Source organism: Dama dama, chromosome 10 (genome assembly GCF_033118175.1).
Source record: "Dama dama isolate Ldn47 chromosome 10, ASM3311817v1, whole genome shotgun sequence".
Lineage (NCBI taxonomy): Eukaryota > Metazoa > Chordata > Mammalia > Artiodactyla > Cervidae > Dama > Dama dama.
This window is the reverse complement of record NC_083690.1, coordinates 33818721-33958326: the sequence shown is the minus strand read 5'-3', so window position 1 is coordinate 33958326 and position 139606 is coordinate 33818721. Positions and strand designations below refer to the sequence as shown.

General features: G+C 52.6%; 4 protein-coding genes, 1 non-coding gene and 1 pseudogene across 6 annotated transcripts; 5 read left to right on the top strand and 1 right to left on the bottom strand.

The window, feature by feature from the left end:
• The first annotated feature begins 23835 nt into the window (after nt 1-23835).
• Nucleotides 23836-56506, top strand: ELN (elastin). Its single transcript, XM_061153414.1, has 36 exons — nt 23836-24001; nt 30108-30158; nt 31216-31245; nt 31717-31749; nt 35137-35172; nt 35884-35958; nt 36202-36264; nt 36347-36409; nt 37129-37176; nt 38143-38214; nt 38447-38476; nt 39017-39088; nt 39911-39952; nt 40357-40416; nt 40687-40737; nt 42163-42258; nt 42345-42401; nt 42938-43126; nt 44165-44218; nt 44772-44852; nt 45129-45170; nt 45597-45683; nt 46393-46449; nt 48051-48218; nt 48306-48365; nt 48905-49036; nt 49643-49681; nt 51110-51181; nt 51360-51413; nt 51686-51769; nt 52626-52664; nt 52879-52932; nt 53272-53316; nt 53669-53695; nt 54349-54399; nt 55484-56506. Exons 1-36 carry the CDS (start codon nt 23920-23922, stop codon nt 55525-55527), a joined length of 2340 nt encoding a protein of 779 aa, XP_061009397.1. The 5' UTR covers nt 23836-23919; the 3' UTR covers nt 55528-56506.
• On the top strand, nt 55610-56506 carry LOC133063712 (uncharacterized; annotated as a pseudogene).
• A 12903-nt stretch (nt 56507-69409) lies between these two features.
• On the top strand, nt 69410-94805 carry LIMK1 (LIM domain kinase 1). 2 transcript variants are annotated; one of them, XM_061153412.1, is made up of 16 exons: nt 69410-69499; nt 71204-71300; nt 78354-78492; nt 78865-78974; nt 80569-80775; nt 86447-86552; nt 86652-86818; nt 87873-88056; nt 88591-88677; nt 88978-89109; nt 89441-89500; nt 89834-89899; nt 90262-90418; nt 92952-93007; nt 93246-93403; nt 93512-94805. In XM_061153412.1, the coding sequence occupies exons 1-16, from the start codon at nt 69445-69447 to the stop codon at nt 93672-93674; spliced, it is 1944 nt and encodes a 647-aa protein (XP_061009395.1). In that variant the 5' UTR covers nt 69410-69444; the 3' UTR covers nt 93675-94805. The 2 variants fall into 2 exon arrangements, with proteins under 2 accessions (XP_061009395.1, XP_061009396.1); XM_061153413.1 differs by lacking the exons at nt 69410-69499; nt 71204-71300 and adding an exon at nt 74697-74861.
• An 18973-nt stretch (nt 94806-113778) lies between these two features.
• EIF4H (eukaryotic translation initiation factor 4H) lies at nt 113779-135698 on the top strand. The gene is made up of 6 exons (XM_061153411.1): nt 113779-113935; nt 126951-127138; nt 129237-129301; nt 129393-129489; nt 133557-133694; nt 133778-135698. The coding sequence occupies exons 1-6, from the start codon at nt 113877-113879 to the stop codon at nt 133915-133917; spliced, it is 687 nt and encodes a 228-aa protein (XP_061009394.1). The 5' UTR covers nt 113779-113876; the 3' UTR covers nt 133918-135698.
• LOC133063707 (large ribosomal subunit protein eL42-like) lies at nt 118775-119257 on the bottom strand. Its single transcript, XM_061153410.1, has one exon. It carries the CDS (start codon nt 119151-119153, stop codon nt 118833-118835), a length of 321 nt encoding a protein of 106 aa, XP_061009393.1. The 5' UTR covers nt 119154-119257; the 3' UTR covers nt 118775-118832.
• LOC133064079 (small nucleolar RNA SNORA32) lies at nt 128001-128123 on the top strand. The gene has a single exon (XR_009694558.1). It is a non-coding gene; the product is annotated as a small nucleolar RNA SNORA32 (small nucleolar RNA).
• Nucleotides 135699-139606: the final 3908 nt, after the last annotated feature.

Below are 139606 nucleotides of genomic sequence, written 5' to 3'. Positions count from 1 at the left end.
ATATGCTCCAACTGCTGAAGCCTGCATGTCCTAGAGTCCATGCTCCTCAATAAGAGAAGCCACTGCAATGAGAAGCCTGTGCACCACAACTAGAGACAGCCCATGCAGCAAAGAAGACCCAGGGCAGCCATAAACAAATAAAATTTGAAAAAAATATATTTCATTATTGTTTTAATTCCCTGGCCTTATAAAGGCTTCCCTGGTGGTTCAGCTGATAAAGAATCTGCCTGCAGTGTGGGAGACCTGGGTTCAATCTCTGGGTTGGGAAGATCCCCTGGAGAAAGCTACTCCCTCCAGCATTCTGGCCTGGAGAATTCCATGGACTATATAGTCCATGGGGTCATAAAAGTTGGACACGGCTGAGCAACTTTCACTTTCATTGTTTTAGTTAGCATTTCTCTGATTATAAGTGAGTTTGAGTCTCTTTTCCTATGTTCTTTATTTGGGTGTGTCTTCTCTGCAAATTGTCCGCTCATAGCCTTTAGCCCATTTTTCTACTGGGGCTGCTGTCTGTTTCTCCTTGCCCTGCAGGCATTCCATGTCTATTTCAGGTCACAGTTCCTTTTGCTTAAAAACCACGATATGTCAAAAAAAAAAAAAAGAAAAAAAAAAAAAAAAACCACGATATGTCATCATCCTCCCGTCTGTCATTTCCGGAACCCCTAGTTCCATATGGATATTTTTGAGGAGCTCGATTAACTTACTCTAAAATTGACACAGAAGACAGACCTGTGAATGGCCAGGTGACTTGGAAGTGCTGAGAGCACAGGGTTCACTTGCCCTGCCCAACGTGATCATAGAACAGAGCTGCTGGGAGAAAACCATTTGGTGTGGGTGCGGGAACAGAGAAGCGGGTGACAGCAGACACGCAAGCTCGGGGCAGTTTAACACACTCCAGGTCCATGGGGAAAGGGTGGAGGGCTTAATAGGGTTGAGGAGATGGGCTCACTTGACTGAGACAAATTACAACCTAATATCTAATATCTCATAAACAGGTAGCTCCAGATGAACTAAAGACAGAAATGTAAAAAGCAAGGTTCTGAATTTGCTAGAATCAACTGTTGGAGAATAGCTTTGTAACACAGGAGCGGGGAAGGGCTTCTTCAAACAAAACCCCCGAAGCACAGATCTGAAGGCAGAAACGGCGGGCCCCGTAGCCTTATCCAGGGGAAGTGGCATTTCCTCCCGGATGCCAGCCTGGACCCTGCCTACCTGGTGAGTCATGGGCGCTCTCGAGGCTGGCGGCCTGGCCCGCCCTTCCTGTCCGTCCCCAGGCGGGAGCAGCGTGCAATGCCCGGCTTATCTCGCCCCTGCCCAGGCCCTGCAGACATGAGGTCAGGGCCGGGGATGTGCTGGGGGGTGGGAGGGGGGGCAGGGGTCAGGGAGAGGTCAGCGGTCACTGGCAAAGCTGTCACTGCCCTTTCAAAGTGGGAGTGGAAGACAAAGCAGGCCTTGAGCGACCCCGCCAGCCCCTGGGGCTGGAGGCACAAGTGCAAGGCTCCTGTCTTCGGGGATGGCAGGGGTGAGGGGAACAGGGACATGTGTGTGGCAGCCTAGCCCTGGACCCAGTCTGGGATTCTCTCTGCACCAGCTCCTACCTCCCAGCATCCTCTCCAGTTTCTCCATCGCTTCTTTGTTACCGGCTCTTCCAGCCAGACTGAGAACAAGCCAAGAGTGTGTGTCCCTCCGTCTGGGCGCCTCCCTGGGGCCTATCCCGTATCTGTGGGTCACCCTTCGGGTCTCCCCGCACCGGCCCTGTCCCCAGGGCACTCCAAGTTCAGGGTGGGCTGAGTCCCTCTCAGAAGCAGGGTACGCGGACACCTGGGCGCCCGGGTCCAAGCCCGGCGTGTCTGTGACCCTGCGTGTGCAGTTCTGTCCTGCCGTCTGCCCCCTTGTCTTGCCCCTGAGTCTGAGCCGCCTGTGTTGACCTCTCTTCCCAGAAGGTCCCTGATGAGTGGCACAGGATGGTGTGCCCTCCACCTGCCTCTGGGCATTCTGGCCAGTGCTGGGCAGCAGTCTGCAAGCTGGGCAGTCAGTGAACCAGCAAATATTCATTCAGGGGTGTATAGGTCAGCCTCGAGGGGCTTACAGCCTGGTCTGCCAGCCTGCCGGGACCAGGAGGAGGATCTAGATGTAGTTGTCTGCTCTGGCCAGCACTGTTGTTTGTCTCTGCAGCTCAAAGACCACCCCCCAACCCCAAGGCCTTCCCCTTCTGGGGGAGGGGTGTCAGATCTGAGGGTCTTTGTTCCAGGTGAGTGGGGGAGGAGGGAACCTGGTCCTTACCTCCCTTCACCCACCTCCCTGCAGGGAACCCAACATGCAAGCGTTATTGAAGTTTTCTCGGATACACATAGCTAAATGATAATAGATAGACGTGTGTGCATGCTCCGTCTCTTCAGCCGTGTCCAACTCTTTGTGACCCCATGAACAGTAGCCGACCAGGCTCCTCTGCCCATGGGGATTCTCCAGGCAAGAATACTGGAGTGGGTTGCCATGCCCTCCTCCAGGGCGTCTTCCTGACCCAGGAATCAAACCTGTTTTTCCTACGTCACAGGCCGATTCCTTACCCCTTGAGCCACTTAGGAAGCCCAGACAGGCAGGTAGATAAATAAACAAACATTTGATTTGTATGTTCTTGCTTGGTCTCTAAGTTGTATCCAACTCTTTTGCGACCCCATGGACTGTAGTCCACCAGGATCTTCTGGAATTCTCTAGGCAAGAATACTGGAGTGGGTAGCCATCTCCTTCTCCAGGGGATCTTCCTGACCCAGAGATGGAACCCACATCTCCTGCATTGCAGGTGGACTCTACCGCTGAGCCAGCAGGGAAGCCCAGATTTGTATGTACACACACACATATGTACATACATATATATTCAAATACTGTGACTAATTTTTGAACTCTTTAATCACAGTATTATATTATTGGGTTGGCCAGAAAGTTCATTTGGGTTTTTCATACCATCTTATGGAAAAATCTGAATGAACTTTTTGGCCGACCCATTGTTCCTCTAGAAAAGCACAAAAATCATATGTGAACTCTCATCAAATCCAATGTGAATTTTCACAAAGTGAGCACGTTTGTGTTGACAGCACCCAAATCAATATAGAGACCTTTGCCAGGTCCCCCAAAAGCTGCCTTACATCCCCTTTCTGTCTTGATGACTGCTCCCTCCCACCCCAAGATGACCACTCTGCCGGCCTCTCTCACCATAGACAAATTTTGCCTGTTTCTGAACTGGATGTAACTGGAATCTTAGACTATGTCCTCTTTTACGTCTGAGGTTCAGCAAAGCTGTCGTGTGTAGCTGCCAGTGTCATGTTTACATGTTTATTTGATGCGGCCAATGGCCTGTGCCTGCCCTTCACCACCTGAGTTCTCAGGAGTCCACCCCTCGGATCTCTGAAGGTACCCCGAAACACTCTTGGGGCCCCTCCTGGGCCCTGCAGCCCCTTCCTGGGCACCAGTGGGTGGTGTTCTGCACATAGGATGTGACGCCCTGAAGGCCATCTGAAGATGCAAGTCTGGTCGTGTGGCCCCTCTGCTTTGAAACTGCCGTCGCTCCCACTCACCTCTATAAAAACCACGCCTGGAGGGATCCGGCCCCACTGGCCTCCCCGCCTTTTTCTTTCCACTCACCACTCTCAGGCACCCTACTCAAAGCCCAGCCTTCGATTTCTGGCTTGTGTGGTTTCTGAATTGCGGTTACCCTAATTGCAATGTCTCTGTCTCCCTTTAAACTAGCAAACATCTTCTTGTCTTTGAAGACTTGGCTGAAATGCGCCCTCCTCCAGGAAGCCTTCTCTGACTGCTAAGGCAGGGTCAGCGCCTCCTCTGGGCCCCCACAGCCTCCTGCTCCCCTCAAAGTACCCCCATTCCTCCATTTCAGTAGCATCAGTTCACATGACCTGGGTGCCTCTGGCTTGGGAAAGATGTCAAGGGGTCCTGGCCAGGGACCCCAAAGGAGAACCATCTCCACAGGGGTGAGCCAGTTTCTCCTCCAAGCTGGCTAGGCAGCAGAGAAGGCAGTGTGACCCTTTGGGTCAGAAGCTAGTCTTGGACAGCACCTCTGATCTGGGTCTCCTGTGACTCCTCCAGTTTCCCCCGACCAGGATCCCACAGCCCTCTAACAGGGCCCTCCATCTGCCCTGTTGCGGCCCAAAGGTAGCTGCTCATCCCCAGATCTGATCACGATGCTCCCTGTCTCAAACCCTCCATGGCTCCCCAGTGCCTTGGGCCCACATCATGGTGTGGTTCCTGTGGTCTGCTGACCTCCCCAGCCTCACATCTCAACACCCATGGCTCATCCCCAGCACTTTACTCCATCAGATAGACCATGGGTGGTTCCCCAAACTCTGCCCCCTGAGCCTTCGCCCACCACACTGCTCTGCCCAGAGCTCTCTTTCCATCCCCCAGCCTGGCCCCAGGTACTTTAGAAATGGGTCCTGTTCTTTCAGAGAGGACTGACTGCTCCGCCTTGTCCCCCGGCACCCCCTGTACCATCTGTCCTAGACCTTGAGATGCTGGGGGAGCTCCTCTGTGTTTGTCTATCGTCTTCTCTAGACTGTAGACGCTGCATGGTGCTACACCGTGCCTGGGGCCTGGCACGCAGTGAATGTTTGTCCAATGAAGGAGTGAATGCGCCCATTTCACAGACAAGGGACGTGAGGTCCAGAAGAGCAGTGACAGGGCCTCTGATCCTCTGTGAAGTGCAGACACAGGCCCTGGACTTTCTTAGAGGGTGTGAGCCAGTTTCTAGCCTGTAGGGTCTGCCCTCTCTCCACCCGACCCCGGATCATCCCCTGCAGGGAAGAGTAGGTTTGACCACCCCTCCAGGAGCCAGGAAAAGCAGGGTACCCTGGAGCAGTCTTTGGAGAACTTCGGGGTTGCTTCCTGAGAACCAAGTCACCAGGACATCTGTCCTGCAGAGCTGGGAGCTCCGGATAGGCCCTAGGCTCACCTCTGGACCCCCCTCTGCCTCCCCGGCTGGGTGGGACTCAGGGTGGGGCGAGCAGCAAGGGGAGGACGTGGCTGGAGATGGGAGGTGTTGGGGAGAGGCAGGCCTGATTTATGAGGCAAGCAGTGATGGGACCACTTGGCAAGGTGGGCACGCACGACAGACCCTTGGAGATAAGAGGCCAGAAGTATGTGAGCAATGTAAACAGCAGGGGGCAGACACCCCAGCTGCACCCCCGCCCCGTACCAGCCGGAGACACCGGGACTGGGGCAAGCCAAGGACAGAAGGTGTCAGGACCTTCCAGGACCAGACCCACCTTTCCCCACGAGCTGGCCTGAGCCTCTCCTTCTTCGTGAGGAATGGCCACCTCCACACATCGCTTCATCCTCTCAAAGCAAACCTACTCCTTTCTCCCATCCCTGCCCTCGCTCAAGTCCGTCTCTCCTCTTTCTGGCTCATCATAGCCCTTCTCAGCCTCAGCCTTGAGGCTTCCCTGGGGTCCAGTGGTTAAGAATCTGCCTGCCAATGCAGGGGGCATGGGTTCAATCTATGATCTGGGAAGATCCTACATGCCTCGGAGCAACCAAGCCCTTGCGCTACAGCTATGGAACTTGTGCGCTTAGAGCCCGTGCTCTGTAACAAGAGAAGCCACCGCCGGGAGAAGCCTGCACCCCACGACGGGGAAGTAGTCCCCTCTCACTGCGACTAAAGAAAGCCCGTGCAGCAACGAAAATCCAGCACAGCCAAGAATGAATAAGTAAATACAAATCTTTAAAAAAAAAAAAAGCACAACCTTCCTAAGTGTGCCTTACACTTCATACCACCTCAGGGGCCTTTGCACACATGATGCTTGATGCCTTGTCTCTAACCTCCTTCTCTGCACTGATCTGCTGGCAAACTCCTACTCAACCATCAAAACCCATCCCATAAGTCCCCTTCTTGAGAGTCATTCCTGCCTCCCTAAGGTAGGAGAGGGGTTGCCTTCAGCTCCTGCAACCTCCAACCCCATCACGATCCTCTTGGTCACAGTACTCAGCACTCTTGCCCACCTCTTTGTTTGATGGGCTCTCTAAGGCAGAGGCCTCATGCATGCTCTCTCTGGGTCCCTGACCTCCATCTTAGGCTAACAAGGACTCAGAATCTCCAAGTTCAAGACTAGAGGCTCCCTCCTTTTATAAAGAGGCCAGAAGGATCAGACCTCCAGCGTAATCCACCTCCTATACACACCCACACTCTCTCTGTCATTCCACGTAACCCAGTCCTGGGCCAGAGACCAAGAGTGTCCTGGCCATCACACTTTATCCCAATCACAGCGGTCATGGGAATGACAAGAACCCCTTAAAGAGGAGGAAACTGACGCTAGGGGTTGGGGGGCACATACTTATCCAAACCATACTGCAGCCCGCCCAGGCTGGTTGACTGAAATGGCTCTATATCCAGAGAACCCACTGCAGGTACCGGATAGAGGACAACCGGCGGTACCCGGGCAGGACACGCAGATGGGGAAAGTTCAGTGAGTGCAAGGGCAGAGGCTGTACCGGCTGCCTGCTCAGGACGGAGGACACTCGTGGGCAGGGTCATACCAGTTGTCCCCATGGGGGCAGGGAGATGACCAGCTGAGTGCCGGGGGCAGGACCCAGAACCGGGGAGTCGGCTCCGTGACAAGGCTGCTGTCCACCGGCTGCCTGCACGGACAGGATGGCAGCTGCCTGCCCATGGCGCCGCCACCTGGCACAGACTGTCCTTGGCTGTGGACACGGCCCAGGGACCCACGTCTGCAGACAGGACTGGGCGTCTCAGCAGAGCCCCGCTTCTGCAGACAGCCGAGACCCCTCCTCACAGCCCTCCCGCAGGAATGCGTGACTTGGGATGGAGACTGTGTCATCCAAGAAACATTCCGTGTTTTCCTTGGTGCATGCTCTGGGAACGTGGCAAGAGCGGCTATCCACACGGCTGGCCACATACTTGGGCGGCTGCCGGAAAGCTGGGCTGCCCGGGGCCAGCCGTGGTCTCCGTCCCAAGAGGACTGGCCCCCGGGAGGCCACCCCCCCCACCTCTCTGGAGAACAGGTGGGAATATCCCGGGGCTGGCATCTGGATCGGGAGGAGGAAGGGGAGTGCACTGGGAACGGAGGTCTCCCACCCAGGCCCAGGGCCCTGCTGGCCAAACACTGTCTTTGAGTCTGGGAGACAGACATGGAGGACAGTTCCCTTTCTGGCCACAACCACGTGACTTTGGGCAAGCCACACTATTCTCTGAGCCTCAGTCTTACCCTCCAGACAATGGGCTCCCCTCAAGGTCCTCTCAGCTCTGAGGGGTCTGAAGATAGAACCTGGGTCTTGGAATCTGAGCATCTCATGCCCAAAGGGCTCACTAGAACCACCCCGCCACACCCCGAGACATCAGGGACATGCCAGCCTTTGTGCCTGTGGACATCCTACCTGAAAAACAGCCCCTCTTCCTGCTTTGAGCACAGCGGCCAGCCTGCCATGGTGTCTTGTGGTTTCACACTGGCCCCTGCCCCTGGGCTGCGAGTGGCAAAGCAAAGTGGGAGCAGTGGGGTGTGCTGTCTGCCTTACTCCTCTCTCAAATGGGGAGCCCAGGCCCAGCCCTCAGGTGGCTCTGAAACATCTCTCAGCCTTTGCCTCCTTCGCCCCCTCCCTTCCCCCAGAACGGCCTCCCACCGAGGCAGCGGGTCTGGGTGTCCCTGGGCCCAGAGCCTGAGGTTGGCTGGCATGGAGCACCCCCCTGCCAGCCGGTCCTGAACCTGCCCACGATGGAGTCTGGGGCGGAGGGGTGCACCTGGGCGCCAGCCCCCAGCCGCGGGCCCGTCACTGACTTTCCTGGAATTAACAGCAGCACTGCAGCCCCTTCTGTTTTCAGTTGGACGTGGTGGACAGAGCTCAAGGATTTCCATGTTTCCTTAAACATTTCTGGGCTGGGGCCCGGGGCAGGGGCCGAAGACAAGAGACTTCAGGGAGGAGCGGTCGTCACCCCCTGCCCCCTCCTGGAAGGCCAGGTGGGCATGGGCACAGACCCCAGATGGGGGCCCAGGGCATCCAGACCTCAACCTTCAGCTGAGCAGCTTCTAGCCTGTGGCAGTGCTAGAGAGGAGTGTCTTCTGGGACCCAAAGAGGTTGAGGTGGGCTTCCCTATCTGAACTGAGCCTGTCCCTCCGTCTCTGGGCCTCTGGCTCTTGCGTGGGGTATATGTATATGTCCATGTGAGAGGTGTCAAGGCTATGCCCTGGGAAGCCCAACCCTCTCTGGTTGGCGTTTCAGCTTGGGGGATTTACCAAAGACGTTTCGGGGCCTAATGCACCAGCTTCACAGTTCAGGGCCTCCTTTGGGACCCCCTGGAACTGAGACCCAGGCCTGGGTCAGCCTTTGGATCCCTTGACCAGCCAGGCCTGGCTTCCCTGCCCGCCCCCTGCCCAGCTGGCATTTGCCTTGGCCTGCCTCTCACCAGCCTTGGGGAGGCCCAAGCGCCTGGACGTGGTCATATCCGGCCCAGCCGTCTAAACAGGCCTGAGGCCCCAGGGCCCGCCGGGCCCAAGGGGAGCCCAAAATAACATCTGAGTCAGCGTCCCTGCAGACACCCCCACCCGTCCGGGCCCACAAGGAGGGGCCTAGAGGCAGCCCAGACTGGGGACTGGGCCGGGGCAAGCGGCCACCTGCTCCAGTGGGGACCCAGCCAGTGACGGTCACAGCTCAGAGGACGGCAGGACCATCAGGGTCACGAGAGGGAGGCTGGGGATGGGCAGGAGCGGGCGCCCGGCCCTGCCACTCCCGTCTGAGAAGAGTCTGCAGGTGCGGGCAGCCCAGGGTGGTCGAGGTCCCAGGAGGAGGAGAAGTAGGGGGCTGGGGAAACAGAAGGGAGCTCTCAACCCCGCCTAGGGTCAGAGAAGACACCCAGAGGCCAGGAAGTCCTGAAGGATGGGTTGTGTCCGGACAGGACAGGAAGAAGGGACACACAGTAGTCAGGGCTGCAAGATGAACAGAAGCCCCAGGCACCTGGGGGCCCACCCCAGAGCAAGCGGGGTACCCCCACCCCTCAGGGAGCACATATGGGCAACCCAAGACAGCTCCTGCCCCGGGTCTGTAGCCAGAATCTGCCCCCAACCATGACCCAGCAGCCATAGCCGGGATCTCCATCGCATGCTGTCTCCCACCCGAGCACAGAAGTGGTCCCAGCAGAAGGAACCGTCTGCCCTGAGGCCCCCACCTCCTCCAACCCCTTCCTCCAAGCGGACCCCAACCCCAGGAGACTCAGAGGAGGGGAGATCCCAAGTCTGGGGCAGGGTCCAGCCTGGGGTCAGGGCTCAGCCGGGGCTGGAGGAGAGGGGCTCCAGGCTGTGAAGCCAGGTTGATAGAGGGGGCAAGAGGGACCGGAGTTAGGGGGTCCTGGCTCCTCTTTGAAGGTGGTTCCCGAGTACGCCGGCTCGGGGGGTGTTGTGTCCCCAAGAGGGTGGCAGCTCTGAGGTCGTCCTGCCCCTCCTCTCCAGGCCGGGGACAAGAGGCGGATACCTGAGTCCCTGCTGGCCCGCGGCTTAATCCCCCAGCTTTCCTGAGAACAGCTCTGCTGTTCTTGGCCAAGGGCCTCCGCTGAGCCTGGCACGGCCCCGGCTTGGCCCTCACCCGCGAGTGAGGGCTTGGCGGGGGCCCAGCCAGGGTGGTGGACATGATGAAAGTGGAGAACATGGGGCCCGGGCGGGAGGCAGGGGCCCAGCTGGGCTCCGATCGGCGGCTCTGCAGCGGACTTGGGGCTCACCTCCCAGGGCCCCTCTTGTCCAGCCAAGGCGGCAGTGGCCTTTTTCCCAGCTTACCTGGGATAGAAAACAGACAGACCCTGTTCCTTCAGGCCTCTGAAACCAATTAGGGCTTCCCCAGGGGGAAGGAACCAGAAGATTGAGAGCAAAGCCCTGATCTTTCCTCCCTCCATCCCCCCCTCCTGTAACAGGCCTTGATTGCATGTCTACCATGTTCCCAGTTCAGTGCCAAAGTCTGCGTAGGGGGCACAGTGATGAATGTTCTACAGAGCCCCGAGCGCCGGGCCACACCCTCCGCCCTGCTCCAGTTTCTCGGAACAGCTCTGAGCCAGGGATCTGAGCGGGGCTTTGGGGTGGGGAGGGGGGCCTCCAGTAACGGTTGCTGAACCCCACGCCCAATGTGTGTGCCATGTACTAATTGGTGTCTCACCCACCACCCTCTCTAAGAGACGGGGATGCTGAGGCTCGGGGAGGCTGACTCACCCAAGGTTGAGTCCCAAGTGGAACAGTGGGAGCTTGAACTTGAGATCTGTGAGCACAGACCCTCGTGGGGCAGAGAAGGTGTGTGTAAGCATGCGTCTGTCTATGGTCCCATGTGTGCCCCTCTGAGTGTGCACGTGTGTGTGTGCGTACCTGTCTACGTGTGTGTGCATCTGGGGAAGAGTGGAGAGCCCTGAGGCTGGCTCAGAGCAAGAAGGGTGTCCAGACCAGGGGGCAGGACCAGGGGAATTGTTGTCGGATGGTGCCCAGACAGTCCCCGAGAGTCATTCCAGAACCCCCGGGGTCCTCCTAGGCCATTTCGTTAGCGATTTTCACATCCTTTTGTTACAGGTCTTGTTTGTGGATGGGTTTCGTGAAAGTTATCTGGGGAGAAGCACTCCAATCATGGAACTTCAGGTACATGCCAAGTTCCATTTTTAAAAAACTGTACTATAATTTCACCCCGGGGACTAGGATGGAGGATGAAGGAGTGAGCGACGTCAGGCCGGCAGGATGGCAGATGAACGTCTTGTGAGACCCCCTGATTCATTGATTCTGTATGTTGAATATTGGCATCAAGGAAATCATGGAACGAGGGATATGCCAGCCTAGGGCTTATTTGTCATTGTATCCTCAATGCCCAGTTTTTATCATTCAGTCGTTAAGTCACATCCAGCTCTTTGTGACCCAACGGACTGCAGCACACCAGGCTTCCCTGTCCTTCACTATCTTCCAGAGTTTGCTCAAACTCATGTCCATTAAATCAGTGATGCCAAAAATATTATCAGGGCCTGAAATATTATATTTGTATTTGATTTAAATCGATATTTGGTGAGTGAATGAATACCCTTTTTGGCTGAATGGGTAACACCTGAGCTTCCAAACTATCTCTCTTTTAATGAAGAGCTGAGTGCCCTTGAATGAGTCATTGAAACTCTACTTTTGACTAATCCTAGTGAGAGTCTTAGACTGGATCAGAGGCATTAAAGACACAGCGTGCAGGGCACAGCGCCCATCTCTTGTTTCCAGACAGACGTTACCAAGCAACTGTGCAATTCTCACCTGCTGAAACTGGATATCCCAGAATCCTCTTTAACACTGTTTCAGGCAGCTGGTGCCAGTCAAATGCAGTTAGTGATGGAGCCTATTTGTCATCCTGGTCAGGACAAGCTCCTCTGGTCCATAAATCTATGAACAAATGGAGAGAAGCTACGGGGAAGGTCCAGGCTGTGGGGTGGGTTTAGGGAAGAGTAAGGAAGGATCAGTAAGGAGGCTCCACTCCTGCAGATTCCTTATCCCAGTCTGGGGACCCTCAGAGTTGTAGAAACTGATGAGCTTGTCCCACCCCAGGTAAGAATAGACACGCACATGGAGAGAGGATGAGGGACCCCACCTGCTGCCTGAATCCTGACAGAGGTTGGAGCCAACATTCAGTCTGAAAACCACAGGCAGCTCAGAGCTTTTATTAAATCCAGGGCCTGAGGGAAGGGCAGGGGCTAGTCAAAGAGGCGATACAGCCGGCAACACAGGAGGGAAGGACTTCTCCCAAAGGCTGGAGCCACCAAACTTGGAGAGGGGTTGGGTGGGCAGACTGAGGCCTGGCTCTGCTGAGATTTAAAATACTCTTGTATTGGGACTTCCCTGTGTGGCCCAATTGTTAGCATGCTCTGCTCCCAACGCAGGGGGCCCAGTTCGATTCCTGGTCGAGGAACTAGATCCCACATGCCACAGCTAGAGATCCCATGTGCCACAACTAAGATCCAGTGCAGCCAAATAAATAATTTTTTTTAATTAGTTCTGTGTCAAAGTAGATCTGAGACCTAAAAGTGAGAAGCAAAACTATAAAGCTTCTAAAAGAAAATGGGAGAATATCTTTAAGACTTTTGAGTAGGCAAAATTTTCTTAAATAGAACAGAAAAAGCACTAACCACTAAAGAAATGCTGATAACTGTGCCTTCTTTAAAATCAATGATTTCTGTTCATCAAAAGACAGAAAGGCAAGACAGGCAGGCTACAGAGTAGGAGATCTTTACAACACATACAATTAACCACAGAATTGTATCCGCATCTATAAAGGACTCTTACAAATCAATAGAAGAATATCAAACAACTCAATTTTCAAAAGTGAATAGAAGTCTTAAATAGGCACGTCACAGACACAGATATTTAAAGGCCCAAAGATCATATGATAAAGAGCTCACCATCATTACTCATCAGAAAGATGAAAGTTAAAACCATAACGAGATACCCCTGTATACACACAGAATGGCTAAAATTTAAACACTGACGATTCTAAATGTTGACAGGATGATGAATAACTGGAATTCTCCTAGACTGCTGATAAGAATGTAAAATGGTACTTCTTTAAAAAAAAACTGTCCAAAAAAAGAAAAAAAAACTGTCCAGAAATTCTTCAAATAATTAAACATATACTTACCATAGATCCCAGCAATTCCACTTCTAGCTCTATACACATGAGAAATGAGTACATATTTCTACCAAAGACAGGGATGTTCCCAGCAGCATTATTCACAATACCAAAAAAAAAAAATTGGGCCCAAAAGTACATTAAAATTACAATAGATAAATACACTGTGGTATATTTATCAGATGGAATATTACACAGCACTGAAAAAGAATGAGTTCTAGCTATATACAAAAGTATGGGTAAAGCTGATAGTCACAATATGAGCCAAAGAAACCAAATACAAAGAAGTATGCACTGTGGGATTTCATTCCTATGAGTTGGTATAAGCTTCCTGAGACTGCCATAACAAATTACCACATAGTTGGTATACAAACAAGAGGAATGTATCCTGTCACAATTCTGAAGGCTAGAAGTCCAGACTCAAAGTGTTGAAAGGGCCGTGCTCCTTCCAAAGGCTCTAAGGACGAACCCTTCCATGCCTCTTTCTAGTTTCTGATGGTTGACAGACATCCTTGGTGTTCCTTGGCTTGTAGGTGATTCATTCCAATCTCTGCCTCCATCTTCACATGGCCATCTTCTCCCTGTGTGTCTGCACCCCCACATCTTCCATGGCCTTTTAAATTTTTATTTATTTGGCTGCTCTGTATCTTAGCTAAGGCATCAGTTCAGTTCAGTCACTCAGTTGTGTCTGACTCTTTGAGACCCCATGAACTGCAGCATGCCAGGCTTCCCTGTCCATCACCAATTCCTGGAGCTTATTCAAACTCATGTCCATCAAGTCGGTGATGCTATCCAACCATCTTGACCCCTTCTCCTCCTGCCTTCAATCTTTCCCAGCATCAGGGTCTTTTCCAATCAGTCAGTTCTTCGCATCAGGTGGCTAAAGTATTGCAGTTTCAGCTTCAGCATCAGTCCTTCCGATGAATATTCAGGACTAATTTCCTTTAGTCTTGGTTGGATCTCCTTGCAATCCAAGGGACTCTCAGGAGTCTTCTCCAACATCACAGTTCAAAACCATCAGTTGTTCAGTGCTCAGCTTTCTTTATGGTCCAACTCTCACGTCCATACGTGACTACTGGAAAAACCATAGCTTTGACTAGATGGACCTTTGTCGGCAAAGTAATGTCTTTGCTTTTCAACATGCTGTGTAGGTTGGTCATAGCTTTTCTGTCAAGGAGAAAGCGTCTTTTAATTTCATGGCTGCATTCACCATCTGCAGTGATTTTGGATCCCAAGAAAATAAAGTCTCTCACTATTTCTATTGTTTCCCCATCTATTTGCCATGAAGTGATGGGACCGGATGCCATGATCTTCATTTTTTGAATGTTGAATTTTAAGTCAGCTTTATCACTCTCCTCTTTCACTTTCATTAAGAGGCTCCTCTTCACTTCCTGCCGTAAGGGTGGTGTCATCTGCATAGCTGAGGTTATTGATGTTTTTCCTGGCAATCTTCATTCTAGCTTTTGGTTTATCCAGCCCAGAATTTTGCCTGATGTACTCTACATTTAAGTTAAATAAGCAGGGTGACAATACACAGCCTTGATGTACTCCTTTCCCAAAACGGGATCTTTAATTGGGGCATGCAAACTCTTAGTTGTAGCATGTGGGATCCAGTTCCCTGATCAAGGATTGAACCCAGGCTCCCTGCACTGGGGGTCCTAGCCACTGGACGACCAGTGAAGTCCCCACAGGGCCTTCTTATGAAGACACCAGTCATTGGAGGTAGGACTCACCCTAATCCAATAGAACCTCATCTGAATTAGATTACATCTGCAAAGGCTCCAGTATCAAATAAGGCCACAGATGCCATCCATTAGGGCTTGGCCATATCTTTGGGGGACACAGGCCCACTGCGAAGTTCAAGAACAGGCAGAACTACTCTGTCATGAGAGATATCGGCCGAGTGGTTGTCTCCAGTGGGGACTGACACGGAAGTGCTCTGTATGTTGATGTGAAGGGTAGTGACATGGGCATGTAAGCATTTAAAAACCCTCAAGCAAAAAAATAACATAAACCAAAACCCCTCAAGCTACCCACCTACTCTCTGTGCACTTGACTGTATATGTGTTGTGTGAAAGTTGCTCAGTCGTGTTGGACTCTTTGCGACCCCATGGAATGTATAGTTCATGGAATTCTCCAGGTCAGAATACTGGAGTGGGTAGCCTTTCACTTCTCCAGTGGTTGGATCTTCCCAACCCAGGGATCGAACCCAGGTCTCCCGCATCGCAGGCAGATTCTTTACCAGCTCTCACTTTAAAATGCCCTTAAGGAGTTGAATTAACTGATCGCTGGTCTGGAGTTGATTAGGGCAGGTGAATGGTGGCCCTGAGGATAAGAGCTCCATAGAGGGGGTGGTTGAGGTGTGAACTCTGGATTGGCTGGTTTATATGTGAAAGTCCCTCTCCCAGGCAAGTTGTTTACTATCTATAGGAATTAGCTTGCCTGGGAAGGATGGCCCCTCCAGAGTCAGCAAGCTCCAAAGATGGCAAAGCATCAAAAATACTAGACAAAAAGACGTGATTGAGTCAGGAAAATAACACCAGCTCCTGACTCATTTGGAGATGAAATGGGTTACTGTCGTTGAAGCTCCCAGCATGGGGCCTGACAGATGAGGGGAGCACAGTACCAGCTGGATCCAAAAGCCACATCCCTCCTCTGAGAAGCCTTCCTGGGTTGACCCCACCTGACACTTCTTTGCTTGACAGGCCCCTGGTCCCCTTTAGCAGCATCAGATTTCTTTTTCCAAACCAGCGAACTCTACACACACATGGCTCTGGAGGGACTGGGCCGCTCACCAGTCTGGGCTGATGGAGGAAGAGTGGGCAGCTTAGTCGAACACTGCTGGGCAGGGAGCTCTCCTAGATTCTGCCAGTCTCCAGCCCTGCAAGACCTCAAAGCGCGTTCTGAAAAGAGTGGACGAGGACAGTCCTACAGCCGTCTGGATGGTTGGCCCATCTGGTAACACCACGCGACCGGGAAAGACCCCCTTGGAGAAGCCAGCTCAGGGGAGGGACCTTCTGTCCTCTAGGGAACATGTCGTGTCAGGAGGTCCATACACCTCCTGAAATCCACCCCTCAAACCCAAGCAAGAATCAGAACCAGAGGGACTGCTCTCAGGAAAGGGAGCAGGGAGCATGTTGAGGGTCAGGAAAGGGATCAGAGCATCAGGAGAGCCCTCGGGGGGGTCTTGGGGGTTTTGGGGCCAGGCGGCAGGTATAGCGGCCCTGAGAACAATGGTGACCCGAGCTTGGGGGCCAAGACCTCAGTTCTTAGCAGCTTGGCGGGAGCCCAACCTGTGGCCAGGCGAGGGCTATCAGGAAGGCGTGTAGGACTGGGGGGGTCTCCCTCCCCCCATCCCCCCATTCAGCTGTACACCTGGACGTCACTCAATCACATCACAGGTGCCTCTTCCCAACAGCTACCCCCCCCCCCCCGCCCCCGTGCAGAGCGTGAGATTCATTTGTAAACACTCATGGTTATGGTGTCTCTCGGACTTTCTGACTGTGAAACATGCAGGAAAAAAATTCATCTAGGCCTCCCAGGCAAACACATGAAAACTAGACAAAAGATTTAAGATACAGGGCTGGTTTGGTCACATGTATCTTGCATCCCTTCTCTCCTCTCCTTCTAAAATGCTGTTCCTGACCCACTAAATCAATTTTATACCCCATCAATGGGTCACAGCCTGCAATGTGAAAAGTGCTGGTAGAGTGTTAAAGGCTGACCAGGAAGGGCCAGCATCCTCCCAGGGTCAGTTACTGGTGGCCAGAAGCAGGGCGGGGACAGCTGGGATCTATGCTTTCGGAAGCTACCCCTCCCCCACAGGCAGGCAGGCAGGCAGCCCGTGGGTGGGCTGAAGGGGACAGGTCTCGGTCAGGGTTTTCAGCCTTCCTGCTTTTGCAGATGCCGCCCAGAGCACATCTCCCTTTGAGAGAAGGGACCAGGATGCCGCTCTGGCGTCATCTCCTCCAGGAAGTCTTCCTGATTGCCCCTCATTCCAGGATTGCTGGTGCTAGTGTTCTGTGGGTCCCCACTCCCAAGGCTCCATGCTCAGCCAAAGCAGGCAGCTCAGGAATGTGAAGGACAGAAAGAACTGACAGAGTAGATAACCCTGGCCCAGCAGGACCCCTGGCCCGAACTCGCCTGCCTCCCACCCTTCATCCTGGCAGCTGCCCTGCCCACCCCGTGGGACCCGCCTGGCGCCACAGGGATCAGACCAGCTAAGGGTTCCAGGCATGGGTGGAGGGGTCTGCTCAGGGCAGGGAGTGGCCCCAAACGTGGTGTAGAGATGGAGACTGGCAGGATCCAGGCGAAGAGAGCTCCCTGCCTGGCCGTGTTCGCGGGTCAGGCTCCTGGGCACCGCGGGCTGGTGGAGGCGAGGTGATAAGGGTGTGCAGGAGAGAGTACTGCTGAGAGCCGGGCAGAGGGAGCCCGGAGGAGGGCGGGGTGCACAGACTGCTCTGCCCACCTGAGCCCTGCGGGAACCCCTGAGGGCAGACAGCTCAGCCCCAGACCCTACTATGTGCCCCACCCAGGGAAGAGGAGGCCCTGTTCTCCAACTGCTGAGCATCAGCATCACTTGATCAGAGGACAGGGTGCCTGCGGGGGTGAAATACCGCAAAGGACTCAACTCCAGGCCACAGTGCCTTGGGTTGACCTTGAGTTGACCTTGGGCCAGGTGTGTGCCTTCTCAAGACTCAGTTTCCTCATCTGGGAAGCGGAGTCGTTTATTTGGTCATGAATACCTGTAAGTGTCAGTCCTGAATCCCTCCCCTCCAGCAGCTTAGCAGGCTGCTGGCCAACGTGGACTGAAGTCATCCTCGCTTTGAGTCAGAATCCCAGAGGGGCAGGAGCCCCAGAGGGAAGAGGTCCTTCTCGGGGACCGGGAGAGTCCCCTGTGACTCCCAGGAGGGGATTGCCTCATGAAGGCCTCCCCAGGCCCTGGCTCCCCAGCCTCAGCACAATGCGGGGTCCACAAAGGCACAGAGGCTCCCCCAAGGCGATCATTGAGCCAGAGCCCATTCTAGTCTCCTGGGCTTAGCGGAGACGCCTGGATTTGGGTTGGGGGTGGAGGGAGGAGGGAGAGAGGCCCAGTAACTGGGATGGAATTCGCTGCCCCCGCCCATGTGACAGGGGCTCAGAGTTAAAATTAAATAGATCTGCAGGAGATAGCAGTGCTTTCTGGCGGCCCAAGTTTGTAGACAGGGCTCCTAACCCCTGTGTTTATAAACTTGGTTAATAATATCTCCGATCGAAAACGGAGATGTGCTTTTGTAAACTGTCAAGTGTGAAAGGCGTGAGAGGCGTGTTCTGGACTCCTCTGTCCCAGGCCCCTGGGGAGGGGTGCTCAGAGCACCCAGCTCACGATGTTCCCCCCAGACGGCAGCAGACAGCCCTCGAGGCAAAGTGGGAACAGCACGGGGCAGAACAGCCCGTCCGGGACACCCACCCCCCGGCTCGCATGGGCCAAGGACCCAGACTGACAGATGACTCAGACACACAAACACCCGGGCCTGGGCAGAAATTGCTGGATTGGAGACGTGGGCCTCGGGAGCTGGGACACCCTGGGGCGGCATGTGGTGCTGGGGCCTGGGGCGGGGGGCGGTCCTCCTGGGCCTTCTCCTCACCAGCCTCAAACGTCTGCTTCAGTGGACCCTGTCCCGCTCTTGAGTATTTGCTGTGTGTGTGTGTGTCTGTGTGTTAGTCATTCGGTTGTGTCTGACTCTTTGTGACCCCATGGACTGTAGCCCGTCAGGCTCCTCTGTCCATGGAATTCTCCAGGCAAGAATATTGGAGTGGGTTGCCATTCCCTTCTGCAGGGGATGTTCCCAACCCAGGGATTGAACCCGGGTCTCCTGCATTGTAGGCAGAATCTTAAACGTTTGAACCACCAAGGACTAGACTCTTAAAGCCACAAGTTTTCCCTCTTAAGGGCTTGTGGAGACCCTGTCCCGTCTCCATAAAAAGAAACAAGTGTGTCTGAGGGTTAATTACTCTTGATGTCACCTTCATCAGGTATTATTACAAGGTGATCTGCCACAGCTCACACACTGATCAGCGTTAATCCCTGTCACAGGGACGACCACTGGCCCCTCTGCACGCCTAGGCTGCTCCCGGCACTCCAGCCTGACGGGGTGTAGAAATGCTAGCCCGCCTCCCAACTCCCAGACCCCACTCTGAGCACAGGCTATACCTCCCTTGGGTTCACCGGGTTTGAGTTGATCCCATGTGATGAACTGAGATTCCACAAGTGGCCCAGATCTGCAGCGTTCAGTCTTTTTTCAGCTTCAGATGCTTTACCCCCAGTGAAGTCCGCTGCGGGGGTCCCAGCCGCCTCTGGGGAGGCCAAGCTGCAGAAGGCCGCTCTCCTCTCCTGGCTGAAGTGCTGCCTGGTACCCCTCGGTAGGAGGCCACCCTCTCGGGCTCGGTCACCAACGCGATGGCCTCTGCCCTGTGCTGTGTGCGCCTCGGGCCTCCCACTGCAGGCCCCCGAGGGCTTCCCTCTTCCCTCTGTCTCTCCTCTTCGTGCCCTGTCCCACCGGTAACCTTTCAGTAGCAGGAACCACCCTCAGTGTTCCCTCCTTGCTGGTCCCATGTCAGGCTCATCCTCACCAGACCCAGACCCCTCGTGGTCTCGCCCTGGACCATATACCCTGCAGCCACTGGCCACAGGAGGCTGCTGAGCACTTGAAATGTGACTGACCCAAATCAAGGTGATAGTCAAAGTGTATCCTATACTCCAGCTTGAAGACTTAATACAAAAAAGAATGCAAAATATCTCATGAATAATTTTTGTATCCATTACTTGCTCCAAATACAATCTTTTAGGTATATTGGGTTTAAGTATAGCTTATGATGCAAATTAATTTTACTTGTGTTTTCCTTCATTTCATGTGGCTACTTGTTACTGTTCAGTTGCTAAGTCATGCCCAACTCTTTGCGACTCCATGGACTGCAGCATGCCAGGCCTCCCTGTCCTTCACCATCTTCCAGAGCTTGCTCAAACTCATGTCCATTGAGTCAGTGATGCCATCCAACCATCTAGCCCTCTATCGCTCCCTGCTCCTCCTGCCCTCAATATTTCCCAGCACCAGAATCTTTTTCAATGAGTCGGCTCTTCGCATCAGGTGGCCAAAGTATTGGAACTTCAGCTTCAGCATCAGTCCCTCCAATGAATATTCAGGGTTGATTTCCTTTAGGATGGACTGGTTTGATCTCCTTGCTTCCCAAGGAGAAGACGTCTGGTCCAGCACCACAGTTCAAAAGCATCAATTCTTCGACGCTCAACCTTCTTTATGGTCCAACTGTCACATTCATACATGACTACTGGAAAAACCATAGCTTTGACTACAAGGATCTTTGTCGGTAAAGTGATCTCTTGCTTTTTAATATGCTGTCTGGGTTTGTCATGGCTTTCTTTCCAAGGCTACTAGGAAATTTAAAATCAGAAGAGGGGAAAGCTCAAATCTTAATGTCATTGGTATCTGGGCCTCACAGGTGAGAAGGGATGGGCCAGGACCACGTGTGTACATCAGTCCTTCACTCTGCCTTCCTGCTGATTCTCTCTTAGAAGGTCTGCACTGGAACCCACACTACCCAACCAGCATGCAAGTCCTTTCCAAACCTCACTTAGGTTGAGAAATTCTTGTTCCCACTATTAGTGTAACCTGGCCCTTATTTCCCATGGGACCACCTAGGGGGACACTCACTCACACAGAGGTGTAAATGACTGACAACTGAGGCCCCCTCATTGGGAGGGAACCCCAGTAGGGGGTCCCAGGTCTGGGATGACACCAAGCTCTTCCCAGGCTAACTGGCAGCCCATGCTTACTCTCTCTGGTCCAAGGTCCCATGCAGATAGATAGCACATCCTGCACTCAATGGACAAAAGGACCACATGTAGATAAGGAAGAAAACAGAAACCACACCTCCCGGGTTTCTGGAGGTCTGTCCCTATCACCAGAACTCTGCCCCCATCTCCTGGAGTGCACATCTGCGTTTGTCATCTCATACTCTTCAACCATGAAGGAAGCAGAAATGAGTCCATCCTCACACTGCCTTCAGTGATGGCCAGGCCAGTGGAGGATAAGAATGAAGCACCAAGTTCAAGTCAGGAACCCTCAGAGAGCTTCTGGGGGCAGGGATGTTGAGACCAGCATACTCTGGCAGCCAGTGTCCAGCACCCAGCCCTCCAGGACGAGTCCAGGGGCTGGGGAGCTGCTCCATCAGCCAGAAGGGAGGAGAGAGGCTGAGCAGTGCAGCCAGGTCAGGGAAGGCCCTGAAGGGCGTGCTCAGAAATCTGGGCTTTATCTGAGAGGCTTTATCTGAGGGTTTCTGAGCACAGCCATGACAGAGCCAGATGGAGGCTGGGGCTCTGTCCTTCCTAAAGGTCTGGAGAGGCTGGTGGCCCATCAGTGACTCACCTGGATGCTCTGGACCAAGTGGGTGGGTAACACTTGTCGGTGGTAACAGTAAAGCCAAGCCCCTGAAACATTTGGTGCCCCAGGCAGTTTGACATTTTCTTTTTTTTTTTTTTTTACATTGCTTAATCTCTACAGCTATGCAGGCAGGTGGGCGGAGAGCAATTCAGGACTGTTGTGTTTCTTGAATGAATGAATGTCGGTCTATCACTGTAACCCCCAGTTCTTACATTATGCCTTGAATGCATTGGACTAAGTGGCACTGGATTATCAGTCTACCGGGTTTGATTCTTTGGAGGTGTACAGAAACCTTGTGGGATATGAGTTCATGGAGCTGCTGTGATGTAGGATGCTAAGGAGAAGGGGGGCACTCAGGGATGCAGGTGGGGGACAGGACACAGAGGAGAGGCTGGGCCCGGCAGCCTCAAGTCATACCCTGCAGGCGCCCCCACACCTCTCCTGGACCCCACCACCACCACCCCCGCAGCAAGCCCTCTCCCGCTGGCTCCAGCCTCCCTCCCAGTCCTGGAATTAATAAAGACTCTGAGCAGACTGCGGTTTGCGAGTCTGAAAGCCGGTTCCTGCCCACGTCACTGCCCTGAGAGGAGTGGGGCCCAGTTTCTCCCCAGCACCCTCGTCCGTCCCCCTCCCCGGGAGGGGGCAGGCACTCAGATCCCCTGGCCTCCCCTCCCTTCCCCCAGCAGGCACATCTCGGCCCCGAGCCTCAGCCCCTAACCCTGAGCATCTCCCACCCTCAACAACAAGGGCTGGCTTGGGCTCATCATCTCATCAGCACCCCCGCCATAGGACCCCCAAATAACATGCATAGGAAGTAAGAACTGTACACTTGCTCTGCACGCACTGCTTCTAGACAATTCTGCTAGCGTGCACGCCCACTGCCTTCCACACTGCTGGAGCAGCCACTGCCTGAGACCAGGGAGAGGAAGGGGATAGCCCAGGGACCCAGGGTGACCCAGCAGAGAGCCAAGTCTAACAGTTACAAGGAGTGGGGCTTGCAGAACTAATGTTAACAGCAGCAGCACTGGAACTAAGAGTGGGGGACAGAGCATTGCGGAACTGCAGACACGGTACAGAAACATATGACCTCATCTCACTCATCTTTGCAGAAACCTCCCAGGCAGGAATATTTATCACCATAAGACAGACGAGGAGCCCGAAGTCCTTTGAAGAGGTTACCCTGATAGAAAGTGCTCGAGCCAGAATTTTAGTCCTAGGTCCCACCAGGCCCAATGCCTGGCCTCTGGCCCCTGCAGTTACGGTCTCCCCCGCTGGCCTTGCTGACTGCCTCGGTGCTCCTGGCTGGAGAAGGGGTCCTTTAACTCCTGTCCTCGGCCTTGTGGCTGAGTTCTCCTCTAAGCCTCCATCTGGGTGTAGGGAAAAGCTCTGAGAACTCACAGCCTTGACTTTTCCCCATCGTAAGCTGTGATGAAATCAGGTACCAGTTCCCTCTCCTATCCTCTGGCCCCCAAATTTCTTCCCCACTTAGGTGGGGAGGCAGGACCCCCTCGTTTCCCATCCCATCTCACCCCCTCAATCCCCAGGGTCTCCATCCCGCAGTCAGGCGAGGACAACCCAAGTCCTTCTGGAAATGCTGGTCCCAGTTGTTTTAGCACAGGGCCTCCCCCTCCTGGCCACCAGAGGAACGTCAGTCCCAGGCATTCTCCTGGGGCCAGGAGAGACCTGGAAGTCTGAGGGCTACCAGACCTGGTGTGGGTTCTAGGGATGCTCAGCGTTGGGACAGGTGGGGGCCAAGTGGTAAAGGTGGGGGATGTTGGGCCACTTATCAGTCTGAGTGGGCTGCCCCACCCCCCTGGTTCTCTGCAGGGCACCTGGGGATCCAGCCTGACCTTGACCAGACATCGTGGCCTGCATAAATTGCAGGGGGCTATAGCTTCATCCATGACAGTCGGAGCCCCTGTGATATATCAGAGTCTCCAATGTGACCCCCTGATGCCCCAGGGTCTCAACCCCCAGGCCATTCTGCCCGCAGCCACCTGGCCTCCGCAGACCTGGATCCTAGACCAACCCATCACCCCCTCCCCAGCCTCAGGCAGGAGGCTGGGACCTTAACCCACAGAGAATGGAGCCCTGCAGGGCGTCAGGGTCCCCTTCCCTGCCCCCAGATGCCCCACGGGGGCAGCAGCAACTCGGTCTCACCTTCCCAGCCATTCTGCCCACAGCTCCTTGACCTCTCCAGACCCTGGCCTGGATGGACCCGGGACCCCAGGTCTGACCAACAGCCCCCTCCCCAGCTTTGGCCTGTCTCTGGCCAGGTCTGGGAGTGTTGAGGGAGTTTGGAGGGCCGGGGTGGGGGAGCAGAGACGCAGGACAGCTGGCCTCTGTCCCCACACTGGGCCCGGGGCCCAGCCGGAGGGGCGGGGGCCTGGCCACTCAGGCCTTGGCTGGGGCCGGATTTTTGGCTGGGCTGCAGGGCCCTCCCTCCCGCTTCCTCTCCCGAGGGCTGTCCTGGCAGAGGCCCCCCTCGCACTTTCTGGCGGGAACAGGGCCAGCAGCGAAAGAACAGCCGCAGAGGGAAAGCGGGAGAGAGATGGGGGGAAACTGTGTGTGTGTGTGTGTGCGCGTGTGTATGTGCGCGCGTGTGTTTTCAGGGAAAAAAAAAAAAAGAGCCCACAGTCCAGTCCAGTCAGACCCAGCCTGGGAGGCTTGCGAGCCGGCCTTTCGTAATTGCCCCCTCCCCGTGGCCCCCTCCCCGAGGCCTCCCCCTTCTCCCGCCCTCCCGCCCGCCCTCTCTCCCTCCCTCCTTCCCTCGCAGCCGACGAGGCAGCAATTACGCTTTGGGGATAAAACGAGGCGCAGAGAGCGGGCTGGGGCATTTCTCCCCGAGATGGCGGGTCTGACAGCTGCAGCTCGGCGGCCCGGAGTCCTCCTGCTCCTGCTGTGCGTCCTCCACCCCTCACAGCCCGGAGGTAGGCCTCACCCTGTTCCCCTGAAGGGCCCGCAGCCCTCGGGCCACCCGCTCAGGTGGCTGGACCGACCGACGAGAGTGCGCCCTGCACTCCCAGCACCCTCCATGGGGAGTCCCAGGCAGGAGCCCCTCGGCCACTGGATCCTCGGAACCGCCCCTCCTGGGAGCCAGCCGTGCGGAGCAGAAACCTGTCATATGTTCGCCCCGAGACTCAGAATGGTCCCAGACCAGCGCCGGCTTCTGCTGCCCCGACAGGGCGGATGAACCTTGCTCTGTCCTGGGGTGCTCTCCCAGGGTGGGGGTCCCGAGCACACTGGGGAAGGGCCAGCGAGGTGCGTCGGGTCTGTGAGCACCGGCGGTTTGCACACCTGTGGACCCAGTGGCTGTGCACACGTGCCCCGGGGACAGGGGACCTGGGCTGGAGGCCAGCTCTGCGGCAGTGAGCTCTCTGACCTCGGCAGGTTCCTCGTCCCCTGGGAAGTCGGGACCCGCTCCGGGTGATGTCAGGGTTAAGTTGATTACAGGGTTGCGGGTTGGAAAGCTGCCGCTGTGGTCTGTCCCTGGTGAGAAAGGCTGGGACTTCTGAGCGTGTGTGTAAGTGTGTGAATGTGCGTGTGTGCACGAGTGTGTTACATGCTCTTGCCCAGGCGTGCATGGTCTGTATGTGTCTAGTCGTGTCATCAGATAGAGGAGGAGGTCATCAGATAGAGGACGAGGGGATGAATGTTCACAGGTTTATCCCTGGACAGGTGTGTGTGTGTGTGTGTGTGTGTGTTGGAAGGAGGCATGTTATAGGATATATTCATAGGATATGTGTAAGTGCCTGTTAGCATGTGCAAAAGTCTGCCACCCAACAGGCGCGTACACAGAGGCGATCTGGTGTCCAGGTGTGTCACTGGGTGTGGTTTGTCTCTGAGTATGTGCGTGTGTGTGCGTGCGAGTGTGTGAGCTATGGAACACCAGCAAGGACAATGAAGCTGGGGAAGGTATCCGTCTCCTGGCAGAGGGAGAGCCCAGCGTGCTGGGGGCTTGCATGGACCTGGGGGCACTCCCGGGCCACCTGGCATATTCCCAGCCATGGGCCCGGAGGATGCCCCCTCAGGGCTGCCACACCTTGGGGGGACTCTGGGAATGGTCCCCCAGCATCCCCGAAGATGCTCCTGGCCGTGGGGAGAGAGAGGTGCAGGCAGCTCATGAACCTTTGGTGGGGTAGCCTGGGTGGGGTCTGGTTTCCAGGAGGGTCCTCTTTGCCATGAGAACCAGTGGGGGCCAGTGTCGGGATGGGGGGTGGGCTCCGGGTGGAGCAGGGCCAGGCCGGAGGGCAGAAGCAGGAGCTGGGCAGGGGCAGCAGCTGTTTCCGTGAGATTGGTCAGCGGGGCAGGACCGCTGGGAGCGGGGCTTCCTGCCCAGAGGTCAGCTCCCGAGTCTGGACAAAGCCGAGGGATGCTGGTGCAGCATCGGGGGGGCCCCATGGTGGGCAGAGAGACCATTCCAGGGGAGCAGCTGTCCCCGGGCCTGAGATGGCAGCTCGGGTCCCATCTGAACCTCCTCCCCGGAGTCTGGCCCCTGAACACCTTCCTTCCTAGAGACAGCTCCCCTCTAGAGCACGACATGTAGCTCCCGCAGGAACCCTGAGATTAGAGAATTTTTATCTACACTCCACAAACAGGGAGATTGAGGCTGAGACAGGCTAAGGCAGCACCAGGGGGTGAGTACCAGCCAGCTCATCCCTGGGCTAAAGGATGAGGAGGCGGGGGCCAGGTTCCAAGTGGCATTTGGGAAGGGGCAGGCCTGGGGCTGAGTACTCTGGGGTGGGCCTGCCCTAAGAAGAATGCACCCTCAATGACCGGGCTAAATGTTCCCTGGCCCTGTTCTTTTTTTGCAAACATAAATCTCAGCTCTGTCCCGGGTGGTAGAGTAGCCGGGTCCAAATAAGGGGTGTGTGAACTGATGAGGTCTTCTGAGGTTTGTGCCCAGAGCCTCCCAAAGGAGGGCCCCCCGCCTCCCACACACACATGCTCACACAAGCACGCACGCACTCACACCTGCCCGGCTATCCTGAGGGATGTCACCCTCATGGGTCCCCCAGTCCCAAAGAACCATGTTGCCAATGGAGACAAAAAAGGGACAACCCAGGAAGGCTCTGCGAAGGAAGGGTTGTCTGGACCCATTTAAGATGGGTCAAAAGTAGCTTTGAAGATCATTTGCCCCAGACTCCCTTGCCATTTAAAGAGAGAGAGAAATTAAATCAGTTATAATTGGGACCAGCTGCCCCAAATCCCCAGAAATTTTATCATTTTAGCTTTGGGTGGTTTTTCGGTTTTGTTTTTCTGATTTCGGAACTGAAGATGGTTTTGAAACCGGGATTTTTTCAGCCCTGGCTGCCTATTGGAATTACACAGGGAACTTGAAACCATTCTGACATGGGGTCTCACCACAAAATTCTGGCTTTACTCGGTCTGAGGAGGGACCCAGATGTGTAGGCCTTGTTAAAGCCGCCGCCCAGGTGACTCTGAGGGGCCTCCGGGGCCTCGGACCCCCAGTTTAGGGGTTGATGCTGCTCTCTGAGTCTGCTGGGGCTGAGGCAGGAAGGCAGGCGTGCCCGAGGGGAGGGAGGGGACAGACTCAGTCACTGGAGGGCGGATTGTTTTTGAAAAGCCCTTGGCAGCCTTTCTCCATGCAAACAACAAACAGCTTCGTGTGGTCTTATCTGCTCCCCAGGCCGGCCCCCATGGACTTGAAATTGGCAAAGTCCCCGGCCAAGGCCCGCTGGCCCTCTGCTTGCTCCCAAACAGCCGTCTCCCAGCTCTTTGAACCTGGAGCCCAGGGCCCAGGCAGAAGGCCCTGCGTGTAACTGGGGTCAGCTGTGGGTACCGGGCCAGGCACTCCATCTCTCTGGCTCATGGATGGTTTCCCTGGCTGTAAAGTGGGGAGAGACATCCTTGCCCAGCATACCTCCTAGGGCCGGTGGGTGGCTCCAGCAAAGTCACATTGCAAATAATGCATCAAGGAAGAGGGCTATGGGAATGTGAATTTTAAAAACCATATATTCTCTTATTGGGACTTTGCTAGTGTGAGCTAATATCAACCCTTATAATTCATACACATTTATAAGGTTTAATTTTTTCTCTTGCTACTCATGCAATGCTTTGTCTAATGGGGAGGCAGCCCATGTGTAAATAGAGGTGCAGTAATGGAGAAAGCTGACAAGACTGGGAGATGGGGTGGCGTAGAGGGAATCCAGGAAGGCTTCATGGCAGAGGTGACATTTGAGTTATATCTTAAAGAAAATTAAATGTTTGAGGGGCTTCTGTGGATGGGAGGTGAGACTCAGTCTTTGGGGCTCTGCGGGGCAGAACTGGAGAGAAAGAGGAACAGATTCTGTCTCAATAGGAGGGGGATCTCTCTGTCGGTAGAGCTGATAGCATCAGTAGGTGGTGATTTGCCTGTCACTGGAGGCGTGCAAGCAGAAACACAAGATGTTCGCAGAGAAATTTCAACCCAGGCCAAAAGACTGTTATGATCCCTGAGAGTCTAGGACCATGATTCTAAGATGCAAGAGACAAGTTCCACCCTGGGCTAGCCGGTGAAACAAGCCAAACCCACATAAAACAAGACAAGTACGCTCCAGGCCAACTGCTTTGGGCCAGCTGAGCAGCGGGAACCACAGGCTCAGAGACGGCAGGGGGGAGACGCTGAGCCCAGTCTTGGTGGAAGGGTAGGACTTGGAGAGAGGAAAGGGCATTCCTGGCAGCAGAAACAGCTCAGGCCAAGGAGGGGAGGTGGGAAGCAGGATGACCCTTTGCATGTGGGGCAGGAGAGGAGACTGCCGCTTTTCAAAGGCCTTTGATCACCACCGGTCTTATTCTGTCTCACGTCTCCTGCACTCAAAGAGGGGCCCGGCGGGGATCCTTTACGCCCACTAAGCCTTCTCCTTTCCTCAGTGCAAAACGGGGATCAAAACCTTTGGCTCCGCGGGCCGTCATGGTTCAGGCATGGAGTTTGGCAGACACTGCTGGGCTCTGAATCATGGAGGTGGAGAGTGGGGAGAAGAGAGAGCTGGGGAGAGGATGGGTAGGCCCTGGGCAGAGTGAAAGCAGAGGAGCTGGCCGATCCCGGTTCGGGCCTGGCCCGTGTGCTGGGGGGAGAACAGAACCCCAGGAGAGGAACTGGGGGTTCAGCCAGACCAACTTGAGGTGGGGAGACCCGTAAGCCGGTTGGGGATGGAAGAGGTCAGACCAGACCTCCAGGCTACCGTCTTGCCTCCCCTCCACCTAATTCATCCATCCTTTATTGAGCACCTACTGTCTACCTGGCCCCAGGCCATGTACTGTGAAGTAGAAACAAAGTGTCAGTCATCAATTAATTTATTTATTTTGGAGCAATTACCGGGCGCAGGCCCAGGGCAGGTCTCTGGAACTCTTTGACAACTCCACAGCAACCTGGCAAGGCAGAAGTTATTAGCCCCACATTGCTACAAAGGAAACTGAAGTTCAGAGAGGTTAAGTGACTTGCCGGAGGTCACACAGATGGTAAGAAGTTGGCACTGCCGGGATTAGAGACCAGATGGGTCTGTCCGGAGCCCTTTGCTTCCTCCGCCCACCACATTGTTCTTGCAGCACCCCACCACCCACTCTGGAGCCAGAGAGCGGAGGGGAGAGGCGAGAGGAGGGGGAGGGGAAGGGAGGGGAGGAGGGAGAGAGGCTGAGGCAGAGAAAGGCCTGGAGCTATGACAGGGAAAGGCACACGCGAGACAGTGCTCAGAGCTGGAAGCCCGAGCCAGAGAAGGCATCAAAGGACCATGTGTGCACTTGGCAGTCGATGACAGGGCCCGAGCGCCCATGCCCAGCAGGCCCAGCCTCCTGGGCCACCGCTCTGAGCCCCTCGAGGCTCTGAGCAGATTACTTAGACACTCCAGGCCTGGATTGCAGTGCTTGGGGTGGGTAGTGGGGGAGTGTGCGGGGGGTGGGCAGGAGGCGGCTCAGGGGCTCAGGCCCGGGGTGAAGGCGCGGGTGGCGCCGGGGCTGTGGCACAGGGGGACCATGACAGCTTGGCATCCTCCACCCTGCTGGGCCGTGGCTGAGGCTGCCCGGGCCCTGGGGCCAGCAGGCCCAGCTGTGCAGCCTGGCCACAGAGGCCAGATGTCTGCTGGGCACCTGGGGAGCTGCCTGACACGCTCCCCCAACCTGGGCCGTTCAGCCCTGTTCAGCGGGGCGGTGCTGGGGCTCAGGCTGGGGCACCCGCAAGCCGGCTTGTCAAGGGGCCATTCAGTGGTGCTGGAGTCAGGGGCCTGGTCTGCACCAGGATTGTCTGTTGCCATGACTACACACAGGCCGGGTCTGGGGCCCGGCCTCCCAGTGTTCCCCTGTGAGAGCTTCATGGATCCGTGGGGACTGAACTCGTGATCTGGGCTGGGCAGACGGCCCCTTTGGCCCAGCCAGTGAATTAGCTTTTCCTTAGGAAACTATTCACTTTGCTCATTCATGGTGTCCCCCTCTGGGCCCCGGCGCCTCCTTAGACAGCTCCGTGTCAGACAGCCAGAGCCCCACCCAAGCTCTGCTGCCCAGCGGCTAAGGACGCTGACCTCACGCTTTCCTATCAGTGTGGGAATGGCTGGGCCTTGGCTGGCAGTAGCCGCGTTTCCTTACTGCTTGCTGTCACAGCCCAGGCCTGCTCTCCCACGACGCTGGATCCTGCCCACACCGCTCAGGGCTGGAGAGACGTGGCTGCCCAGCCAAAGGTGCTCAGACCCAGTCCCTGGCCAGGCCCTCCCCAGGTAACATAGTGCGAGCTATTATGCTCAGAGGAGTGGCCTGGCTTTGAATCCAGGCTCCATCTATTTGCAGCTGTGTGACCCCCCAGCCTGTGTCTTAATGTCTCTGAGCCTGAATTCACATCTGTTAAACTGAAGTTAATAATCCTTGCCCTTCCACCCTCACTGGGCCATTTTGAGGAGCAGGAAAGAGAAAATGCTTTGGAAACATAATGTGCTTGGGCAACACTGGTTACTTGGTAGACACGGTATTATTGCCATCATCCCCATCTTTTATCATTAGCACGCTTTTATTCATTCTGGTTCATGGGGGACTCTGCCTCCTTCCTTCCAGGGGTCCCGGGAGCTGTTCCTGGTGGAGTTCCTGGAGGCGTCTTCTTCCCAGGTAATGTACATGAAATTTGCACGTGCCCAGGTAAGACAGATGATGATTAAATTTGCAAGAGACACACATTTGGACACTGCAGAAGGAAAAAATATTGGTACGCCAGCCGCAGAGGACTGATCAGTCACTCCTGTATTAAAAAGCAGTTTACATGATGCTGTTCAACAACTACTGAGCATAAATTTTCTAAAAGAGGAAACTCAGAGCTTGCAACTCCGTAGGAAAGTGGCCGCCTCACCAGTCCTCTGCTGTTTACAGTCTTCGAACCATTAACCCCACTCTTGGAAATCCATTCAAAGGAAATCATTGAAAAGAAGAGAAAAAAAAAAAAAGCCATCTGCCCCAAGTTTCATAGGAATGTTACTAGCAAAAATGCAAAACAAGAAACCCGCTTGACAGGAGGGTGTGATTAAGTAAACTAAGGTTATGCAACTACTAAAAAGTATGAATATGCTCTCTGACGGTCAAGTGATTTTCAAGTAAAAACAATATAAAAGCAAGAACTAGGTGCAGATGAAGATGAGCCCTGCCTCAAGAAGAAAAAAAAAAAAAAAGGGCAGAATGTTAGCTCATTGGCATGGCAGGGGGGTGGGGTGGTGGGGGGGAGGCAATCTCTTCCTTTAATTTTGAAAAATAGCATGATGTTTTAACGTAGATTGAAAAATCACAAGTAATATTTTCAATACTTAAAAAGTGTTTAAGGGACTTCCCTGCTGGTCCAGTGGTTAAGAAACCATGCTTTCACTACAGGGGGCATGGGTTCTAGGTCCAGGGGACTGAGACCCCTCACACCACACAGAATAAAGAATAAAAGGGTTTGAGCATTCAGAATTGATGTGGAAGTGAGAGAAGCCACCAGCACATTCCCAGGCACACACAGAGGCAGGAGACTTTTGCCAGATGAGACAGATGAGGAGACAGAGGCTCACAGAGCCCAAGGCTTGCCCAAGATCATGTGGCTAGGCAGTGATGGATTTGACCATGGGTCAGAGGATGGCTTCTTGGCAGGGACCTTGATGGTTTTCTCTCTCTCTCTCTCTCTATCCTGTCAACACAGGGGCTGGTCTCGGAGGCCTGGGAGGAGGAGGTGAGTTCAAACACCAAACTTGGCTCCTTGCTAATGGGGTCTGAGTCTCAGCCTAATCCACACACATCCTTAGACCTCAGACCTCAGAAAACCCAAGCATTAAGGAGTCCCTCATTTCCTAGACTGAGCATCTAGTGGGGAGAGGCTTTTCTAAAACCTAGATCCCATGGGCCCCCTAAGCCCTTGCCCCCAGCCTCTTTTCCCTGGGGGCCCCCTCCTTCTTTCATATTTCTTTTGATCCTTAGTAATATCCATGCAAATCCAGCTGAGTGGGAACCATCACCCCCTTCAGAGGCCTGATAAACAGTGCAAGAGAGGGAAACCCCAGGTCAGGACGGGAGCTGGGGCCCCCTCCCAGAAGCTCCTTGTACGCAGGGGAGGACCATTGCTGACCCCACAGTGCCCTGTGGGGATTGTGGTGAGACAGGTGGGCTGGGACTCCCCTTTAACGACCATCTCTTCCCTTCCTAGCACTGGGCCCTGCAGGCAAACCAGCCAAGCCAGGTAAGCCCTGCAGCCTCTGAGCACAGAGCCAGGGCCAGGGGGCAGGGGAGGGAAGGGGCCACAGAGCCGTGAACTGGGTCTGTGGATGGGAGGAGGGAGTGAGGTGGTGGACAGACCCTCCCCTCTAGTCAACACCTCCCAGGACCAGGCTGGGACTGAGCTCCAGGGCTTCCAGGGTCAGGAGGCTAGAGGCAGCTTACAGTCCTTCCTGAAGATGGGGTGTCTGGCACCAACTCTGCCCAGGCCTCTGTACCCCCCGAGAGTCCCCTCTGCACCAGATCCCAGAAAACAGCCCTGTTGCTGGGGTCAAAGGTCAGAATTGATGCTCCAGTGGCCACCAAGCCTGTGCATGTCACTCTGGGCTCAGACATAGATAATTGGACCCTGGCCTCTGCCTGAATGATCCCTGACCCCCAAATGAAGCCCTTTCTTACTCCAGGCCAAGATCTCGGCTATCCTTGACTCTGATGATCCATTCTGAGCCCTTATCCTGACCCTAGATCAAAGCCCTGCCCCTAAACCCAGGCTGTACCCTGACCCTAACCCCAGATGAGCTTCCTTCCCAGGCCCCTTTCAACTGTGCTCTGACCATGGAGTTTTCCAGTAAGATGTGGTTGGCTCTGTCTTGGCCCACAGGGCTCCAATCCACTGCTATGTCCACTAAGCTCCAGAGAATACACCCCCCAGGAAAGAGGGAGGGTGGGTTCCTCCGGGAAGTCCTGGTGGATAAGGAGCAGGTGGAGGAAGGGGTGTCTCCCTGTGGATTTATGATCTGATCCACATGAGATGTAGCCTTTCCCCCCCACTACCCGCCCCCCACAGCTCCGTGTCTCCTCGGGCTTTGAAGCCCGAGACTCCAGGACAGTTTGCATGTCCAACAGCTCTTACGAAATCCACCCCCCCAACAATGTTCGATGATTCAAGTGCAAATGAATCTACGAGACCCAGATTCCCCTTCCCTGCAAGCCCATCTGTGTTGTGAAACTCTAGGGCTGGGGCCAGGCAAGAGAGAGAGAGACACAGGAGGGCAGGAGGCCTGGGCAAGGGGTTTACTGGGGTCTGTAGGAGTCTGCAGGGCTGGGAGCCCTTTGGGGTTCATTGCTTATCCCACCAGAACCTGTTTCCTATCTTCTCAGAGGAGTGAGTGATCTTAAAAGGGTCTTTGATGGTGGAGAGAGAACAGAGGAAAGGCTAGATAAGCAAGGGTGTGGAATTAGGATCACACTTATCTGGGAAGACCCAGATGGAGACAGTCGTGACTGCAGAGCTAGAGGAGGGACTGGTTGATCCCGCTGGCAGCTGGGGACACACGGTAGGTTGTGATGAAACACCAGAGAGAAGGCTGAGAAAACCGCACACAGTTGCAGTTGGTAAAGTGAAGCTTTGAGTAATGAAAGGTTTAGCTTGACTTCCAAAAGGACTTCCAGCCTGGGGTAAAGATGTAGACTGAGAGGAAAGTCAGGACCTCGGCTGATGAAATGGGACTGGACTCCATGACCTCCCAGAGCTTATCTTTTAGTCTGAGGACTCTGGGCTCCAAAGGCCTGGACAGGGCCACAGTGCCCCCCACACAGGGCAGCTCCCCACATCCGGGCATGCCCAGGCAAGTGTCATGCCTGGGAACAACTAATCCCTTGGCGAGTAGAGGGTGGGTGGCCTGGCAGCTGCTCCTCATGGGCCTCGGTGGGCTGGCCCCTCCTGGGCTCTCAGTGGGGGACCAGGCAGCTGGAAGCCAGCACCACCCACACCCCCAGCACCGGCTGAAGGCCAGTCACCCACCCGAGAGCCCAGGAAGGAGCAGGGGGGGACATCCAGCGGTCACCCCAACAGGCTGCAGACCCGACATGCTCTCTGCTCACAGGCCCTGTGGTCCCAGGAAGGTTGGGGACATGCGGGCCCTTTCGTATGTGGGGAAACTGAGTCTTGGAAAGGGGAAGTGACTTGCTATTTCATGCAAGGAGTAGCGTGGGGCAGCAAGATTTAAATCCAGAGCTCAGTGACTCTAAAGAGAGATGGCTGGATAAGCCAAGCCTCTCGGGGCTCCCAACCTTGGGCATTCTCACCCCTCTCTCCTCCTCACCCCTCTCTCCTGCTTTCCAGGGGCTGTACTCCTGGGGGCATTTGGGCCAGAGGAGCCCACGGGAAGAAGGGCAGCAGGGTGGGACGCTGCTCAGGCTGCAGGGCGACCCTGGGGGGAGCACGGGAAGAGGGCAGATGGCTGCAGAGGGCCCCCTGCCCCCGCCCCACCCACCCAGCCTCTTCTCGCTTCCTGTCCGGTCCCCATCCTCTCCTCCCGGCCCTTCTGCGGTCAGGAAAGGCCAGAGGGTGTCTGCTGCCCTGCTGGACCTCAGGAAATAGGCCAGGCTGGAGAGAAACACCCCCGACAGAGCTGGGGCGAGGAAGGGCCGGCAGCACTGGGAAGTGAACCCAGGCACACCCCGGGCCCGGCCAGACCACACCACACCTGCCCGGAAGGGAGACGTGCTGGAGGCAGAGGCCCATCTCACAGAGGGCCTGGCTGGCTTTCAGACGGGCCAGCTCACATAAGTAGGAAGTGAGGCCAGGGGACCACACCCAGAGAAAGGCAGGTGGGCTCTCCCGGGCTCAGCTGTCCTGCTTGTTTGGGGTCAGTCCCCAGAGAGGCCGCCTCTGAGCTTTGGACCCTGGTGGCCAGGACGGGCGCTTGTGGGAGAGATTCTCACATAATTGGAAACAAAGCCGGCACGGTTGTGAACTCCAACCTGATTGCCCATCGGTCCTGGCCAAAGCCGTGGAATGTCTCCTGGAGGGAGAAAAGCAGAGATCGAGCCCAGATGTGGGAAGGAGAGAGCCAGAGGGACCCATTTGGCTTTTTATAAACATTTTAGCATCTGTCTGCAGGCAAGGAGGCTCCCAGACTGCAGGGCAGGCTAGATGGATGACAATAAAGGGCTCCAGATACAAAGGAGAGGGCGTGGGCTGAGCCAGGGGACTCCAGCAAGGAAGCCGAAGCAAGGCCTGGGGTGGGGCTAACGTGGGAGCAGGGCAGGGCCTGGCCTGGCCTTGCTGGCAGCTTCTGCTCAGCTCCAGCCCTGAGAGAAAGCCCTCCTGGGTCCCCCGTTAGTTGGCGGGACTTCCAAGGAAACTGAGGTTCTGGTTGGGAAGTTGGGATCAACACAGTGGCATCCACATGGCACAAAGCAGTTGGTTACTAAACAATGGTGACTATCTCACCAGGATTGGCCCGCAAGTACCGAAAGCTTGAGTCCAGCTTAGAGACCTGAGTGGCCACACAGAGATCCCAGCATCGCTGGGTTCCACGAGACCCAGGATGGGAACATCCTGGGCCCAGGAACAATGACCCACACCAGCCTCCCCTCACCTGGCTCTGTCTTCTTCTCCCTACAGGTGTCGGAGGGCTCGCCGGCGCTGGCCTTGGGGCAGGTTAGTGTCAACATCCAGGCAAGATGCCCCTCTGGGGGCCAGAGCCAAGCAGTCAGGGGTAGAAGGGTGCAGACCAGGCCTGTCCTGGACGCTGGTGTAGGGGGTCATGCTAAGACCACCTGCCCGGGGCCCAGGGAGTGACAACTGGGTCTTGGCACTATTATAATATAGGCATGAGGTGGCACTAGTGGTAAAGAACCCGCCTGCCAATGCAGGAGATGTAATGAGAGGCAGGTTCGATTCCTGGGTCGGGAAGATTCCCCTGGAGAAGGTCATGGCAACCCACTCCAGGATTCTTGCCTGGAGAACCCCGTGGACAGAAGAGCTACAGCGGGCTGCAGTCCATGGGGTCCCAAAGAGTCAGACATGACTGCAGCAATTTAGCAGGCAGCACGCAAAAAGAGCTAGAAGGAAGCAGCCCCACGAGCCCAAAGGAGTCACCCGACTCAGCGGGGCTTCAGGAAGGCTTCCTGGAGGAGGGAGGTATATAAGTCTGACCCCAAAAGATCTCTGTAGCTTGTCAGGCTGAGCGGAGCAGCCTGGGCCACACTGCATCTCTGACATTGAACCCGGTCCTGGGAGCAGCGGTCATGTCTTTGCGCGGAGCAGGAGAGCCTCGGATGTACCTCCTGGACGGGGCAGGCCGGGGCTGGGCTGGGGGCAGGACCTCACCCATCCTCCTCTCTGCAGGGCTTGGGGCTTTTCCCGCAGGTGCCTTCCCAGGGGCTCTGGTGCCCGGTGGCCCGGCTGGTGCTGCTGCCGCCTATAAAGCTGCTGCCAAGGCCGGTGAGTGTTACCCTTTGGAATGTGCCATAAGCCCTCTGGCCTTCGTGGGCTCTCCACCTTGCAAAGAACCTTTCCTGGGTTGGGGGGCAGGTGAATGGGATCCTCAGCTCCAGTCTACTGGGGGTGATGGGAGGCAACCAGCTACGTCCGAGTCTCAAAGCGAGGCAGAGGCAGGCCAGACCTCAGTCCAGGGTCCTCCTGCCTTTCGCGGCTCCTGGCGTGACCTCCCCTCCACCTCCGCAGGTGCTGCTGGTCTCGGCGGGGTCGGCGGCATCGGTGGTGTTGGCGGCTTAGGAGTGTCTACAGGTATGGAGGCGAGACCTGGGTGGCCCGGGGGGAAGTCGTGGGAGCAGGTGAGCCCCGTCTGATGTGGCCCCTTCCCCTCCAGGTGCGGTGGTGCCTCCGCTCGGAGCCGGAGTCGGGGCTGGAGTGAAGCCTGGGAAAGTGCCAGGTCAGTGTGGACGGAGTCCCTGGGGCTGGAGGGCAGAGGTCAGGGAGGGCAAGAGCCCCCAAGGCCCCCCGGGGCAGGAAGGGCAGGGCCTGGCTGCAGCGGGGCAGGCGTCAAGGGGCAGAGACAGGCCCAGAGCATGATGCCAGGTCCCAAACAGGGGCGAGGGACTCCAGCCGTCCTTCCAGGCCCTTCCTCCAGGACCTTGGAGCAGACCTGAGAGACAGGCTCTGTGGCAGGCATTCGGGTGACCGATGGGGACACTGAGGCGCAAAGCAGGGAGTCGGCATCAGGGCCCGCCCGGTCCCGGCAGGGCTGGGGTGAAGCCCCATCCGGTGCCCGTCCCTCCGCACCGAGCCCTCAAGGAAGTGACTTCAGGTTCAACCAAAGGCGGCCTGAGTCCGCACAGCGGGGAGGGAACATCTGGAAGCTGTTAGCCCCGAGGTGGGCTGGGCCGGCCATGTAAACAGGCTCCAGGAGACGGGACAAATCCACACACAGAGGGATTTGCAGATGACTTCCGGAACTCGTCGGGGGGGCCTGCAGCCACCACACACATGTCCCCGGCTCTTCCCCGGGGCGGGGGGTGAACCTGGGGGGCTAGCTCGGGAGCCCTGAGGCTGCCGCAGAGGGAAGGGCCAGGAGAGACTCCTGGAGGCAAGGCTGCTGCTCACGCGTTTGGAGGCCAGGCTGCTGCTCATGCGTTTTTCTTTCGGCCATAGGTGTGGGGCTCCCAGGTGTATACCCGGGCGGAGTGCTCCCAGGCGCAGGTGAGGGCAAAGAGGAAAAGGGGGACCCTAGAGCGAGGAGAGCAGCCCCTGGCAGCCTCCCGGGGGGCCCCCCACCTCCCCCAAACTGTGGCCACCGGAGTCCTGACGGCCACTGTCTCCCTAAGCATCAAAGCTCAGGCCACAGACCTAAGATAGCTCTGGTTGTCTTTCCCCTACGAAGATCAGCAAGCTCCCCCCAGTCCTCCCCAGAACCCCAAGCCGAGGCCCAGACCCAGACCATCATCACAGCCTGCGGTGGGTTGCTGGGGACAAACCAAGTCCCCAGGGTGGCCAGCTGTTTCCCAAACGCCATGAGTCACCAGGGGGGCCCGCCCAGCACATCCGCCCTGCAGGAGACCCTCGGAGTTGCCCTCTCAACCTCCTTTCGCCGCCAGGGCCTGGCCACCCCACCCAACATGTGACCTCCTGAATTCCCCCAAAACCCCAGGCTCGGGCTGGCTCAGAGAGATTAACTGGCAGAGGGTCCCCCCCACCCACACCCCCCAGCCCCTCCCTGCCATGGTGGCCCAGCCCCCTGGGGGTGGAGGGGAGAAAGGGGGGGTGGCAGCACTGAACGCTGGAGACCGCCTGGCCAGAGCAGATGACAGCTCTGTGTTTGGTCGTGAATCGCATCCAGCGAGAGCCCCCGAGGGCACAGGCCGCCCCGACCTACAGGCCTGCCTTCTTTGATGAGGCTGGGCAGGGTGACGGGAAATTAACTCCGGTTTCAGAGACAGGACAACAGAAGCGCGGGGCTAGGAAATAGGATTAAAACTTCTGACCTGGGGGCAGATGGGGCAGAGAAGTGACCACCAGAGGGGCCCTCCCCCACCCCGTGAGCCACGCCAGCAGCTGGCATCGAAGAAGGAGGCCAGCTGTGTCCCCGAGGGTGGGTGCAGTGCCGGGCTGGCCCTTCCAGGTTGGACCTTCCTGCCCTCACCGCCAGCCCCCTCTTTGCCCTCTCAGGAGCTCGGTTCCCAGGCATAGGGGTCCTCCCCGGGGTTCCCACTGGAGCAGGAGTCAAGCCCAAGGCCCCAGGTATGTGGGAGTGTCGGATCACCCTCAGTCCCCTCTGTCCTGGGTTGAGGGGGGTGGGGAACCTGGGCTCAGCTGGCCCAGATGGGCAGTGAGAAATGCCCGATGTGTTTGTGATGAGCTGGGAGGTCTGGGCAGAACTGGCCACGGCTTGGGCCAATACGCCCTTCACTGGTGCTGGGGTGCCTTGGGCCCGCGGTGGCCAAGCCACAGTGATGGTTCCTTGTCATTGCAGCTGGGGGCGGAGCTTTTGCTGGAATCCCAGGTAAGGCAAGGCTGGGTCCCTCCACGCGAGGGAGGGTGGGCAGGCCCACGGGGTGGTGAGCCAGGCAGGGACTCCTGCCCTGGGAGGAGCTGAGCACTCCCACTGCACCAGGCCTTGGACTGGCTTTGGCACAAAGTGGCGTCCGTCACAGGCCTGCTTCCCCTGCCCTAAGCCCCTGTCTGGCAGCCCAGAGGAGCCCAGAAAGCTAGAACCTGCTAGAACTAGAGCTAGAGCCTTCACGCTTCAACTAAAAAGCCTCCAAATGGCGAGAGGGCTGCGGTCTCCGAGTGTAGCCCGAGCCCCAGCAAGGGGAGCATCCTGCAGCTTCCTGGAGGAAGCGGCCCATCGCTGGGGATTGTTCAGCTGACTGATGACATAAGGAGGCGGGAAGGCCCTCTAGGCAGGACGCTTTCCGGATTCTGATGCCATGGGAGCTCATTCTAATCTGAGCAGAAAGTGAAAGGGGAGGCTAGAGGCTTCGCAGGGGCTGCTGGCCCACGTGGCTAGGGCCTTATTGTTTTGCTCTCCTTGTTCCCACAGGAGTTGGACCCTTCGGAGGGCAGCAGCCTGGAGTCCCGCTGGGATACCCCATCAAGGCACCCAAGCTGCCAGGTAAGGCAGGCAGAGGATTTGAGAGACACCACTCACACGGGGCCTCCCTGCTGGGAGGTCAGCTTGAGAGGGGACTTGTTTGCCCACCTGTATCTTGGGGTGGCTGGAGAGGGTAGTCAGGAAACCTGGGTAACTTTGCCCACTTCTGGTCACCAGCAAAAGAAAGCGGGGAGGAACTTCCCTGGTGGTCCAGTGGCTGAGACTCCACACTCCCAAACCAGGGTTCGAGCCCTGGCCAGGGAACTAGAGCCTGAACGCTGCAACTAAAAATCCCCCATGCCTCAACTGAGATGCTGCACAGCCAAATAAATAAAGAAATATTTTTTTAAAAAGAAAGAGGGGAGAGACCAACATCTTGCAGGTGCTGGCCTTCCATACACACACACGCACCCATGTGCACACACATACACACGCACAGAGACCCGTAGCCCCAGTGGGAAACCATGTGTGTTGATGGTAAGAAACACCATTCACTGGAAAGAAACCCCTGATGTCAACCCACCCCAGCTGTCAAGTTCACACGATGAGAAGCTATTTCCTGATGGGGAAGTGAGTAAGGAAGACCCTCAGACTTGGGGGCCATGGCAGGTAGAAGAATGGCCATCCCTTTGTGCCCTGGAGCGGGGCATCCCCTCCCCCGCCTCCTCCAAGGCCTTGGCTCTCCTGAGAGCCTCTGGAAGCATCTCAGGACCCTGATGGACGGAAGGAGGCCTCAGGCCTCAGTACCTGTGGGGACTAGGTCTGTCTGCCCAGGTAGTGGGGGCCCAGCGAGGCGTGGGGCTGCCCTGGGGCAGCCACTGAACCCACGCTCCGTCTCCTCAGGTGGCTATGGACTGCCCTACAGCACGGGGAAACTGCCCTATGGTAAGGCCCTCTTAGACTGGCGGGCTTCCGGCTCCTTCCAGCCACAGGATTCTGGCAAGGGAGCGATGGCCCCAGTCCAGGGCTAGGAGAACACCAACTGGGGGGTAGGGTGGGTGTGGAGTCTCAGAATGGGAGCCCCCTAAGGAGGGGGACATGGAACTGGGACAGCCTGGTTCTCAATCCTGGCCCTCACACTTATCCCCAGGCCTTGAGAAAACAGGTTTTCTTCTCGGAGCCTCAGTCTTTTCATCTGTAAAATGGGAATAACCATTCCACACATGTTTGCGTTTAACTCTGGCGGGGGGTGACAGGTGGAGGCTCTGGGTGGCCTTGTCCTTGAAGGGCAGGGGAGGGGCAGCCACCGTGAGATCGCACGGATGCCCACTGAGCCTCTCCTCTCGCAGGCTATGGGCCTGGCGGAGTGGCTGGTGCTGCGGGCAAGGCTGGGTATCCAACGGGGACAGGTAAGGAGAGCCTCACCCCTCCGCCAGCCAAATAACTCAGGCTCCAGAAAGCCAGCCAGCCCATCCAATATCCAGACCCTGGTCTGAGTTTAAAGAAGGACCCTGGTGGGGCAAGGCAGGAAGCTGGGGGCAGCTCTCCCAGCCTCTGCTTGCTATATGCCCCACATCCACACCCAGATATGAACCAGTTGATTTTCTTGGGCCTGGAAGAGATGGACTCCGGAGATGCCGGGGCACACTTTCCAGGCTCTCCCCTTCCTCTTCCCCCAGGGGTTGGCACACAGGCTGCAGCAGCAGCGGCTAAAGCAGCAGCGAAGCTTGGTAAGTACCCCTGGAGCCCCTGCCTGCTAGCTGCCAGCCCTCCAGCCTCACCATGCCTATTACCACTGAGAGCCTGCCTCACAGATAACTAACCAAGGTGGCCCCTCCTTGCCACACCCCCATTTATCCGACTGTTTCAGCACTACCCATTCTTCCCTCCCTCCGTCCATTCATTCTTCCTTCCACCTGTGCATCTGCTCCACCCTCCAGTTCTCCATCCCTCGATCCATCCACCCACCCCTCCACTCATCCATTCACTCATCCCTCCCTCCTTCTGTCCCTTCCTCCCTCCCTCCATCCATTCATCCACCCCTCCCTCTGCCCATCTATCTGCCCACTCATCTCTCCATCCATCTATCCACCCATCCCTCCATTCATCCATCCCTCCATCCCTCCCTCCTGTGTCCCTCCCTCCCTCCTTTTCAGAAACCAGGGACAGATAAGGGCTCTGCTGAAGAATGTCAGCACTGTCGTGGGACTCAGGAAGAGAGAGACATTGCTTCTACCTGGGGATAATCAGGAAGGGTTCTCAGAGAAAATGATATTTGATTCATAGCCTTAAAATATAGGTAGAGAGTTTGCCAGGTGGTTAAAATAGGAAGGAGTGGGTAGAGCAGAGGTTAGAATGATCATTTTAGGTAGTACATGTATGAGCATTTAAACAGTTTAATAGTTGAGTATCAATTTAATATGTACTATAAAAATTTAACTAGCTCCTCAAGCCCACGATCCCTTGGCTAGTCGATGTGGCATGGCCTTCTCTCTGCCTGTGCATGGGCCGACTGGGCCCCTGGCGATTCCCCAGTTCAGAGTTAGATCATGGGGGTGAAATCTTCACCTTCAGCCCCAGTCCCAAGGGAGCCCCTTCTTGCAGCCATGATGGGATGGAAGGATCCTGCCCACTAGCCTAACGGGGTGAGGATGTGGAGGGAAGTACTGAGTTGGAGGCCTGCCCCACAGAGGTCCTCCCTCCAGGCCCCCGAGGCTGGAGGGGATGGCTGGAATGTGGGAGCAAGAGAGAGGGACAGCGAGGGGCTGCGAGAGCCAGGCAGCCCGGCGCTTGGATTACAAACTTGGCCGCGTGTTCGGAACACAGAGAGAGGAAGTCTTGAACATTCTTGCAGGGGCCCCTCTGGCCTGGGGAGCGGCCGCTTGTGGTTTCTCAGTATGTGGCAGTGATTAGAATGGGATTTGTCTGAAAACATACGAGTCCCTTAATGAGAGTGTTGAAATGGACACTTTAGGGGTGAGTCAAGGAACAGTGGGGTGGGGGCCTCTTCCCAAGCAGGCCCAACCGGAGATGCCTGGGCCTCATTCCCAGAGGAGATTGCAGCGTTGAAAACACCAGCGTCCAATCGGCCTTCCTGCCCGGCTCCAGGAGGGGCCCCCTGGAAGCCACATCCTCACTGTCCCCACTCCAAACAGGTGCTGGAGGAGCCGGAGTTCTCCCTGGTGTTGGTGTTGGCGGTGCTGGCATTCCTGGTGCGCCTGGCGCAATTCCTGGCATCGGAGGCATCGCAGGTAGGGTCCATCCCAGACAGGTGGAGGGGCGTGTCCTTGAGAAGGTCACAGGAAAAGGGCCTCACCTTCTGCGGCTTTCTCTCCAGGGGTCGGGGCTCCAGATGCTGCTGCTGCCGCCGCCGCTGCTAAGGCAGCCAAATTCGGTGAGTGTCCCCGAAACGGGCAGTGCCAGGACTCCAGCCAGCCCCAGCCTCAGCATGCACCTTGGAAGGCTCCAGGCCTATAAGGCTGGATGGACTGTTCCCCGACAATCCCCCCAAGCATCATGGTCATGCCTCCTTGCCTCTGTCGGCAGGCTCTGTCCGCTGCTCTCCACTGATTGGCCCAGCGGTGTGGGCAGGGACCCTGCGAAGTATCTGGCTCCTCCCACTTTACCCCCTGGGCCACTCAACAGCTGCTGTGCCAACTGCCTGGGCCCAGTGGAGCATTCTGACTCTGCTTTAGACATAGAGCGTGCTCCTTCCAGCCACAGATCCAAACCCCTAGAGCTCTGTTGGGGTTCCCTCAGTTCCCTCCCCTTCTCTCGGGAGACGTGGATCCACACAGAGGCAATGCCCCCCCACCTAGCATCCTGCACACAGGACCCGCGGCTCCCAAAGCTCCCCAGAGTCATGCCCCCAAAGGCCCCCCTGAGGTTCCCACAGGGTCCAGGCCAGAACAGCAATCCTTTCATCCTCAGGTGCTGCTGGAGGCCTTGGCCCAGGAGTAATCGGTGTCCCAGGAGTTGGAGTACCTGGTGTTGGGGTCCCTGGTGTTGGGGTTCCAGGTGTTGGGGTCCCTGGTGTTGGGGTTCCAGGTGTGGTTCCAGGTGTTGGAGTCCCAGGTGTTGGAGTCCCTGGTGTTGGAGTCCCGGGTGTCGGAGTTCCAGGTATTGGGTGCTCAGGCATCACAGGTGGACCAGCTGAGCTTGGCTATGTGTGCGCATGTGTGTTTGTGTGTGCAAGAGAGAGGTGTTAGAAATTATTGCCAAGACTTTCTGATTCTCCTTAACACATCACCCTTCTATCCTCTTCTCTCCATACCCTTGGTCATCTTCTCTTTCTTGGGCTATAATTAACTACTGCCAGCCTCTTATCTTCTTCAATTTACCTTCTGGTTGTCAGTACGCTCCTGGGGGCAGGGACCAGGTCTTTCATCTCTGTGTTCCCAGCCCTTCACAGAATATGTGTTCAGTAAATGGTGGATAGATGGCTGGGTAGGTAGATGAATGGGTGGATGTCTAGAGAGAAGGATGGATCGATCGATGGATGGATGGATGGGCAAATGGGCAGCTGGGGAGGTAGGTGAACGGCCAGGTGGATGAGTATGCAAGTTGATGGATGAGAGAGTGAGTGATGGGTGGATTAGTGGACAGATACAAAGATGGGCGGTTACATGGATGGATAAATAAGATGGGTAAAAGGGTGGATGGCAAGATAAATGGGTAGATGAAAAGAGAGATGGATAGGCAGGTGGGGACAAAGTAAGTGGTTAGAATGATGGATGGATGGATGGATGGATAAGCACATGTGTGGATGAGCAGATGAATGGGTGGGTAGAAGGCAAATACAAAATGGATAGTTGGTTAGACATTTAGATGAAAGGACAGATAGGCAGGCGGGTGGATAAATGGATGGATAAATGCATGTGTGGGTGGCTGGAGAGATGAGTGGTTGAGTGGGTAGATTGAGATCGAAAGATAGACAAATGGACAGACATTCGGGAAGGTCAGCAGATGGATGAATGGGTGGCTGGATAGACAGATGGACAGATGGGTAAGTGGAGATATGAGTGGGTAAATGGATGGACAACCCTGTGTTGGCTCAATAGATAGAAGACAGACTGAAAGACAGAGGGATATATATACACATCCTGAGAGTCCACTCCATCCTCCCCTGAGTGTTTGTGTTTCTCTTGGTCTCTCCAGGGGCCGTGTCACCAGCCGCAGCTGCTAAAGCAGCGGCCAAAGCAGCCAAATTCGGTGAGTGCTGAGCGGATAGCTCCGCCCCGCCCCGTTCTGTCCTTTATTTGGACTCCAGGACCCTCATCTTCTACTCCCCATTGTACTTGCCCAGGGCCACACAGCAAGTCACTGGCAGAGCTGGGACTTGGACCTGTTGGGCCCCGGGACGATGTGTCCCCCAGGTGTCTCCCACCGTGAGGCCAAGGGACTCAGTAATAGTAGAGACCCAGTATGTCACTCCCAGTGGAGACAGTGTCCCTGACCTCCCTGCCCTGGCCAGGACCCTCTCAGAGGACAGCCCAGCCTGGCAGAGGATAAGACTGTGCGCAGTCTGCCCATCACCAACAAAGAGCCCCTTCCCCAACTGATCAGAGAAGAGAGGGGCTGGGCACACACTAGGGGGTGTCAGTAGGGAGGAAGTTGGTGGGGCTCAGGCATCTCATGGTTTCCTGCCCTTCATGGACCAGACCTGAGGGAAGGCTTGCATCCTTTCCCCCATCCAGCATTCCCCAGAGCCCGCCCCAGCCTCTCCCACTAGATCCTTTACCCCTTGATTCTCTTCCCTCTGCAGGAGCCAGAGGCGGAGTGGGAGTTGGAGGCATTCCCACGTTCGGGGCTGGCCCTGGGGGCTTTCCTGGCTACGGAGACGCAGGTATTCCGGGAGCTGGCCTTTCCCGTGAGCCTTAGCTCCATGAAGGCGGGTGGTGGGGGGTGGGGGGACACAGGGAAAGGGATGAAGGCTCGTCTTCTGTCGGTCATGGGAGGCTGGGGAGGGTAGACTGAGCTCTGGGAACTCAGGGAGGACCTGGGGGAGAGCGCAGGACGGGCCTCCCGTGCCCTTGGGGCAGGTGCACTATTAGCACAGCCCAGCTGAGACCCAGCAAGGTTTCTGAATCTCTTTCTTTCTCGATTCCTCGATTCCTCGTAGCAGCAGCTCAGGCAGCTGCAGCCGCCAAGGCAGCCAAGATCGGTAAGTGCCCCGGCCCCATGTCCCCTACCCCCTCCTCCTCCTCCCCTCCTCCCCCGACTCCTCCCTCCACAGGGATGGGAGGGCCAAGCCCTCCCCTCCTCCCCTCCACAGCCAGGCTCTCCTGTCAGGGGCCGAGGCTCAAAAATCAAAGCAACCTCACACTCTTGGCCTCTAGGGCTGGAAAGTCCTGGCGTTAAGGTCAGAAGCCCCTGGCCCCATTTTCCAAAGCCACAGTGAACATTTCTGCCCTTTTCAGTTGCCCACTATTGGGGTCATTGGTATCTGGCTCATTATCCCCCATCCCACACCAGTGAGTTAAAGATGCCCAGCCGATACCCAGCCATGATGTAACCCCCACCTCCACCCTTGGCTCCCCCAAGAAGGTGGTGCTTCAAGGGCAAAGCTGGATGCTCTTCATCCCCCCAGGTGCTGGGGCAGCAGGAGCCCTGGGAGGGCTGGTGCCAGGTGCCCCAGGAGCAATACCAGGCGTGCCAGGTGTTGGAGGGGTGCCAGGTGAGCTGTGTCCCAGCCCAGACATGGGTTTGGTTTATCTCATGGAAGGGGCCCTGGAGTTGATGTAGATCAAGGGTCCCATTTTACAGATGGCAAGACTGAGCCCAGAGAAAGGGATTTCCCATAGTTTGGAGGGAAGCATCCCCACAGGATTCCAGATCCCTGAGTGAACCCAGAAAGTCCCCTCCCTGCCCTCAGGGATGCTCAGGATGTCAGCCTGCAAGGCAGCAGAACTCTGCTTGGCTGGGGTTTGGGGAGACTTCATTCATCCCCCCACGGGGCCTTTCTGCTTTCTGATGGGGGGGGGGGGGGGGCCTGTGTCAGTCTTTGTTTACCCAGCCCTCTTTCTCCAAAGGGAGGAAATGAGATTAACTTACAATCCTCCTTTTGGTTTGTGTTTTCTTTTTCCCACCAGAAGATTTCTCTTCTGCATTTCTTCTTCTTTCTGGGCGGGGGCGGTGGGGGGGAATTCCCCTTTTGCATTTCTCCCCCAAGAAATGAGCCGTTTCCTCCAATAGCCTCAGAGTCAGAGCTGCTGCTCAGGGAGAGGACATGTCTAGAGCGGCTGGCGGGCCGTCACAGTGCGGGCCTGGGAGAGGGGCCAGTTCCCGAGATGCGGACTCTGCGAAGTCTTTCTACCATGGGGGATGGAAGAGAGAGGGGAGGGGTGCTGGGGACCGCTGCCGATCCTTAATCTTCGCCTTCCCAGGGGTCGGGACTCCAGCAGCTGCAGCCGCCAAAGCCGCCGCCAAAGCCGCCCAGTTTGGTAAGAGTTGTTGTTTCGTCCCTAAGTCGTGTCCAGCTCTTTGCGGACCCACGCCTGTGGCCCGCCAGGCTCCTCTGTCATGGGATTTTCCCAGGCAAGAATACTGGAGTGGGTTGCCATTTCCTTCTCCAGGGGACCTTCCCGAGTCAGGGATGGAACCTGCATCTCCTGCATTGGCAGATGGATTCTTTACTACTGAGCCACCTGGGAAGCCCCCTGCCGATTCTGCCTCCGAGCCTGATCCCAGAGCACTGCTCTCTCATATCTCTGCTCTGGAGTCTGACAGCACCCCCACTCCAAGCCGTCACATTCTGGGCCTGGGCCTTCCTCACAGGTCTTGGCCCATCCGAGCACTTTGAGGGATGGGGGTGAAGTTTCTGAGCAGGAAGGCAAAGAGAGAAGAGATGCCGGAGAGCCCTCCAGCACCCACCCCCACCCTTCCCAAAGCCCTTGCTGCCTTCCGGAACCATTTCTGGAACAAACGCTGGGCTCCTCTGAGCTCCCACCCACCCTGAGCGAGACGAGGTTCTCCATCTCCTGCTTCATCCGAAGGCCACCCTGGCAGCCCCAGGCTCCCACACCTTCCTGAATATGGCACAGCGAAAGAGTTCACTTTAGAGCCCAGCTGCTTGCCAGCTCCGGTGCTGGGGCAGGGACAGGGTTTTTTTTTCTTCCTGCCAGAGAAATCTTAACTTCAAGTCTGTTAAATCGCTGAGTCATGCCTGACTCTTTGTGACCCCATGGACTGTAGCCCACCAGGCTCCTCTGGCCATGGGATTTCCCAGGCAAGAATACTGGAGTGGATTGCCATTTCCTTCTCCAGGGCATCATCCCGACCCAGGGATCGAACCTACGTCTCCTACCTTGTGGCTTCTTTACCACTGAGCCACTAGTGATTCCTCAACTCAGACATGGCAACTCGTTTTTGTAAAACTACCATATGCTGAGGGCTTCCCCGGTGGCTCAGACAGTAAAGAATCTCACTGCAATGTGGGTTTCGTCTCTGGGTCAGGAATCTCCCTCCTGTTTTCTTGCCTGGGAAGTTCCCCAGACAGAGGAGCCTGGTGGGCTATACAGTCAATGGGGTCACAAAGAATCAGGCATAACTGAGCTACCAGTACTTTCACTTTCACCATATGCTGAGGTAATCCTTACATCAGCCTTATGAGAGTGGTTCTGTTGCACCCATTTTGCAGATGTGGAAACTGAGTCTCCAGGCGTTTAAGTAACTTGCCCACACTCACATAGCTAAATGGTGGCCGAGCTGAGCTTTGAAGCCAGGCCTGCCTGTCTTGCCTTTACTTGCCTTTACTATATGTTGTTAGTTGCTACATGAGTCTGCCTGTATCACCCTCAGAGTCTCAAAGGGGTCCCTGGAACTCCAAAAGTTGAGCTCCTGATCTTGCACAGACCTCTTATTAGGGATGAAGAAGCTGAGGCCCATCAAGAGAAAGTAACTTGCCCAAGGTCACCCAGCAAGTCTGTGCCCAGCTGGAACAAGGATCCGGGGTTCCTGACCCCCCAGCCAGCTGCTCTTTCCATCAGCTTCTGTCCTCCTCGGTCAGGACTTGGTTAAGGATTGGCTCTGCTCTCTTTCGCAGGATTAGCCCCTGGAGTCGGTGTGGCTCCCGGCGTCGTGGCTCCTGGCATCGGCGTCGCTCCCGGCGTCGCTCCCGGCGTCGTGGCTCCCGGCATCGGTGTCGCTCCCGGCGTCGTGGCTCCCGGCATCGGCGTGGCTCCCGGCATTGGCCTTGGCCCCGGTGTCATAGGTAAGCCGTGTGGATAAGCGGGCCTGAGTGAGGGTCCTCTGAATCCTCCGTGGGTGCCATCCTTAAACCTCATCCTCTCCCCCGCAGGAGCAGGGGCCCCAGCCGCTGCCAAGTCCGCTGCTAAGGCTGCCGCCAAAGCCCAGTTGCGTGAGTGTCCTCCTGCCTTCTCGGTCTGGTGTGACCCCAGCCTGAGCCAGGTCCCTGGACACACAACCTCTCAGACCCGCCCTACAGCCTCATGAGGCCCCCCAGGCGGCAGACATGGGCATCAGAAACAGATTTAGCATAAGGGAGACCCGCATTCGAGTCCTGGGCCCCACATTAGCCGAGTGATCTCTGAGTTTCCTGTCCTCTTGTGCGGGGCCGAGGGTACCCGCCAGGGAGGCTTGTTAGGAGAATCAAATTAAGTTCATCCAAGAGGGAGGGACGGGAGGTGAGGCTGAAAGGGGCAGTGATGCCCGGCACGCGCGGCCCCGGACGCCAGTCTGCGGAGGGGCTGGGCTTGGTGGTCAGTGTGAGCTTTAGGAAAACCTGGCGGCAGCGTAGAGGGCAGATGAAGGGGACCGAGGCCCCGCATGAGACTGGGCCCCTTCTCTTGGGGCCTGACTCAGCTTCCTGGGCAGGACACCCCCAAAAGGGCCTGTCTCCTGCCTGCCGCCATCACCCCACTCCCCCATCTCCCACAGGGGCTGCCGCCGGGCTTCCCGCTGGCGTTCCTGGCCTTGGAGTGGGTGTTGGAGTTCCTGGCCTTGGAGTGGGTGCTGGTGTTCCTGGCCTTGGAGTCGGGCTCGGAGTTCCTGGACTTGGGGCAGCGGCAGGTGAGGGGCCTTCTGGGGGCTGAAGAGCAATGCCCCCCGAGCCCCAAGGAGGCAGGGCGCTCTCCCCAGCCCGTCCTCCAGCACCCGTGCACCCAGGCGCGCGATAAATGCTCTGTTAGGTCCCCCTGAGCATTCCGAGACAACTGGGATAAGAGAAGGGGGGCAGGCCAGCTGAAAAGAAGCCCACCGCCCAAGGACGGAGGCTGGGGGTCCCTGGGGTCAGTGGAAGTGCTTGGGCCCCCTAGCTCCTCTTCAGCAGTGTGCAGGGGCAAGGGGGTCTCTGAGAGCTCTAGTTCTTCATCTCCTAGTTACGCCAGCCTCAGGCAGACCGTGCTGGGCCTTGAGGAGCCAGCAGAGGATAGGATGGAAAGAGGAGGCACAGTTCAGCCCTCAAGCAGCCCCAGACCAGACTGGTAGAGACACAGTTAGATACCGGAGCTCTGTCCCTGGCCTGGTGAGCGCCTAGTGCAGAGCCGCGGCTTCAGGGCTTTGAGAGAAACAAAGAAAGCTGAGGAAGTCAAGGAGGGCTCCCTGGAGGAAGCCGAACTCCCAAGCAGAGAGCTCAGCTACTGACCTCCCCCACTCTTCCTTTTCCGTTTTCCCCAGTACCTGGAACCCTGGCCGCAGCTAAAGCAGCCAAGTTCGGTAAGACCCCTCAACACACCACCCCCGGTGGTTGATCCCCTAGTTGCCCCACCATCCCTGATAGCACCTGGTCCCCCGACTCCTCTTCCCCTGGGCCAGGCCCCAGTGCCTGGGGCCTACAGCAAAGGGCTGGGATGGTCAGCATGGAAAAAGGCAGTTTCTAGGACACATTAATGACAGCTCCGCAGACTCCGGCACCCGCCCACTAAATGCCTAGCGTGCCTACAGCCCCAGGACAACCCCAACCACCCCTCCCATTTCCAGCCCCCCCCCCTTGGGGGGCAGTTCCACCTTGGTGAGGACCATGGTCCGAAGGCCCCTCAGGCCCTGACAGTTTCACGGAGCCCAAGGCCAGCGAGGGGCCAGGGCTGATGTCCCAGCAAAGCCAGGACTCCTCATCTGGGCCCCCGCCTTGCGGTCAGCAGGACTGTGCCCGCCACGAGGACGTGGCAGACCTGCCCACCCCCATCCCCCGACACTTGGCACCTAGGCAGCCCCAGCCTGGCCAGACCCATGCTGTCTGTGTCCCCCCGCATTCCGGCCTCCTAGGATCTGGGCCGGGGCCGCCGCCAGGGAACTGCCAACCAGGTCTGGCCGGTCCTCTTGGGACCAGTTTCCACCTTGGAAAGTGTTCCACCCACAGTGGGCCTGGTAACCCACAGGCCTCTCTCCTGTTCCTTGCTGGCGGCCCTGCTGGTCTGAGCTCGACAGCCACTGCCAGGGAAACCGAGCCGCTGAGGGCTCTGGCTCCAAAGTCATTTCCTGCCCTTGAAGCCTTGAGCACATTGCTTAGCCTCTGCTGTGCCTCAGTTTTCTCATCTGTGAAATGGGGCTAATGGTACCTACCTTTCTTGCTGCCTGGAATAATAAGCTGGCTAACAAGCATGAACCACTGACCATGAGTGTCCCCCTAAAGCTCAAGCTGTAATTCCTGGCAGCTCTGTACTGAACAGTGGTTCACACTCAGAGGACCTTCACAGAGAGTGTGTCCTCTCAGGCTTCAGACACCTGTAGGTGAACAGGGAAAGGATCGTCGCCCCCTTTAGGGTCAGAGAGGTGACAGCTATGATGAGCAGAGAAACCAGAATTCAAACCCAGGGCTGTCGGGGCCTGAGACTGGTCCTCCACCCTTGGCAGCTCATGGCCTCAGCCACCACTGGGAGCACCTGCAGGTCCCAGTGCCAGCCTGGGAGGAAGGGGAGGAGGTGGGCAGGTCGGGGATCGGGGGCGGGGGGTCTGCCCTTGTCCAGTGGGTCAGGGCAGAGCCAGGACTCGGACCCGTGTGTCTGGGAATGGACCTCTGTCCTCTGCTCCTTCCACTGGGTCACGTGGCCTTCGCCACCTGTCTACTTGCCTAGTGACCTTGGGGCAGGGAGGCCTCGTCCTTCAGAAAGGGGGAAGGACTGACTTTCCACCCTCTCTCCACAGCACCAGGAGGGGTCGGGGCCCTTGGAGGGATTGGAGATCTTGGTGGAGCCGGCATTCCAGGTGGTGTGGCAGGTGAGTTGAAACCCCATGAAGCCTTGAGCACATTGCTTAACCTCTGCTGTGCCTCAGTTTTCTCATCTGTGAAATGGGGCTGATGGTACCTACCTTAGTTGAAACCCCAGGATGGGCTGGGCATTGAGGGAGACTGACCCATGAAGACTCCCTCCCTGAGCTCCCTCTGTGTCCCCAGGACCTGCTGCTGCAGCTGCTGCCGCCAAAGCTGCCGCCAAAGCCGCCCAATTTGGTGAGCATGGGTGTGAGGTGGGGGCTGCCCTGGGACTTGGGGGTGTGTGTCTGACTACATGCCATGGAGCATATATTCCCTGGCCTGCTCCCCATTGCCTTTAGGGGCATTGTCTCCGGGGGGTCTAGCCCACCTCCTGGCCCCTGGCTGCCAGCCCTCCAAAGCCCTGGCAGCCCAGGCTCCACGTGGGGCCTCGGATGATAGCCCCACCCCTCCGCGGACAGAGCCAGCTGCTCTCACTTGCAGGGTCTAATACACAGCTCTCTCCACAGGCCTGGGGGGAGTCGGTGGGCTCGGAGTCGGAGGACTGGGAGTTGGTGGGCTTGGAGCTGTCCCAGGGGCTGTGGGCCTTGGAGGTAAGTGTGTTCTAGAATCAGTGAATGAATGGCGTGTGATGTGTGTGTGTGTTTGCACACACATGCACATATGAATGAGAGAGAGACTGACTTTCTTTCCCATCTGGCCACACCTTGTTCAAGCGTCCCTGCCCACACTTCATCAGCAACTCAAGATTATACTGAGCCCTACCCCTCTCTCTGGACTCCTGCAGCATTTGGAGGGGCCCCAATGGCTCAGCGGGTAAAGAGTCTGCCTACAATGCAGAAGACATGGGTTCGATCCCTGGGTCGAGAAGACCCCCTGGAGGAGGAAATGGCAACCCACTCCAGTATCCTTGCCCGGGAAATCCCACGGACAGCGGAGCCTGACGGGCTATAGCCTACGGGCTCGCAAAGAGTCAGACTGAGCGAGTGAGCACAGAGCAGGCTTAGTGAGGGCTGCTCCTTGCGGCCAGGTGTCCCAATCTCTCCCTCCCTCTCTCTCTCAACTCGCCCAACCACCTCCAGTGGAGGTTCATTAGGATAGTGATGGTTATGCCCACTTTCCAGAGAAGGAAAGCAAAGCCTGCAGGGAAATTCCTTGCCCAAAGTCTCTGCCATCATGGCGGACCTTGTGTCAACGTCTCTCTCTCGGGTCATCATTGTGTCTCTGACCCAGCCTGAAGTTTCTTACCCCGTGTGCTCCACAAGTCCGGCCACACCGTAGGAGCTTAATAAAGATTTCTGGAAAGATGGATGAATAAAGGAGGGGTGGAGGGATGGTGGAAGGATGAGTCAGTGGGCAGGTTGCAGATTGATGGCAGTGGTCAGGAGGAGGACACGACTCTGGGAGGGAGAAGATATTCCTAAGCCCTCCTGCTCCCCATCTTTCCAGGTGTGTCTCCAGCTGCAGCTGCTAAAGCAGCCAAATTTGGTGAGTTGCTCCCACTGCCCCCTGCCGAGCCTAGGCCTGCAAGCTGCTTATACCCCACCCCCACTGCCTTGTCCATGAACCAGCTCAGGCCTCAGTCCTGCTCACAATACCAGTGAAGGATCCTTCCTGGAAATCCCATCCCCAGACCCCGGAGAGGAAGCTCAGGGCCCCTTACATTGTGCCTCGTCCTGACCCCTACCTGCCCTCGTCTCAGGTGCCGCTGGCCTTGCTGGTGTCCTAGGAGCCGGCCGGCCATTCCCAGTTGGAGGTAGGGGCCGCCTCTGCTGTGAGATCCGCAGCTGAGCCTGGCTGGCTAGCAGTGGGAACACCGGGCCTGCATCAGCACAGGGACCCGAGAGAGAGGGTGGAGGGGACAGTCAGGGGAAGGCCTCAGGGCTGGGGGGACGCGTGGGCCTCCGACACCAGGCTGATGAGGCTTTGTTAAGAAAGCTGCTTTGCCAGTGGGGAAGGGGCAGTGGGAGGAGGTGATCTTAGGTGGAGAGGAGTAGGTGGCCAGGCAGAGGTGGGTTCCAGGGTCCCATCGCATCCCACCCCACCCCACCCCACGCCCCCACACCCCCACGCCAACCCCAAACCCCTCCTGCAGGAGTTGCAGCAAGGCCTGGCTTCGGACTGTCTCCTATTTTCCCAGGTACGGCCAGGCGCCCCAGCCCTGGGCCCCAGCCCTCCTCTTCCCCTGCCCAGAAGGGCTGAGCCAGGCTACAGAGTAGGGGGGGGTCCCACATCCTTAGATTGCACAGAGCTGGGCCTCCTCTTCTCTTCCTCCCATGCCACCTCAGGGAGCATCGGATTTTACAAAACATCACGTTCAGATGAGACAAGCTGAGGTTCAGAGAGCACCCAGGGTAACACAGTCACTGGCAGGGCCCCCGACGCCCCAGCCCAGACCTGGGCCCCTCTCAGACGAGGCCCACGCTGCCGGGGAGGGCTTGGTGGGCTCCCTAGAGGCGCACACCCTCACCACCCCTCTGCTTGCCTTGCAGGTGGAGCCGGGGGCCTGGGAGTTGGTGGTGAGTCTACCAATTTCACAAGTCGGGGCCCCATTTCAAGCAGGGGCCTGAGCTCCTTCGCAGTGTGTGGGGGGGTGGGGGGAGCAGGTCCATCCTATTGAGGGAATGGCTAGTGCAGCCACAGCCCTGGGCTGGCCTTCTGGTATGGGGCCTTGACGGAGCCCGCAGGAGAATCGCCGAAGCTGAAAAAGTCAGCCTTGGGGTGTGGGAACCCCAATTCCTAGAGCTCCCAGCCTGGCACTTGACTGGGCATCAGGAGTAAGACGGGGACCTGGGTCACCCAAGGTCTTAGGGTCTAACCAGAGAGGTTGACAAGGTCCCATAGAAGAGGAAAGATACTGTTGGGTAAGAACGGGGCCTATTCAAGCAGGTGGTCAAGGAGGCTGAGCCTGGAGTTCCTCAATGGTGGGGGGTGAGGCTGTCCCTGGGAAATGTGGCCTGGGGTCTGACTGTGGTGGGAGGGGCTGCCACAGAGCTGCTCAGACCCCCACATGCTGCAAGGAACAAGGCTGGACGGGAGGGTCAGGCTGGGGGCAGAGAGGCCTTCGGAACCTGCAGCTGCAGGGTTGGAGGCGCATGGGTGGGGCAGGGGGTGGTCTGGTCGAGGTGGGGAAGCCTGGCCACCTCCCCAACCCCTTGCCTTCCCTCCACAGGCAAACCTCCCAAGGCCTTCGGAGGGGCCCTGGGAGCCCTGGGATTCCAAGGTGAGTAGACTCTGCCCCTGGAAGAGGGCGGTGGGGGGTGGGGGGGGACAGCCTGGAGGAGGGGGCGGCATGTCAGACGAGGCCCGGCAGGGAGGCCAGGGGTGGGGGAGCTGGACCCCTTACCCACTGCCTCTGCTGTCTCCGAAACAGATCCTCAGAGCTGAGAGCGGGCCAGGGACCCTCCTGGCTCTCCCAGGCCAGGCTTGGCAAGCCCTCCCTGCCTGGTACCCACACCCGCACTCCTGCCAGGAGAAGCGGAGAGAAAGAAAAGGGAGGGGGAGGAGGAGGGGCTGGGAGGGACAGAGGAGAGAGAGGATGGAGGTGACACAGGAGCCCTGGTGTCAGGGAACTGGAGGGGTAGACCCCGCAGAGGTCCTGGAGCCACGCCCTTGCTCCAAGGGGCAGACGTGCGTCTGGCAGTGTCTGATCACCACCCTCAAGGCCTGTCCCAACGATGTGGGAAAGGGACTCAGAGAAGCCCCAGCTAGCTCCACCCTGGCAGCCGCTCAGGCTGTGGATTCCCTTCCACCCGCACCTGCTTCCCAACCGCCCAGACGAGGCAGCCCAGGGAGAGGCAGAGGCCAGAGCAGCCTGACCTCATTCAAGGCGCCCAGCTCTCAGTCGGGCACCGGCTGGTGCTTGTGGCCCGTGACCCTGCTCGCTTTCCCGAAAAACACCGTGGATGAGCTCGGCAGAGAGATGGCGTCTCTACCACTAGGCAGCTCGCTGCCACCAGGTGGCGGTAACGAGCCACACCGCGCTCCTGCAGGGGTAGGCGCTGGTCCAGGCCCCACTCACTCGACCCTGGGGGCTTGATGGTTTGAAACGAGGTTAACCAGTCAGATCCTCCCCAGGAGAGGACAGGAGCCCTGCTACCATCCACTTGCCCAGTGGGAGTTTGCCCAATGAAAGGGCGCGGAGTTTGGCCTGGGGTGGTGGCCGGGCTTCCCCCTGGCTTCCTGGAGCCTCTGTTTCCCATGCTGATGATGCGGATGTGAGAAGAGCTTGGGGCTGGGCAGAGTGGACAAGGGCTTGAGCCCAAGCGGCCAGGACTGACTGTGGGGTGTGCCTCCCCCGCACCCAGGTGGGGCCTGCCTGGGGAAAGCCTGCGGCCGGAAGAGAAAGTGAGCCCCCCGGGACCCCTGACTCACGACCTCATCAACGTTGGTGCTACTGCTTCGTGGAGAATGTAAACCCTCTGTGACCCCAACCCTCTTCCCCACGCCCCCCCCAAGCTCCCACCCCGGGTGGGAACGGGGCAGGCCGGGCGGCCTTGGACATCCACAGGGCAAGGAGGCAAGAGAGTGGTGGCCAAGCGGGCCCCGGGAGGCCCCCCTCCTTCAGAGGCACGGGCTGGGTGGGCTTGGCCCCCTGCCCGCACGCCCTTCCCACCCAGGAACTCCCCCTTCACATGCTCTCCATCTCTAGGGGGACTTGGTGCTACACGCTGGTGCTTTCACTCTTCCTGCGGGGAGGGAGGAGGGAAGGGCAGCCCCTTAGGGAACCCCCTCCCTGGGGCTCCTCTGAAGATGGTGCAGACACTTCCTGGGCAGTCTCGCCTCCCCCTGCCCACCAGGACCCACTTCTGGCTGCGGTCCAGTTGGTACCCAAGCATCGAAACCCTCACGCTGGATTGGGTCACGCCATCTCTTGGCCTCCTTGGCCCCCCTTTCCCCGACCCATTGCTGTTCCCCATGTCCGAAGACTCCCCCCCACCCTGTATTGGAAACAGCCCTCTTGCTCTTGTGGAATTCATCCGCCCGTCTGTCCATCCGTCCGTCCATCCTTGCCCTGGTTTGGCCGCCCGGCACCCCTAGCTGGCTGGGCGCCCCCATCATCGACTCGGTTAACCTGTCATGGCAGCCTGGGCCCAGCCTCCACCCCATCGCACACACCCCTATGAAGGGGCCCCGAGCCTCTGGGTGTGAGGAGCTGTACCAGCCGGGGCCACAGGAATCTCCCCCCCAACCTGGGTCTCCCCCCACGCAGTACTGTATCCCCGTCCCCTCCTCGAGCCACTGTACTTCAGAGCATTTCTCCCCTGCCCCGCCCATCTCTATGTGTCTCGCTGTGATAGATCAATAAATATTTTATTTTTTGTCCTGGACATTTGGGGATTATTTTTGATTGTTGATGTTCTCCTTTCCTTTCACTTGTGTGGTTTATGGAAAAAACAAACAAACAAACAAAAAACCTTTTTTTTTTTCTGATATGGGGAGCTATATCCTCATTAGAAAATTCACTTTAATCACTTTGGTATAACTCTGGATGAAACACACATTTAAAAAAAATAAGAGAATTAACTGCTTCAGAAAAGACTAATAAATGAAAACCTTTTAAAGGAAACTGTGTCTTGGCCTCCTTTGTAAGCTCTCATCTGCCTTCAGTTCTCGGTCCAGGTAGGGAATAGGGCCCGGCCTTGGGGAACCTTGGGTCTTCCCAGGTGGCGCTTGGTGGTAAAGAATCTACCTGCCAGTGCAGGAGATGCCAGAGACACACATTCGATCCCTGGGTGGGGAAGATCCCCTGGAGAAGGGAATGGCGACCCACTCCAGTATTCTTGCCTGGAGCATCCCAGGGACAGAGAAGCCGGGCGGGCTACAGACCATGGGGTCGCAAAGAGTCAGACACGACTGAGCGACTAACGCTTTCATTTTCACACTTTTACCAAAATCATCTGCCATTGACTTCTGGTGAAAGGATCCTTCTTCAAGTTCAGCCTGTCCTTTAAAAACAATAATCCCTTTTAGGGGAAGCAGGGCAGCCAGTCGGACACACTCATCCCTCCGAGGAGATGGGATCACCCAGACACACATTCCCCAGCCCTCACCCCTCAGGCCCAGGTCCTTGGCCTCTGGATGCTGCAGCTGCAACTGCAGCTGGATGGCCGGAGGAAACAAAAATGACCCTTCTGTCCAGACCAAACCTTGACCTCGGTGAACAGCCAAGAGAGAAGAAATGCTCCAACCGAAGAAAAACAGAAGCCTGTTTCCCTCTCCACATCCCCTCACTGTCACACCTGGCATAAGGCACCACAACATAACAGATGACACCCTGCTGGCTCAACAGGAGACTGAGTACCACCCTTGACTGCACCCGCTCCCCAGGGCCATCCCCCTCCCCTCGTGGACACCCATCCATCTAGTATGAGGATGCCCACCCCACCCCCCCACCCCCCACCCCCGTCCCGGAGCCCACCCCTCCCTTCTAGACCACTCTGGGTACCAGATTCCAAACTTCCCTCCCCACACCACCAAGTCCACTTCCAGGGCCCACGTGGCCTCGCATCCGTCCTCCCCGGAGAGAACCCCAGGGGCAGTGGGTACCCGGGGAAGCCACAAGGGCGGAGGGAGGAGCTGTGTCGGGAGTACGGGTGGGGTCTGCCCGTGTAGACGCTAGTATCCGCACATCTGAGCACAAGGGCCCTCCCGCTGCCAGGAGTCTGGCTGGAAAGACGCGGGGGTGGGGCGATGCTCAGGGACCCAGTCCTGGAGGACAGCAGAGACAGGAAGCAATTTACCAGGCCCAGAATAGCACGGAGAGTAGGGAGGGTCAGGCCTCTCAGGGAGGAAGAGCAGCCCTCTGAAGGCCCGCAGCGCCTGGCTGGAGCGGGCAGAGCCCCGGAAAAATGGAGGAGGGGTCAGAAGGGGGTAGGGGGTACATTCGCAGAGACCACAAGGAGCTGCAGTGACCGTCAGTGAGGAGGGACAACCTGCCCAAGAGCAGTGGCAAACGAGATCCATTCATCACTTATTTGTTCATCGAGAAGATCCCTTGCTCATTCTTCCACAAGCTCTCCAGACTCTGAAATTTGGCCGGCTCCAGCATTCAGCCCTGGGGCCCCCCTGCTTTGGTTTCTCATAATTTATGGCTTTAAATACCATATGTGCATTAGCAGTTCCCAAACTGATTCCTCCAGCACAGACCTCTCCCCTGAACTCTGGACTTGCACGTTCACAGCCAGTTCCTAACATCCCCACCTGAAAGTCTCATAACCTGAGTAGCATGGGTTCCCCCCTCCCACCCCCCACCATAACCTGCTCTCCCCTGCCCCTCCCCACCTTCCCCATCTCAGTTCCAGGGGTTCAGGCAGCAGCTTAGGAATCCTCCTCTCCTCCCATTTCACACACCAAATTCACCAGCAAACCCCGGGGCACCACCTTCAGAGGGTGACCCAACCACCCCTCCCAACCTCCAGGGTCCAGGTCCTTGTCCACAGTGACTCTTGCCTAGACGACTCACAAGGCTTCCAAACTGGGCTTCCCCATCCTGACCTGGCTCCTTTTCAGCCTTCTCTTCACGCAGCAGCCAAAACAATCCTTTTAAAACAGAAAGTCAGCTCAGGTCATGCATCTGCTCAAAATCCTGCAGTGGCTGCCGTCTGCCCAATCCAGAGCCCTGCCGTGGCCGAGGAGCCCCTTACCTGAATTGGACCAGCTGTTCTGATCGCGCGTCCTGCTACCTGGCCCCCTGCCGGCCACCCAGTTACCCTGCCCTGTCCCCACTCCTCGCGGGCAGTGGCCACCCCCTCTCCGGCCACCACCTCTGCTGTCTCCCCTGTCCCAGAACGTCCTTCCCTCCGCTATCAATGTGCTTGGCGTCCTCACCTCCTTCAGGTCTTGACTCAAATGTCACCTTCTCAGAAGGTGCTTCCCTGACCCTGTTTCTGAAATTGCAAACTCTAGGGAATTGCCTGGTGGTCCAGGGGCTGCCCTGGTAACTCAGCTGGTAAAAAATCTGCCTGCAGTGCGGGAAACCCCAGTTCAATTCCTGGGTCAGGAAGATCTGCTGGAGAAGGGATAGTATTCTTGGACTTCCCTGGTGACCCAGCTGGTAAAGAATCTGCCTGCAATGTGGGAGACCTGAGTTTGATCCCTGGGTTGGGAAGATCCCCTGGAGAAGGGAGTGGCTACCCACTCCAATATTCTGGCCTGGAGAATTCTATGGACTGTGCAGGCCATGGGGTTGCAAAGAGTCAGACACGACTGAGCGACTTTCACTTTCTTTTCCAGCGGTTAGGGCTTCCCAGGTGGCGCTAGTGGTAAAGAACCCACCTGCCAAAGCAGGAGACATGAGCCCTCAGGACTGAAGCAACCAAAGTGGTTAGGACTCCTGACTTTCACTGCTGAGGGCAAAGGTTCAGTCCCTGATTGGGGAACTGAGATTCCACAAACTGCACAAAATACATGTATTAGTTAATTAAATAAAATTGCAAACTATACCTTCCTCCAACACGAGCCCTGCCTTCTCTTTTCTCCAGGCACCCGTGACCAACGCCCACTGTCCTGCCACGGTGTAACACAGTACACTTTGCTGTTGTTGTTTAGTCATTATATCGTGTCCGACTCTTCGAGACCCCATGGACTGCAGCCCGCCAGGCTGCTCTGTCCATGGGATTTCTCAGGCAAGAATCCTGGAGTGGGTTGCCATTTCCTTCTGCAGGGGATCTTCCTGATCCAGGGATGGAATCCACGTCTCCTGCGTTGGCAGACCGATTCTTTACCACAGAGTCACCAGGGAAGCCCATTGTACACTTTGCTTCTTTGTTGCTTGTCTGACTATCCACACCAGAATGCAACTCCCTGAGGATAAACCTTGTTGTAAGGACAAAAGAGATTAAACTCCCTGCTTTCACTAGTTATACACGCTGGGCGAGAGACGGTGATTTAGTTGCTAAGTTATAGGTGACTCGAGACCCCCATGGACTGTAGCCTGCCAGGCTCCTCTGTTCATGGGATTCTCCAGGCAAGAATACTGTGCCAGGCTGATAATTGTCTCAAAGAGACCTGGGTCCTAATCCCTGAAACCTTGTAAATATCACTGTTAGTAGTGTATTCAGGCTGCCATAGCAAAGTGCCACAGGCTGCAAAAATTTATTTTCTCACAGTTCTGGAGGCTGGAAGTCCAAGATCAAGGTGTCCGCAGGGCCAGTTTCTCCTAAGGCCTCTCTCCTCGGCATGCAGGTGGCCACCTTTTACCTGGGTCCTTGCATGGTCTTCCCTTTGTGCATATATGTCGCCTAACCTCCTCTTCTTATAAGGACATCAGTCACAGTGGATTTGAGCCCATTCTGACGAACTATTTTTATTTTAATTCTTGTATTCTTTTCATTTTTTGTGTTTTTTTTTTTCAGTATTGATTTATTTGGCTGCACCGGGTCTTAGTTGCCGTGTGAGGGCTCTTAGTTGTGGCATGGGGGAATCTCAGTTCCCTGACCAGGAATCGAACCTGGGCCCCCTACATTGGGAGCGTGGAGTCTTAGCCACTGGGCCGCCAGGGAAGTCCCTGATGACCTCATTTTAAGCTAATCGCCTCTTTAAAGATTCTATCTCCAGACACAGTGACATTCTGAGATGCTGGGGGTTGGGACTTCGACATACGAATTTTAAGGGGACATGGATTTTAAGCCCGTGGCAGCTACCTCATATGAAAAAAGAACTTTTGTAGATGTAATTAAGAATCTTGAGATGAGGATATTATCTTGATGGGCCCTAAATGCCATCACAAGTATCCTTAAAAGAAGCTGGGAGACTTGTATGCCAACAAATTGAATAACCTCCAAGAAATGAATAAATTCCTAAAAACACACAATCTGCCAAGACTAAATGGTGAAAAAAATAGAAAATCTGAACAGACTAATGGCAAGAAAGAATGAATCAGTAATCAATCCTCCCAACAAAGAAAAGCCGGGACCAGATGGTTTCACTGGTGAATTCTACCAAATATTTAAAGAAGAATTTATACCAATTCTCCTGAAACTCTTCCAAAAGACTGAAGAGGAGAAACAGATCCAAGTTCATTCTAAGAGGCCAGCATTACCCTGATACCATTTCATTACTCTGAAAGTCAGACAAAGATACCACAAGAAGAGAAAACTACAGAGAAATGACATGAGCAAGGTGGCAGAATAGGAGGTCTTCAGCCCACATACCCTCACAGAAACAAGCCTGAAATTCACCCAGAACCTCAAAAGACCCCAAACAGTCAAAACAGTCTTGAACAAGAAGAATAAAGCTGGAAGCATCACTCTTCCTGACTTCAAAATATTACAAAGCTACAGTAATAGAGAGAAAGAGAGAGTCCAGTGGAACAGAACAGAGTCCAGAAATAAACCCATGCATTTATGATCGACTAATCAACAAGGGTACCAAAAACACACAACGGGGTAAGGATAGTCTCTTCAATAAATGGTGCTTGAAGAAACTGAATATCCAGATGAAGAAGAAGGAGGGTGAACCCCCATCTCACACCGTACACAAAAATCAACTCCAAATGGATTAAAGACAACTGTAAGGCCTGAAACTATAAAACATTAGAAGAAAATAAACATAGAGAAGAAAAACATATTAGAAGAAAACATAGAGGAAAAGCTTCCTGACACTGGTCTGGGCAACAATTTTTTTGGATAAGACTCCAGGAGCACAGATGACAAAAGCAAAAATGAACAAGTGGGATGGTATTAAACTAAAAAGCTTTCTCACAGAAGAGGAATCCATCAACAAAGTGAAGAGACCACCTACGAAATGGGAGAAAATATTTGTGGATCATACCTTTGATATAGGTGAATATCCAAAATGTATTTGAAACTTAAGCAACTCAAAAATCTTTTTTTAAAAACCCAATTTTTTTTAAATATGCAAATTAATTTAATTTTGTCTTAGTTGTTAGTTTTTCTTTTTCTTTTTTTTTAATTAGTTGGAGGCTAATTACTTCACAACATTTCAGTGGGTTTTGTCATACATTGGTATGAATCAGCCATAGATTTACACGTATTCCCCATCCCGATCCCCCCTCCCACCTCCCTCTCCACCCGATTCCTCTGGGTCTTCCCAGTGCACCAGGCCGGAGCACTTGTCTCGTGCATCCCACCTGGGCTGGTGACCTGTTTCACCATAGATAGTATACATGCTGTTCTTTTGAAATATCCCACCCTCACCTTCTCCCACAGAGTTCAAAAGTCTGTTCTGTATTTCTGTGTCTCTTTTTCTGTAAAAACCCAATTTTTTAAAAATAGGCAAAAAATCTGAGCAGACATTTCTCAGGAGAATGGATCTAAGTGACCATTCGGTAAATGAAAAGGTGCTCAGCATCACTAATCATCAGGTGATGCAAATACAAATCAAAACCACAATGAGATATCACCCCTTTCCTGTTAGAATGGTTTATTATCAAAAAACAAAAGATAACAAGCGTGGGAGAGGATGTGGAGAAAAGGGAACCCTTGTATACTGCTAGTGGGAATGTAAGTTGGGACAGCCGTAATGGAGAAAAATATGGAGGTTCCTCGAAAAAATTAAAAATAAGGATTTCACCGGTGGCGCAATGGATAAGAATCCACTAGTGGATCGAAGCCTAGTCTGGGAAGATTCCACATGCCTTGGAGCCCGTACTCTAAAGCCCACGATCCACAACTACTGAAGTCCGTGTGCTTAGAGCCTGTGCTCCCCAGCAAGAAAAGTCACTACTAAGAGAAGCCTGTGTGCCGCAATAAAGAATAGCCCCTCTTGGCCTCAACTAGAGAAAGCCCTGGCACGGCAACGAAGACTCATCGCAATCAAAAACAAATAAATACATAAATAAAAATAGAACTATCATATGACTCAGCAATTTCACTTACGTGTATATAAGCAAAGAAAATGAAATCACCGTCTTGAAGAGATGTTTGCCCTCCCATGTTTATAGCAGCAGTATCCACATCAGCCAAGATATGGAAACAACATTGTTGTTTCCAACAACGGATGAATAAAGAAAGAAAATGTGTTGTATATCTACTGTGGAGTATTATTCAGCCTTAAAAAGGAAGGAAACCCTAAAAATAAATAAAGGAAGGAAATCCTGTCATGTGCTACCACATGGAGGAACCTAGATGACACCTTGCTGCATGAAAAGCCCGTCACAAGGGAAATTCTGTACCATCCCACTTGGATGAAGCCTCTAAAGCAGTCAAATTCATGGGAAAAGAGTGTAGAATGGTGGTCACCAGGGGCTGGGGGAGAGGGGGAAAGAAGATGGACTGTTTAATGGGCTCAGAGCTTCAGATTTGCAAGATGGAAAAGTTTTGCACTCTGTGATGATCTATATGGGAAAATAGTCTTGAAAAATTTTTGGCTATATGTGCATATATCACTGATTCACTTTACCGTACATCTGAAACCAATACAGTATTGTAAATCAACTATATTCCAAATAAATAAAGAAATAAAGGCATTTTTTTTTTCAAGTTTTGGGGAATTCCCTGGTGGTCTGGTGGTTAGGACTCTATGTGTCCACTGCAGGAGGCACAGGTTCGAGCCCTGGTCAGGGATCTAGAATCTGGCAAAAGGCACAGCCCCCCAAAAAATGAAAATTAAAGTTTTGGAGATCTGTTTCACAACAGTGTGAATGTACGGAGTTTACCCTGGAACAACATCCATTTCAGCTGGGAGTGTCCATTTATATGCAGATTTTTTTCAATAAATATAGTACCTGTATTTTCATTTTACAGGTCTTTAATGAAGTGTAGGGGAAAGTTTGTGTTCGAGTAGAGATCGCAATTTGCAGAATCAAAAGAACAGGGAGTTGAGTCCTGATTCTTTCCAGTTTCGGCTTCCTGGCCTGGGTGAGTCATCATCTATCAACTCTTTTGGTTTTAAGGCAGAGATAGCAGCGTGCAGATTTTACGACTGTGTGTGTGTGTGTCTCTGAGGTCAGCGGGAGTGGGCGAGATGGGGTGTTGGTGGGCCTAACTCCCTGAATTGTTCAAGCATCAACTGTACTTAAACCTCTGAAATGTACACTTAAAAATGGTCAAGATGATTAATTTATACTATGTGTGCTTTTTTAAAACACAATTTTAAAAGGAAAAGAAGCCGGAAAGGGAAAGGAACAGATCCTCCTCTAGAGACGCCGGAAGGTATGCAGCCCTTGATACTGGCCAGTGCAACTGAGTTGGGACTTCTGGCCTCTGGCACCGTGAGCACATTAATTTGTGACAGCAGCCACAGGAAACGAACACAGGGAAAAAACGATTAATTCTAACATCAGGCGAATCAGTGCTTACGGGGATCAAAAGCCAGGGAAGGAGATGGAGAGTGAGGAAGAATGTTAAGTCAGTTGGGATGGTTGGGGACACCTGATCTCAGGTGAGAAGCCCTGTGATGACCCCTTGCCTGGGAAGTTACAAGAGCAGAGAGGTGCACTGTGGTTATTGGAAAAAGAGAAAAGGAGAGAAGAAACAGGAGCAAAGAAGTAACCAGGGACTAGGTCCCCTAATGGCTGCAGTAAGAGTTTTGGATTTGAAAGTAAGGAAATGTCACACTTTGACCCACATGTGCAGAGGCTCTGGAGCATCATGGGGGAATAACTCGGGGGCAGTTGTACTGTACACCCAGCTAGACCAGGGAGGAGGGGGGTTGGAGGGAGAAGCGGTAGAAGTTTGGATCTACAGGGAACCAGTAAAATCTGCCAATAGGATTTGCTGATGGATCAGGTGCAGGTAAGCGTTAGTGGTAAAGAACCCACCTACCAATGCAGGAGATGTAAGAGATGCAGGTTTCAATCCCTGGATGGGGAAGATCCCCTGGAGGAGGAAGTGGCAACCCGCTCCAGTATTCTTGCCTGGAAAATCCCATGGACAGAGTAGCCTGGTAGGCTACAGTCCATGGTGTTGCAAAGATCTGGACACGACTGACTACACACACACGGGCACAAGAAAAGGAATAGGGAGAGAGAAGTTGAGGATGACTTCGAATTTTGGCTGAGCCACTAAAGGACAGGGGTATCATTTACTGAGATGAGAAACACTGAGGGAGGAACAGATCTGGGCACCAATTAAGAGCTCTAATCTGGATGCATGAGGTTTGAGGTGCCCATTCATCATCCAAGAGATGCCACAAAGATATTTGGGTCTTTGTGTCCACAGTTCAAGGAGAGGGTAGGGGAGTCACCGAGCCATGTGTCTGGGTGACGTCACACAGAGTAGGCAAGGAAGGGGCAGGCTGCATCTGACAGCAGGGATCACGTGATGCCAGCTCTCTGTTCCTCCCTAGGCTAGGACAGCTCAGGCTCTGGCCCCTGTCCTGGGTCACAGTCTCGGGCTCATCTTGTCGGTGTTCCTATGGAGCCTTTTGGCACCAGCTTGTGTTCAGCCAGGCCACAATTTGGCAATTTGGACAAATCCTAATCATTGACCTGGAGTAAAAGTGAAAGTGTTACTTGTTCAGTTCAGTCGCTCAGTCGTGTCAGACTCTTTGCGACATCCCATGGACTGCAGCACACCAGGCCTCCCTGTCCATCACCATCTCCCAGAGCTTGCTCAAACTCATGTCTATTGAGTCCGTGATGCCATCCAACTATCTCATCCTCTGTCATCCCCTTCTCCTTCAATCTTTCCCAGGATCAGGGTTTTTCCTATGAGTCAGTTCTTCGCATCAGGTGGCCAAAGTACTTGAGCTTCAGCTTCACCATCAGTCCTTCCAATGAATATTCAGGGTTAGTCGCTCAGTTGTGTCTAACTGTTTGCAACCCCATGGACTGTAGCCCACCAGGCTCCTCTGTCCATGGGATCCCCCAGGCAAGAATACTGGAGTGGGTTGCCATTCCCTTCTCCAGGGGATTGTCCCCACTCAGGGATCGAACCCAGGTCTCCTGCATTGGCGGCAAATTCTTTACCGTCTGAGCCACCAGACCTGGAGTAAGTCTTTCCCAAAGGGCTTTGGACCCCTAATCCCAAAACTTGTATCACAAACACGATCAGTAAAATATTTCTGAGCAAACACTACATATATATTTGCCAGTTGGATGGCAAATGGGTACCTAAAACTTAACACCTCCAAGCTAGAGATCTTAATTTGCACCCAAATTAATATTTGGGGAATTCTGTGGCAGTCCAGGGAATTTAGGACTCAGCACTTTTGCTGCTGGGGGCCCAGGTTCAATCCTTGGTAGGGAAACTAAAAGCCCATAATCTGTGTGGTGCAGCAAAAAAAAAAAAAAATTAATATTTGTTCCCCAACACACACACAGACATATTCACTTACAAATTACATACCTTATTGATTGTATAAATTATTTTAAAAATTCTCATCACATAACAATGCAAAAACAGAATTTAAGAAGAATATTCTAGAGATGAAAGTGAAAAGTGGAAGTGTTAGTTACTTAGTCATGTCCAACTCTTTGTGACCCTATGGACTAGAGAAGCCACCCAGGCTCCTCTAGTCCATGGAATTCTCCAAGCAAGAATACTGGAGTGAGTAGCCATCCCCTTCTCCAGAGGAATCTTCCTGACCTGGGATTAATCTGGGTCTCCTGCATTGCAAGCAGATTCTTTACCACTTGAGCCAGCAGGGAAACCCCTGGTTCTAAAGATGAAGTGAACAATATGTGAATACTTTTATTTATTAAAAGTAAAAAATTGCTTTGTTGCTTTCCGTTAAAAACAGACTTAACTTGGATGAGCAATGTGACTGAATATGTCAGATCTGATGAGCTGGTACTTGGTTTCACGGAAAAATGCGGCTGCCAAGGAACTCCAACAAGAGAGGGAAATGTCAGCTCTGTCTTCTCGTTCACCTTACAGCATCAGCATCATTTCATTCTCTGCTTTCTTTTCCAGAATCTTACACAGCCACAAGTCTCTTCTGTAACTGTTGGTTGTGTTAAAAATGAGTGATTGTCTTCTAGCTAACTGGGCACAGGCCCATGGCCCCTCCACTTCTCCCTTGGTAGCCCCCTGCACAGGGGGCCTCTCCCAAGCCCCTTCACCCAGGAGTACTAACTGCCGCCACATTGAGGCTGTGCCTGTCTTCATGGATTTCCCTGAACTCTGCCCAGTCCACTGTCAAATCTCCTTTATTAAACTCCACAGTAATCCCTGCTGACTGCTCCCGTTTCCTGTATCAGCCTGGACCCTGCCTGAATCGTACCCTGAAGGAAACCAACAAACAAGCAAAGACATTGCTGTCCAGCCTCTGAGGACCTACACACCTCCTTAAGACACTTTACTATAAGTACTTTAGGGCCATCTGGCCAGCACAGAGTGAGGACAAGCATCAACCTTGCATGTTAAGAAAGGAGGGAGGAGGAAGAAAGGAGGAAGGAAGGGGGGCAGGGAAGGAACAAGGAAGGAAAGGAGAAAAAGAAAGAAAGAAAAAGGGAGGGCGGGAAGAGAGAAGGAAGAAAAATTATGCTTCGTTTCCTCCCCCAGGTAGTTGTTTTGCACCCAGAGGTGACTGCCCCTCACATAGGCCACTGGACAAAGCCCTGGCCAGAGAAAATCTATACACGCTTAATGGCTGGAGTTGGAGCGTGAACAGCTCTGCCCCTTGTTCACTGGATGAACTTGGGTATGTGGGTCAACCTCTCCCCATATAGGCTCCCAGGCAGTGGGATGAAGTGGGAGGGTGGGCCTCGGAGAGACAGCTGTAGGCAGGGTGCTCCACACTTCCAGGGCTAGAAGGAGCACCTGCGCTGTGAAAGTGAAAGTGTTAGTCTCTCTCAGGCCTGTCTGACTCCTGGCGACCCCATGGACTGTATGTAGCCCGCCAGGCTCCTCTGTCTGTGGAATTCTCCAGGCAAGAATACTGGAGTGGGGAGACAGTGCCTTCTCTAGGGGATCTTCCCGACTCAGGGATCAAACCTGGATCTCCCACAATGCAGGCAGATTCTCTACATCTGAGCCACCCGTGAAGCCGGTGCTTTGGGGACCACCCGATTCCTCCGGCCACTTCTCTCAAAACCTTCCGTTTAGCAGTACTTCCTCCTGAACCCTGGGCAGGGTGGCGCCAGCCCCAGGGCTCTAGCCCTGGGAGGAGCAAATCCCCGGGCTCAGGTGTCACCGTCTCCCCCCCGGGCCTGAAACTTTAGCAGCCTGCCGAGCTGGTGAGGGCCTCACCTCTCCTCCCCACCTAGCACGCCACCTGCCCCTGGTGGGGCCAGCCCTCACTGCAGGCCTCGGAGAGGGAAAGGACCTGGCCGAGGCCCCTCCCTCAGGCAACTACTATGGACCTCAGGGTCGGTGCGACGTCTCTTTCCGGTCGGGTCCGGTTCTCAGCCTCCAGTGAGCAGGCCTGGATGAGACAGGCTCTGCGCAAGGAAACCAAGGCTCCTAATGCGGGCTTCTGGTTTTTCCAGTAGTCATGTATGGATGTGAGAGCTGAACCATAAGGAAGGCTGAGCGCCGAAAAATTGATCCTTTTGAACTGTGGTGTTGGAGAAGACTCTTGAGAGTCTCTTGGACAGCAAGAAGATCAAACCAGTCAACCCTAAAGGAAATCAGTCCTGAACATTCATTGGAAAGACTGATGCTGAAGCTGAGACTACAATACTTGGCCACCTGATGCGAAGAGCCGACTCATTAGAAAAGACCCCGATGCTGGGAAAGACTGACGACAGGAGGAGAAGGGGACGACAGAGGACGAAATGGTTGGATGGCATCACCGACTCAACGGACAGGAGTTCGAGCAAGCTCCGGGAGATGGTGAAGGACAAGGCAAGTCTGGCTGAGCTGCAGTCCATGGGGTCGCAAAGAGTCGGACACGACTGAGCGACTGAGCAACTGCGGCTTCCACACCCTCTAGGTTGCCGCATCAGAGCACACATCCCACCTAAGCCGCAGTTTTCGGATTCCCTGTCTTTGCCTAGGGAGGCGGAAGAGTGTTGTCGCTCTGGGAAAGATGAATGAAAGGAGGAGCGGGGCGGGGCGGGGGCCGGGCGAGGAGGGGGCGTGGCCGCGGGCGGGGGCGTGGCCGCGCAGGGCCGTTCCGTCCCTCGCCTGCGCCCCGCCCCGCCCCCGTGCCGCAGCTCGCAGGCCCCGCCCCGGTCCGCCCCTCCGCTCAATCTCCAGGCCGCCGCGGCACTGAGCGGTTGCCGGAGCCGGTATCCGAGACGCGGCGGCGGCGGCGGCGGCGGCGGCGGCGGCGGTGCCGCGAGCCCAGAGCCCACCCCGGCCCGGCCCGCGCTCTCCGCCCCCGCCTCCCTGGCCGGCGGCGGCGGCTGCGGGCGAGCGCGCGGGGCCCGGGCCGCCCCCAGCCCCAGCCCCGCCGGGCCCCGCCCCCCGCCGAGTGCATGAGGTTGACGCTACTTTGTTGTACCTGGAGGGAAGAACGTATGGGAGAGGAAGGTGCGCGGGATGCGGGCCGCGGGGGCGCCGACCTGGGGGCCGGGCGGGCGGGGACGCTGCGCTGGGGGGGGGGCATACGGAGAGGCAGAGGGGCCGGGCGCGGGGAGGGGGCCGGGCCTGCCCGCCGCGGAGGCCGGGTCTGCCGCGAGGCCGCGCCCCTGTGTCCGGGATGAGCTCGTCCTTCAGAAGCCCGCAGGCCCCTCCCTGAAAAGCTCCCATCCCGTTTCCCCGTCTTCGGCCCCGGTGGGATGCTCCCCTCCAGCCCCGCTGGCGGAGGGCCCCCTCCTCCCTTTCATCCCCGCCTTCTTCCATTCTCCGACCGCCGACCACCCCGGAGGAAGCCCGGGCACAGCCCACCCAGCCCGGCCGCCATCCGCGCGTGCTGTGTCCATCCCGGGCTCGCCCTTGGCCGCCCCTTATCGCGTCTCTAACCGGCCCTCGGAAGAAAGAGTCGCTGAGAAAGCCTCATCCCTGCGTCCGAGTCGCAGCCCCATGTCTGGGCCGGCTCTCTGACCTTGAGCCAGGCGCTACCTTCTGGGCCTCAGTTTCCCTGTTTGTTCAGTTGGCCCCCGCATAGTTGGCATGCCTGGCGGTGGTGGTTGGGAGTCTAGGGGCAGGATGGGCAGAGCAGAGATATGAGTCCGCCGAAGCTTGTTTTGGGCAGCGGCCCCCACCCCCCTCCCTGCACCAAACCCAGCGCCTGCTGTCCTCTTGGCTGGGAGGATGATCAGTCTTTCTTCTGCCCTTTTCACCTACTGCGGCCCAAGGCTTGGGTTTGCAGGACAGTTATGGTATGAAGATCCCCATGATTCCCTCCCTAGCGTCTCTTTTCCTGGGTTTCCTCCTCTGAGCCATCTCATAGGCCCACCTGGTCCAACAAAGCTTCTACTCTGCCGGCTCCCCCAGCCCTGCCCTCCCCCCAGGTCCATGAAGGCCCACTTGGAGCCACCTTACGGTAGCTCCTAGGTCCTTGAGTCCTCTTGAAGGGGCAGGCTGTGGCCTTGGAGCCTGGTTGGTGGCCTTGCAAGCCTTATCTTCTCCAGGGCTCAGTCTCCCCATCTGTGCAATGGGAAGGGGCAAGCTTGGAGATCTTGCAGGGCCCACCCTGCTCTGAGGGTGCCAGGCCCCAAGGATGACTAAGCATGCCTAGTAGCCCAGCTTGAAGAGGTGCCAGGCCTCCCTGGGAGCAGGTATCTGGGAGCCCAGCCCTGAGGCCCTGGCACCTTGTGAGGCCAGGGCATAGCCAAGCCTTCCAGGGGTCTTTAATACAGGATGCACCAACTTAGCGCTGTCCAGTCCCTGCCCTTTGAAAGAGCTCCTCTTCCTGGGCAGGTGGGAGAGGAGAAGGGGCTGTGATGAGAGTGTCACCCACTGCCTTCCTTCTAAATCATGCTGCTTTCTTCCCATTTACACTGCCAGACCCTGAGCTGAGAATGCTCTTGCTGGGGGCGTGGACCTCTGCTACTCCCTCCTCAGTTTACAGAGAGAGAAACTGAGGCCCAGAGGGGCTTGGAGACCGAGCCATGGTCTCAGCAAGGCTCTCATTCTGCCTCCTTCTGCTCTGCATGGACACTGCTCAGCTTGGGCGCTGCATGTGTTCGGGGGGACTTGTGGAGGTGTACGTGGGGTCCAGCAGGGCAGGCTAGGCCTACAGCAAACGGCCCCTCCTGAGTATGGTTCCTAACGCCCTTTCCACCCCTGCAGGAAGCGAGTTGCCCGTGTGTGCGAGCTGCGGCCAGAGGATCTACGATGGCCAGTACCTCCAGGCCCTGAATGCTGACTGGCACGCAGACTGCTTCAGGTAGGGCTGGCTGGCGGGGCTGGGGTGCCCGAAAGAAGGCCTGCCAGAGGCAGGGGGCTCTCTCTCTGGTCCTGGGCCTCAGTTTTCCCATCTGTAAAATGAGGCATCTGGCTTAGAAGCTCCCTGGAGGCCTCTCGTTTTTGTCACTCTAGACCTCTGAAGAGAGAAAAGCAGAGATCTGCATTTATGCTGATAATCCCAAGGCCTGATGGCACCTTGGCAGGCGGGGGAGTGGAGGGTAGTCCACCCTTACCTTCTGGACGCTGGTGCTCCAGGGAGAAGAGGGAGACCAAGCAGGCCTTGGGAGGAGATGAGCCCCCTTCGGGGCCCCAGGCTGGTTGCAAAGATGCGTAACCAGTAAGACCCATCCCTTCCCTCCAGGACACCAACTCCCAAGTATAGCAGAGTAGGATCAGGGTTGTGGCCGTGCGCATGGGGACTCAGAGGTGGCCCAGTAGCCTAGTAGCACCATCCTGAGAAACAGAGCCAGTGGAGAGCCTTAGGGAGCTCTGTGGGGCCAGAGCTGGGGTCCAAAGGATGGGAGATTTCCCAGGTGGAAAAGTGTGGTAGGAAGCAATTCCAGACAGCCCAGCAGGTGCAGAGGGTAGAATGAATGGTGACAGGGCCTGGCCCAGTCAGTGGCCAGCAGAGTTCAGGCAAAAAAGCACCAAAAAGGAGGGGAGATAAAGTTGAGGAGGTCCAGCTGGGGTCAGGGCAACTACCACCACCTGAAAGAAGGAGTTAACTTTGGGCACTGGGAGCCTCCAACAAGGATTTTTTTTTTCCTGTTTTAAAAATAATTTCTAATATTTTCTACAATTTAGCAAGGGCCGGACACTGGTTTAAGGACTCTGTATAGTTGGATGTGTGTGGTCTCCATTAACTGGGACACAGAGTGGTTAATTCTCTTGACCAAAGACACACAGCCGCAGGAGTGAAATGAACATTGGCTGGGGAGCCCAGAGGAGAGATGGGTTCCTTGTCCTGGGGTTCCCAATCAGGTGTTCAGAAGGAGGCCTTCGAGGAGGAAGGGAGCTCTGAACAGGCAGAGAAAACCACATGCACAGAGACAGGGAGAGGGGACAGCGCCAGCAATTGAAGGACTGGGAACAGCTCATCTGGTTGGACAGAGTGAGTCGAGGGATGTGATGAGGAGGCAAAGTTAGGACTGATTTGTGAAGGGCCCTGAATGCCAAGATAAGGAGCTTCTGAAGGCAGTAGGGAGCCTTCAGAAGCAGAGAGTGTCAGGAAGCAGAGGAGGGTTGTGGGCGGAAGTGCTACTGAAAAGTGCCATTGCCATTCCAGTGGGCAGATGGTGGTCACATGACAGGGAAGGGACTGTCACAATGATTCACGGATCTGTGCTCATAGGACCCGACCTGGGACAGTGACTCAGAGCAGAGAGAGTTTCAGATCTGGAAGGGACAATATTTGGATTAGTCATATTAGCCACTATTCATCAGTGACTCCTGTGATGTCATCCTCAAGCCTTCACCATAAGTGTAGGCGGTACCATCATTTGCCCAATTTCCATGTTAGAAACAGAGGCTCGGAGAAATCAAGTAACTTGCTGAAAGCTGCAACAGCCGGAGCTGGGACTCGAACCTATATCTGTCTCACTCCAAGTCACTGCAGAGTTGAAGAAGTCAGGGACCATGGGGGAGGAGCTGGGGGCTGGTGAGTGGCCGGGGCACAATCTAAGCCATTTGGTTTTGTACCCCTGGGTGCAGAGACCAGTGGTCCGTTGGGTCTGGTGGAGCTGGGGGCCAAGTTGGTCATAAGCCATGCCCTGTCCTCGTTGAGTTGGAGATGCAGTAGGCTAACCAGAGTGGCCCTGCCCTGCCCAGAGCTGGCCGAGGTGATCTGAGACAAGTCCCAAGTGGAAAGATCAGAGAAATCAGCCCACTGAGGGCCGGCAGAGGGGATTGAGATGAGACTGCGAGAAATCAAGGGAAGAACTTTGGGGGTCCCTGTGTGTGGGGTGGGGAGGGAGTTAGAGCCTTGGGAGACATGGGGGAGGGGCAAGAGTGCGCCTGCAGAAGCCGTAGAAGGACAGAGTAGGGCCGGACGCATGGAGCCCAACTTGGGGGGTCCCTGCCCTGTTCACCAGCAGAGGAGGGGGGCCCCAGGTGGGGACAGTAGGGAGGGAGCACGTTGGGTTTGTCCCTGGTGCGGTGGGGCCACAGGGAAGGCTCCTGTGGGGAGGGGCCCACAGGCAATTAGAGTCGTGGCTTCCCCCCGGTTCCATGACTTCCACTGCATTTCAGGCCCCAGGCTGTGTGGTTCTCCCAACAGCCCCCAAGTCTGGTTAAGGCCACCAGTCCTCACGCCCATGACAGGAAAGCAGCTCATAAAGGAGGGACTGCTTGCTGGGCCCCCTGGAAGCGCCAGCCCCTGGGCTTCAAGGCCTCTCAGTGGGAGAGTTGCTGTGGGCCCACAGAATGCCTCTGGTGTTAGCACTGGGCGTCAGTGTCGCCGCAGGGCCCGCCCCTTTCTCTGTCCCACCCTCCTGGAAGGTCGGGGCCAGGCCCAGGGTGGTCCAGGCTTCCTTTGGCCCAGCTGCTACCTCCGGGAGGTCCCCTCTCAGAACATCGTGGCTCAGGAGCCCCGGGGCTGCTGTAACTCTGGTAACATCTCTCTGGAGGCTGGTGGGGCCCGGAGGGCGAGAGCTGAGTGTGCAGCTGGCACTGGGGGCTGGAGCCCGGGCTGGGATGCTCCCCTCTTCAGGGGACTTTCAGGGAAGCAGGATGGACTGTGCGTGGAAGTCAGCCTCTCTTCCCTTGGGGGCAGCACCAGAAGCAGCAGCTGCTCCCTGTCCCCAGAGCCTTTGTCAAAGCAGAGGCCGAGGGGGACTTCCCTGGCAGTCCAGTGGTTCAGATGCCACACTCCCAATGAGGGATTCTCAGGTGGAGCTAGTGGTAAAGAATCCGCTTGCCAAGGCAGGAGGTGGAAGAGACGGGTTCGATCCCTGATTCGGGAAGATCCCCCTGGAGGAGGAAATGGCAACCCACTCCAATATTCTTGCCTGAAAATTCCATGGACAGAGGAGCTGGTAGGCAACAGTCCATGGGGTCACAAAAAGTCAGACATGACTGAACACACACACACACACACACACACATTCCCAATGCAGAGGGTGAAGGTTCGATCCCTGGCCAGGGAACTAAGATTCCACATGCTGTGCAGCGAGGCCAAAAAAGAAAGAGGCTGAGGGGTGTGGAGGGTGCCTTTCTCAGATGTGTGGGGCTGAGGGCAGAGTGGCGGCCAGGCCTCCCCGTCTGCACCAGAGCCCAGGCAGTAGGGCCTTCAGCTGCTTCCTGTTCTGAGCTAAGACCAGGTCCGCTAGCACCCACACCGCACATCCTCCCCCCCTGCCTCGTGGCCACGCTCGCCCCTCCCTCGGCAGCCTCCAATCCTGAGTGCCTGGAGTGGGACAGGGAAGCAACTCTGTCGGCCCACCCCTGCGCTCCCCGCAGCCTCCGGGGGCCCCTGAGATAGGCAGCAACGAAGGATGCTGGCCTCCCCCCTGAGAAGACGGCGCTTCTTCCTCAGAAGGGCCAAGTAAGTGGAAATCCCCTCTCCTGCCTGACCTGTCCCAGGACTCAGGCAGGGCCTGCGGTGTGAGGGCTGGGGCCGGAGGCCGCGGTGGGACAGGCCCACCTGAGGCTGGGTTCTGGGGCAGGAGAAGTGAAACTCCTTGGTCACTGTTAGCTGCCTGTCGGGGGGGAAGCAGGCCGGGCTGCGGCCCCTGGCCCTTCTGGTACAGGCTGCCATCAGGCTGGTCCCCCAGCTGCTCTTGTGTACCCTTGGTATCCAGGAATATGATTCTGGGTAGAGGGCACCCCTAGGAGGGATTGCCCTTTCCTTGAGGGGATCACCCCTGTTTCCCAGCCTGGCCTGTTCAGCCCCCCCACCCCACCCCACCTGATCCCTTCTCTCCTACCCAAGGTTGGCTCTGCCTTCACCTGCTCTCGGGGAGGTACAGTATCCTGGGTATTCCTCTCTGGACACCCTTTGTAGGGACATGACCTGCCCCACCTGCCTCTGGCTCCTGCCCAGAGTGGGGTCTGAGGGATGAGGGGATGCCAAGGGTCAGGGGCTCCTGTGTGCCTGCCATCAGCAGAGGTCCACCGGGGCCCCAGGGAGCCAGCTGCCAAGCTGCTGTGTGACCCTGGGCTGGGTCCGCTCTCGGAGGTGGAGGCTCCCGGGAGCACTCCCGAGGATGCTGGGAGATGAGAACTGTTCCAGGCTGAGGGTGTCAGACAGGAAACCCTTGTGTTCCCCTCGGGGAGCAGCGTTTGTAGGTGCCTGGCCTGGGACCTCAGGGAGCCGGCAGGTTATGACAGCAGAGGCTGGTGGGATGCAGGCAGCGTGGGGGGGCATTGGAGCAGGCTGCGAGGAAGTGGTTATTGGGGAGCTCACTGCACTCTCAGCGCTTGAGTGCATCAACAGCCCCATCTTCCAGGGCTGCTGCAGCGTTGAGTGTGTGTGCGTGAGCGAAGGAGTTCGCCGGCCGGCCGAAGAGCCGTCTCTGCCTTGGAGGAAGGCGGCCGCGCCGCCCCGCCCACTGGGGCAGGGGAGGGGGGCTCCCTGCCGCCCCGGAGTCGGGGGAGACTCCCGCGGGCACACTCCTGTGACGGGGTGGAAGGGCGCAGTGACTCCCGGATCTGGGTGCCCGGCGGGCGCGCCCCGCCTCTGCGCGGAGCCCGCTCTCCGGCCGCGCGCCTCCCTTCCCGCGGGGTTAGAGCCCCCCGGGGACTGCGCTAGGGACCTGCCCCCCCCCCCCCCCGGGCGTCCTCCCGCCCCCTGGCTCGGTGCCTTCCTTGCCCGTCGCCCACCCGGCGGTAAGACGTCCACCCACCACCACAGGGGCCGCGAGTGTCGGGGCAGGAAGGGCCGCGGGGGCGCCCGATGACGTCATGGCTCTGGTCCAGCCGCTTCCGCTGCCGCGGCCGCCTCCCACATCCCAGCGCTGCCTCAGGGGCTCTCCCTGCTCACCCCCCACCAACGAGCTTTCAAAAGCTGGGCATTTTGTGCTCCTCTGCCACCGGCCCCCACCCAAAGCCCTGAGTTGTGGTCCCCAGTGCCTCCCCTCAGGCTCCCAGACAACAGGGAACCCGCTGGATCCTCTTAAAGGGACAGCGTCCCATCAGCACTCTGGTTGCTGTCCCCTCCCTCCTCCCCCCGCTTCTCCTGGCCAGTTGCCTAGTTCAGGAGCAGTCAAGGAGCACAGTCCATGAGCGCTGCCAGCCTGCAGGCTACAGTAGAGTGGAGGCCTCCCTGGCTGCCTGGGGCACAGGGCTCTCTGACCCAGCCCCAGTCTCCCCTGCCCTCCTGTCTCCTAGATTGATCCCCCACTGAGCCACGAGCTCTGAGCCTGGTCCTTCTACCCCTGTGTGACTTTGGCACATCATGCAGAGCACCCAGACAGCAGCACAGCTGGACAGATTCCCTAGCGGTTCTCTGCAGGGCATGTCCTCAGGCTCAGACATACCTGTGCACGCCAGGACCCCGGGTCAGGCTGGACAGAACCCAGCAGGGCTCATGCCCGGGGTGGAAGGGCTGTTGTCACTCAAGAGTCCATTCTTACATTTGCTCAGCCTGGCTTAGCTGGGTTGCTGGTCCCCACCCCACCAGGACCCTTGAGTGTAAAGAAGCCAGGTGAGTAGGTCTAGCTCCTTCCTGGCATGTGGAGTTGTGCCTAGGAGGAAACCTGTACATCATTTCTCCCCCTCTGCCCCTTCAGGGGCTCCAGCAGCCAGGCCTCCCTGCTCCCCACGCCAAACCCTGCTCCTGTGATCAGCAGCACCCATGGGGCTGGCTGGAAGCTAGGAAGCCAGGAGACTTCCCTGTCTTAGCTGACTGACTGGTCTACACTGAGCTCAACTCCTGCCTTGTATCTTAGTGCAACTGGGAGCTTCTCTGTGGGGCCTGCACTCCCCACCTGTATGACCTTGGGTGGAATAGACCCTCTCAAGTTCATCTGCCTCGACTCTAGAAATGGGGATAGCCATGCCTGCCTCATGGTGGCCTGTGAGGACCAAGTAAATGTAAGCAAGAAAATGGGAATGTGAGCCTGTCATACAGGGTGAAGGAAGTCAGAAAGAGAAAAAAAATATCGTCTGTCAACACATATCTATAGAATCTAGAAAAATGGTACTGATGAACCTATTTGCAGGGCAGGAATAGAGACACAGATGTGGAGAACAGACTTGTGGACACAGCAGGGGAAGGGGGGGGATGAAACAAAAGAATAGCTTTGACACGTATACACTAGGATGTGTAAAACAGATAGCTATCGGGAAGCTGCTGCCTAACACAGGGAGCTCAGCTGGATGCTCTGATGGGTGCGGGGTGGGATGGGGGGGCAGGAGGGAGGCTCCAGAAGGAGGGGATGTATGTATACTTACAGCTGATTCACATTGTACAGCAGAAACTAACAGAACATTGTACAACAACTATACTCCAATTAATTTTTTTTTAAATGGGAAGACACGAACACTTAATAGGTCTTCACAGCTCCAAAAAGGCACCTCCGTTTACATCAGCAGCCTCCCCATTGCTGGGAATGGGAGGAGAGAGAGGGAGAAGAAGGCTAGACTAGATGAGTGGGGCTCACAGTCTGTTCCAGTGCCCCCCGCAACCTGAGTCCTGGGCTCCCAGGTTCTTCCCTGGGCCTGAGAGTAAGTCTTCTGCCCACACTTGGCCCTCTTCCGTGCAGAAGGGATGGGGGCCTCAGATAAGGAGCACTTCTCACCCCAGGGCTTGCAGGTGGACCAGACACTCTGGGTGCAGAACTGCCATGGTGGGGGCACAGGGGTTGTGATTTGAGGGTGCACGCAGGACCAAGGCTTCTGGCCAAGGGACCATAGCGGAGGGAGTGGGGTGGTCACCAAATCCATCCCTGAGTCCACTCACCAAGCCCTGTGCCCCAGCGTAGGCTGCCTCCATCCAGAGGGCACACCTTTCTCTAACGCTGCCTGTGGACTGGCAGGGCCAAGGTGTTGGGGGAAAGGGCGGGCCCCTCTGAGTCCCAGCTCCCCTTCCACCCAGGTGTTGCGAATGCAGTGCCTCCCTTTCGCACCAGTACTACGAGAAGGATGGGCAGCTCTTCTGCAAGAAGGACTATTGGGCCCGCTATGGCGAGTCTTGCCACGGATGCTCAGAGCACATCACCAAGGGGCTGGTCATGGTAAGTGGCCCCCCCAACCTCACCTGGTGGGTGCGTGTGTGTGTTCACAGGTTACTCCCTGCCCCAGATCTCTCTCCCATCATCTCTCTTGTCCTTTTCACTGGTTCTCTGATTCCCCAGTGCCTCCTGAGTCTGTTTGTCTGTCTGTATCCCTCAGTCCCAATCTGTGGAGCCAGCTCTGCCCCCACATTGGTTTGGGTCTGCCCTTCTGAGAGGAGGCAAAGGGGAGAAGCTACAGGGGCTGAAGGAGCCGCTGAGCTGGGTCCACCATACCACACACACACACACACACACACACACACACACACACACACACACACACACACACACACACACACACACACACACACACACACACACTCTTCCTTCCAGGTGGCCGGGGAGCTGAAATACCACCCCGAATGCTTCATCTGCCTCACATGCGGAACCTTCATCGGTGATGGGGACACCTACACTCTGGTGGAGCACTCCAAGCTGTACTGGTGAGCGCCAGCCCCTCCCTGCTTCTGACGTGCCCCCAGGTCTCCCACGCCTGGGCCCTTCCCCTTTCTGTGCGGGGGCAGACACAGTGACAGTGCAGAAACCACCGGGAAGTAAGACACAGCAGTCAGACGGAGGAGGCCTGAGACGTCAGCTCTCTTCCCGACATCACTGCTGTGCAACTCTGGCACCAGCATGAGCACTCACCCTGTAAGCTCAGGACTCATCCCCAGCAAAACCGCCCAGACCCCAGATCCACGTGCAGGGGTCCCCAGGCCACTCGCACTGCTAACCAGCCGATTGCAGACTCAGGGATCCCCGCAGCCCCCTCAGATCTGATGCTTCACTCAGTGACTCACAGAGCTCAGAGAGCACCACAAGCACAGTTTTTACTAAAAGCTATACTGCAAAGCTACAGTCATCAAAACAGCATGGTACTGGCACAAAAATAGAAATATGGATCAACGGAACAGGATAAAAACCCAGAAATAAGCCTGTGCACCTGTGGTCAATTAATCTATGACAAAGGAGGCAAGACTGAAAAGCTGTGAATCAGGACCAGCCAGGTGGGGACACACAAAGGGCGAGGTCCGGGAGGTCTGGCATGCAGAGCTTCCGTGCATTCCACTCATAGAGTCAGGACGTGTGATCCGTCCTCCCCAGCATCACCAGAGTTTTTATTGGGGTTTCGTTATGCAGTGCAGTTGACTGAATCAATGGGCATGGGGTTGAACTTGGGCTCCTTGAGCTCAGACTGGACCAGAACGGCAGCTTCTCATCACGTGGTCAGTTTTTCTGGTGCCCAGCCTACCCCCATCCCCCCACCCCTGCCTGAGTTGGCTCATTAACATTAACTCAAAAAAAGACAAAAAATAAATAAAAATTTTGGTTCAATGCATGAGACAGGGTGCTCAGGGCTGGTGCACTGGGATGACCCTGAGGGATGGGATGGGGAGGGAGGTGGGAGGGAGGGTCAGGATGGGGAACACATGTACCATGGCTGATTCATGTGAATGTATGGCAAAAACCACCACAATATTGTAAAGTAATTAGCCTCCAATTAAATGAAAAAAATAAATAAAAATTTTGAAAAAGAAAGAAAAACAAACAGACAAAAGCAAACACAAAAGCATTAGCTCAAGTGTGGGTTGAGGGGCTCATGAAAAATGAAGACACACTCCTGTTGCAAGGATTTAGAACCTCTTTCCCAGGAACCAGGGACAAAGATCAGAGAAATCCTTTAGTGTGGCAGCAACTGATAAAGCTGGATTTGGGGGCAGCATGGCTTTTGAAGCTCCCAAATGGACTTTTAATGACTTCCTCCTGAATGGGATTTATCCCCAGGCCTCGTCCTGGCCAGCTAACAGTGTAGACAACCCAGAATGACTGAGCCCCGAAAAGGGACAGGGCCTGCCCACTTCCTGCTCCCAGCCCACCAAGCAGCCAAGACCCTCCTCCTCCCATGGGGAGTGGGAAGGGGAGGGTGGAAGGAGAAAAGAGCCCGGGACTGAGGGATCGTGGGGGGTGATGCTGGTGACTGCCCTGACGCACTTCTCTTCCCGCTCTTTGGGTCCCCACCGCCGGCGGCTCTTGCAGCGGACACTGCTACTACCAGACCGTGGTGACCCCTGTCATCGAGCAGATCCTGCCCGACTCCCCTGGCTCCCACCTGCCCCACACGGTCACCCTGGTCTCCATCCCAGCCTCAGCTCACGGCAAACGCGGCCTCTCGGTCTCCATCGACCCCCCTCACAGCCTGCCGGGCTGCAGCGCGGAGCACTCCCACACCGTCCGCGTCCAGGGGTGAGTGGCTGGCCTGCCAAGGCTGCAGCTGGTGTGGCTGTGGGCACGGATGCCTTAGGTGGGCAGGCCGACTCTGGGGTGGGGGTTGAGAGCGGGTAAGTGTGTGAGCCCAGATGGAGCCCAGCTCCAACAACCTGGTATACCAGATGTCTGATCCAATCATTCCTCCAAGAGAAAAAATCTGCAACAATTGCCAGATAAAATATTTAAAATGTTCTCTTGGCTTACTGCATGACCGAACAAGAAAGAGAAGTAACCAGGTCAGGAACAGGTGAAGGAGGGAGCCCGAGGGTGTCAGCAGAGCTCGGAAGGCAGCCATACCTTGAGGGCAAATGTAAATCGGGGGAATTAAGTTTCAGTTTTGAAGTCTTCTCTTGGCTGAGCCTCTCTCAAAGCCCAAGTGACTAGCTCTAGGAAAGTGAGTCTAATAGGAGAACACTTCTCCCTTCTCCATAAAGTTGGGACCCCCCACTCCCCGCCGCCAAAATGCTCTCAGCGTGAGGAAGAGCAAGAAATAAACCATGCCTTCCACCAGCGATTTCCAGCCCCCCTTCCCCAGAACTGGAAAATAAACAGATTTGAACCTGAACAGAAGGGGAGAGGGAATCTCCCCTGAGAATTCAAACACTTGGGTTTGCCAACCAAGTTGACAAGCCTGGGTGGTTCAGAAAGCCTCCAGGAGAAATTGTAAAAGCTTAAAGTACTTCTCCACTGAGAATGTCCCTAGGCCCTGACAGAAGCAAATGCAGGTGGAGCCCACCTCCAGGCTTCAGAGAATTTCCCTAAACGAGTGTCCCAAGGAATGGGAGCCATTCAGTCAAAAACCACAGAGCCAACAGCAGCAACAGGTGGCAGAAGCAGACCTACAGAAACTGCAGATAGCAAGATTATCAGAAACAATGTAAAGTAAGTACACTCCCTGTGTTTTCTTTTTCTATTTACTCCGTATGTTTTAATAAGTAAGAGATGCCTAGGAAAAGTGAGGAAAGAGCAAATGAATTTGGAAAAGAACCAAAATTCCAAAGAACCGTATTTCTAGAAGTGAAATACAGGTTTAGCAGTAGAGTCGGGTTTTAAACAGCTGAATTGAGAAGCAGAAACACAAGATGAAAGTAGAGAAAGAGAGGCTAAGATGTACTAAGAAAGTAGTGAGGCAAAGAAAGCAGAGAAAGAGAGGACAAAGTGAGCTGATCTAATTAGCCATCTAGAATCCCAGAAGAAGAGAGAATGGGAGAGAGGCAGTATTTAACAGCTGAGAACTTCCCAGAGGGGATAAAAGATGTCAATCCACAAACTCAAACCCAGTAAATCCCAAACAGAAAAATAAGAAATCTACCCATGGACCACCCCACCTAGTGAAACTACTACACAAAGGCAAAAAAAAAAAAAAATCTTAAAAGTAGCCATAGGGAAAAAACAAATTTCCTTCAAAAAAAGACCAGACTGTAGTCTGGTGGTGGAGACTCCAAGCTTCCATTGCAGGGGTCTCGGATTCGATCCCTGGTCAGGGAACTAGAAATCCTGCATGCCACAACTAAGACTTGGCGCAGCCAAATAATTTTTAAAAGGCAAAACAGAATTCTATACTTGATGAAAATGTCCTTCCAGAATGAAGGTAAGGGGCTTCCCTGGTGGCTGAGTGGTAAAGAATCTGCCTGCCCATGCAGGAGACACGGGTTCAATCCCTGATCTTATGTGGGAAGATCCCACATGCTGCGGAGCAACCAAGTCCATGCACCTTAACTATTGAGCCTGTGCTCTGGGAGCCACAACTAAGCCCAGGCGCCTGAAACCCGGGCTCCACGACGAGAAACCTGCGCACGGCAACATGTAGCCCCCACGCGCCTCAACTATAGAAAAGCCAGCACGGCAACGAAGACCTAGCATAGCTCCAAAAATAACAAACAGATAAATCAATTAAAAATTAAAACAAGGGATGAAGGTGAAATAAAGACATGTTAAAGCAGACAAAACAGCAGTTGATACCAGCAGATCATCCCTAAAGAAAACTCCAAAGGATGTGGAAAAGGTCTGAGATGCAAGAAGAAATGAAGGTTAAGGGGCCAAGCCAGGGGCTCATAGGCTGTGTGACACAGCCGCTCCCTTGCCCTCTCTGACCCTCGAAGTCTTTGTCTAAACCACGAGGGAGTCGGATACCTTGGAGCCTTCTAAGATTTCTCCTGGGCCTTCATGCACCCTTGAGAAATAGTTGTCTGAGTGTAGGACAGCTACCCCCTTGGAGTCAGTGAACAGTTCTCACACACCTGCTGGGTACCAGGCCAGTGCCTGGTGAAAAGTGAAGATGGTTGGGGTGGGAGGGGGAGGGAAGCAGGGGAGAGGAGGAGGCTGGACTTGATGCTGTGTTTTCCAGCCCCATCTGGAGCATCAGCCAAGCCAGCAGCTGCCTTCCGCACACAAGTGAGCAGACAGACTGGTGAGAGAGACAGGGAAACTCCCAGACCAGCTGGACCCTGACAGCCAGGCAGAATTTTAGGAACAGAGAGTCAATGACACCTCCTCCCTGCCTCCCTCCCTGGGCGAGCATTCTTTCCAGCCAACGTCTGCCTTCCCAGCAGTCTGCGAGGGGCCACACCCTTCTCAAAAGCAGCCCAGCTTGCCCAAAGGCTGCTGGCCAGATTGAACTGTTTGTTTGAAGAGTCTTAGCTGACCACTTTTTATTTTGTTTATGTGTATTTTGTTTATAGTAGCATTGAAAGGGAAGTTAAATTTATCTTTGCCCCAGCCTTCCCACTACTTGAGCAAGAGACTGAGGCGAAGGAGACAGAGAGTCAAAGGAATATATATATGCTTTCCTATTGGTTTTTTGGCCATGCCATGTGGCTTGCGCCTTCTGAGTTCCCCTATCAGGGACTGAACCCAGGCCCCCTGCAGTGGAAGCGCAGAGTCCTAACCACTGGACCATCAGGCAGTCCAGGAAATATATTTTTAAGGCCATGTCCTTGGAAGAAAAGTTATGACCAACCTAGACAGCATATTAAAAAACAGAGACATTACTTTGCCAACAAAGGTCTGTCTAGTCAAAGCTGTGGTTTTTCCAGTAGTCATGTATGGATGTGAGAGTTGGACTATAAAGAAAGCTGAGTGCCGAAGAATTATTGCTTTTGAACTGTGATGTTGGAGAAAACTCTTGAGAGTCCCTTGGACTGCAAGGAGATCCAACCAGTTCATCTTAAAGGAAATCAGTCCTGAGTATTCACTGGAAGGAATGATGCTAAAGCTGAAACTGCAATACTTTGGCCACCTGATGCAAAGAACTACTCATTTGAAAAGACCCTGATGCTGGGAAAGATTGAAGGCGGGAGGAGAAGGGGCCAGCAGAGGATGAGATGGTTGGATGGTATTACCTACTCAGTGGACATAAGTCTGAGTAAACTCCGGGAGTTGGTGATGGACAGGGAGGCCTGGCGTGCTGCAGTCCATGGGGTCGCAAAGAATCAGGCACAACTGAGCAACTGAACTGAACGGAACTGATCCACAAGAAGTCTCTGTGAAAATATAGTCACTGTCTTTAAATTATTTATCCTGAAAAACACCAAATTTATTGAAAAACTGCTGAAATAATAAGTGTATTGAATACCTGTACACCCTTTCAGGCTTTCCAGGTGGTGCTAGTGGTAAAGAACCCACCTGCCAATGCAGGAGACATAAGGAATATGGGTTCCATCACAGGGTCAGGAAGATCCCTGGGAGGAGAGCATGGCAACCCACTCCAGGATTCTTGCCTGGAGAGTCCCGTAGACAGAGAGGAGCCTGGGGGGCTAGAGTCCACGGGGTCGCGAAGAGTCAGACACAACTAAAGTGACTGAGCGCATGTACACCCTTTACCTAGGTTCATAATTTTTAACTTTTGTCACGTTTGAGCTATGTGTGTCTCTTCGTCCACGTATATCTAGGTGTGGGTGTATGAACATATATATATTTATTTGTATATGTTTATACACACATGTGCACATATTGCTATTATTTACTGAATCATTTGAGAGTAAGCTGTAGGCACCATTGACTCATCCTTTCCCCAAATACTTCAGACATTCTCCTAAAAATAAAAGCACTCTCTCTATGTAATTACCCACTGTATCCTATAGTGCAGCTATGACAGTTAGGAAATTGAACATTAATGTAATACTTTCATCCAGTATACAACCCCAAACTCGGGTTTTGCCAGTTGTTGCAATGCTGTCCTCAAGTCTCTTCAGTCTCTTTTAACCTGCGCCAGTTCCTCGGCTTTCCATTGTCCTTTATGCCCTTGACATCTGTGAAGAGTACAGGTCAGTCGTTTAGGAGGATGTCCCCCTCCGCCCCACTTGGGTTCCTCTTCCCTAGATTTAGGTCATGCATTTTGACCACGTACCTGATGGGCTCTCTTTCTCTGTGCATCTTAGCGGTAGACACAGGAGGTCAATAAAGTGCGCCCTTTACTGGGGATGTCAACTTCGATTATTTGGTTAAAGCGCAGTCTGCTGTCTCTGCTGTCAAGGATTTTTCCCCCTTTGCAGTGTAGCCAGTGAGTCCTCTGTGAGATTTGAGTCTGTAAATATCCTGTCCCCAACAACCTTTCACTAAATGGTTTTCGCCTTCACGATAAGTCTTCCCTATAGCTGTTACTACTGTGATAGCTACAAAATGATGACTTTTCTAGCTGTTCTTCCTGCTTCATTTGTTACCCAACTTCCCTATATAAGGAGGCGCTTCTCCCCCATGTGAGAATATACTCTCAATAATTGAAAAATTGCTAGGACTCTGTTTTTCTTAAAGCTCTGTCTCCTTTCTGTCCTGCCCACCACCACAACCGTATCCCCCTGCCCCAGCCCTTCCCCATCTGAAGGCAGAGACAAACATTCCTTGGAAAGCTTTAATGAGGGCAAAATGAAATCAGATCATTAACACTCAGGAGGAGTTAAAAGAAGCAAAGGAGTGTGTCAAGTTGGCCGTTCTGTGACTTAGCTCATGGCCAACTAATGGAGGCCACCAGCCCCACGTCCCCTGCAGCTGTGGTTCAGGGAAGGCTGCTCCCCGCTTCCTGCCCATCTCAGAGGAGTGGGAGCCTTAGTCCCATCTTGCAGGGCATGTTTGGGGGTCAGGCAGGAAGCCAGTGGGTCCAGACCCTGTTAGGCCTCTTGGCATTCCTCTGCCCCAAGCTTACCAGGCAGCTGGAAGGAGAGGCAGGGACAATGCTCTGTTGAACAGGAGCCCCCGAGCATCTCGTTGTTGCTGCTGTTGTTCAGTCGCTAAGTGTCCAACTTTTTTGCGACTTCAAGAACTGTAGCACACCAGGCTCCTCTGTCCTTGGGACTTTCCAGGCAGGAATAGTGGAGTGGGTTGCCATTTCCTTCTCTAGGGGGTCTTCCTGACTCAGGGATCAAACCTGCATCTCCTGCATTGGCAGGCGGGTTCTTTACCATCTGAGACACCAGGGAAGCCCGAGCATCTCATATAGCGGGGCAGATACCTCGGGGCATGGCACTTTCCTCTGGTTTCACACCCATGGCAGGCGTTGTAATTAACATAGAACTCTTCCCACCAAGCCAGACTTCCGTGTTCTGGACAACTGCCATCCACCAGTCACGCGAGATGGCGTGCTCTGCCCCCATACTCCTGACCTGATCCCCTTGGGGCAGGCAGGGGTCTGACCACAGCTCTGTGCCCACAGAGTGGACCCGGGCTGCATGAGCCCGGATGTGAAGAATTCCATCCATGTCGGGGACCGGATCCTGGAAATCAATGGCACGCCCATCCGGAACGTGCCTCTGGACGAGGTACGGGTCCCAGGTCTGGCAAACGGGGTTGCAGGTGGTGCCTTCGTGCCTGCTCCCCACCACCTGAGACTCACCTGTCCACATATCTGCTCTCCCCAGATTGATCTGCTGATCCAGGAAACCAGCCGCCTGCTCCAGCTGACTCTGGAGCATGACCCCCATGACACCCTGGGCCATGGGCCGGGGTCTGAGCCCAGCCCCCTGGGCTCCCCGGCTCACTCGCCCAGCGGGGAGGCGGGCAGCCCCGGCCGGCAGAAACCTGTGCTGTAAGTCAGCCCTGCCCCGTGATGCTCTGTATCTTGTCACTTTCACTGACGCTGGGCCTCAGTGGGCACGGGGGTGGGAGGGGGTGGCAGTCTCTGCCCTCCAGTTGCTCACAGTCTGATGGAGGAGTCAGCTCTACAAAAAAAATAAGAGCACGCCAGCGAGGGGTGCAGAGAGCTGGGAAGAAGAAGAATGAATGAGAAGGAGGAATGAATGAGAAGGAGGACATGGGGAAGCGGTGCCCCAGCTGGGGATGACAGGGCTCCCAGGGTGGACCAGAGCCCTGGCTTCAAGGAGCCGCTGGCCTGGCACTCAGACTGCTGTGGCATCCAGTGTGTGTTGAGAGGTGGGCTCCGAGGTGGCAGCTGGTGGCCAGGGTCTCACAGCACAGTGATGTGTCCCACAGAGACCACTCTGGTCCCCTTTGAGAGAAGGTGCCCAGGACCAGAGCCAGCCAGAGGGCTGTGATGTGGGCCAGGCTGGAAGGGCCAGGGCACCTCTTAAAAGGAGGTGAAGGGTGCAAAGAAGCAGCCCGGAGACAGCCTGGTCCTCATGCCACTCATTCTGGGGCCTGCTCAGGACTCCTGGTCAGGGGTACACCTGGGGTGACAGCCTTTACGCTAAGAAACAGTGACCTTGAAGGCCTGTTTCCTCCTCCCCCGCATCTGTCTGGAGCTCAGGTCACCCTGCAGGGCCACCTAGGGGCGTCCTGCACAGGTCATCTGCCTCTGCACCTCAGGGCCCAGGACTCAAATGCTGGGAGACAAAGCATCTGATCCAAGGTCGTCAGGCAGAGAAAGGCAAGGGCAAACATTCCTTCCTGAACAGGAAGTCCAAGCCAGACAGGGCACTGGATGCTGGCATCAGGGTAGGGCAGGGGTCTCATGATGGCCCCAGGAGAGCTGCCCGGTGCCAGCCTTCCTAACTGCACGGGTGATTTACATGGACTGGCATCAATGGGGTGTGGCAGGCTGGGGGAAGGGGCAGGGCCGAGGCCTGGCCTCCCCCAAGGGGCCCTCGGCCAGGGGCCCACCTGCCGCCGGTGTGTCCCCCCAGGAGGAGCTGCAGCATCGACAGGTCCCCGGGCGCCGGCTCGCTGGGCTCCCCGGCCTCCCAGCGCAAGGACCTGGGTCGTTCCGAGTCCCTCCGTGTGGTCTGCCGGCCGCACCGCATCTTCCGGCCTTCGGATCTCATCCACGGGGAGGTGTTGGGCAAGGGCTGCTTTGGCCAGGCCATCAAGGTGCGGGGCACGTCAGGGAGGGAGGGAGGGGACCATCTGGGAGTGACCTGCTGGCCCTCCACCCTCTTCCCACCAGTGTCCCCAGGAAGCCACACTGGAAGGGTGTCTAGCTTCCAGACTCCCTGGCCAGGGCTTGCCTTCCCCCGGGCCTTGTCGAGCTAGCTGGTGGAGGGGCCCTTCTGTATATAGGTAGACTGCGTGAAGGAGGTCGTGGGACAGTGGCTTCTCAGAGTCGGGATGGGAGGGCAGCCCAGACTGACCCTGAAGGCCCCCTTACTCAGGGCCCCCTTACTCAGCCTAATGTGGGCCACTCACCCCCTTCACACTCTGGCGACAAGCCCTCTCCTGCCTCTGATGTCATCTGCCTGTGACCAGCCTAGAAGGTTCAGGTTTATATAAAAGGCACCAGCCAGGTCGCCATGTCCACCAGCCAGGCCTCAGCCCCCAGCCCCATGCGTCCATCTGCCTGGGGAGGGGCGGGCCTCCTGCGGGGCAGCCTGGAGCAGAGCGCGTGCCCCGCGTGTCCCCACGCAGGTGACGCACCGAGAGACGGGCGAGGTGATGGTGATGAAGGAGCTGATCCGCTTCGACGAGGAGACCCAGCGGACGTTCCTCAAGGAGGTGGGTGAGGCGCCTGCCCCACCCTTGCCCATCGAGAGGGGGTCTGTGGCAAAGGGCTCTGGGAGGAAATGACACTCAAGCCCTCATCAAAAGAAGAGACTCTGCCAGGGGGGCGAGAGGGGCAGGGACATCCCTGGGGGTGGAGGCAGCCGGAGCAAAGGGCAGGGCAGCGGCCCAAGCGGCAGGAACCCCCGGGGTGAGGGGAGACTCCCCCACCTTCGGAACTGTCCATGGCGGCTTCTGGTGGGACAGCGGCGGGAGAAGATGGGGGCGCAGCCTGTTTGCACCCCCCCCCCCCAGGTTAAGGTCATGCGATGCCTGGAGCACCCGAATGTGCTCAAGTTCATCGGGGTGCTCTACAAGGACAAGAGGCTCAATTTCATCACCGAGTACATCAAGGGTGGCACGCTCCGGGGCATCATCAAGAGCATGGTGAGTGCCGGGCAGAACCACACCCTCCCCCCTCAACCCCACCACCTGCATCCCATCCCCGGACGGAGCCGGAGCGGCTCCTCCCTGGGCCCCAGTCTCCTAGGCTCTTCACTGGGGATCAGCCTCTGATCTCAAAGCTGCTTTGTCAGGAAATTGTTTGGAATTGTTCACCCACACCCCTTAGAGGGGACAGTTGTGGGTGTCATAGTGGGGGGTGGTCATCAGCCCCTGCAGGACACTCGCCCCCTCCTGTCTCTCCCACCCAGTGTCCCATCCCTGTGGCCCTGTTGGCTCATCCTGGACATTCTCCCCCCCTCACCCCCACCCCCAGGACAGCCAGTACCCCTGGAGTCAGAGGGTGAGCTTTGCCAAGGACATCGCTTCTGGGATGGTGAGTAGGCTCTGATTTTGGGGGTGGCATGGGGTGGGGGACTTCCCCGATGGTCCGGTAGTTAAGAATTCATGCTTCCACTGCAGGGGACATGGGTTTGATTCCTGGTCAGGGAACCAAGATCCCGCCTGCCTTGCTGTGCAGTTCCCCCCCCACCCTGACCCCTGCCAAAAAAGTTCTCTACCGTTCTCCTACGTTCCACAGGAAGCTTCAAGAGAGGACAGAGGGAATCCAGTGGGAGGGGGAAGATGGGAGCCTTGCGGGGGACAGTAAGGGCGGGGCTGGGGTCCCTCAGGGAGGCTGCCCCCGATATGCATGCCCCTCCACCCGCAGGCCTACCTCCACTCCATGAACATCATCCACCGGGACCTCAACTCCCACAACTGCCTGGTGCGCGAGGTGAGCAGCCAGGGCTGCAGGAGGGCCAGCGGGACCCCCACCCACCACACTCCTAGTGGGTGGGAGAGGGGTCTGCTGGGACGGTGACCATCGCAGGGAACAGGCCACACCAGGCTGCACCAGCGGCTGTGGGCCCGGAGGAGGGCCTGGATATGGGGGCTGGGGCGATCAGGGGAGGTTTGCTGCTGTTTAATGAAAGAGATTTGGGGATATACTTCAGTGGGAGGCAGTGGGAGCCGGCAGCCCGGGGTCTAAGGGGCAGTGATGGAAAGACCACAGGCTGCCCCCAGAAGGCAGAGGAGGGAGTGGGCAGGGGGTGGTGGGAGCGTGTCTCAGCACGGCCCTGCTTCCCCTCACCCCAGAACAAGAATGTGGTGGTGGCTGACTTTGGGCTGGCGCGGCTCATGGTGGATGAGAAGACTCAGCCCGAGGACCTGCGGAGCCTCAAGAAGCCAGACCGGAAAAAGCGGTACACGGTGGTGGGCAACCCCTACTGGATGGCGCCCGAGATGATCAACGGTGAGTCGGGGGCCCTGCCGGGCACATCCCCGGGGCCCCGCGGTCCCAGGTGGAGCTGCAGGAGGCAGAGGTCCCGGCCTCCTCCTCCTCCTCCTGGAGTCCTGTCATTAGTTGCCTTTTGCTGCTGCAACAGATTATCACAACTTGGCTTAAAAAACACAAATCATTCTAGGGACTTCCCGGGCCGTCCAGTGGTTAGGACTCCATGCTTCCAGTGCAGCGGGGCACAGGTTTGATCCCTGGTCAGGGAAGTATGACCCCACCGAAAGTGAAAAGTGAAAATGTTAGTCATTCAGTCATGTCTGACTCTTTGCCCAAGGACTGACTGTAGCCCACTGGCGTGAAATTCTCCTCTGTCCATGGAATTCTCCAGGCAAGAATACTGGAGTGGGTAGCCATTTCCTCCTCCAGGGATCTTCCCGACCCAGGGAGCGAACCCGCGTCTCCCACATCGTAGGCAGATTGTTTACCATCTGAACCACCAGGGAAGCCCTACATGCCCTGAGGTGCACCCAAAAAATTTAAAACCACACAGGCGAATTATCCTATAGTTCTGGAGGTCAGGAGTCCAGTATCAGGCTTGCTGAGCTAAAGTCCAGTGTCAGCAGGACTGTGTTCCTTCTCAAGGCTCGAGTGGGAAGGATCTGTTTCCTTCCCTTTTCCAGTTTCCAGAGGCGGCCTCACTCCTTGGCTCCTGGCCCCTCCTCCAGCAAGACCAGCAGTGCAGTCTCTACTTTCTGACACCCATGTCTGCCGTCACCTCTCCTACCCTGACCCTGGCCCTCCGCCCTCCCTCGTGAGGACCTTTGTGATCAGAGGGCTCAGCCAGCTAACCCGAGATCATCTCCCCATCGTGAGATCCTTAACTGAGCGACACCTGCGAAGTCCTGTAAAAGGCAGCACATTCAGGTCCGAGGGGCAGGCGGTCCCTGGACAGGATCTAGGGCCTCTCCAGGACCATTATTAGGCCTCCCACAGAACCCGCTTCTCCCCCTCCATTTCTTTTTTCAGGCCTGTCACACAGTGATCCCATGTGTGCCCGGACTGGGGGTGATAAAGTCCATCCACAGGCAAGGGACATGCAGACACAGGGTCAGGACAGGCAGATTCGGGGTCATCTTAACACCAACTCTGATCAGAGTTAACATAACCCACCCCCTAATAACGTAAGTGGTGAAGTGAAAGAAAGTGAAAAGTGTTAGCATCAGTTGCTCTGCCGTGCCCGAATCTTTGCGACCCCATGGACTGTAGCCCACCAGGCTCCTCTGTCTATGGAATTTCCCAGGAATACTGGAGTGGGTAGCCATTTCTTTCTCCAGGTTATCTTCCTGACCCAGGAATCGAACCCAGGTCTCCTGCACTGTGGGTGGATTCTTTACCGTCTGAGCCACCAGGGAAGCCCTTGTAAAGTGGGGTTAATAGTCCCTATCTTGAAGAAAAGAAAAAGAATAAATAAAGAAACAAAAAGAGTCCCTATCTTTAAGAAGTAGTATGAACATTAGGTAAGATTTGTAAACTAGTCAGGATTCATTGAGAGTGGTTATCCTGATTATCTTTAACATCCTCGGGGGGACGGTATTGTTCCCATTTCACAGCTAAGGCAGGCTGAGGCTGAGGGAGTCTGTATCAGTCCCCGAGGCTGCTGTGACCGATGAGCACAAACTGAGTGCTTACACCAGAAGTCTGAGATGCAGTAGAGCCTTGCTCCCTCCAGGGATCTCAAGGGAGAGTCCATTCCTTGTTCTGTCTAGGCTCTGACCCTGGCATTCCGGGCTTGTGGCCACATCGGCCCAGTCTCTGCCTCTGTTTCCACGTGGCTGCCTCCTCCTCTTCGGTCTCTCCTGTAAGGACAGTAAGGGTGGCATTTTGGGGCTTCCACGATGGCTCAGTGGTAAAGAATCTGCCTGCAATGCAAGAGATGCAAAAGACTTGGGTTCAGTCCCTGGGTCGGGCAGATCCCCTGGAGGAGGAAATGGCAACCCACTCCAGTATTCTTGCCTGGAGAATCCCATGGACAGAGGAGCCCAGAGGGCTGCCGTCCACAGGGTCACAAAAGTTGGACACAACTGAGTGAGTACACATGCAGGATGGCACTTAGAACCTGCCCAGATAATCTAGGGTGGTCTCATCTCAGGATCTTGAATTGTATCTTCAAATCAATTCTTTATCTTTCCAAAAACGGTAGCACGCACAGGCTCTGAAGGTCTGACACAGTTATCTCTCGGGGTCACCACAGGGTCCATGACATGCCCGGAGTCACAGAGTTGGTTAGTGACTGAGCTGGGCCTAGAACCCCTTGCCCAGGGCTTTCACCCTGACTCCCCCGCTACCAGCCACCACCACCGCCCCCCCAGCAAGCTGGCTCAGCTTGGGTGGGCCCAGGTAGGGTCAGAGCCCAGGGCCTGATCCCGCGGAGCTTGCTCGCATCTGCCTCCTGGTTAGCGCATCCCCCGGCGGGCGGTCCCCGGCCTGTCCCCCTCGCCGGCTGGCACCCCCAGCCTGGGCACCCGCTGACCATGGTCTCTCTATCCAGGCCGCAGCTACGACGAGAAGGTGGATGTGTTCTCATTCGGGATCGTCCTCTGCGAGGTAGGCCCAGGGGTGGGTGGCAGCCGGCTCCAGCCCCTGTCCCCACGCGCTCCAGAGCTGCAGGCTGGAAGCCTGCCGGCGCCCCAGGCCAGGGAGGCTGTGGGGACTGGCTGCCCACCACTGCCTGTATCCCCGTGGTCAGACGGGTGCCAGGCCTGGTGTGACCCACCCTCAAACCCGCCCGGGTGGCACCCAGCCCCAGGGCCCTGTGGGTAACTGCCAGGCCTCGTCTGGACAGATCATCGGGCGAGTGAATGCTGACCCGGACTACCTGCCGCGCACCATGGATTTTGGCCTCAACGTGCGAGGCTTCCTGGACCGCTACTGCCCCCCAAACTGCCCCCCGAGCTTCTTCCCCATTACTGTGCGCTGCTGTGACCTGGACCCTGAGAAGAGGTGAGCGGGATGAGGGGCTTAGGGCAGGGTGGGGGGGCGGATTCCCCCGCAGAGCCAGAACCCACCATGCCCCCACCTCCTGTCTCCCACCCCCACCCCCCTCCCCAGGCCCTCCTTCGTGAAGCTGGAGCAGTGGCTGGAGACCCTCCGCATGCACTTGGCCGGCCACCTGCCGCTGGGCGCACAGCTGGAGCAGCTGGACAGGGGCTTCTGGGAGACCTACCGGCGTGGCGAGAGCGGGCTGCCCGCCCACCCTGAGGTCCCTGACTGAGCCCAGCACCCCCCGGCTGCCCCTGTCCGCCTCCGGAGAATCTGCCCGGCACCGGATTCCTCTGCAGGAGGCGGCCCGGGTGTGGCGCCCTCACTGGGGCGGCGGGCACCCAGACCCTCCCCCACACCTTGCCCCGTCTCTGCCCCGGCCCCAGAGCTGGTCTGGCCGCACACACACCATCACCTCACCCTGCCTTACCTCTGTCTTGGTGGGGCCACCCCCTCCCGCCTCTGCTTGCATGAGCTGGAGGGCCCGTGTGAGCTGTGCCCCATCCCGCACCTGCCCCCCCAGCCTACCCCCATGCACACTCCGCTGTCTGCAGCTCCTCCGAAGCTGGGCTGGAGGACAGGCCGCCCCCTGGCCGTGACCCATCACATGTGTTCCCTGGAGCACAGGGAGTCTGGGGCCCGTCAACCCCCCAGGGGGTTGCCTCAGTAGCAGCAGGTATAGATAATTATCCAACCCCCAAAGGGAGAGAGGTCTGCTCCCATGGGGCGGAAGTCCCGGGGGCCAGACAGCAGCCCTGACTCGCTTTGGGTCTTTTCCTTTCTTTATTGAAGCCACTTTAGTGGGAAGCAGGTACCAGGCCTCAGGGTGAAGGGAGGGTCCCTGGAGAGGGAGGGGAGCCGTGGTCTGGGGGCCAGAGCTGCTGGGGGGCGCCGCAGAGGGGGGTTGGGCAGAGTCCCCCAGCCTCCCAGCCCCCTGAAGTTCATCTCAGCACCCCCTCCGGGCCTCTCCCCAGGCTCCTTGCCAGTGGCTGAAGCAGCCCCTGCCCCTCCCCACGCCCCTCTGTCCTCTGGGTTCTTTCTGTGTAATCTATTTTTTAAGAAGAGTTTGTATTATTTTTTCATAACGGCTGCAGCAGCAGCTGCCGGGGGCTTGGGGTTTTATTTTTTTTCGGCGGGCGGGGGTGGGGGGGCCATTTTGTCACTTTGCCTCAGTTGAGCATCTAGGAAGTATTAAAACTGTGAAGCCTTCTCAGTGCACTTTGAACCTGGAAAACAATCGAAAGCAGGCCCGTGGGACAATGACCCAGGGAGGTGACAAGAGTCACCTCCACCCAGGAGTGGGGACATCTAAGGGACAAAACCCAGACTCAGAAAATAAAATAAACTCCGTACTCCCCCCCCAGATCCCGCATTGTGACCTGTGTCTGGGGGCCCCAGAGAAACAGGAGGAGAAAGGGACCTTTTGATTTGGAAGCCTGGCCTAAGGAAGCCTGGTCTGGGAAGACAGGAATGGAGGTGTGGGTGGGGACAGATAAGAGGGCGGGGATGGAAGTGTTGGCCCAGCTTTTCCAAAGTTGAGTTTGAGGGTGGGGGGAGGAATAGGGGAAGAGCCAGGGGAGATTAGGGAATGGATTGCTCTTATTTCATGCTTGCTATTTGTTTTTTTCTAAAATGTAAAGGGTCCCATCAGGAAACCTGAAACGACCCTAGTTATTTCAAATGTAGGTCATTTAATCCAGGGAATCGTTTAATCCAGTGGAAGGACAAAAAGTGGATGCTGAGATAACCATTTGTGTTGACCTGTAGGAAGTAGCGGCCACCCCTTGGCTGGGGCACTTAAAGAAAGAAGTTAATTTAGTTATCTGGTGTCAAGGTTAACAATTCACCCCTTAAATTTGGTGGCTTGAAGTAACAGCGGTCACTCGTGGCTCAGAACTTCTCTGTTAAGAATTGGGACCAGCTTGGTGAGTGGTTTTGGCCTGGGGGTCTCTCCTGTGTCTGCAGATACTGCCCTGGGACTGCAGTGCTTTGAGGGCTTCACTGGGACCAGAGGGTCCATTTCCAAGGACCTCCTGTACGTGGCTCAGGCTCATGGCTGCAAACTGAGCTGGCTGTTGACTAGAAGCCTTGGTCCCTCTCAGAGGCCTCTCCACAGGGCCCCTTGAGTGTCCTCACAGCATCAAGGGCGTGAGCATCCCAAGAGAGCAAAGCAGAGGCTCCACCGCCTTTTAGGACCTAATCTCAGAAGTCACACAGGCTCGCTTCCACCATATTCCACCGGTCACACAGACCAACCCCAATCCAGCGTGTGAGCTGTCTACCCAAGGCCACAAATACAGCCCAGGAGAAATCACTGGAGTCATCTTGGAAGCTGGCTAGAGACGTGGACAACGGAGCCCCAGAACAGTGCTTAGATTTTTGATGTGTGTTGGGGGAAGCGTTGGCTTCCAGTTGGTGCTGGAACTTCTTACTGAGAAGATAGATGCGGGACTTCCCCAGTGGTTAAGAATCCACCTTCCAATGCAGGGGACACAGGTCCAATCCCTGATGAGTGTACTAAGGTTCTGCATGCTCTGGTGCAACTAAACTGTTGCCCACATGCTCTGGAGCCCACATGCCACAACTAAGACCGGATGCAGCCAAAAATAAAAAAGAAAGATGCAAAAATAGTGCTAGAGCTAAACATTGGCTCCTGGTGGACAAGGGCAGAAGAAAGCCCCTTCACCTGCTCCAAGCACCAGTCTCCCTCAGCTGGCCCCTGTGAGCAGGCCCACCTCAACAGGAAGCCAGTTGCAAGGAAATCTGGGAAATGTCATTTTCAGCAGTCCAGCAAGGGTATCCCAGAACAGGCCGTGGAGCGGGCTTGGGGCTGAGGCACCATAAGCAGCCAGCACAATCCATCCTTTTGGCTCCTCATCACACACACACCTTTCTACCATATTTTATTTCCATACAACTCGTAACAACTTAATGCCTCCACATAACAAGACGCAAATATCTTTTGTACACAGATGGGTCATTCTCTTTCTAATGCCAGAAATCAGAAACAGAAGAGGAAAATTATGCATGATTGTCATTCTAGAAATAGCTAAAAAGAATAATATACTATGACCAAGGAGGATTTACCCCAGGAATGTAATAGTGGTTCAGTATTTCAAATGTAAATCCGTGGAAAACCACAGCGAGATACCACTGTGCACCCACAGGATGGCCATAATTTTTAAAAAGAAAGGAAAAATATGTTGCTAAGAATGAATAAATTAGGAACTTCATTCTCTGCTAATGGGAATATAAAATGGTGCCACTGCTCTGCAGAACAGTTTGGCAATTCCTCAAAATGTTAAAACAGCGTTACGGGGCTTCCCTGGTGGTCCCGAGGTTAGAAATTGCCTGCTAATTCAGGGGACATAGGTTCAACCCCTGGTCCAGGAAGATCCCATATGCCAGGGGCAACTAAGCCTGTGTACCACAACTACTGAGCTGACACTCCCGGAGCCCACGAGTTACAACTATTGCCCCCGAGGGCTGCAGCTCCTGAAGCTGGCCTGCCGTAGAGCCTGTGCTCAGCAACAAGACAGGCCACCACAATGAGAAGGCCCCTCACCATCAGGGAAAGCAGCCCCTCCTCACCGCAACTAGAGAAAGCCCTGTGTGCAGGAACAAAGACCCAGAACGGCCAAAAATAATTTTTTTTTTAAATTTTTAAACAGTTATGACCCAGCAATTCCACTCTGAGGTTTACAAATGGAAGAAGTGGAAATGTACACATAAAAACTTGTACATGAAGGTGCATAGCAACATTATTTGTCATAGTCAAAAAGTGGGAACAACCAAATGTCCGTTGCCTGCTAATGGACAAACAAAAAGTAGTATATCCATACAATGGAATATTATTCAGCCATGAAAAGGAATGAAATAGTGATACATGCTACAACGGGGATGAACCCAGAAAACATTATGCTGAGAGAAAGAAGCCAAACATACAAGGTCACATGTTGATTCTGTGTACATGAAATGTCCAGAATAGGCAAATTCATATAGACAGAAAGTAGATTAGCTGTGGGGAGGGTGGACGGGGTATGTGTGTGTGTGTGTGTGTGTGTGTGTGTGTGTGTGTGTGCGTGCGTGCGTGCACTCAGTCATATCTGACTCTTTGCCACCCCGTGGACTGTAGCCCACCAGGCTCCTCTGTCCATGGAATTTTCCAGGCAAGAATACTGGAGAGGGTTGCTGTGCCCTCCTCCAGGGGATCTTCCCAACCCAGGGATTGAACCTGCATCCCTTACGTCTCCTGCGTTGGCAGGCGGGTTCCTCATTACTAGCACCTCCTGGGAACCCACTCCTACTGTGTTCCATATGCTGTTAAATCCACCCCTTGAGGGCTTGATCATGCTCTTTCAGTGACTACATTTTCAGTTTTTTAGAAACTTTATTTGGTTCTTTGTCAGATGGAGTGCTTGTTGTCTTAAAGTTTGGGTTTATTATTTTAAGTCTTTAAGAGTCTTCAGCATACTGAATTTTATGTTCTCTTTCATGCTACTGTTGTATATTCTCAGGATCTAGGGGCTATAATTGTTCTAATTGTAACTTCGATTCTCACATGTAAAAATTTAAGGGCTTTGATATTTCTTTAAAAAAAATTTTTTTTTTTTTTTGGCTGTGGTGGGTTTTCATTGCTGCACACAGGCTTTCCTTAGTTGTGGTGAGTGGGGGCTACCCTTGGTCATGATGCTCAGCTTCTCTTTGTGGTGGCTACTCTTGCTGTGAAGCCCGGGCTCTAGGTGCGTGGGCTCAGTAGTTGCAGCTCACAGGCTCTAGAGTTCTGGGTCAGTAGTTGTGGTGCACGGACTTAATTGCTCTGCAGCATCTGGGATCTTCCCAGACTAGGGGTCAAATCAATGTCCCTTGCATTGCAAGGCAGATTCTTAACCACTGCACCATGAGAGAAGCCCTCAACACTTCTTTTTTTTTCATTTATTTATTTTTTAATTGAAGGATAATTGCTTTACAGAATTTTGTTGTTTTCTGTCAAAACTCAACATGAATCAGCCATAGTATACATATATTTCTTATATGTATACGACATTTCTTAATAATAGGTACAATGGGTACAATAATGGGTACAATTTTCATTGTAGGTGAGTCCAACTGCCATGCTTAGCTCAAAACTTTATGTATACATAATGCATCCTAAATTAGTCTGTATTTTTTTTTTCTTGTAAATCTCACCTCCTGTCACAGCTGGTTACAGACCCTCGCTAACATCTAAGGGAAGACACATTATCAACTCATTGTCCGTCATGTGTGGTGTTTAGTCCCCTGTTTCCGGACTCCTGGGTTTTCTCTTTCTTCCCTGGGAGCTCAGCTATGCATCTAAAATAACTTTAATTTGATTAAACATTTCAGAGTTTTACTTTGTTGAGTTTTCTGGTTTTCCTAGATGCCAAATCAGAAGCACATGGGGAGGTTTCTCAGAACGTGTTTCCTAGTCCTTCTTCCCCTGCCAAAATTCTGACATTGCCTCCTAGAGAGTCTGCCAAAATCTGGGTGCATCTGGAGCCAGAAATGGGGTGACAGTGGGGGTTCTTCCTCTGTAACTTGAGAAGTGGCACTAGTGGTAAAGAACCCGCCTGCCGGTGCAGGAGACATAAGAGATGTGGGTTCGATCCCTGGGTCGAGAAGATCTCCTGGAGGAGGGCATGGCAACCCACTCCAGGATTCTTGCCTGGAAAATCCCATGGACAGAGGAGCCTGGTGGGCTACCGTCCTTAGAGTCGCAAAGAGTCGGACACGATTGAAGTGACTGAGCGTCCACGCACAATTTGGGAAACAACACAACTCACTTCCCCAGTGTTCTGATTCAGTTCCTGGTGTCTTAGACCTCTGTTCCTAATGCACCCACAGAAGATGCTGAGTAAATGTACAATGAATACGTGAATGCATGAAAGATGACTGGCTAACGCCTGTAGTCAGCATAATACCCACTGTGCAGGTCTGATATGTGATTAAACCAGAGAGTAACTGCTCAATAAAGATCATTTTCCCTTCCCCTAAAACAGGAAGGAGGAGCTTACCACCACCCCCACGGGCTTGGCAGGCCCAGGTCAGACTACCCTCGGGGTGGACAACCTGCATTCCAGCCTCTGTCCTGATCTCTGAGGACCTCGATTCGATGGAGGTCATGAGGGAAGTATGCAGGTTGGCCTGGATTCCATTCTGTGGATTTACGCCCACGTGTGCCTGATGAGTGGGCCAGTCAGCCTGGAGGACAGGCCCTAGGGGTGTCTCAGAGGTCTGCATCAGGCCCCACCTATTTGTCCGTTCTGGGTGTGACACAGAGTGGAGAAGGATTGGCAGGAGAAGAAGGAGACGACAGAGGATGAGATAGTCGGATGGCATCACTGATTCAATGGACACGAGTTTGAACAAGCTCCTGGAGATGGTGAAGGACCAGGAAGCCTGGTGTGCTGCACTCCATGGGGTTGCAAAGGGTCGGATATGACTTAGCGACTGAACAACAACAACAAAGGACACCTTAGGTGACCCTCAGGACCCTGTAGGGCCCCCTTTAGCCCCTTAAAGCCTCAGCCTTCCTTCTCCATCCCTTCCCCACTCATCCTGTCCTCAACCCTTTCCTGACTCTGCACAGAGAACTCCACCTGCACCAGGGCTGCCCACCCTAGGGCCTCCAACTCCTCTCTCCAGGTCCCCAGCTGGTTGCAGGAACACCCAAAGACTCCTCAAAGCCCAAGTGCCCAGACACAGACGTCCGTTTCCCCCAAGCATCCTGCCATCCTTCTGGGATGCCCAACTCCAAAGTGTCATCCTTACCCATCCAACCCACACAAACACCTGGGAGTCACCCTGGACTCCACCCTCCTCTTTCTGAAAGTCTCCAGGACAGAATCTACTTCTGGGCATCTCTGCAATCAGACCTCTGCCTCCCACCTTCCCTCTGCACCATCATCTGAGGTCAGCCACCAGCATGGCCCTCTGGGTCATCATACCTCCTAACTCACCTGCAACCTATAGTCTGTGGTGGGCCCCTGCTCAGGGCCTCAGACTCGCTTTGTCTGCCTCCAATGGTGGTTTGCTTTTTATTTTTTCTTAACTTTAAAAATATTTATCTGGCTGTGCCATGTCTTAGTTGTGGCATGTGAACCCTTTAGTCGCAGCACGCAGGATCTAGTTCCCTGACCAGGCATAGGATCTGGAACCTCCGCTTTGGGAGCTCGGAGTCTTAGCCATGGGACCACCAGGGAAGTCCCTGTTTTTGCTTTTAAATGAGCTAACACCATACACTAGATTTCACATACAAGGAAAGAACTCTGGCTGCTCTTGAGTAATTTATTGGGCCCACATGCATGTTCTTCCCTTGGAAGAACTATCAGGTATCCCCAAGTGGCAGCCATACCCTGATGTTCACAGACCCCCAAAGACAAGCCTTGTCCTTCAGGGCGCTTGAGGTTAAAGCTCTTCCCCTGTCCATCACCACCCTCTCTGCTCCCAATTACAGCCCAGAGTTGACCCGTTCGGCAGTTGGTTCAAGTCCCTGCAGAGGAAACCAGCCTCTTTAACCTGACATTTGAGGCCCTTCCCGACCCAGGCCACCCTCCAGCCTCACCTTCTTCCGTGGAGAAACACAGCTTGCTGGCCTCACAATTCCCAGACAGAATCTCCATAGAGTTGAGCTTTTTGTCTGCTTAGTTTACATAAGCTGACTGTACAGAACCACATAGACAAAAATGGGCACACGGAATATAAAACATAATTTCAACTGCCTTTTTTTTTTTTTTTGAGACATCATTATAGAGTTCTGCTTAAAATATTTTATCTATTTGGCTGCATCGGGTCTTAGTGGCAGCAAGGGAACTCATAATTTCACATGTGGGATCTAGTTTTCTGACCAGGGATCGAACCTGGGCCCCCTGCATTGGGAGCATTGGAATCTAAGCCACTGGACCACGATGGAAGTCCCCACGATGGGCTGTCTTTAAGGAAAGGTGTTTCTGCAAACTTTTCATTATGAGGAATTTCAAACATTAAGAAAACTTGAAATAATAAGTTAACGAGTCCCTTACGCCCACCACCTACATCCAGCAATTGTTAACATCTGCCAGTGTGTGTACAAGGTTAGTCGTTTGGTTGGTTTTGCTGAACTATTTGAAATCACTTTGCAAACATCATGACATTTCACTTCCTGAACATAGCAAATACTTGGGCAGGCAGACGCCTCCTAAAAATACATTATCTTCAAAACCACAAAACCATGATCAGACTCAAGAAAATTAGCAATGGGACTTCTCTGGTGGTCCACTGGCTAAGACTCTGCCCTCCCAAACGCAGGGGGCCCAGGTTCAATCCCTGGTCAGGGAATTAGATCCCTCATGTGGCAACTAAGACCCAGAACAGACAAATAAATATTTTTAAAAAGGAAAGAAAATGAACAATAATTTCCAGTATGACTACTATCTAGTCCAAAGCCAGTTTCCCCAGTTTTCTCAGCTAAGCATTTTATAGCTGAGTTGTTATTCTTTTGCTGGTCACATCAGCAGGACCCAGTCAAGGCTCAGGGCACCTTTGTCTGTCCTTCTCTTTCTTCCTGTGCCCCCACCAATCCTTTCATCCCTGGTATTTTTTTTTTTTTTTTTTTTGTCCCAGGCCAATCGTCTTGTACAAAGTTCCATCTTCTTCATCTGTCATTTTCCTTGAGGGTGCACTTACCTCATTCCTCCATCCCCTTTATTTTCTGTAAATGGGAAGACAAGTTAAATATAGAGACTTGACAGGGCTCAGGTGGTCGTTTTGACAGAAACATCTCATGGCTGGAGTTCCCTAGTGGGCCAGTGGTTAAGACTGTGCTTCCAATGCAAGGGGGCCTGGGTTCAATCCCTGGTCAGGGAACTAGATCCCACATGCTGCATCTAAGAGTTTACATTCTGCAACTAGAGATCCTTCATGATGCTGGGAAAGACTGAGGGCAGGAGGAGAAGGGGAGGACAGAGGATGCGATGGTTCGATGGCATCACCAACACAACGGACATGAGTCTGAGCAAACGCTGGGAGATAGTGAAGGACGGGAAGCCTGGCATGCTGCAGTCCATGGGATTGCAAAGAGTCAGTCATGACTTAATGACTAAAAAACAACAACAACTAGAAGTCCTGCGTGCCACAACAAGACCCAGCATAGTCAAGTAAATAAACAAATAAACTGAAAACTTAAAGAAAAGGGAAAAAAAACATCTCACGGGTGCTATGCTGCGCTCAGTCGGTTCAGTTGTGTCTGACACTCTGCAACCCCAGGGAGGGTAGCCCACCAGGCTCCTCTGTCCATGGGATTCTCCAGGCAAGAATACTGGAGTGGGTTGCCATGCCCTCCTCCAGGGGATCTTACTGACTCAGGGATCGAACCCACATCTCTTAAGGCTCTTGCATCTCAGGCAGATTCCTTACCGCTGAGCCACCAGGAAAGCCCCCATCTCATGGGTAGTGTGATGTAAATAGGGGAAAGGAGTTTGACTTACTCTCCATGTTTTGACTGATACCTGGAACTAACTGGTGGACATTACTGGGGGAAAGGAAGCTGTATGTGGAGACAGCTGCTGAATGTGGTGCGGGCTGCCTGGGGAGGTGGTGAGTTCGTCGTCACTGGGGGGGTATCCCAGAAAGTTTGTGGACCATCAAGTACACTGGTGAAGAGTCTCTTGCTTTGGTTAGAGCGCCACAGCCCCCTCTCGCCCACTGGATAATTTAAGGGGTGCTTTTGGTCGTCATGGTGATTGCAAATATTGTTGATGCACGGTGGACGCTGAGATCCTTGCAACTTGGAAGACAGTCCCATAAAAAGAGCCACGTAGCCAACAGGCTACTGAGAACTTCTGGGCAAGCGTTTCATTAGAAAAGGGGCTTTTGGACTCTTTTTAGCAACGAATTTATTTTCCAAACAATAGCTTCTTAGAACCAAGAGCACAGAATAGATTCACAGTGCTTACAGCTGGGGTCACGGCCACGGGGGCCCTTCTCCAGGCTCCTAAGGCACCAAAGCACACCTGTGAAAGCCACAGAGCTGGGGAACCTGAGACTCAGAAGCTTCTGAAATTCTCCATCACAGGAGTGGGGGGTTCATGCCAGGCCTCACTGCCACCATCGCTCACGCTGTGGGTACCTGCAGGCAGGTGCTGGTCCTCTCAGGCTCAGGTGAGGAGCAGGAAGCATGGTCCAGCCAGTGCCTGGCAGGGGCCCCATAATGTTTCTTAAAGGCCAATCTGAAACATTCATTTTCTCCAATAAGAAATACATTCACGTGGCAGAAGTTGAGGAGGCACACGCGATTATACTGTGGATTTCCAGCAGATAAGAGTTCCATGCTCTCCCCAGAAAACAACTTGTTTTTAACGGGCGTGTACTCTCTTTCTTTCCATCTCAGCCTTAGAGATCCCTGATTGCAGTAAATGGAAAGGTTTCTCATTTCTTTTTTGTAACTTCTTTTTTAAAGTGTAATATAATATACACATATAAGTGTGTGTGTGTATATATATATATGAAAAGCTCAATGAATTTTCACACACCCAATTGACCAGCATCCAGATGAAGTGGTAGGTTCTAGCCTCCCATTACCAGCGTGTGATACCCCAAAAGTAACTGCTCTCCTGACTTCTAACACTGGAGTTGAGTTTTGCCTATTTGTTGGATGTTTATTATATAAATAGATTCAGTATGTTCTTTTTTATGTCTGGTGGTTTTTTGTGTTTTTTTGGCTGCACCATGAGACATGTGGGATCTTAGTTCCCCCACCAGGGATGGAACCCCCGCCCCCTGCAGTGGACATGCCAAGTCTTAACCACTGGACCGCCAGAGGAGTCCCTGTGTCTGGCTTCTTTCATTCATCCACACTGTGTGTAGTTGGAGCTGATTCATTCTCACTTTGGTGAGCTACTCCGCTGAATGACATGACTACTTATTCATCTATTCTACCACTGATGGGCTTCCAGGTATCTTCCAAGGTTTTGTTACACCCATGTGTGTGTGTGTGCTCACAGTCCTGTCTGCTTCTTTGCAACCCCTTGGACTGTAGCCCATCAGGCTCCTCTGTCCATGGAATTCTCCAGATAAGAGTACTGGAATGGGTTGTCATTACCTCCTCCAGGGGTTCTTCCTGACCCAGGGATCGAACCTGTGTCTCTTGCATCTCCTGCATTGCAGGCGGATTCTTTACCACTAGCACCACCTGGGAAGCTCCTTGTTCTGCCTAATAGAGCGGTTTATGGATCAAGAACAAATCCTGCTCCCACGCTGGGGCCCTGGGGAAGCTGGTGGGTGCATTCCCCGGTTGCACTGTCTTTCATTCTTGTGGCAGGGGTCCATGAGTTTGAGCTTCGGTCCAGACCCCTCATTACAGCTGTATATTCCCTCTTACTAGCCCTGTCCTCGGGTAGCGGTGGCTTGTCCAAGCATCAAGCCCTTCCTTAGTTCTCAGACAGTCTACAGAAAATAAGATTATCCTGCTGTTTTCCAGGCAGCTGCTGTGAAATCCACATGGCCCTTGAAGAAGGGTGTTCACAGCCTTGAGGCACAGCAGTTGTCTCTGAGCTGTGCTACTAAGCAGAGTGCAAACCCTCAGTGGGACTCTTTGCGACCCCACGGACTGTAGCCCGCCAGGCTCCTCTGTCAACGGGGATTCTCCGGGCAAGAATACTGGAGTGTGTAGCCATGCCCTCCTCCAGGGGATCTTCCCAACCCAGGGACGAACCCAGGTCTCCCGCATTGCAGGCGAATTCTTTACTATCTGAGCCACCAGGGAAGCAGTTGTCTTTGGGAAGAGGAATTGGGTGGCCTGGAGCCCAGGGCGTGGGGGAAACAAACTTTTTACCTTACACCCCCTGGGTGGATTCTCAATCTTATGCTATAAAGCTTACTCTTAAAAACAAATGTTATCCATGTGTATATGTACACACGCCCGTGTATATATGTATTAGAATACGGAAGTGTGTTAGAATATTTGGGGAGTAGAGAAGTTGGGCTTTCTGGGGAGGTGACATTTGAGACTGGCTTTTTTTAAAAAACAAACTTTTTATTTTGTATTGGGGTATAACCGATTAACGATGTTGTGATAGCTTCAGGTGAACAATGAAGGGACTCAGCCACACATATACATGTATCTGTTCTCTCCCAAACTGCCCTCCCATCCCAGCTGCCACATAACATTGAATAGACTTCCCCGGACTGTACAGTAGGTTCTTGTTGGTTTCATGCTTAAGTGCGTGCTAAGTCGCTTCAGTCCTGTCCAACTCTTTGCAACCCCATGGACTATAGCCCACCTGGCTCCTCTTCCATGGGATCTCCAGGCAAGAATACTGGAGTGGGTTGCTATGCCCTCCTCCAGGGGATTTCCTGACCCAGGGAGCAAACCCATGCTTCTTATGTCTCCTGCACCGGCAGGTGGGTTCTTTACCACTAGTGCCACTTTAAACACAACAGTGTGTACAATGTTCATCCCACACTCCCTAACTGTCCCTTCCCCCATCCATTTCTCCCCCTGCCCACCCCTGCTGGCAACCATAAGTTCGTCATTATGGGCAAAGGCCTGCAGGCTTTGGAAAGTGGGACCAGTTTGGGGAACCCTGAGATGTATGAGGCTGTTATCGAAGCATCCTGGGGAGCTGGAGCCCCTGGAGGAAGAACTTTCCAGGGAGAGTCCGGGGTCAGGAAAGGGATGAAGACAGAATAGAGGAGTGGGGAGGGGAGAGAGAAGGAACGCTGAGGATTTAAAGGACAAAAGAGGTCACCCAGGCTCTTGACTATCACCTAAGTTGCCATGAAAGTGAAAGTCACTCAGTCATGTCCAACTCTTTGCAAGCCTATGGACTATACAGTCCATGGAATTCTCCAGGCCAGAATACTGGAGTGGGTAGCCTTTCCCTTTGTTAGGTAGTTAGAATAGGGAAAAGGAGTCCAAGATGGCAGTGGCTAAAAGACAAGGAAGGGAAAAGCCCGCGAAAATAGAACATAGAAATAGATCAGAGGAAGGTCAAAGGAAGGTCTCTCTCTCTCTCTCTCTCTCTCTCCACCCCCCTGCAAGATGGGGTGCTCTTCTCTTTGCATCTTTGGATCGACGTGCCCTCACACCTCGAAGATGGATTTTCCTGCTATCTTCTAAATAAAATAGAGCTGTAACACTGATTTCTCTAAGAGCTATAACATGGTCCATTCGAGACCTGAGAGCTATAACATGGTCTGTCCAAGACCTGAGAGCTGTGACCTGCCGAGGGGGCTTTAATGTCCGTCACTCCAAATCTTTGTGGTGACGAGACAAAGAACTGAGGAGCATACACTCTGCCTGACACCTTCTCCAGGGGAATCTTCCAACCCAGGGATTGAACCCAGGTCTCCCACGTTGCAGGTGGATTCTTTACCACCTTGAGAAGGTGTCCTGATCCTTCTAAACACTCCAAATAGACATAAATAGGTGGGGCCTAATACAGATAATACAGACCCCTGAGGCACCGCCCAGGGCCTGTCCTCCAGGCGGACTGGCCCATTTCATCAAGCACACGGGTCCAAATCCACAGGATGGAATCCAGGCCAGTCCAGGCCTGGTGCTTCCCAGGTGACCTTTATCAAGGTCCTCAGAGACCAGCATGGAGGCTAGAATGCGGGTTATCCATGCCCTGGGGTTAGTCTGACTTAAGATCCTCCTTCCTTTCAAAGGCTGCACTGTCCAGAATGGGAGCCACCAGCCACATGTGCTATTTAAACTTCAATGTTGTTTGGTTAAAATTAAACAGAATTTCAAAATGAGTTCCACAGTCCCATTAACTACCTTTCAAATGCTCAGTACCTCTTTAAGGTGGACAGAACAGAAATTATTTGAAATGCTCAGCTGAGGTCCCAGGAAAGAGAAATCCCAAATGCCAGAAACAAGAGGGGGCTGCCCTGCCCAACAAACAGAGGACAGCTTGCCCTACTTCTGGGGTGAGGATGGGGGGAACAGCAGGGGCTTGTGCTCAAGTGCATGTGGGGAAAAAAAAAAATAAAAGAAATCAAGTGCATGTGGGGATAGGAGACAGCCTTGGGAGCATGCCTAAGCTCAGGGCAGGTCCTGAGAGCTCTGTCTAAAGCTGGACCTTTAAAAAAGGGTGAACTTGAGAAAAAAATGCCCATCTAGGGGGCTTCCCCGGTGGCTCAGTGGTAAAGAAATCTGCCTGCCAATGCAGGAGACATGGGTTCGATCCCTGGTCTGGGAAGATCCCACATGCCACGCAACAGCTAAACTCATGCACCACAACTGCTAAGCCTGTGCTTCAGAGCCCATGCTCAGCAACAGAGAGAAGCCACCACCGTAAGAAGCCCACACACCACAACTAGCAGCCTTCTGCTCGCCAAAAATCTGAGAAAAAGCCCATGCAGCCACGAAGACCCAGCACACCCCCAAAATAAATAAATGAATAAAATTATTTTAACAAATGCTCACCTACAAGGAGGTGACAAGCAAGCTTGTCTGTTGCAGCCTGAGAATCAGAACTCCTCCCAACCCAGTGCTGCACTAACCAGACAGGAATGGTTCAGAAAACTCCCAACTCAAAACAAAGACGTAAGTACTGAACAAAGCCTGAGGATACTTCTGGGGGTAAAACGAAAAGGGGGGAAAAAGAGCTTGGAAGTTGTGTTCCCAAGATCCAGGCTGCAACAGATTCTATTGCAGGGAAAAAAAAAGAAGCAGCCACTCTAAGGATGAGCTCACAGTGAGAAATGTCAAAACCCCCAGGGACACGATTCACTGGGGTGGAAACTCAGAAGACACAACAAACAGAAGACCAGAGGCCCCAGGTCTCCAGAATACAGGACAACAATCTGAAAGAGAAGACAAAATAAGTCTGTTAAAGGTGATCACAGAGCGGCTGCCGGACTTCCCTGGAGGCCCAATGGTTAAGACTCTGCACCGCCACTGCCGGGGAGGGGGGCGTGGGTTTGATCCCAGGTCAGAGAACTAAGATCCCGAGTGCCAAAAAAGGGGGTAAAAAAAAAGAGTGGTTGCCTTTAGGGGTAAGGAGTGGACATGAGGGAGGCTTCTAGGGGTACTGGAATATTCTGTGTCCTGATCCAAGTGCCGGTTACCTGTTATTTGTTCAGTTTTTGAATATTTAGTGACATGCATACGTAGGATTTCTGTACTTTCTCAGATGTATAATTCGATGGCATCACTGACTCAATGGACATGAGTTTTAGCAAGCTAGGGGAGTTGGTGACAGACAGCGAAACCTGGCGTGCTGCAGTCCATGGGGTCGGAAAGAGTCGGACACGACCGAGTGACTGAACTGAACTGATGTTATAATTCAATACAATACTTTAACAAATGATTAAAGGAAAAATATTAGGAATTAGAAAGCTAAAGAATAAGACATTATCGGGGTGGAAACAGAGGCAGGGTGGTTTTGTTTTGTTTTGTTTGGCTGCACCTTGCGGCTTATGGGACCTTAGCTTCTCAACAAGGGATTGAACCCATGTCCTCAGCAGTGAAAGCGTGGAGTCCTAACCACTGGGCCAAGGAGACAGGTTTTAAGAAGAATCAAACAGAGCTTTTAAAGATAAAAATGCACTCAACGAAACAAAATCTTAAAAGGGAAATTAGTAACATAACAAGTTAAATGAATCTGAAATGAAGATGACTGACCTGGGAGACATATCTGACAAATAGATTGTGCTCAGCACACACAGGAAGGTAAAACAGTGGAAAACATGAAACAGACCTTAGGAGACAGAGAAGAAAGAATAACAAATTTGCACAAGTCTAAGAAGTTCTATAAGGAGAAACAAAAAATGGGGGAAAGACAATATACAAAGAGAATGATCACTAATTTTCCAGAATTGGCTAAAGAGTCGATGTTAAAGATTCAAGCAGCAGAAACCCTACTCTTGCTCAAAAGAGTAAGTCCACATTTATTTACTTCTTAGCCGCCTGTCCAGCATGTGGGTTTTAGTTCCCCGACCAGGATCCATCCTAGGCCCTGGCAGCCAAAGCGCCGAGTCTTAATCACTGGACCGGCAGCGAATTTCCAAAATTAAAATTTTTTTGTGCTTCAAACAGCACCATAAAGAAAGTGAAAAAAAGACCCATAAAACTATGAGATGGCTATAATCAAAAAGACAGAGTAAAAAAAAAAAGATAACAAACAAGTTCTAAGGAGGATGGGGAGACACTGGGACTCTTAAGTACTGCTGGTGGGAATGTGAAATGGTGCATTCACTTTGGAAAACAGTCCAAAGAAAGCTCCTCAAATCGTGAAACAGAGTTAACCACACCCATGAGAAGGGAAAACATGTTTCTACACAAAAACTTGTACACAAATGTTCATGCGACCTTCTTCATAATGGCCCGAAATGGAAAGAACCCAAATGTCCACCGGCTGATGAATGGATAAATAACACACAGCATGCCCACACAATGGAATTTTATTTCACAATAAAATTGAATGAAGTACTGCGCATGGATGTACGACAATGGTACAGCATGGATGAAGCTTGAAAGTACTATGCTGAATGAAAGAAGCCAGTCACAAAGGACCAGATTTGATTCCATTTAAATGGAATGTCCAGGGGAGGGAGGCTCAAGAGGGAGGTGATACATGGATAATTATGGCTGACTTGCCTTGTTGTATGGCAGAAACCAACACAAGGCTGTAAAGCAATTCTCCTCCAATTAAAAGACAAATTTAAAAAAAAACAGCAATAATAAGTGGAACTTCCAGAATGGACAAATATATAGACAGCAGATTAGCTGGTCTCTGACTCTGGGGTAAGATATGGGGAGTTAAGGCTAAGGAGAGCAGTGTTTCTTCTGGGGGTTGCAAACTTTCTGAAATTGATTGTGTTGATGGTTGCACAATTCTGTGATTGTACTACAAACCACCAAATCACACTGCTTAAGTGGGTGAACGGCAAGGTATATAAATGATATCTCAATAAAATTATTAAAAATAATACTAATAAATCAATGAATGGTGCCATTATTGAATTACAGGGTCTTTTTGTCTACAGAGCACCAGCAGTGGCTGAGGAAGCTCTCTACAAGGCTACCCCAGTGGAGGAAATGGGAGGATGAAGGGTCTTAGTCAAACTCCAAATATTTTCATCCATTACTCAGTTTTCATAGAAGCAACCAGTATTTATTGAACTTCCTCTGCGAGTCAGGCCCTGCTTTCAGGTGTTCTGCCAGCAAAACAAACTCCCCACCCTCAGGGAAGATGGACTTTAGATAAGAAAATGATAAACAGGTAAGAAGTCAGGTTTCTAGACAAGCTGGGAAAAAGAACTAGCAGGGCAGTAAAGAGATACTGGTATTGGGTTGGCCAGAAAGTTGGTTCAAGCTTTTCTGTACCATCTTACGGGAAAACCCAAATGAATGTTTTGGCCAAGCCAATATTTTGCATACAACAAGTTAGGAAGCCTCCTTTGAGCAGAGGCCTGAAGGAAGCAGTGGTGGGTGCTGTGTGGGTATCAGGGGGCAAGAAAAGCAAAGTCTTGAAGTGGGAAGGTGATCAGGGTTGTTAGAGGAACAAGAGAGAAAACAGGGTGGTTGGGTGGATGAGTAATGGGAAAGACAGGGAGGAGGGGTTGGGAGGGTGAGAAGACAGAAAGGCCTCTGGCTCCTTCCCAGGAAGATGGAAGGGTCCAGAGTACCCTGACTTAGGTTTTAGAAGAAACACTATGACTGCTTTGTGGAAAATGGACCAAAGGGCCAGAGTTGAAGCATCCTTCTTCTCCAAATAGTTCCACCTCTTATTCAACAGATTTGAGATCTTTCTGAACAGTTTTTTTGTTTCTTTGCTGCAAAGTCTGCACATTTTTAGTGCCACTAAGCTATGGTTTTGGTTAAAAAGAAAACATATTCAGTATTTTTTATTTTCATCATGTATAGATGGTGGCATCATTTTTTCTCATATTCAGATTCACTTGTTTGGAAAGTCTTTGACCTAAGAGTAACACTCAGGCTTGTAACAGAAGCTTGGCAGTAGCTCAATCCAGCCGCTTATTGAGATTCACATGGGTGGATCTGCATAGATTTATACAGTATCAATATGTCTTTTCACATCAATTGGCTCAGTCATTGATCTTAGTCTCAACATAAAAATGATTCACATTTGAGATTATTTTAGATAAGTTAACAGCATTTCACCAAGAAAACACCAAAGTTTCAGAACTTAAAAATAGCTGAATATTAAGACTATTGTTCTTTTACAGGCAAAGAATTGACAGATTAAAACCACTTCTGGAGATCACACAGCTAGTAGTTTAAATGGTGTGGCCAGGATTTAAACACAGGCAGTTTAAAATGCAACCCACAAGGGACTTCCCTGGTGGTCCAGGGGTTAAGATTCGAGCTTCCATTGCAGGCAGCACGGTTCAATCCCTGGTCGGGAAACTACGACCCTACACACACTGTGCAGCCAAAAAATAAATAAGTAAAATGCAACCCATTAACTTCACCGCTACACTACAGGCACTTCCCAGAAAGAGGCATCTGAATTGGGCCTGCTAGCAGGTTGCACCTCCCCACTCCCAGGATTAAAGGGAACTGGCAAAGGCTGGGATATCCATTCTGGGGAAGGAGTTAGGGAACAAATGAGGATCCCAGCTCATGAGGACAACCTCAGGAGAGGCTCGGCATCTTGTTTTACCACGGAGGCAGTCAGTGCATTTACGGAAATTCCTAGGGTTGGCCTCAATCCTCCGGATCCTGTGTTGGGTGGAAGCTGTGTGGCTGGAGATCAAGGGAGGGGAAATGGCCTAGAGACAGTAAGGTCTTGGAAGATAGTGAGGATCAGGAGTGTGGCTAATTAGGAGATTAGCAGTGGGTGTTGGCTAAGAAGACAAAGAGCGATTAAGCCTGGGGGGAGTGGGTGGCCCATGGATGGTCCTGGTGGTGGGAAAGCCCCAGCCATAGGCCTTCCTAGAAGTCCTCCCTCCTTTTACTTCATTCATGATGAATCACACCCTTCTCCCTCACACAGGGCCCTGTGGGAGATGACAACTCTTTCAACAAAGGCTCCTGGCCTTTAGAATCTCACCTTGAGGTGGTTGTGGGTATAAAAAACTTTTCATTTAATCTTTCCAATCTGAGGAGGTGGCTGGTAAGATACCACCTTAGGATAAAATGATGATAAAACTGAGACCTTAAAGAAGCTAAGTGACTTGCTTGAGATCACACAGCTAGTAAGAGGCAGAGCCCGGGTTACTTGAGTTAAAAACTGCTCTGTCAATGCTAGCACTGGGGAAAAGTAGCAGAAAATGCTTAAATATATCAATAACGGACATGGAAGTGTTAATTGCTCAGTCTTTTCTCCACTCTTTGGGACCCCTGGAGACTAGTCCGCCAGGTTCCTCTGTGCATGGAATTCTCCAGGCAAAAATACTGGCGTAGGCAGCCATTCCCTTCTCCAGGGGATCGTCCCAGTCCAGGGATCCAACCCGGGTCTCCTGCATTGCAGGCAAATTCTTTACCATCACTCGGAGCTATCACTGCAAAAACTCTATGAGGTTTTCAACTTTTCCTAGACACGGAAGGGTTTAAGAGCATCCGCTATTACCACAATCTCAATCACAAACCTGAGAAATTACCAGCATAATGAATTTCCATTGCCTCTCCATTCTGTGCTATTGCTAGAGGGAATTCACTCAGAATAGAATTCTTTTCCAAAAGCAAGATGCAACAACTCTCTGGTCCAAGGACAGCCTTCCCCAAGACTGATACCTAGGTGGCAACTAGAGTCTTGGCGGCAGGACTCAAAAGGTCATCCCCATTGCCTCGCACGCTCAGATTCTGACCCCAATCTCCACCTTCCAGGCCCTTTGCCCCTGTGCGTTCTCAACAGAATGCTCAGTTCGGGGGGGGGGGGGGGGGGGGCTCCATCCTGGGGGAGGCAGCCCTTACTTTGGTGTTAGCGAGCGACACCCTGGCCGGGTAGATGTCGGAGTGTGGCCAAGAGGAGGAGAGCTCTGGGGTCCCTGCCAGGTCTGGAGTTCGGAAAGCTTAGACCACAGAGGCCACCGCCGGCCCGGCGCAGATTCCAAGGAAAGCCCGGAGAGGAGCCCTCGCTGCGCGGCGCAGCAGCCACCAGAGAGGTTCGGGAGCTCAGGCCAGGCTCACGTCCACTGGCGGGGCGGGGCGGGGCGGGGCGGGAGGCGGCCGCGGGTGAAGCCCCTGTGCGGGAGGCTACCACACAATGGGCCGGAGCGCACTGCCGGGCGCGCAGCCAACGCGCCGCCGCACCACGTGGGCCGCAAAGCGCGCCGGGGCCACCAGAGGCCCGTCGGCCCAGGCCGGGCGCGGCGCGGCGTACGTGCGCGCACGCGCGCGTGCGTGCGTGCGATTTGCGATCAGGCGGCGCGGCGGACAGCCCCGGCGACGGGGCGGGGGGAGTTATATTGCGGGGTCCTTCCTCGCTCACCCTGGTTCCTCTCGGAGCGGAGACGGCAAATGGCGGACTTCGATACCTACGACGATCGGGCCTACAGCAGCTTCGGCGGCGGCAGGGGGTAAGGCGGGCGTGCGCGGGCCCCTGTCGGGCGCGGGAGGCGGACGGGAGTCGGAGGTGGCGGGGGGGAGGGGGGTGGCCCCTGGGCGGCGGCCTTCCCGCGCTCACACCAGGGGCGGCGAGCCGTAGGGGCCAGCCTGGGCCGGCGGAGGCCTCGTAGAGGCACCTAGAGGACCGGGGCCTGGAAATGGCGCGCTCGGGGAGAGTGCGGCGGCGGTTAGGCTCCCAGGGGCTTGCTCGCGGGACAGACTTCTTCTTGTGTCTCCGCCGCCGCCCGCGACGTGTCTTTCCTCTTACTCGGCCGCGGGGCAGGGCTGCCGCGGCGCTGAGGGCCCGGGACGACGGGCTCCCGCTTCCAGCCCCATCCCCCAGGACGGCAGGACCAGCGCGGGGCTCTGCTGCAGAGCGGGGGTGGGGGCCCACTGCCTGCCCGGCTCCAGCCCCGGTCCGGGCCGCGGCTTCCTGTTGTCAGCCCGCGCTGCAAGTGTGCTGGGCCCGTTTGGCCATGAGACCAGCGGGTTGGGTCGGGTCGGAAGGCCGAGAGAGAGGTGATTCCCTTCCGTTTTCGGGTGAGGCTGGGATTTGGCAGCTGGAGCCTAAGAAGACCAACCAAAACAAACACACACACCGTAGCGTTTTCCTTTTATCCTTCCTTAGATCAGAGTGACTTACTGACAAGTGCTACGTGCTTATTGGCAGATAAATGCTATGACCTGGAGAAGGAATCGCATTTAACTTCGTTCTGATTCTGGCCATACACAGACTCTATGTGCACCTTGTTTAAAAGAAAAATCCTTGTCTAGTGAATTAAAAGCTTCTGGTGTTCAATTGCACGGACCCGCTCTGCATTTTTTATTTTTTTTTTACACGAGTAACCTCATACAGAATTTAGAAGATAGGCTATGAACATCTTGCTATTTGTCAAGGGCACACTTTGCCTTTGTGTGATTTGCAGAAAGGATTACTTTTCCCAGGAAAACACCACAATAGTACCTACTGAGGTGTCCAGTCTCCTGAGCTTCAATCCCAAAAGTATCTTTGTTTGGTGAAGAATGACCTTTTAATAACCTCGGTTTGGGAATGGCTGAAATAAAAGCTTGTTTGGGTGCGTGAGTGCACCAAGTATCATTCATGACTGTAGAACATGGAAGTTGGGGGAGGTGGAGCCACCTGTTATTTCAAAGAATACTTTATTTGCTAATAAAAAAGAAATAGATGTTGGATTACATGTACAATTACTGCCTTTGGGGTAGGTTTCTAGACATCAAATTTGTAGTTAAGTCATCTTGAAATTTTAATAACCAGTTTTTTTTTTCTCCTAGTTTCAAAAAACATTTGGAAGTACCCGGGAAAACACTTAACCAGTAGTTCAGATTAAGACAGATCCAAGGAATTTTAGTTGGTTTGGGACTACAATGTTAGTTGTATTATAGAAAACCTGGGGTTGGTTTGTTTTGTTTTGTTTTTAGTTCTCGATTTTGACAAATTTACCAGATGTTCTGGTGACTTGAGGTGTTTGAGTTAGTCTTCCTGTGTGTATCAAGTTTTGACATTTGGACTGCCTTGAATAACAAGTTGATCAAAAGTAAAATTCTCATTTAAGATGCTATTTATCAGAATATCAGAAAAAAGACAGTGTTAGCCATTTGGCCAGATGCACTCCAAAAACTGATATGAGAGAGTAGTAGTTGGCACAATACATTTCTTAAGCTTTTTAACAAAAAGTCCTTTTGCTATTAAGCACCTTCTACAAATGACCTTGGAATTTTCTGCTTTGACTTCATCTAAATATAAAAGACATACAAAAAAAAAAAAAGACATACGAGATACTGCTTAGGTAGCTAAGAAGTAGTTTTAAAAAACCTGTTGGTGAATTTGTGTGTTCTCTTAGGCCGTGTCTGGAGTGGGTCCAGAAACTTCACAGAGGACCAGACGTGTAGTGGTGTGATCTGTGCCAAAACTTTGTTGTTCCAAATGGTTAATGTTAATTTCATCAGGTCGGAAGTTGTCAGTTATTGGGATCTTTGAAATTTAACAAAATGATAGGATCAGATGATCTTGAGTGATCGAGTTATGTTCACATCAGTAAGTTGTCTCAGGGCTTCTCAAGTGGCTTAGCGGTAAAGAATCCGCCTACCAATGCAGGAGCCACAGGTTCCATCCCTAGGTTCAGAAGATCCCCTGGTGAAGAAAACGGCAACCCACTCCAATATTCTTGCCTGGAAAATTCCATGGACAGAGGGAGACAGGCTCTGACATGGACAGCCTGACAGGCTACAGTCCTTGGGGTCGCAAAGAGTCAGATACGACTGAGCATGCATGCACAGTACACATCTTGGTGCTGTTTCTGTTGGGATACAGTGCTTAACCATTATAGATGATCACCACTGTGGAATGGTCCTGTGTTGTTTCATGCTTGTTTCTTTTTTTTTTTTTTTGGCTTCACCCTGTGTCACGTGGATCTTTGAGGTTTCTTTACCAGGCATCAAACCCATGCTCCCTGCGGTGGGAGCACAGTCTTAACCACCGGACTGCCTGGGAAGTCTGTGTTTGGCACTTTTGTAAAGCACCTTCTCTCTAGTCTGGGCTTCCCTGATAGCTCAGTTGGTAAAGAATTCGCTCAGAATGCAGGAGACCCTGGTTTGATTCCTTGGTTGGAGAGATGTGCTGGAGAAGAGATAGGCTACCCACTCCAGGATTTTGGGGCTTCCTTTAATGGCTCAGCTGGCAAAGAATCTGCCTGCAGTGTGGGAGACCTGGGTTTGATCCCTGGGTTGGGAAGATCCCCTGGAGAAGGAAAATGCTACCCACTCCAGTATTCTGGCCTAGAGAATTCCATGGACCGTATAGTCTGTGGAGTCACAAAGAGTTGGACACAACTGAGCTACTTTGACTCACTCACTTCTCTCTCATCTAAAACACCTTAGATAGGATGTCTTAACTCTATAATCAACTTGGGTCACAGGTAGAAGGGATGGCAGGTTTGTCAAAATCTAAAAACTTGGGTTTAATAATTATTATACATTCCCTGTAAGTTTATTTTGTAGTTGTGTGTAATAACCAGTACAGTTGTCAGGAAGCAATGTTGAACAACTATTTTATTTCCCCAGCCTCTAAAGGCATGTTCCCAGCAGCAGAGGGGAGAACCAGAGACTGCATTGTTGCTCAGAAATCGAGTCAAAACAAAATTCCAGATTATCAGTTGATGGTACCAGATCTTGAGTGTATTTTTGTTTTGCACTTTGCTAACTTATCTTTCTGAGATTCTGATTTTTCATTTGCCTTTGGCAATAAAGTGCCATTGACACTAATTTTACACTTCTAACTACAAAAGACCTTTTGAGTGCTGAACCTAAAAAGAGCATCGATCCTGAGAATTAGATTGGAACTTAAAATTAGCAAGAATTGATATTGCTGGAATGGTACCTGCTAAAAATGAATTAAACTACAAAGTTAAATATTCTTTATTAAGTTCCAGTGGGGGGAGGTTAGAATTCTGATCTTTGAGTCTTATAGGACTTAAGTTTGGTGTCTGTGTCTAAATGTCTAAGTTTATTTTAAGTCTCATAATGCAGAAGAAAGTGTATGAAAGCTAACTAGTTTCACTGACAACAGGATCTGTAAAGGTGTTGAAAGGCATACTGTAAAAACGTATCAAATGGCAAATTGTTTAGGTTTTTGTCATCTTTCTCTCCCCTCCTTAGTCTCCCAATGCTTGATTCCAAATCATTGTTCTCTTCAAATACTTGGTTTTACCAAGAGGTCTTTGAGATGTCAGAGATGTTCAGGCAGAAGCCATGGCACTAGAATGAGTCACACAAGAGCTTAAGTGTTCTCTCAGCTGTGTATTTAGCTGTGTGATCTAGACAAGTTCCTTAACCTCTCTAAGCCTCATTTTCCCCACATATAAGATAGAAACTCCTCTGTAGGGCTGTTGGAATATTGAGATGTTAAACTGCAGCACAATATTTGGAACATAAATGCTTGATAATCGGTAGCTGTTGACTTATAATTTTTTAATTCTTAAAATATTTCCTTTGGAGTTAGTAAGAATGGGAAAATTTCTATTGAGAGTTAGCTGGAGTGAGTTATTCCTGGGTATATTTCTAAAGCCAATTAAGGGAATGCTGTTTATTTTATAGGCATAAAACATTTATAATAAGCCTATATAATAAGTATCATAAATTAGTATCAAGTAATTTGTTCTCGTACATTATTGGTTTGTAACAGTTCATGCTTGGACTATTAAAATGCTTCTGAGATTTCTTAAAAAAAAAAATTCTTATGTACTTTTAAAATTTATATTTCTATTTGAAATCACCCTTAGTGTTCTAGAAAGACTTCACACAGAATCAAGACATCTTCCGAGAAACTTGGAACGTACAAAGCAGAATGTTTGGCTGAGGGAGGTGGGGCATGGGGGAGTCAGCCCTGGATCAGACCCAGCGTCCCCTGGTAACAGAAGAGTGTTGGGCAGGGGACCATGCCTGCCTCTTTGCCTTTCCATCATTGGTACAGGTGGTTAGATTTGCACACTCAGGGCACAAGTGACCAGCTGATTTTGATTGCACTTAATAGCTGTAATGTCTAAGTTGTGTTTGTGAATCATTGAACATCCTTGGATTTTTTTAAGTTTGCCAACCATATCATAGTTTTTTTTTTTAATGTTCTTGAAAGGACCCTCTGGATGTGTTCAAGTATACTGATAGTCTGTTGAAAACATGGCACCTCTGTTGACTCCAGCATAGGGTAGATGGAGCTGGTGATCCCCTTTGCTCCACACACTATTCTTTTTTTTTTTTTTTTTAGTAAGGATATCACTGTATTTATTCTCAGGAAATTTTTCTATAACTTCAACATTTTCCTCTCAAAACATAAGAACAAAAGAGTCCCAAATCTTAGAACTGGATCACTTGGCCCTTTCTCTTCTTATCTCCTCCGAGTTCAAAATGCTTGCACCTCTTAATGGCCAGCATCTTCTTGGATCTGCAGTTGGGTTCAACACATTCAAGTCTCAGCACGATCTTCTTGGTGGTTTTCGCCTTCTTCCGGAAAATTGGCTTGGTCTGCCCACCATAGCCACTCTGCTTCCGATCATAGCGCCTCTTTCCCTGGGCATACAGGGAATCTTTGCCCTTCTTATACTGGGTCACTTTGTGCGGCTGATGCTTTCCACACTTCTTACAGAAAGTCCTTCGGGTTTTAGGGACATTGACCATCTTTGCAGTAGAGGTGTCTTCGCGGTGCAAACGAGAGACGCGCCGTCCACGTTCCTGCCTCGCTCCGCTCGCGCCTCACAGGAAAAGCCACACTATTCTTATATAATTGAAATAATCAGAAGCATTTTTGGAAGGAGCCCCATAATTTTTTTTGGCCAAACCCCAGAGCCTGTGGCATTGTAGTTCCTGACCAGGAGTTGACCCTAGGCCCTCGGAAGTGAAGGCACAGAGTCATAACCAATGGACCACCAGGGAATTCCCTGGGACCTTTTTAATATCTAGCTTAGTAGAAGGCAGCTGGTTTCTCATAGCTGTTTCTGTATTCACTGTTAAGGTAGGTTGCTTGACATTCATGAAGAAAGTCCAGCCTTAAACAGATAACCAGTTGGAACCACGTGGGAGGATTGTTTTAATGGCCTTTTTGGATAGTTGTAGGTACTCTTAATTTTTAACTACCAAAACTTGCCAGGTGGTAATTTCCATAAAGGTTAATTGTAACAATAAACATCTCTTACGTCAAAATCCATATAGATTTGTCTTATATTTTGAGTGTATCTTTTACCTATGCATTTTTTTGGTAACGTGATATATTGGTCCTTTGGAAAATACCAGTTCACTGAGTTATGCAGAGCTTCCAAAAGTTGACATATTTCACTATACAGTAACAAAAATCATGTTCATTAATGTCACCATCAGTTTCATCAGAGAAATTTTAGGAATTGGGAGACTGTCAAGTGTATATTGATAGATACAGGTTTTCTAAAATTCTGGGTTTTGCTTGGAAGCCTGCATTTTGTCATTGGCAGCAAATAGTGCTGTTGGTTTCCTGAAAGGGACAAGACTCGCTTCATTTACATGAAAGTGTCCGCCTGACACCCAAGTCTGGACCACAGTTGGTTAGTTCTTTCAGGTAAAAGTGTTGTTCCATGAAATGAATAGCTGGTTCAGCTTGTAACTCACTCCCAGGAGTGCTTTTCCTCAAGCTAACCACATACTTCTGTAAGCAGCAGTGCTTCATTCCCATTTGGTAGCAGGATATTTTAAAAGTGGGTCAGTATTTAATAAAGTTAATCATTTTGACCACTTTATCAAAAAACATTCTTTGCTAAAGATGGCTTTTTATTTTTTGTCTGCACAACTCCCTTGTGGGATCTTAACTTAGTTCTCCTACCAGGGTTTGAACCCAGGCCCTTGGAAGTGAAAGCATGGAGTCCTAACCAACCATTGGACTGCCAGGGAATTCCTCCCTCCCTTCTCCCCCCCCCCCCCCCCCGCTATTTTTTAATTTAAATATTAAAAAAAAAACTTTTACAATACTGTGTTGGTTTCCGCCATACAACAGAGCAAATCAGTGTATTTACACACGCCCCTCCTCCCTCTCCCCTCCCCCATCCCCTTCCTCCGCCGTCACAGAGCCGGACGGGGCTCCCAGGCTACACGGCGACCTCTCACCAGCTCTGTCCTACGTGACAGTGTGTGTATGTTGATGCTTCTCCGTTCATCCCACACCCTCCCTTCTCTGTGTCTGTGTCCACAAGTTCCATTCTCTACATCCGAGTCTCTATTCCTTCCCTGCAAATAGGTTGTGGTACACACATACAGTGGAATAGTGTTCACCGGTTAAAAGAGAGCACATTTGAGTCAGTTCTAGTGAAGTGGATGAACCTGGAACCTGTTACACACAGTGAAGTCAGAAAGAGGAAAACAAATATAGTGTATTAATGCATATATATGGACTCTAGACAAACGGTATTTGATGAACTGATTTCTTTTTTTAAATACTGCAAGTGCATGAGTAATGATGCAGTTTGGTGCCCCTGTCTTGATTTACGTGATGGCCAATGGCAAGATCAGTGGAGGTCTCTGCACTCTGACTTAACAGGACTACTACAGCCGGTTAGCCCACAGAACTGAGTGGAAGAAAGGTTTGCCTCTGGGGAGACAGCCAGAACCAAATAAAGGATGCTTTAATGTTCTTTTAGAGGCCATCTGAAAATCTAAATGAGTACCCATCTTGGTGAAAGAGGTTACTTGCAATCCTGTAGTCGGCAGGCTTGTGGCTTCATTCCTTCTACCCTGATAAGTAGCAGATACTGTTGCAGTTTTGGAGATAAAGCAGTGAACAGAGTTCCTGCCTCAGAAGGTTGCATTGCTTTTTGTATCTTTCAGATGTGACTGAATTAGGAAGCTCCCATTCACAGCTGAGAGAGCTCCTAGATATAGGACTGGTTGAAGAACTCACCCCAGACCCCCACTGCCCCCCACACCACCCCCAGTGTTCAGAAACTTGGAGAGGCTTTCGTGCACATGCTGTAGTAATGACAGTTGTCAGGCTAAACGGGTTTCGTTTTGAGTGCTGACTGAAGGCCTTGGGAGATCCACACACCTGGAGGCTGATCTACTTGGGAGTGCAGTGTCTTCAGTCGGCCCGTGGGCTTGTTTTTTAAAACCTAAGCTAAAACTGAAATGTAATGTGACATCTTGAATGGGATCCTGGGACGTGAAAATGACAGACAGTAGGTGAAAGCTAAGAAAACCTGAATAAACTGAACTTTAGTTAGTAATGTATTGATGTTGGTTCAGTGATTATAACCAGTGTGTCTTACTAATGTAAGACCTTAATAGGTAAGGGGGCTGGCCAGAAATTAATGAAATAAGGGTCTGACTTTTGACAGCCTTACCTTTTTTGCTTAATGTCTCAAAAGGAAGTAAATTACACATTTTGACTTTTCTTTGCACGCTCAGAGGATTTTGTCTTTGTTGCTTCCTTGCATTTTATTCTCAGAAAGGCAGTCTTACTGGGATTTTATATAGGATCTAGGAAGAGTGCCTCATGCCACCGTGATATATGCTAGTAAGTGTTTGTGGGTGGCACGTGAAAGACCAAAGCTATTGCTCAGCCCTCCTGGGGCTAACTCAGTTATCACCTGGAAGTACTAGAGGCAGAGAGCGCCGGATGTTCCAGTCACCCAAGAGGTTACTGCGCCGGGCCATGGCACCTTGTTACTGGTCTTTAAAAAATGACAGCAGCAACACCTAAATTCTGTGTAGTTGCTTTTTGTTTGTGTTTGGCTGTGCTGGGTCTTCACTGCTGCTCCTAGACTTTCTCTCGTTGGGCGAGTGGGGGCTACTCTCCAGTTGCAGAGTCGTGAGCTTCTTATTGCAGTGGCTTCTTTGCGGAGCGTGGGCTCTGGGACACGTGGACTCGGGGGTTGTGGCACATGGGCTTAGTTGCTCCACGGCATATGGAATCTTCATGGACCAGGGATCGGACCCGTGTCCCCTGCGTTGATTGACACACAGATTCCTGTCCATGCCCCACCAGGGAAGTCCTGTATAGTTTCTGATTCAGTTAGAAGTCTTTGTACAATTCTTCCCCACAAATAACAGCATGTGTCCATTATTTATTATCTTACATACTTTGGGAGCAAATCTTGTGCTTAGTTTTATTTCATCCACTTATTGATTGTAATCCCTGTCCTAATACTCTCTTCTCTTCTTTTTTCTTAGTCACCCTTCCTCCAGTCTCCTCTCACTCCTGTTTATCTTCGCTTATTCACATTATCATGTTGAGTTCAGTGTTTTGTCTGCTGTCTGGAAAACAGAGTTCAAGTGCCTTTTGCTCCACCCCGCAGAGATGGTGCTCATTACTGCCTCCTGAATTTTCTGTCATCTTTTACTTGGGATGTGATTTCTTCTTTGTAGATACCTGGACCCCCTTAGCTGAATTATCAGCTCCTTGCGAGTAGGAACTGAGTCTTAGGTTTGTGCCCTTAATATGGTGCTCTGTATTTAATAGACATTCAGATACTTTGTTGACTTGACTTGAGTAAAGAAATGTGATCTGTCTGTAGGATTTTGGTCACACCTTGAGTTGAAAGTTGGCTTTCTGAAATGACTGAGGATGTACTTATTACTTTAAAACCTTCACACACATACACATTTTTATCCATAGGCTGTCCCTGTCATGCAGCAGGCATGAGTGGGCAAGGACCCTTGCTCCGTGGGGGCGGGTGACGGGGCCTGGGAGCGCAGCACAGACCCGCAGCTCTGTCTGGCTCTGAGTCGCAGCTTCGCCTGTCTGTTGCCTGTTTACAGCCACGGCTGCTAGTCAGCCTGCTTCTGCACGAGCAGCGTATCCTGCAGGGTGTTTAGTCTACCCACAACACTTCAGAATTGTTATTCAACTTTTATAAAGCAATCAGTCTTGTGAAGTATTTTTATGGTCAGTCTCAAGGTCCTCTATAACATAGAAATTTGAATATTTATAAAATAGCAGATGCAAAAACGGAGGTACAGAGGTGATTTGGAAGAGGTCCTTCACCACACTAAGGTGCCAGATGAGTCTTCTGTGTTTTAAGCTATTTTAGAAAGTGCTTTCGTGTAACACGGCTTATTTAAAATAATAGTCCCCTCTACACTTAAAGTGTCTCGTAAGAATTTTAGCTCAAAGGCTTTCTGACATTTGACTTTTTATTTGATTGGTTGATGACAGCGTGTATCGTTTTATTACTTGCCTGCGTTTGCTCTGGGCTTTGTCTCAAGTTGCTGGCACGCTGTAGGCTGGTGGAGTGAGTACGCTGACATCTGCCTGTGCGGCTCCAGCCCCATTGCGCCGTAGTGTCTTCACTGAACTACTCAGTGAGAAGCTGAGAACCACTCAAGGCCTGCAGAGCTGATGGCATCAGGTAGGCAGTATTTAGGACTGCCTCTGTGACTTCTTGAAAAAATCTAGTGTTAAACCACTGGCAGTTGTGTGAGGCTAGGGTGAAACGAGAGAATTCATGGGTCTGGGTTAGCTCTTTGCACAGCTCCTGCTCTTAAAGTCCTGCTTGCCTGAAGTGGGGCTCTTCAGTCTTCATCTTCCCAAAGCCAGAACTGGCTTCTGATCATCCTGCATTCTTGCCTAGCGCCCCCCAACTTCCTAGCATTCACCTGGACACCAGTCCTTATCAAGGCTCAAGTGGCTTTCTGCACTCAGTCAGAGGTCAGTTCAGCCTGTCTTTTCAGTCCTCTATCCCGCACCCCACAGAAGTTCTCACATGCCCTTTAAGCAAGCCTTTCTCACTCCTGTTTTCTTGGTTCATTAAATGTGCACCTGCCAAATTTACCATTCCTTCATCCTCACCTTCTCGTTGGCTTTTTTTTAAAAAGATCGTTTTAGCCCTTTGCCTTTTTTTATGTACCTATCTATGTATATATATACACAAGCATGTGTGTATGCATTTACAGTTATTTTTGTTTTATTTGTGCTACTCAGACATAAGCTACTTGAGGGCAAGGGGCTGTTTTCCACCAGGTATTATTTTAAGTGTTTTAAATTATAGTTGGTTCTCTGTTTTGACAGTTTTCCGAGTGTTTGTACCGTTTTTATACATTGAGTATCCAGTCCCAAGGAGTATCTTCCTGAAAATATTTTAGGTTTTATGGTTATTGGAATGCAAAATAAGCAACATTCACTTGTAAGTCTATTTTTCTCTTATCCTTAGGACAGAATGCAGGGTTTTCTATTAGGAGGTAGCAGTTCTGAGTTAATTCAACTTAAAAATACAGCCATCTAAGAATTATATTATAGCCTGGTTCTTCTGCTTTAAAAAAAAAAGTGTTGTCTTAAAGATATTATCAAACATTTGAGGTATCTGGAATTCATGTCAGGCAAGTTGAGGAATTTCTTTCATGATATTTCTAGCACTGTGTGAATTTTAAGAGTCAAGTTACTTTCCAAGACCTGGTATTAACAATATACCTTGCAGAAAGAAGGGAAGGTTGACTTTGGGCAGACCTTTGACTCATGTGAAGAGACTCATGTAAGTGTCTCTTAAAAGCAGCACCTCCCTCTTTTAAATTTTTTTTCCTCTAAACATTTTATTTTGAAATCTTTCAGGTCTCCAATAAAGTTGAAAGAACATGATACAGTGGACAGCAGTAGATTCACAAGTTTCACAATTGTTTTGTCTTTATATATTCATGCACACACACGTGACATTTGTGCCAAAACCCTTTGAAAATAAACGGCTGTCCTGACACTTCATTCTTAAGTAATTTGTCTTCCTGAGAACAGAGGCTAACTGTAGTACCAATTATCACTCCTAAGAGATTTAATGCTGACAATAATATTTATACACACCAGTTTCAAATTTCTCCATATGCTTTTTCTTTTACGGCTGTTTGTTCTAGGATCCAAAGATCACACGTAGCACTGGTTGTCATTTCATTAGTCTCCCTGCCTTAAAAAAGTCTTCCATAACTTTTATGCATTTGAAGAGTCTGCTCAAATAGAGGGCATGTCATTTAAATTTGTCCCATTACTGGAGATACTAAGTTCAGTTGCCTGTTCACGGTGGTAACTGAGCCTTGCCTGAATCAGTCACTGCTGTGTTGGTGTGGTTTTCTAATTACATGATTCTTCCTGCATTTTTTAGCTGACATCATTATTAATGTAAAGAAAAGCTCCCCACCCTTTCATTAATTTTAGTAGACCAGTGTAGGTTCAGAGCAAAATTGAGCATATCCCCCCTGCCCTCACAGGGGCACAGCGTCCCCCACTGTTAACATCTGCATCACAGTAGTACATTTGTTCTAGTCAGTGAGCCTGCGCGGACAATGTCATCACCCAGTATCCACAGTTTACATTAGGGTTCACTCCTGACATCGTGCATGCCGTTCTGTGGGTTTTGGCAAGTGTACGATGGCCCCATTTATTTTTAAATTACCTGTAAAACGTTGTAAGTCTCAGGTTGTAGATGGCCGTGATGGTGGTCATTGTTACTCTACACGTGTACACTGTGTCAAGCAGTGTATGCAGCACCATGTGTAATTTCTCAGTAACTCAGTGTCTTTTTTAGTATTAATACAGTTTTCCAAATAAAGCTTAGAGAAACTGAGTAACTCCTCCAGGTTCTATGGTGGGGTAAATATTGGTAGAGCTGGGATTTAAACCACTACCTCTGCACATTAGCAATGACATGATGGAGTCAGGGTCCTGCCACTTGTAAGCTCTGTGAAAGGGAAAGTCACTCAGTCATGTCCAACTCTTTGCGACCCCATAGACTGTAGCCTGCCAGGCTCACCTGTCCATGAGATTTTGCAGGCCAGAATACTAGAGTAGCGGTTCCCTTCTCCAGGGGATCTTCCCAACCCAGGGATCAAACCCAGGTCTCCTGCATTGCAGGCGGATTCTTCACTGACTGAGCCACCATGGACAAGTAAACATCTCTTGTCTCAGCTGAGGAAATGGCATTGAGGCTTAATTGAATTAGTCATATGCACATATATTTGAGGACCCAGTGAGGTAGTGCATAGTGGAGTGGAGAGTATGTATGTACATAGTACTTGCTGCACAAAAATCTCTATGAGGGCATATTATCCATCATCAGACAATAGCAAGAGACAGTTTTTTTGTGAATGAGTTAAACTTCAGCTTCAGGACAGTAAGTTGGACAGTTCATTTCTGTATGTGTAGTAGTATTGGGTGTGAGGGAGGGCATTGGCTTAGGTTCTGTTCTCTTATACTTACTTGGGGAATAGGAGAACCCCTTTTCTGTAAGAGGATGTTCTGTTTGGATTTGATTCTCTAGGGATATCTATGTTTACACATTCTGTATTTCTGGACATTTTTGTCATCCAAAAATAGGCATGTTTTCCATAATGAATTTTGGAATATTCTGTCGTTTCAGGATGATGTAGATGGGTTTATTTCACCAAGTTGGTGTGGCTGAGTGGGAGACATTTTCCTTGGCCCTCTGGGGCAAGAACGCACGGGCAGACTTGAATCCTGTCTTTTTTCCCCCCTTCTAGGTCCCGTGGCAGTGCTGGTGGCCATGGTTCCCGCAGCCAGAAGGAGCTGCCCACAGAGCCCCCCTACACAGCATATGTAGGTAATCTACCTTTTAATACAGTTCAGGGCGACATAGACGCTATCTTTAAGGATCTCAGCATAAGGAGTGTACGGCTAGTCAGAGACAAAGACACAGACAAATTTAAAGGTGAGTTAAGGGGGTTTTTACTGTTATTGTAAGGGGGAGAGGGTCTAACGCAGAGGGCTCTAGTTATGAAAGTGTTTGGAACATTTGCCTAGTCCAGGTAGTTGAAATAAATAGCCCTTTAACTCAGAGACCTTCAGTTCTACGTGGCAGGGAGGGGAGGTATATATAATCTAGTTTGTAGAAAATGTGGCATATGCCGAAGTAAATCTGGAGTGTGCCTAGCCTGTGTAGCAATTCTGTCTCTGCCAGAGGAGGAGTTCCCAGGAATGAAATGAACAAATAGAACTCAGGACTTTTCAGGTGTACATCACCTTGGCTGACTCATGCATTTGGGGGGTAGTTTTCCTGTGATCTAGTTTATTATGAAGTCCCAAAAGTAACCTAGTACTTGTCACTGTACATTTGTGACTTCAGCGCATGTGTTTGGGGACATGGTGGGGTCAAATTTCAGATAAAGTTAGTGTCTGTGGATCAGTCTCCTTAGGGCTCTTGAGCAGAGAAGGACTAAGAATGGGGAATCAAATGGTATTGGCGTCTAGCTGAGTGAAGGGAGGTGTGCCTGTGTTTAAGCGCATGATGCAGGGTACAAGGGCATGTGGTTTGCTTTATGGACCCAGAAGTGCATCCATGAGAGGCGCAGGGAGGCTGTGGGGGGTGGGGGCTGTGCAGGGAGCAGTGGCCCTGCTCGGCAGGGCGTGTCTGTATTTCTGTCATTTGGAAAGCTCTCGCCTAAGAGCCTAGACCCTTTTCATCATAAGTGATCAAATAGTGAAAAACAGTGTGTCTGTTAAGCTTGTAGAAGTAAGTCACGCTGCGAGGAAGCGTTAAGAATTCAAATTTAAGGTACAAATATGTGGGTAAGTTGTCATTACCAAGGCATTTAGAATGCAGTTTCTCATTTGCTGTGGACATGACCATAAAACATGATTCCCACTAGGTTTTCTTTCTGCGACTTTGTTAGCATTCAGCCTATTTGGGAACATTTTATCTGAGGGGAATGCAAATGTGGGGGTGAAGCCAGCCGCAGGGCCAAGCCAGTGGCAGCGGGTTTTAAGAGTTCGTCTCATGCAGGGGCATCTACGGCAGCTCTAGTGTGAGGCAAGTGTGAGCTCTAGAGTGACCAGGTGGCTGTTGCCTGTTTGAGTTTGGAAGTGGTTTTCTCAGTTCCTCTAAACATTGAATCCACTTGGGAAAGGCATGGATACGGAGGTGCGGTCCAAGCTGGGGACGGGGGACTCTCCAGCCATTCTTTGTGTAAGCAGATGGTGAACAGAAGTTAAGACCCAGGCTTTAGAGACGCTTGCCGTCCTCGTGGGGTTTGAGGGTGAATTGTAATCATGCGGGAGGGGAGGGGAGGGTGGTACTGCAGGTGCAGTGTGGGCATAGGGGGCAGTCAGGAGGGGTGGGTCTTAACCCAGACTTAACCTGGGGCAAGGAAAGGGCATGGACCAGGCTGGGGCAAGTAGAAGGAAAGGCTGATTCAGGGGTTTAAGTGGGGGGAGGGGGCGTGTGGTTTCCTCTGCCGGGAGTGTCCCGTTTACAGGCCTGTGTCAGAATCTAGCATCAAGGACCTAGACTAGCTGTCTTTAATTAATTAGCCTCCTGAAGAGGATACGCTTGTTGCTGAGGGTGTGTTTTTTAGCTTTGTAAAACAGATTTTATACCAACTACCTGAGCAGTAAGTAATAGGCACCTTCAGTGTAGTATTCCTCCGAAGTGTGTTTAGTATCCGGTTTGAAATCTGTGTCTTAAAGCCCCCGTTAGATGTATTCAAGTCATTCAGAAGTCAGAACTAACAGCTCTTCAATGATCCAAGCAAGGTTTTAATATTATGGTTAAAAGGTAAAGCTTTATAAAAGTAGCTGCTATTTCAACACCTATTTGGTTAGCATTTTCTGATAGAATATAATTAAGAAGAAGGACTTCCAGGCAAATTCTGTTTATTAGAAAGTAAAATATGCGCTTTCAAGTTCTGCACGTCTGTGGCCATCTAGGCAACAAAAGTGGTAGTTGTGATGTAGGGAAGCAGTACAGACAGGATCCCGCTGTACCTAACCTAGAATTCCTGGAGGAAGTCAGGGTTTGTTTTCTCTTCCAGGATTCTGCTATGTAGAATTTGATGAAGTGGATTCCCTTAAGGAAGCCTTGACATACGATGGTGCAGTAAGTATATCCCGGTTTTCTCTGTGGTGTTGGTCTGGACTTTTTTCTTGCCAGTACTTACTGTATTTTCCCCCGTCTTTCCCCTTGTTAGCTCTTGGGTGACCGGTCACTCCGCGTGGACATTGCAGAAGGCAGAAAGCAAGACAAAGGCGGCTTCGGGTTCAGGAAAGGCGGACCCGACGACAGAGGTGATTGGCTCTTCTCCAGCCGGGCGTAAAAGTCCTCTGTGCCCCTGGGTTCAAGTCTCTCAGGTCGTAGCAGACCACTTACCTCGTGGGTCTGACTCGGTGTTTGTGAGCTTCTGAAAACGTGTCAAACCTTAGAAAGAGTGCATGATGCTTCTGCAAGCCTGGATTTTTTTTCTTCTTCCTTTTGGCAGCAAAAACTGTTTTAAAATTTCATTGAGCTTCCCATCACATGAGTTGTATTGAATGATCAACTTCAACTTTACCTTTTTTGTGTATTTTCAGGAATGAGTGGCTCTTGAGAATCTCGTGGTGGGTGGGATTCCTGGTATCAGGAATTCCAGTATCAGCATTTAGAGTGTCACCCCTTACTCTTCTTGGTGACCTTGCTGCTTGCTATTGTATGGTTCCTGTGAGGGGCTGCTGCTTTAGGTCCTCTCACAGAAGAAGCTTTCCTGAAAGGCACCCAGGCATGAATTAAACTGTTAGAGCCTCAGTGTTTTGGAGTAGGACTTGAAAGCTGCTACGTCGAGGCCAGGTTGAACTGATCCACCTTGTTTTGTTACCATTTCTTCACCTGCTGCTCTTATACATGCCTGTATCTCACGCTGAGTCTTTCTGCTTGGTGTGGGGTCTAGTGTGTATGGCACGGAGAGTGGTGTTATTTCTAGAAGTAGTGTGGAGGTTCTAGAAGCTTACAGAAAGCCTCATACTGATGGTTCCTGGTGGCTGCCTCCTAGATAGTGAGAAGTAGTCCTATTGACCTCTTTGCTTCTTAAAGGTGGACATAGTCCACTTGATAATTGCTTTTCTTAACTCACCGAAGCAGACCTGTGGGTACCTCCTTGTGTCGATTCAAGAGATCAGTTTGCATGCCAGGCTTTGAAGAGTTGATGTCCTAAACATTTCTCATCTCTCTCTCTTTTTTTTAATGATGAAAGTAGTTAATATGTGGTCAAAATGTCCATTGTAACCATAAGGTAGAAGATGAAAAACAGGTCTGTTTTCTTTCCTATAAACTGGAGATTATCTCTGCACCAGCCACCTTGTAAGAGGAGATCATTAGTGCCTCCCCCAACCCTGTCATCCCCCCCAGAGCAAAACTCGGTAGAAGGGGATTGGTAAGTGTGGGAAGAATTGGTCTTGGGAGTCAAAATTTTCTTAAAGAATTTATTTCCAGTACTGCTTTAGCTAAACAGATGGCTACTTATCTCTCTTATAAGTAATAATTTAATTACCCCAAGTCCTATAGCCAATCAGAAATGAGCTTATTCATAAAAGTACAGTATAATCCAGTAAACCTGTAATTTTATGTATAAGCTAGTCTCTGATTGAAAAATGCAGCAAACGTCATCTCAGAGCCACCTCACGTGTAGTTAGTGACTCGGTGAGTGGTGGCCTCCCATCTGCCAGCTTTGCATTCCCTGGCACTGAAGAGGTGGCACAGTGAGCTCCCAGCTCTGGAGGTTACCAGAGGAACTGATACCTTGCTACTGCTCGCTGAGCTTGGGGTTTTGTAACTCTGAAGCAAGACGTATAGTGAATATAGCCAGAGACAGCACCTTACCCACCAGTGTAGACGATTCTGTATTTTGGTGACAGTCTAAACCCAGCAGTGCCCGTGTGGGAAAGTGCGTCCTGTGTAGGTTATCTGTATAGGTAGACCTCTTTTACTCTTTAAACTAATGATGTCTGTTTTTGACATATGCTCCTTGTTAAAAAGAAGAAAAAAATTCAAGCAATACAAAAAACGTGAAGAAGAAAGCAAATGAGGTCCCTGTCAACCAGAAATAGGCAATATGTTAAACTAAACTTTGTAAAGAAAACTCAGAAGTTTCTCATGGATACTGTGCCTCCTAGAAATCTGTCCTCAGACTTGATGAAAAGATGGTGGTTAATGTCAGACCATGCTTTTTATCTCCCATTGCTCATATCAGAAGAGGTTTTGAAACGAGGTTGTTCGCTGGGTTGTTTTCTTCCCCCTGCTGTACTTTGTCTCGTGATCCTGGTCAAAGTATTGATAGCAGTCGTGGTTATGTGCCTCGTCAGTATGGGTGTGAGCTGATTTATTTTATGCTAAACGCTGAAGTAAAAATTAATCTCATTAAAGGGGAATTTACTTTCATACTTAGTGAGGAAAGGTACACTTCACAGTTTAGTTTGGGGAAAATCTCAATTGTTTGAGTACTGATTAAGCTTGTTTAATGAATGGTGAATTCTCTGGTTGTTAAAAAAGATTTCGTAAAAGAACCTTACACTTGATTATATGCCCAAATGGGTTTTCCCGCAGAGCAGTGCTCCTGCCGGTCTAAGTCTTTTTACAGTTGTTTTCATTACTTGTATTGTTAAAAATGGAATTGTTCAAACAAGTAGTCTCTGAACTGAGTTTCAGATAGCTTGATCAACTTACAGATTCCTTGCTACCTTTAAAGACCAAAAAAATAAAAACCTTACCTACTATTCAAGGTAGTTGATTCTCCATCTTCACAATGTTGGGTTCTTGCAAACACCCAGTTAGCAGGTCCTGAGCCATTGTTCCCAGGGGAAATACTCGCCGTCGCGAGGCCCAGTCTTGTGAGCCTTTGGTCGTATTCTTGTCAACCAGTCGATACATCACCTTGTTTAATATATGTGTGTTTGGTTGGTTGACGGTGAGCTCACAGGCTCCAGTGCTGTAACTCCTGCCTGAGAAAGGTTTCTCTAACAACGCACACCCAGCCTTCTTGGTCTTCGGAGCACTAGACGGCACTGGGGTGCAGTGTTTAGGTGCCGTGTAAACAGCAGAGTCACTCGCAAAGAGCACAGAAGAGCAGAAAGCCCGGCATTAAACACGTTGTGAAAAGGGCACTCATTTGTGTGAGCAGTCAAGGCAGAGTGTGGTTGGCTTGTTGGTAATTCGATGGGGAATATATGTGTCAGGTGACAAGTCTTTCCTGCTCTGTGCATGTCAGAACAACAGCAGAAGGCCCCAAGTACTGATTTCAGGATTACAAATCAGTTTTAGTGAGTAGACAGATTTGCAAACATGAAATCTGTGAATTAGGGGGACTGACTAATGTATCAGAAGACTGTTTCTCAAGCTCAGGATCCTTCTTCAAGGATAAGTTCCTACAAAGCTTTGAGCAGTGACACCATCCTTGGAGTGAATAAAAGTAGTCACCTTCAGGAGCTTAAACAGAGGGGGCAGGCGCATTTGTTTAATTACCATCTTAAATTTTCATTGAAAGCTAAAGATTGTCCTGTTAAAAAATTATCTTAAAACAATTTGCCCCCCCCAATGACTTTACTACAAAACAAAGTAAGGCTTAATGTTCTTAAAAGTCCATTGAGAAAATGTTTCTCACACTGATGACAATTGCAGCTTACTCTAATTTTAAATAAGATGCAGTTTACTTGAGTTGGTAATTACTTTAGCGGATGCACGAAGGATTGAGGGGAAGCCCTTTGCAGCTGGAAGAGGTGTGGGTTGGGTGTGCCTTTCCTGCTCTCTGACTCCCTCTTTGGGAAGGGAGTGGGCCTGATGACAGCTTTGTTTACACACGGGTGCTTTACTTCTAGAATGGTCCACCTGAAGGGCAGCAGAAACTGGAAAAAGGGGAGTGGTCACCCAGAGGTGACTTCGTGTATTTATTTTGTCTTCACATCTAGCTTTGTGTGTGTGTGTGTGATTTTGCATTCTAAATTGTAACTTCTAAATTTCAGGTTTATCCTTTTTTTTTTTAACAACTATAGATTATAATCAAAAACAATAAAATGTGCTTTGAGGAGTTTTGTTTTAAGCCTTTTTTAGGATATAGTCTTACTGGCTTTTCCTGGAAACTTAAACAGCGTGTTTCATTTTTCTCTCCTAAGATTCTTTTTTTTTAATCTTCTAAGATTCAAAAAGTCTATTATTTGAAATTGCCCAGCAGATTCATGTTTGAACCTGTTTTGAGTGCACTTGATTTCGGAAGAATTTCTGATGCTGGACAAACTAAATTTAAAATGGAGCGCAAACAGTTCACGCAGCTGTATGACCAGCTTTGAGGCGGGAGTATAAAAAAGCCTTTGTGGTTCTCTTCCTTCCACAGGTTTCAGGGATGACTTCTTAGGAGGCCGGGGAGGGAGTCGCCCAGGTGACCGGCGAACAGGCCCCCCAATGGGAAGTCGTTTCAGAGATGGCCCTCCCCTTCGAGGGTCCAATATGGATTTCAGAGAGCCAACAGAAGGTATGAGGGTAAGGTGTAAATGGGCGGCAGGAGGGCGCCTTCTCACGACGCCTTTGTAAACCACGCTGCGCTTCCTTCCCCAGAGGAAAGAGCACAGAGACCACGGCTCCAGCTTAAACCTCGAACAGTCGCAACGCCCCTCAATCAAGTAGCCAACCCCAACTCTGCCATCTTCGGGGGAGCCAGGCCCAGAGAGGAAGTCGTTCACAAGGAGCAAGAATGAGCTTGCGGTGGGGAGGGAATGGGGTGTGGGGGGCGCGCGAGCGAGACCACAGCCTGGCTAGCCCCCCGGACCGGCAGTCCTGCAGTTACCATTCCTGCGCCTGGCCTTTGTCCTCCTTTCTTACAACGGAAACACAGAGCTTGTGAGTGCATGTCAGCCGTTAACAAGTGGTTTTTAGTACATTCTTGGCTTCGCTGCATCTCCCTGGTGCCTGTTCTGTGCTTTTTTCCTGCCACTCCTCCCCTTTTCCTTCTGTCCCTCTCCTTCTCGCCCCTCGTCTCCTTCCAGCACACGCGTTGCTCCAGAGGGACAGAGGCGGCCGCCGTGCGGGCGTCTCTGGGCTGAAGTGCTGCCTCATTTCTCTCCATTGCTTCCTCCTTTTACTTCCGCCACACCGGCCTTTTCCTTTGCGTTTTCTCAGTGCTTCTCTTCTGACCTGCATGTCGAGTTCTGTATTGCTGTGGCTTCCAAGGAAGAAAGCAAGTCCCACGTTGGATAGCCCCTTGTTTTTAGTCAGCTGTGATCAACAGACAGCGTTTGGGACACCTTGCTTTCAAAACAAGGATAAAGTATCTGTTGATCTCTGCAGATTCCTTCCTATAACTATTTATAGGTAGTCCTGAGTCCACTACCCGCTTCCCAGAGGGCTGTTCATGCAGAAGAGGCTCACATTTCAAACAGCAAAACCTGAGAGAAGGACGTGAACTGTCGGTGGGGAGTGCACGTAGGGAGATAGGCTGAGCGCCCTGCTGCACTCACGTGTTGTTATCACTCTGCCAGCACTGTGTCCACGCTGGTCTCCCTCAGGCACCAGCCGTGTTAGAGGCCCTCTGTGGCTGGATGCAGTGAACTGCTGTCTGGCTGCCTCTCCGCCGGGCACAGAGGTGCTTCGGGGACCGCAGGGGGTGGCGCCGTGCTGGGCTCGACTCTGTGGACGCGGCTTCTTCTCGGACCCCCAGTGTGTGTCCCGCCTCACCCCCTGCTTATCTGTCCCCCAGTGTTCAGTCACAGTGAGATCCTGTGCTTCCCACCGTCCCTTAATTTTGGAATGAAAATGGGCCTAGAATCTGGCACTTTACTCTCTCGCGTGGTGAATTGAGGATTTGACTATGCAGAGCCGTCAGGTAACAGGGAGGTGGCCCAAGGCCGCCCGGCCTCAGCTTCAGGACGTTCGTTCCCACATGGAGTGTTCAGTGCTCACCCTGGGCCGGGCAGCTAGGCAGGAGCTTCTGAGGTCAGACACCTATGTGTGAACACATTTTTCAGCACCCGAGTCCCAGTTCATTCCACCGGGAGCAGTTCGGGCTTGGCTAGAGCCCCGGAAGAGAGAGACCCTCACCAGCAAGACTGGAGGGCCGGGGCTGCCGGGCCTGGGCGGCGTGCTTAGGAAACCGCTCCTCGTTAGCTGCCACCCTCGGCTTCTCTCTGTCCCCAGGTCTCAGCAATTCACAGAACTCTGCCTCCTGTCCTTCCTTCCACCTGTCATCTTTGCTTCTGAGATAAGAACCATTTGTGTAACACCAATACTTACCTAAAGAAAGACATGCATTATGTGGTTGTAATCAAACCTGATGCTTTCAGATGACCTACTTACATCTTCAATGTGGAAAAGATTAAGAACAAAAACAAATTCATCTAAACTTCTGGGCAATCTAGTTGACTTTTAAATGTAAGAATGGAATTCCAAACACTTAACACATTCAGCTATATGACAGAAAGTAAATCTATGGATATGGTATTTTGTGAATGATCTTTTAAATAAAAGAAAACCTTACGTAATATTTAATGCTTGTCTTTATTTTTTGAGTTGTTTTCTAGCTGCTCATAAAATTAACAATTTTATACTTGGAAAGTCATGTCCAAATCTCGTAGGATGTCCTGTTCAGCGGGCAAAGCCTCTTGCTTTCAGAAGTTACAAGATTTGTGAGCTTATTTTAGAAGCTTGTAATGATTAGAAATGGGATGCCGATCTTTCTCTTTTTTCCCCATAAAAATAATTTTTCTAACAAATCTTGTATGGTGTAGCCATAGGTTTTGGCTGGGTAATCCTAGATATGGCCCTCACATGAGTGCTGGGTGCTGCTTCTCGGCAAGCAGATTGTATGTTGAGGAGGTGCCGCTGTGTAGTTTGGTGGTTTCTGTGACCCAGTGGGCAAGGTGCAGGGCTGCCGGCTGCGTTTGGGAGAGGCCCGACTGCGGGGGAAGGTGCCGAACTGGCCTGCCTTGCTGTTAGAGCCTGACTGCAACTTAATCTGGAGAAATGAGCGGGGAGGTGGGTGTGTCCCAGCAAGTGCCTGAGCAACTGTTGGCTTCAGCTGCTCCCCAGCAAGAGGACTTGGTGTCAGCTGGTGTTTTCGTTCAGAGGGAAGCAGAAGCATCCCTGAGGCTGAAAACCCTCTGCCCAGAGTTAAGCAAGTGGGACTTGGTTTCCTGAAGGGGTTTCCTGGGACTGGTGGCCAGAGGCTTGAAAACCAGCTCTCATGATGAGAAGCCTTCCCACGGATTCTGTCTTGGCGGGCCCGTGGACCTTGGAAGGGCCCTCTAGGTCTCCCAGTCGTTCAGAGATTTCTTGTGATTGAAATGAGCCTGCAGCTGACTCTGCCTCCCCCAGATATGGCTGTAACTGCAGTGATTGCTTCTCACAAGCACCATTTTTAGAGGCCCTGGGGAAGCATTTTAGTACCTGTGTCAAAGGTATGTCTTTCCCCAAAATAAGCACCTGAATAAATAGGGTCAGTTTCACAAATATTTGTACTAACTGAATGTTCCACAGGTCGGTTTAGATGGGTCGTTGACATCTGGTTTCTCTCTACTATTCTTGAACTGGCTTCAGAGAAACCGATTTTAGTAGAGGGCCAAGTGAGGCCCTTTTAATAAGGGATTCAGGTTTCTAAGAATGGTCTTACCTCAGAGTCCATTTTGTCAAGTGGCCGAATTGTTTCTCCAGGTCCCAGGAGAGGACAGCTTTCCACAGCAGGCTTCCAGAAGCCCGAGTTTCCCATCCTGTCCCTAATGTTCCTTCAGGGAGGTCCCAGTGAGCTGGGAGCAGAAGGAGGGCAGTGGTCAGGAGGGCTGTATGTAGAAAGAAGGTGTTGAAGTTGTTACCTAGTGTTGCTTCTCAATTTGTGATTGCTGAGGATTAGCCTGGTTCTCTCCATGAAGGAAACTTTGGTAGAGGTTAAGTCTAGAAGAAGAACTGACTTGCTTGAGTTTTGTAAAGCCATTTTGGCTTGAAACATGCTAGAAACAGCATTTCTTTGCTGTCAGGAGATGGTGCAATGCACCCTCTAGAGACTGTATGCCTGTTTTGTTTTGTTTATTTTTAAAACAACCCTACTGTAATTCATCTCTTCTCACAAGTTGCACTTTTTGAGTACACTTTTGCTTCTCTTCAGTCTTCAAATTCCACATGGCTGTTGAGGTCATGCGGGGTCACTCACACCATGACAGGATTCACTGTGCAGAATGACCACCTCCCTGGGGCCTGACAGGGCCCCGGGAGGATGGAGCCCGTGAACTGCTTCCGGCTCGGCTGCCGCGTGCTGTCTGCAAAGCGGGCCTCCTCACCAGCACGTTTGTAGGGACGTCAGGGAGGGAGACCGACAGATCTCGTCCCGAGCTTTCTGATGGCGCTGACGGCTCTCCTGGTCCTCCCCACCCTCCCTAAACAGTTTGCTCAGCCTGTGGGGCAGTCGATCACCCTAAAAGGTTCCCCTGAGGGGAGGCTGGGCGGACAGCGGGCTACTCTGGCCTGGCCAGAGTGGGCCGGGCCACTTTTGCCCTTACTAGTGAGGAGCTTTGCTCTGTCTTGTGCATTTTCTTGGCCAATCTTTAACACCATTGAGATGTTTGAGTTACTTTTTTATTTGAGCAAGGTTAACAGGCTTAGAAACACATCTAGTATCTAAAGAGTTTTCCTTTTGCAGTTTTTGGTCATGAGAATGAGCCAGAATAATGAAGACTGTTTATTTTATTATAACCTACGACTAATCTCTTCCCACATCTGTAACCACACTCTAACTGTAAAATATTAAAAATACAAACAAAAGCATGCTCCTTTGCAGTGGTGGGCTCTTTGGTTTTCAGTTCAGGAACTTAGAGAAAATGTTTCCTGTACCTGTTCACCATGGGACAGAAGGCAATAAAATCATTACTGGCCTGGAAACTTTTCTAAGCGGGATAGGGAGGCAGGGAGATCAGAGATGCTTTCCAGGTCACCGAAGTGTTCGGTAAGTAGCACCAGGATTCCTCGAAATTGGTAGAAGTCTCTCACATGTGTTATACTCTTGAAATACAGAATATGGTCACCACATTTAAAGTAAAAGTTTCAAAAATATAAATGACGTTACAAACTAAAAACATGAGGTGTAAGAAGATTTGCTGCAAATCGGTAAGAGAAAAAGAACTCAATGGAAAACAGCAACAATGAACAGGCATTTCACAGAAGAGGAAATAAAAAGTACTCGGCCTCATTAGCAGTCAAGGACCTGCAAATCAGGACTACAAAGAAAGTACTATTTTATACCCATCCAAACAGCAAAGATCGAGACGCCTTGACAGACCAGTTGCTGGCAAGTTTGTGGGTCTTCACGTGTTAACAAATAAGAGTCAGTGAGTACAGCCACTGTGGGAATTAATTTGAAATGAGCATTAGCCTGAAAATTGAATGGTCCCACACTCTAGGCCAGTGGTTCCTCCCCCAGAGATGCACCCAAGAGAAATAACAGCCACAGAGCTGTGATAATTTTATACATAAAAACCACTTTACAAACACCTATATACAGAATGGAAAACAAAGTCTTAACTATTTATAGCACAGGGAACTATATTTATCCTATGATGAACCATAATGGAAAAGGATTTTTTTTTTTTAAGAAATGTATATGTAAAGCTGAATCACTTTGCTGTACAGCAGAAAGTTACACAACACGAAGTCAACTATACTTCAATTTTTAAAAAGTACTTTGAAGGCTGAAAAAAATACAGATGACAAAAACATCACTTAGTTGGGGGGCAGGCAGAAGAATGAAGGAATATTCCTGGTTCTGCTGGATAGTGAGCTCATGACTGAAGATAAATGTCATAAATGCCTGGGCATGAGGGGGCAAGAGTGATTCTTGTTCGTATCATAAAGGTTGAGGGTGGCAGACAGCTTTATAGACAGACTCCAGGGGCTTCTAGAATGTTGTATATGCTGCTCAGTGTGCATATATCTGAAGAAAATCCATCACTTCCCATCAGCCTTTAAAGGATGTATGACCCCAGAAGATTCTCAGCATTAAAACTGCTAAGTTCTTAGAACTTAGCTTGCTTCTGTAACAAATGTGCGCACAGCTGACATTCAGCTCCGAGTTGAAAACCCAGACAGTCCTGTTTGGAGTGATGAAAATTCTGAAAACAAGACAGTGGTGATGGTCGTATGAAACTGTGAATAATTAATGTCTCTGAGTTGCCCACTTAGAAATGGTAAAAATGGTGAATTTTATGTTACGTATATTTTGTCACAGCTTAAAAAAAAATACCAGAAACCATTGAATTGAAAGAAAAGGGGCGGGCACCTAGTATTTATAGAACTGGACACAAAATGTCTAATGGTGAAGAGGGGTTGAAATGTCTAGTTAAAAGCTTATTTTCTAACTCACATCTGAATGATCTATAGATAAAATAGAACTTGGAGGAATTGGAGAAT

What these genes read in the sequence shown, in the direction of transcription:
- ELN (XM_061153414.1), top strand. Translation starts at nt 23,920, where the DNA reads ATGGCGGGTCTGACAGCTGCAGCTCGGCGGCCCGGAGTCCTCCTGCTC. An exon ending in CCACCCCTCACAGCCCGGAG is followed by an intron (nt 24,002 to 30,107) that starts GTAGGCCTCACC and finishes CCTTCCTTCCAG; the next exon opens with GGGTCCCGGGAGCTGTTCCT. An exon ending in TAAAGCTGCTGCCAAGGCCG is followed by an intron (nt 35,959 to 36,201) that starts GTGAGTGTTACC and finishes CCACCTCCGCAG; the next exon opens with GTGCTGCTGGTCTCGGCGGG.
- LIMK1 (XM_061153412.1), top strand. Translation starts at nt 69,445, where the DNA reads ATGAGGTTGACGCTACTTTGTTGTACCTGGAGGGAAGAACGTATGGGA. An exon ending in AGAACGTATGGGAGAGGAAG is followed by an intron (nt 69,500 to 71,203) that starts GTGCGCGGGATG and finishes CCACCCCTGCAG; the next exon opens with GAAGCGAGTTGCCCGTGTGT. An exon ending in AGGACATCGCTTCTGGGATG is followed by an intron (nt 89,501 to 89,833) that starts GTGAGTAGGCTC and finishes CTCCACCCGCAG; the next exon opens with GCCTACCTCCACTCCATGAA.
- EIF4H (XM_061153411.1), top strand. Translation starts at nt 113,877, where the DNA reads ATGGCGGACTTCGATACCTACGACGATCGGGCCTACAGCAGCTTCGGC. An exon ending in AGCTTCGGCGGCGGCAGGGG is followed by an intron (nt 113,936 to 126,950) that starts GTAAGGCGGGCG and finishes CCCCCCTTCTAG; the next exon opens with GTCCCGTGGCAGTGCTGGTG. An exon ending in AGACACAGACAAATTTAAAG is followed by an intron (nt 127,139 to 129,236) that starts GTGAGTTAAGGG and finishes TTTCTCTTCCAG; the next exon opens with GATTCTGCTATGTAGAATTT.
- LOC133063707 (XM_061153410.1), bottom strand. Translation starts at nt 119,153, where the DNA reads ATGGTCAATGTCCCTAAAACCCGAAGGACTTTCTGTAAGAAGTGTGGA.